The sequence below is a fragment of the Rattus norvegicus genome, chromosome 9 (assembly GCF_036323735.1).
Source record: "Rattus norvegicus strain BN/NHsdMcwi chromosome 9, GRCr8, whole genome shotgun sequence".
NCBI lineage: Eukaryota > Metazoa > Chordata > Mammalia > Rodentia > Muridae > Rattus > Rattus norvegicus.
Window position 1 is genome coordinate 13,610,656 of NC_086027.1, and position 139,639 is coordinate 13,750,294.

At 41.9% G+C, this 139,639-nt stretch overlaps 1 protein-coding gene and 1 long non-coding RNA gene across 3 annotated transcripts; both read right to left on the reverse strand.

The window, feature by feature from the left end:
- Positions 1-16,176: 16,176 nt before the first annotated feature.
- LOC134480503 (uncharacterized) lies at positions 16,177-110,215 on the reverse strand. 2 transcript variants are annotated; one of them, XM_063268008.1, is made up of 5 exons: positions 28,311-29,238; positions 27,429-27,588; positions 26,308-26,439; positions 25,455-25,638; positions 16,177-21,175 (listed from the first exon to the last, which is right to left on the reverse strand). In XM_063268008.1, the coding sequence occupies exons 1-5, from the start codon at positions 28,438-28,440 to the stop codon at positions 21,170-21,172; spliced, it is 612 nt and encodes a 203-aa protein (XP_063124078.1). In that variant the 5' UTR covers positions 28,441-29,238; the 3' UTR covers positions 16,177-21,169. The 2 variants fall into 2 exon arrangements, with proteins under 2 accessions (XP_063124078.1, XP_063124079.1); XM_063268009.1 differs by lacking the exons at positions 27,429-27,588; positions 28,311-29,238 and adding an exon at positions 105,207-110,215.
- On the reverse strand, positions 83,816-105,191 carry LOC134480504 (uncharacterized). The gene is made up of 2 exons (XR_010054925.1): positions 102,904-105,191; positions 83,816-89,150 (listed from the first exon to the last, which is right to left on the reverse strand). It is a non-coding gene; the product is annotated as an uncharacterized LOC134480504 (long non-coding RNA).
- Positions 110,216-139,639: the final 29,424 nt, after the last annotated feature.

Below are 139,639 nucleotides of genomic sequence, written 5' to 3' on the forward strand. Positions count from 1 at the left end.
GTATGAGGGCCAACTGTCTCACTACCTCCCTTCTTTTAACAAAGCCTTCCCTGGGGTCATTGATGAGGATGCTGGTTTTGAATGCCTTGGACTTGGCTTTCTTCATGCTCCAGTTTGCTGGCTTTGAGAAGTTTGTGAAGAACTGTCTGTGAACTTGGTACTTCATCCAGATGGTACACAAGAGGCAGTGGTTTTGTTAATATTTTTGAGAGTATATTTCAATCAAACCTCTCCTACTAATATCCTAACAATGACAAAGGTAATGGGAGGCTACACATCTATTTCATTAGTTTTTAGTTTTCCTCAGACCAGCAGTGTAGAAGCCCACAAAGCTGGCAAAGTGAAGTGAGGTCACGCAGGGGTCCTAAGAGCATAGTCCTGCTTTCTTAGAGTAACTCCTAGGGACTTACCATATCCATACACCCGTAGCTCCATATGCACTGGACCCCAGTGAAGTGCTCAACATTCATTGCTTTTGCCACGCAGTTTGCCACAAATGTTAGAAATCTGAAAAGTTCCGCAAATTTGAAGGTGTGAATAACTCCCAGTGACTGGAGTAAGCTCAAACAGTCTGTGACAACGAAGAAATTATTAAGTATCCAAGAGAGAAGACCCTCACCAGGATCGTAGTCCTATTCCTGTAAGAAAATTTAATAATAAGGATTCAGGTGAAAAGATAAATTAGGAGATCTAGGCCAAATATTTTATCCTCTGCCCTCAGGGTTGCAGCCATTCTGTCAGCCTTTCCTGGCCTCTCACAGGATCAGAGTTCTCACCTGGAAGCAGGAATATCTTGAAGGCACATAATACATATCCACAGACGACTCTTTGGGTACAAACTGACAGGCAACTTCAAGGCTTAAAGTTATTCTCTCTCTCTCTCTCTCTCTCTCTCTCTCTCTCTCTCTCTCTCTCTCAATCTCTCTCTCTCTCTCTCTCAGCTTGAGGCTGCACACACTCTCATTCTTTTGTGCACTCTGCCTTTTTTATTGCAGTTTTCTTTTCTCAAACTCCCACAATCATTCACACGTCTGTTCATTACCCTTTCATTCTCACACACACTCTTCATACACACCTCATACATATCTCACACACACCACATGCACTCTCCTTTCACGCACACACACAATCTTCATACACACCTCATACATATCTCACACACAGCACGTGCACTCTCCTGTCACGCACACACACAATCTTCATACACACCTCACATTCTCTCCTCACTCATTTTCAAATTCTCCTCTTATGCTCTCTCCCTGGCTCTCATATTTGTTCTTACATTTGCTCTGTGATTTACTCTCTCATTCACTCCCTCATGCACTCTCTCATTTACTCTTCACATGATATCACAATGCAAATTCACCTCAAATATTTTTTTTTCAGGGCTGGGGATTGATCACCACAAATATTTAACCAATGAAAACAGAAATATTGAATAGCTCTGCAAATAGGATCAATGATCATATACACTTGAAAACAACTATCATGGAAACAAATGACGTACTAGGAGAAAAGATACATCATTAAAAGGTACAGAAGCAGCAAAAAAGACACTACATTTCTTGGTTTAAAAATTAGGTGATACACTTGATCTTTAAAGACAGACAATGTACTTGATCTTTAAGCCCTTCAACTGTGCCCTGTCCACATAGAAACTGCAGTAGATGAAAATCTTTTGTAAGATTTATTTATTTATATGTCAGACAATGCATCTTTCTTCAGACACACCAGAAGAGGGCATCAAATACTGACCAGACTGGTAAAAAAAAAAAAAAACAAAAAACAAAAAGAAAAAAAACTCCAAAAACTAAAACTATTATAAAGAATCTAACGATACTAGCAAAAGATGCAAAAATATTAAAATCTCAATGAAAAAAAAAGCCCAGATGAAATACTGTATATTTTCTCAACTCTAGGATAATGTATTTTTGTACAACTATCAATAAAAGGCCTGAATTTTGAAGAATTCAAAAGTAGTGCAGTATAATTATGCAGTGGTCAATACTGTTGCATACCATTTTACATAACTGCATATACTCTCATTCTTTTGTTCCGTGGTCTAGCAACGAACTCGGGTAGATTTATGGGGAACTCGGGTAGATTTATGGGGAACCATTGCACTGTAGACTTAAACTGGATTAATTTGGGGATGAGTAAGTCGTATTTTGTTAAAGTTGCTTTAAAAATAAACCGTTGGATATTAGTATGGCAAGTAATTCTCCCTGAAGGAAAAACCAGACACCAAGAACCTAGACCACTGCTGTCCAGGAGAAATTTCTAGATGATAGAAATATTCTATATCTGCTGTGTTTCTGGCTAGGGATTCTGGCTGGCTGTTTGCCTCCTGGTTTGCCTGCTGTGACTTAAGAGGCAGATTTTAGTTCTAAGTTCAGTTCATCTCAAATAGCCCTGTGTGACCAGTGGGTGCCATTTGAACAGTGTAGCCACAGAAAACTGAAGCAGTGTAACCAAAGACTCACCTAGGAGTCAGTTGACCTCCTAGAAGGTGACTTGGGAAAACGTTGGCAATGATAGCCTCTTGGGGAGCTCACCTTCACCAAAAGGAAACTGTGAATCCTTTACTCTTCTGCAATAGTCAGAATGCAACTGGTCTCACACCCACCCCAACCATCACCAAAGACACTTGAGAGGGAGCTAAACCCACTGTGTGCTTTAGATTTCAGTTTAGAAAGCACTTCCTTCAAAGTGGAGCAGACTTAGATTGCCAAGTCCTTTGTGTGGCTCCAGGGACTTGGGCCTGACCAGGGGTGAGGAGGAAATGAAGAATGACATTGGACAAACATACATGGGGAAGGCTGGGTCCGTGGGCTGGAGAAAATGCAGCATCCCAGAAGTTCAGCATGTTTATTATATAGAGCTGGCCAGGAAGCAGGGCTGTTGCACAGGGAAGCAAGGAGGTGGCCATTACATGCAGATAAACAAGAGGGGAGGACTATGCATATTTAACTGACAAGGGGCAGATTTAATCCTAATCTCAGTAGGAGCAGTCTCTGCAGGGAGCAGTCTTCAGGCTGTAAATATCCAGATGGGGCCACAGAGAAAGGTAGAGTAGACTTTTTCTGCACACATTATCAATGCCATCCTGAGAAGTCGTTGTCATGTCTCTGAGCCTCAAGGGCATGGGGGCATTTGCCTTTTCCCCGTGGATAGATGGCTTTGGGTCCATGGCATGGTCATATCATGTTTAAAGCACACATCTATTTAGGGCTGCACTTCCTCAGGGCTTCCTCTGCTCCCACAGTGAGATCTCACAAGAAAAACAGAAACCAAACAAAGAAGAAATGTGCTCAGTGAACTGGTTAATTCCCTAAAGTATACAGATCCAGTGTCCTAAGTCTAGGACTTCCTCAAAGGCTACAGAAAATCCTGTGGACCTAAAATAAGCAAAAAGATAAAGACCCTTGGCCCCCCAAAAAAATGAATGGGAGAAAAAATTATTAAAGTTTTTCATAGAAAATTGTTTAAGAAAAACACATGGGAATTTACTTAATGGAGTTAGTGTGCTGAGATGTGAGGCCCACTCACAGCATGCAGCATTTGGAAGTCTCAGACAACTTAACAGAAGAGGACTCCTAATTATTCTTTGTGCCCACTCTCCACATAGTACTTGCAGCTTGTTACTAACCTTCATAATTGAGTTGGGGACAGTATTCACCATAGCAGATAATTGAAGCATTAGTGCATGCAGACTCAGACACAGACACACACACACACACACTCATACACACACTCATACACGCACACACACAGAAAACACACACACTCACACGCATAAACACACACTCACACACACACACACATACACACACAGACACACAGACACTCACACACACAAGCACACACACATACACACACACTCACACATACACAGAAAACACAGACAAAACACAGACAAAACACACACACACTGTGTAGCACACACAAGAGAAATGTATAATCTATGAAGTTTCTTGGCATATTTTTATTTGTAAGCCTCAATGCTGGAGTATTGTTGGTTTGCATAAAGTGGGGGGAAAAGTCAGGCTTCATTTTCCCCCTTTTGAAATGACAGATATCTGTGTGTTAAACATACTCTCATGGCTGTCCAGGCTGCCTCGGCCTATTTGACAGCATCCAGGTCACCTTGGTCAGGACAGTGGTTGCTCTTCTTATTGGCAACTGGTTTGCATCACAAGAGTTTTTCACATCCTTACCAATATTAGAAGTTTGGTGACACAAGCAGCTTGACAAACAGTAAAATTATTGTGGTTTTGCCTTTCTGGAGGACATTAAAATTTACATGTTTTGCATATGGCATTTTTTTCTTAGCATTTAGTCCTGCTTTAGCGCTGTTCAAATGTGGCCATGCAGCCAGCATCCCCTTGCTCTATGCACGCAGCACCCCGTTCCTGTCACTGTTCTGATGCATACTTGGTCCCAGAGATGGACAGCAGAGGGATTTGACACACAGCATCCACTCTGCTCCACTTCTTTGCTTTTTGTAAATTCTTTACAATGGCTATTTCTTGATTTATTATTAAATAATAATAAATCTTGACTTTTCTTGATATTTTGAGATAGGATCTTATTACCCAGCCCAGGCTGGCCTTGATTTCCCAATTCTCTGGCCTTAGTCTTCCACCGTTCCCTGATTCTCAGTTTGTTATTAGAAGTAGTTGTATGGCCCCATTTCCAAATCAAATGTTCTTCTGGCTTTATTACTTTGCCCTTTCCACAGACTTTTATTAATTATGCAAAGTAGATGGTGTTTAATGTTTAACTACTAGATATATTAACTTGTCAGTCCCCAAGACAACTCTGTGAATTAAACACTCGTTATCATCCTTACTGTGCAGATAAGGGAATTGAGTCACACAAAGGTAAAATAACTTCTCCAGGTTGAACATCCAATGGATGTGAGAGCCAAGCTTTGAGTCCAACTACAAAGTAGATTGGCCTATAATGGGTTGACCTGTGCTGCTGTATATTAAAATGCTAAATTCTGTATCCTAAGGTCTGGTTGCTCCAAGACAAGGAGATCCTCATGTATATCAGATTTCTTTTCTTTCTTTTTTTTTTTTTGCCTCCTAAGTTATCCCTGATTGGTTAATAAAATCCCTACAACATAGGCTGGGCAGAAGAGAGGGGACAGAGCAAAGTTTCCCTGGGCCTGGGGACTCAGGCAGAGTCCATGAAGAGAAGGAAAGGACATGGGAGGAGAAGGAAGACATCACCCCATAGGGTAGGTAGATCGTGAGTGTATTGCCATGAGGGCCAGCCTGTTAGAACAGGAGTGGCCCAGGCAAGCAATACCTTGTGGTTATTGACAGGGAAGCAGAAAAAATAGCACAGAGGGTTGATGTCTGCCCAGCGTGAGTACTTTAAGTCTTAATCTAAATCTAAAACTTTTGTGTCTTTTATTTGGGAACTAAATGATCTATGGTCGTGTAGAAACCACCTAATAATATTTACTGTAGCAATGGCCACTCAATTATTGTGGTATTTTAAATATAACACACATTGAATTTCACAATTCAGATACAAGGCTTTTTATGTTTCCAATGTGACTGTACACCTGAGGTCATGTCTAGGTATACAGACAGAACATGGCAGAAATACCTAGTACATTTTAAGGTCACCACACCAACCAAATGAAAGCCACAGGCTATACAGACTATGATGGATGAGGAGAAGGCTTAGTGCTCTCTGGGAGTCCCCTTCCCTAGTCTTGGGATAAGACTTCCAGTAAGCCAAGACCATATTCCTCTTTCCTTTCTCAAGGAGCCAGGGGTAGACCCACATATATGATTTCTGAGCTTGCAGTGTTTTTTTTCCAAGAGCTGCCCTGTTTGAGGACTTGGCAAAGGTAAGCACCGTCAGAGGAAGGCCAGCATATGAATTCTGTATAACTCTGCTCTGACAGCATGTAGCACAATCCTATCAAGTACAGGAAGCCTTGCTGGAAAGATTAATCAACCTCTTGGATCAAAAGGAAGCAACCCAAGGGCCACATGGCTGTAAATCAAGTCTGAAACCATAGCCCTGTATGGAAGTTCATCCTTGGATCTTATGTCAAAGAGCATTAGCATCCACAAGAAAAAAGAAACTGAAATGGAAAGGGGATGGGTAATGAACTCATGGCAAGGATATCTAAGTCATCTGGAAAGATCCCAGTGCAAAGACATCTAGCAAAGACACATGTCCACGAAGCTGTCACCAAGAATCCCCATTCTGTGTTCTAAAACATTATATATACACACACATTGAATACTCATTTATACTCAGTTATGTGGATTGGTTCTCTGGGAACCTGACCTTAAGATAGAGATATATGTATAAAGGTGTTTGACAAGTGCTCTTGGGGACCATGGCTTTGACAAAGAGGAGAGAAGAGGAGAGGGGGAGAGCACTCTGGCTCTAATGCAGTCACAAGGGTATGCAGGCAGCCCTGTGTGGGGCTCAGGAGCTGGCCTGACCCTGAAGTCTTAGCCTGCACTGGAACAAGCAGGAGGCCCGGCCTTAAAGTCCCCATTGGCTAAGGACGAGGTTCCTGGTCAGAACCTAGTTACTACATTGTAACCACATAGCCATCCCTTCTCCAATATCATTCTTCCTGAATTTCCAAGTCCAATCATGAGGATATTTGGGGCTCCACTCTGATCCTTTACTCAGAGCAAACATAAAAATCAGGCAGATGGGCAGGGAGTGGAATGGCCTAAGGTTAGGCTAAACCTAAATTTTAATGGGTCCATAATTTCGCGAGGGAGTCCATTTGGCATTTTCATCTGTGGCTTCTGTGTCCTTATCCCGGGTGTGCTGACTCTGAGAAACGATGCCACCTCACCTCACAGATGTCAGGGTGAAAATCATGTATGAGTTTTCTGGGAAGAACTCTGCCTTTTACTACCATCTGGAGTTATACAACATCACTATGCACAGCTCAGAAGAGAGGGGTGGAGATTGTGGAGGCCTTAGAAGTTGAGGATCTTTTCTGATTAAGGCACATATTTTTTCCTATGTAATTTTTCCCTTGCTTTTTCACTAATGATGGTTGACTTCATTCCTGGCCTGAAGTCAACTGGATTCCAAGGTTTGTGATTAGGGAAGCCCCTCTATTTGAGATGACAGGCCCAGCAAGGGATCCCACTGCATGCAGGTTCCTATTCCCAAGGAAGTTGTTGCTGCAGAATCACAGCATGGGGGCAGCAGCACAGGATGTCTCCCAGCTTTCTCTCCTGCACCTGCTGCACTTTTAATAAGGCTGTTTGTTTGTTTGCTTGCTTTTTATTGGAAATACCTACAAAGGTGGTCAGAATTAATACATGCCTTTAATTCCAGCACCCACAAAATATTGTTTTTGCTTTTGTTTTTGTTTTATTTCATTTCATTATTGCTGTAATTGTTGTTAGGATTCTTATTGTTTTCTTTGGTAATTCCCTCTAGCTATTCAATTTGCAAGTAGAATGTAAAGCCATGCTCTGCATGGTCCTCTTATTCATGTTAAGGATTTTATTCTTACCACCAACACCACAGATGAGCACAATATTTACTTTCAAAACAGAAAAACAGGCAGAAAGAAGAGAGCTGTGTTGTTTGGTCTCAGGTAACCAAACAATGAGAAGTGTAGGATGCCTTCCCAATGTTTTGGATCAGGTAAGCTTCTGTTATTGAGATGAAAGGCCTCTGCTGAAGCCTCCAGTTGAGTAACAGGGAGCCTGAAAAGGCTGAAAGAGTGGTTGTACCTTGAAGGTGAAGGCTGGCCCTTCAGTGCCTCTGCAGCCTGAGGCAGAGTTCTACAGGGAACAGAAGAGCACTTGGCCAGAGATCATAGGGGACTGCATTTTGGTTGAACCGTGAGACCTTAATGAGCAGAGGCCTCCATAGTCCTGATAAAGGGAAGCAGAGCCACATAGATGTGAGGGAACAATGGATCTTTGATCTGCCTGTTCTCTGCTACAATAATCATTGCTGTATACATAGTATATGTAAATGACAAGGGCATCCTACTTTATCACATCTAGTCTCTCTAGATGTTAAAGCATGTGCAAGTGTAAACAGAGTAGAGTTAGTTCAGCAAAACATTGTGTCCCATTTTGTTAAAGACCTTTATTTTATTTCTATTTATATATTTTTTTCTTTTTCTTGACTGCTGATACCTAATTACTCTCCCACAATCCTTCCCCAATTCTCCTGGCACAGTCTTCTCTGAGTGTATGAGGGCCAACTGTCTCAGTACCTCCCTTCTTTAACCAAAGCCTTTCTTGGGGGCATTGGTGAGGATACTGGTTTTGAATGCCTTGGACTTGGCTTTCTTCATGCTCCAGTTTGCTGGCTTTTGGAAGTTGGTGAAGAACTGTCTAGGAACTTGTTACTTTATCCAGATGGTACACAAGAGGCAATGGTTTTGTTAATATTCTTGAGAGTATATTTGAATCAAACCTTTCCTACTAATATCCTAACAATGACAAAGGTAATGGGGGGCTACACATTTATTCCATTAGTTTTCAGTTCTTCTCAGAGCAGCACTGTAGAAGCCCACAAAGGTGGCAAAGTTAAGTGAGGTCAGGCAGGGGTCCTTGTAGAGGGCCGCAATAACATTCGCCACCACTAGATGGCGCTGGCTTCGATTGCGCCCCACGTGGTAGGCTAGGATAGACTCTGCCATTGCAAGAAGGCGCCAGCCTTCGCCGCACCAGCTGTCCCCCTTTCAGGAAGTTAACTGTCTGCATGTGCAAGAGTGCCTTCGTGCCAGGTCTTTGCCCACTCTGGGGCGTGCCTTATGAGATCATGGGTAACAACCAATCAGGTGTGGGTGTGCCGCACTAGGGTTTTATAAGCGCGCCATGTTGGCGCGGCATGGTTTTTCCTCTTTTAAGATTAATAAAGTGGTCACAGTAAGGATTTCTAAATGTCCGCGTCCTCCTTGCTGGCGAAAAGTCGCGTGCGGGACATTTGGTGCCGAGAACCCGGGACACAGAAAGCTACATCATCGCCAGTGCCAAGAGGAAGCCTCCGTTTCATGGAAGAAATCCAGAAACTGTGGAATGCAGGTAAAAAACTCTGAGAGACTATGTTTAGCCTTGATCTGCTCCAGCTCAGTCCCCTGCCAGACGCGGCAGGTGCGGCTATGGTTGCTCTGGCAACCCTCGAGTTGTTTCTATTGACCTTTGAGTTTTTAGCTACCGCCAAACGGTGTCAGAGGTCGAGTGGGAACTGCCCAGCTATAACAGCAAAGCGGAGAGTGTTGGGGGAAGGGCGAGGCGACAAAGGGTCAGAAACAGAGGGTAGTGAAAAGTTGCAACGAGAAAAGGATCCTGATCGATCTCAAGGACCAGGCCCCCCTGCGGTCTTACCACCACCAGAGGTGAAAGATTGGGGAAAGAACGTCCCGGGTGAGAAGGGAGGAGGTAAAAGGAACACAGTATTTTGGGAGAAAAACTTTGTCTTGGTGCTTATAAAAGGTGTTATTAAGCTCCCGCGCCGGCTCTGGGGACGCCGCGGCATCCGGGCGCTGACGCGACAGCTTTACAGAGTCATACTGATCAGATTTGATAGAGGCAGACCGCCTGAAAATTTATTCAGGAGAATCAAGCAAAAGGACATTTCAGTGCCCGTGCACAGCCTGATAGAGTTAATATAATTGGATTGTGAGTAAAAATACTCAGGGCTGTGTTTCACTTCCATACCATTGGCGAATGTTGGTTGTGCCGCTCAGATAATATATCTCAGTATCTTACAGGAATTGGGTTTCAACACGTTGGTGGACTAGTCCAGGAATTGAGACAATCCATCGCCCATATCAACTCCACTCGAGTGGATAGTCACCGTGAACACCATCTGGCTTTTTCCCCTCTTTGTCTATTGTTTGTCTCTGGTGCACCAGGATGTCCCCATGTCTGTCAGTGTATGTCTGTGGTTTTTGTTCCTCGTGTCTAAATGTTTTATGTTTCATGATCAAAAGAAAAAATGGTAAAAACTTTACCTGCTGGTCGTGCACACCTTGACTTGGTTTTAACTCGTTTCAAAAAGGAACAAATGAATAAAAAACAGTTTCAATCAGGCCTTTAGAGCCCTGCACCTGTAGCTAGGAACATAGGTCAGCTGGAGAAGCTGCCCAGAAGCTAAGCGTCTACACGAGCTGATCTTAAAAGCGCCAACAGCTTCTTCATACAAGAGTTGATAGCTGTTTCTCTTAGAAAAATCCCTGACTTATTACTTGACTCAAGAGGTGACAAGGTGCTTCTCTTAAAATCATAGCTAAAAGGGTAAAAATGGTGTTTGGTCTAAATATTAAAGATAGGTGTAGCCACTTCAATTTTGTTTCTCATTGGTTTTAAATGTGTAAATATGCTCTACTTGCCTTGGTTATGGACTATTGGCTTTCAAGTTATTGGATATGGTTAAAAAGGTATAATATTGGTAACAGAAAGTTGACATAAAGCTGGTAATCTGGATGGAATCTAGATAACATTTGACATGAGCCAACCCAGGGAAACAGGTCTAAATTGAGGTAATATTTTTATGGAACTCTTATCCTAGAAACCAGGCTTCTAAAAGAATTTAGGACATTGTCCCTTGAGGTATTGGAGACCGCACCATTGTGAGTCCAAATGTAAGAATTGACAGTCAAACTTTGTAACATAATAGATAGACCTGGGGTGCCTTGGAGACTAGATTGTTTGTTGGAGGTTGAGTTTTGCTTTCCAAAGTTGTGGCTTGCCCTGAAGTTATCTGTATTCTAATGCTAATTTCCACTGCCCAGAAAACAGCTGCCTAGTCACATACTCAGAATTCAGGTGACCTCGTGGCTTGTGTTCTGGTGTTACAAAGAGAACTTAAAGATTGTGATTTAGGATTGCCAGTGTTACATTGACTAACTCAAACATATTTTTAATTAAGGAAAAATCATACAGGTAGAGATTGTTACAAGATTTACGAAGGACTGATGAGGTTTTGGAACTTGTGAGAGCATTACAGCCAGTTTACTTACTCCAACTGCCATTTCAGGATAGATTTAGAGGATTGCTAACAGCCTCATGTTAGATAATTTTGTTGCTTCTTCAGTGTAAGAAGTTAGAACTTAAATCTTTCAATGTATATAGAAATTTTTACTACAAACCTTTGCTCTTAAAATGAGCTTTAATATTTGGGGAGTAGTTGTCACACTACTCCAGATAAGAATATTTGAAGCTAATTTTAAGCTTCTAAAGATATGTTAATTGGCTAAGTACCTCACCTTACCAGAGGACTTAGGTCTTTGTTATGCACATTGGAGATAAAGCTTCAGCTGTGTTAGTACAGAGTTGTGGACTAGAGTCATGGAAGTATTTTGAATAGAAACCTGGTAAAACATATCTTATTCCAAACAACAATTAATTGGTTACTACTAAATACTGATATTTGGCCTATTACATATACAACTTTTTCAGGCAAAATTGATAATTTTACTCTTTACATGCTTTTGTACTTCCTGCATATTTGTGCGTACAACCCATAGGAAATGCGCTTAGTGCATTTATAGGTGGTTCATCTAATGAAAAGGCTACATATATGATTAGATCACTTGTTTATTCTCTTGAGTTTCTGCTGCTTCAGCACAGATTATTAAATTCCATGCTTTAGCCGCTGTTTTTAAAATGTTAAAAAATCAAGCTTTCAATTCATATACTGATAGCCAATGTGTGGCTTGTGGTTTACAATTGATTTCAATTACTTAATGCTTTATTAGAGACAAGTTTTCTACATGAAATCAGTGAGTGATTTCAGTGTAAATGTCTGACAACTCACTGTCCCTTCAGTGCTCTGGCTCAGACAACTAAACAAAACCATAGACCCAGCTCTTTAAAAATGGTAATAGAATTGCTAACACACCCTCACGAAAAGAGGAAGACTCCATTTGCTTACTTTCAACTCCCAGCTTCACCCTGCCAGCTCAGGGATTTCTAGTAAGACTGAATCTGGACAATATTTACAAGATTTGACATTTCTAATTAATGCTTATGTTTAGGTAAATAAAGTTTGTGAGGTGCTAGAGAAATGGCTTAGTGGTTAAGAGCACTAAATACTGTTCCTTTATAGGACATTTAAGAACTCAAACTGGATTGCCTGGGCTCTTTAGCAAGGGAGGACAGATACCAGACAGATTATAGTCCTTACATAAGAACAATTAGTAAAAAAATCTCATTCTTTATATATCCAATACAATTATGCTGGAGACAATAATTTGGTATACAGGTCAATTTATAAATACAAGTGCTCAGTGTCCTCAATTTAATCCTCGAGGACTTACCTTAATAAATAATATCTTTACTATATCTTAATAAATAAAAAGGGGGAGTTATCCCTGTATGCTAAATAATGCTCCTTTTATTTCAATTTTAAAATTTTGGATGCCAAAGTTTATGGCACCCTACAACTAGGCATACTTCTGCCTAGGTGAAATAGAGAGATCCACTTATTGACATGTTCCTGTCCAGATATTTTATATGGGGAAGAGGGAATGTTTGTGTTTTTTCTACAGGATGCTACAAGAGTGTGCCAGCTGCCTGAGTGGTTGCTGAGACTTGCTGATCCTGGTTATTCAGCTCTCCTGGTTCGGGTCCCTGGAGTCATTCCTCTGCCCTGAGAGGAAGATAGAAGATTCCCCTTCATCCTTTGTCATCACAGAGATTTTGCCGTTGCTGCAGTCAGTGTTACCGCTGCGTGTGTTCCCGTCCCACTGTGGCCTACGCTCAGACTCTGTACACTGCTGCTTGCTGACTCCAACTGTTACCCCTGTCCCTTCATTTCTCTGGTGACTCTTGCTGCCTTAACTGGTAACTGGTGTTGTCATTTTACAGACTGTAGCTTCACAGAAAGCCACCTGTGTAAAGCTACAGTGACTGGAGAACTCTGTCCTGGAAAAGACCTTGACACTTTCGCTGCTATTGTAGCAGCCTTTACTGCTGCAGACATTGTGTCTGCAGTGTCTGGAGTTATCCTCCCCCAATCTATTGTTAGACAAGTACAGTGGGTGAACTTTCTGGAGTAGTTACTAACAATTGGGAGTTCTAAATTTTATAGGAGTGGCTTGACTACGGCCCTTGGTGGTAACAGCTGAGGAGGACCAAATAAGGTACCCACTACTTATCGGGAGTGGCTCTGTTTGATGCAGCCCTATGCTGTGGATCAGTATTCATACCATGATTGGTTTGCAAACTCAGATCTCAACAGTAACGTGACAAGGCCGTTATCACTCAAGCACTTGTGGCCATTGTACAAAGGGCCTCACCTGGAATTTGGTTATCTTGTTCAGGATTTACTCTGTATCTGAGTTCCCTGCTCCTGCACCCCATGGATCTGTGGGTCCATTGCACTTGGAGGAGAGGGACTCTCTCTGTATCTGAGTTCTCTGCTCCTGCACCCCATGGATCTGTGGATCCATTGCACTGGGATTGAGAGAGACTCAGTGTTCCTTTGATCAGCCCTTGCACATCGCTGAGGTTTCCTCATTGCATGCGATAGGGTGATCATGACTGCGATAAATTATATAAATTATAAGGGTGAGATGTAGAGGGCTGCAATAACATTCGCCAGCACTAGATGGCGCTGGCTTCCACTGCGCCCCACGTGGTAGGCTAGGATAGACTCTGCCATTGCAAGATGGCGCCAGCCTTCGCCGCACCAGCCGGCCCCCTTTCAGGAAGTTAACTGTGCGCATGTGCAAGAGTGCCTTTGTGCCAGGTCTTTGCCCACTCCGGGGCGTGCCTTATGAGATCATGGGTAACAACCAATCAGGTGTGGGTGTGCCGCACTAGGGTTTTATAAGCGCGCCATGTTGGCGCGGCATGGTTTTTCCTCTTCTAAGATTAATAAAGTGGTCACAGTAAGGATTTCTAAATGTCCGCGTGCTCCTTGCCGGCGAAAAGTCGCGCGCGGGACAGGTCCTAATAGCACAGTCCTACTTTCTTAGAGTAACTCATAGGGACTTACCATATCCATACACCCATAGCTGTATATGCACTGGACCCCAGCGAAGTGCTCAACATTCATTGCATTTGTCACTCAGTTTGCCACAAATGTTAGATATCTGAAAAGTTCACCAAATTTGAAGGTGTGAATAAGTCCCAGTGACTGGAGTAAGCTCAAACAGTCTGTGACAACAAACAACTGCTTGAGCATCCAAGAGACAAGACGCTCACCAGGATCATAGTCTTTTCCCAGTAAGAAAATTTTAATATTAAGGCTTCAGATGAAAAGATAAATTAGGAGTTCTAGGCCAAAAAGTTTTATCCTCTGGCCTCAGGGTTGCTGCCATTCTTTCAGCCCTTCCTGGCCTCTCACAGGATCAGAGTTCTCACCTGGAAGCAGGGATATCTGGAAGGCGCATAATACATATCCACAGACTACTCTTTGGGTACAAACTGACAGGCAACTTCAAGGCTTAAAGTCATTCTCTCTCTCTCTCTGTTTCTGTCTCTCTCTCTGTCTCTCTGTCTTTCTCTCTGTCTCTCTCTTTGTCTCTCTCTCTCTCTCACACACACACACACACACACACATTTTGTGGCTACACACACTTAAAATTTTTTTGTGCACTCTGCCTTTTTAATTGCAATTTTCTTTTCTCATACTCCCACGATCATGCACACGTCTGTTCATTACCCTTTCATTCTCACACACACTCTTCATACACACCTCACACATATCTCACACACAACACATGCACTCTCCTGTCACGCACACACACAGTCTTCATACACACCTCACACATATCTCACACACACCACATGCACTCTCCTGTCACGCACACACACAATCTTCATACACACCTCATACATATCTCACACACACCACATGCACTCTACTGTCAAGCACACACACACTCTTCATACACACCTCACACATATCTAACACACACCACATGCACTCTCCTGTCACGCACACACACAATCTTCATACACACCTCATACATATCTCACACACACCACATGCACTCTCCTGTCACTCACACACACAATCTTCACACACACCTCATACATATCTCACACATACCACATGCACTCTCCTGTCACGCACATACACAGTCTTCATACACACCTCACACATATCTCACACACACCACATGCACTCTCCTGTCACGCACAAACACAGTCTTCATACACACCTCACACATATCTCACACACAACACATGCACTCTCCTGTCACGCACACACACAATCTTCATACACACCTCATACATATCTCACACACACCACATGCACTCTCCTGTCACGCACACACACAATCTTCATACACACCTCACACATATCGCACACACACCGCATGCACTCTCCTGTCACGCACACACACAATCTTCATACACACCTCATACATATCTCACGCACACCACATGCACTCTACTGTCAAGCACACACACACTCTTCATACACACCTCACACATATCTCACACACACCACATGCACTCTCCTGTCACGCACACACACAATCTTCATACACACCTCATACATATCTCACACACACCACATGCACTCTCCTGTCACTCACACACACAATCTTCACACACACCTCATACATATCTCACACATACCACATGCACTCTCCTGTCACGCACATACACAGTCTTCATACACACCTCACACATATCTCACACACACCACATGCACTCTCCTGTCACGCACACACACAGTCTTCATACACACCTCACACATATCTCACACACAACACATGCACTCTCCTGTCACGCACACACACAATCTTCATACACACCTCATACATATCTCACACACACCACATGCACTCTCCTGTCACGCACACACACAATCTTCATACACACCTCATACATATCTCACACACACCACATGCACTCTCCTGTCACGCACACACACAATCTTCATACACACCTCACATTCTCTCCTCACTCATTCTCACATGCTCTCCTCATGCTCTCTCCCTGGCTCTCACATTTGTTCTCAGAATCGCTCTCTCATTAGCTCCCTCATTTACTCTTCACATTCTCACTCCACTCACTCTTCACATGCTCTTCTCATGCTCTCTCATTCGCTCTCACATTTGTTCTTACATTTGCTCTGTCATTTACTCTCTCATTCACTCCCGCATGCTCTCTCTCATTTACTCTTCACATGTTCTGTAGCCTTTCTCTTGCCCCAGTCCTTTATTCATGATGCAAAAGCGGGTAGAAAAATGACATTTTTTAATCATTGCCAAATCAGATGCAAAGAATGACTACATCCCATCAAGATCTAAGAATTGCAACTGTTCCCCAAAGTTTCAGGCTTCCCCTATACCAAGGCCTGTGGCCAATATAATAATAATTGTAAACTTATCATTATTTAAACTTTAATTCTTTACTTTTATACTTCAGAGTCCAAAGCTCCGAGGTCAGCTAATTGCATTTTCCTGAGACTCTCTAATGATAAATGACATGGGCAAAACTGCCAGGCAGTGGCCAGAAAGAATCAAGGTAACCCTTAGCACAGTAATTCCACTAGCTTTCTGTTCCTTGCACACAATGACTCTCATAAGAGTTCCAGTAGTTTGACTTAGTTTACTAGTATATAATTTTATATATTCTATATTTCCTTAACTAGTCTGTAATATTATATAAAACTTATTTCCTAACTTCAATAACCTTTTCCTTTCCTAGCGCCCGATTGTTGGCTCTAATTCATTTTCTCTTATTTTCTTCAAGCTGTCTTTGCAAGTCAAACCTTAATCTGGAACTTCAATTGTGCAGTTATTACATATTTTTCAAGATGAGAATACACAATATGCACCTGGGCCGCTAGGGATATGATGTGCTGTGCCCCTATGCATCAATTTCCAATTGTCTAAGAATCATAACCTCAAGGAACATCTAGTTTCACAGAATTCACCAGAGCAGAAGTAGAAAGACGTAGGAAAGTCAGACATAATAGAATAATTGTGCACACCAAGGCCACCTGATAGGCAGTCACACACAAATGAAATCTATACAGCCCTTGTCCAGGGATAAGGTTTGGAGAAATGGAAACAACCAGTTTTTAAAAAGAGCTACTGTGGGCTACTGAGATGTCTCCATCCCGGACTGCTGCAGGCAGCCTCTTATTTCAGATGGTGGGTTCATGGAGAGATGTGTCTCCTGCTTCTCAGTGTTCCAAGAAGCCACCCTACTTTACAAGGAGCTGCTGCAGGCTTCTGAGATGTCTCCATCCCGGCCTACTGCCTGCAGTCCCTGTCATTGTATGTTGTCCCCAGCATTAGCCAGAGCAAGCAGACAACAAGAGGAGGTCAAAGGGATACAGATTGGAAAGGAAGATGTCAAAATATCACTATTGCGGACGACAGAAGAGTACACTTGATTCACCCCAAAAGTTACACCAGAGAACTCCTAAGCCTGATAAACAACTTCAGCAAGTGCCTGGGTATAATATTAACTCAAACAAATCAGTAGCCTTCCTCTACACAAAAGATAAAAAAGCTGAGAAAGAAATTAGGGAAATGACACCTTTCATAACAGTCCCAAATAATAAAAAAATACCACAGTGTGACTTTTATCAAACAAGTGAAAGATCTGTGTGATAAGAACTTCATGATCTGAAGAAAGAAATTGAAGAAGATCTCAGAAAATGGAAAGATCTTCCATGCTCATGGCTTGTCAGGATGAAGATAGTAAAAATGGCCATTTTACCCAAAGTGACCTACAGATTCAATGCAATGCCTATCAAAATTCCAATCCAATTCTTCATAGGGTTAGACAGAACAATTTGCAAATTCACTTGGAATAACAAAAGAACACAGGATCGCTAAAACTATCCCCAACAATAAAGGACTTCCCTGGGAATCACCATCCCTGAACTCAAGCAGTATTACAGAGCATTGGTGATAAAAACTGTATGGTATTGGTACAGAGACAGGAAGATATACCAGTGGAATACAATTGCAGACACAGAAATGAACCCACACACCTATCTATGATCACTTGATTTTTGACAAAGGAGCCAAAACCATCCAGTGGAAAAAATATACTTTTTCAGCAAATGGTGCCAGTTCCACTGGAGGTCAGCATATGGAAGAGTCCAAATCATCCCCTGCTTATTGCCCTGGACAATGCTTAAGTCCAGGTGGATCAAGGACCTCTACATCAAACCAGATACACTCAAACGAAGAGAAGCAAAAGTGGGGAAGAATCTTGAACACAAGGACACTGGAAAAAATTTCCTGAACAAAACATGAATGGCTTATGCTCTACGATCAAGAGTAGACAGATGGGACCTCATAAAGGTACAAAGCTTCTGTAAGGCAAAGGACACTGTGGTTAAGACTAAACAGCAACAAACAGATTGGGAAAAGACCTTTACTAATCCTACAACTGATAGAGGGTTATATCCAAAATATACAAAGAACTCATGAAGTTGGACTGTAGGGAGACTAATAACCCTAATAAAAATTGCAGTTCAGAGCTAAACAAAGAATTCACAGCTGAGGAATATGGAGTGGCTGAGATGCACCAAAAGAAATGTTCAACATCGTTAGTTATAAGGGAAATGCAAATCAAAACAACCCTGAGATTCCACCTCACACCAGTCTGAATGCCTAAGATCAAATACTCAGGCAACAGAAGATGCTTGCATGGATATGAGAAAGAGGAACACTCCTCCATTGTTGGTGAGATTGCAGACTGGTACAACCATTCTGGATATCAGTCTGGAGGTTCCTCAGAAAATTAGACATTGCACTAGCTGACGACCCAGCTATACCTCTCTTGCACATATTCCCACAAGATACTCCAACATACAAGAGGGCACATGCTCCACCACGTTCATAGCGGCCATATTTATAATAGTCAGAAAATGAAAAGATCCCAGATGCCCTTCAACAGAGGAATGGAAACAGAAAGTGTGGTACATCTACACAATGGAGTACTACAGCGATATCAAAAACAATGACTTCATGAATTTCATAGGCAAATAGAATGAACTAAAACATATCATCCTGAGTGAGTTAACCCAATCACAGAAACACACACATGGTATGCACTCATTGATAAGTGGATATTAGCCCAAATGCTGGAATTCCCCAAGATTCACAGACCAAATCAAATTCAGGAAGGATGACCAAAATGTAGATGCTTCACTTCTTCCTTTAAAAGAGAAGAAGAATCCCTATTGAAGGGATAGGGAGACAAAGTTTACAACAGAGCCTGGAGGAATGGCCATTCAGAGTCTACCCCACGAGTGACCTATAGACATACAGCCTTCAAACTAGATAAGGTGGATGAAGCTAAGAGGTGCAGGCTGACAGGAACTGGATATAGATGTCTCCTGAGAGGCACAGCCAGAGCATGTCAAATACAGTGGAGAATGCTAGCAGCAAACCATTGAACTGAGAACTGGACCTCAATTGGAGGAATTACAGAAAGATTGGAAGAGCTGAAGGGACTAACAACCCCATAAGAACAACCATGACTGCCAAGCAAAGTTCCCAGAGACTAAACCACTACCCAATCACTATACAGGGACTGTGCCATGGCTCCATCTGCATGTGTATCAGAGGATGGTCTTCTTGGGCACAAATGGAATGAGCAGCCCTGGGTCCTGCCTAGGCTGGGAAAGTGGATGGATGGTGAAGGGAACACCTTTATAGAAGAGGGGGAGGGCGATGGTATTCAGACTTATTTCTGGAAAACAAGGAAGGAATAACATTTGAATTCAAAATGAAAAATATCCAATTAAAATTCAACAACAACAAAATGGTGTTTAGAACTTCAAATAAAAAAAAGCCACAATCAGGAAACAGAATTGTATGCCTCTGGTTTTCTTCAAATATGCTCAGGGCCTGGGTTGGTTCTGGACCCAGGCTGAACCAAGCAGGTTCCTGCCACTGACTGCTCCTATATTCCTGTTTCCAGAGGCATCATGCAGATTAATATTGGGCAAGAGATGTGGGCAAAGTTGGGCAGAAGTGGCTTTCTGTCCTGTGGTCTCAGGAGTATCTGCATTCCTGGGTGTTCAGCACTCTCCACCACGGGATTTGGGTGCAGGCTTCCTGATTGCTTTAAACTCCCTTATGCCACGTTTATATGTCCTGGGAGATATTACAGAGAAATTAATGTTTATCCCATTAATTTGTTCAACACTCTCATCCACAGAGTATAATTTAGAGGTAACTATATATTTGACAGTAAGCATACACAGTGGGTAATATATGCAATATGAAGTTGAAATTCACAGAGTTTGGAACACAGTGAACAGTGACTGTATAATTGCCTTTGAATCTCAGTCTGACTGGGAAGTGATTTTGATGCCCAGTCCCCATGAGAATGCAGAGATCCATCCCTCCCTGATAGCTGTGGGACTTCAGATGTTGACACTAATGATCAATAAAGAAGGTTCTTAAGAGTGAAGAGTTTGAGATTACTCTTTTTTTCACCAGGATACATCCAATTTACTGGATAGTAACCAGATGCAGGTTGTCAATATATACAGTCTATATCCTTATCAAAATAGAAAAGCAAATGAACAAAACAACAACACATAAATAACAAAACTTCAAATGAATAGGAGGAAAACCAAATAACCAAAATAATCAAAACTCAGCCACACTTTAAATAGAGGAGCTGCGCTAAGCATTTTTTGCTGCTCCTTCTGCAGAATAGATTTATAGCCTGTGTCTTTCCTTGGAGACACAGTAGACAAGCAGTTACTGGTGGTAATAATCTTTTCAAGAAGAGTGGAAGTAGGTCTGTTTTGTTGGAGTGGGGGTATTAAGAACAAAGCCATCCAATACTGAGTAGAAATGATATTACAGACTTTATCTCAAAGTCTTTCCAATGTTGTGAACTGATCTCCATGAAACTCTTCTGGATGACCCACCAGGACAAGTACACATTTACACGTGCACAGTCTTTCTGGATGACCAGCACCTCTTGATTGATGTGCATCAGCACTTCTCTGAGTCCCTCCAAAAGTTTACACTTGCTGGAGGGTGGGGAGGTGAAAGTACGGCCTATTCAATCCAAAGAAATAAAACTAAAGGAGGAAAATGCAGTTCACAATTGCTATGGACATTACAGATGAGATGCAATAGTGGTGTATTTGCTGTGCACACTTAGTTCTCCTCCTGTAGCACTTCTCTCCAAGGGAGATCTTGCCCTGGTTTGTGTCTTGTTCGAGTTTCTCCTGGAGAATTTCAGACCTAGCAGAGCAAAGGAATAAAGGTTTAGTGAGTGGTTGTCAATTCAGCTCTCCCTCTTTTTTTTTTTTTTTTTATTAACTTGAGTATTTCTTGTATGCATTTCGAGTGTTATTCCCTTTCCCGGTTTCCGGGCAAACATCCCCCTACCCCCTCCCCTTCCTTATTGGTGATCCCCTCCCAACCCTCCCCCCATTGCTGCCCTCCCCCCCACAGTCTAGTTCACTGGGGGTTCAGTCTTTCAACTCTCCCTCTTACATCAGCTCTATTCAGTTGGACAATCCAGCATGACCTGTCAGCTGAGGTCAGTCCCTGCATCCCCAAGTGTCATAGAGTACCTGCTCTTGGATTTGTATCTCAGCTTTTAAAACTGCTAGAATTTGAACTGTGGACTAGACACTGTATTGGAATTTAGAGAAAAATGAGCGTATTTTTCCACTGGTCCAGATATATTATGTTGAATAATAACATTGTACCTATGTCTGAATCTGAGTTCAAGAGAGGGATGAGCAACCTACAATACCATGTGGATGCCTTCTGGAGAAGATGCCTAGAATTGAGGTGAAAGTTCTGATTATGTTTGCAGTGAAGGAACCTGCCTAGGTTCCATTTTAAGCACTGTACCTGCAAATGCACAGAGAAGCCATCTCACATCAAATCCATGGGAATTGCATGGATCCTGTAATCACTGAGAATGTGCTCCATGCAAATCTTCCCAGCGTACACACGGACATTAAGGTGATTGTGATGTAGAAACACACCAGCACCCCTGTAAGTCTATGGGTAGTGTAAGGCAATTTGTGAGAGGACAGAAGAGAAAATGTCCTCAGATCTTTCCAGAGAGATCACAGGAAGAAAGGAGTAGAACATAGCAAGAAATCCAGAGGATCATATATATTGTTTCATGGGCAAAATTCACATGAACTGTACCAGAACTATACTCTGAGTAGCTCTTTAGCTGCCTGAGGCTGAAGTCCATGTAGGTGGTCATTCACCCAAAACGGGTACTTATATAGGGAAAGGATATTCAAATGGCTTCTTCCAGCCTGTGTTCCTACCTGAACATTAATGCTTAATGTAAAGACTCCCCAGTATACGCTGGAGGCATAAAAACAAATGTTGAGTGGGATATGTACATAGTGGCCAGAGCGTATAGACAGCTCACTCAGTGATGTGCTGTCCTCCCATAAACCGTCATAGACTCAGGATTCTTTCCCCATTAACAATCTGGCTTAGCAAGTCCCAAAGGCTGTGTAGAGCAGTCTTGTTCCCCAGCAAAGGATCATATGTTGGTGGTAGACTAGAGTCTTGTTCTTGTTCACTGTTTCAGACTTTCCCCAAAGTGTGCAACTCCTTCTAATCTGAGCTGTCTTTACCATAGCCTGAGTGACTTCATGCCCAAAGCTAGAATCATAGGAAATCTCCATAACCAGGATCCAAATCAACAATTTTTCTCCCCGTAATGTGATTGTGCCACAGATATTTTGAGTAAGTACGTAAAAGCTTGCATGGATTTTCTCAGACTGAATCAGAATCTATGGAAGGGCTCCACCCTATGGTACACTTTTACTCCTTGCCTGATGGACGTCTGGATAGATTCTCCTTCAGGGCTACTCTGGGACCACTACAACACTGATGTGCCCTAGTTGCAATGGCAACACCTACTCCTTGTTGTGGAATCACTGGGTTAACTAAACCTTCTGTTCCACTTTCTGAACATGGCTTCTCATAGGGCTACCTGTTCTTACACTCCCAGACCCATCTGAAATTCATCATTTCTCCTAACTCCATTGAGGCTGAAATTAAGGGAGAGAAAATGATGTTGATTGACAGCACTTGCAGAATGCTACATAGATAACATAGGGAAGCGCTTTAGATTATCTGTGCACCAAAGGGGCTCCTGACAGTGCCCTGTTCTTGCACCACAGCATAGCTATGGGGCTTTTGCTGGATGACAATACAACTCCAAGCAACTCAAATTCTCAATGAATAAAATCCAAGCCAAACTCCCAGCGGAAGCTGTAGTGTGCCAAGGTAGCTGGAGAGAAATGGTAGCAGGCCATGTGGAAAGCAACCTTGCAGAAGACACAGTGAGTGACACACCCTTCCAGTGGGCTTTCACCATTCACAAAGAACAGAGAAGCCGCATAAACTCATGGATTTTAGAGAGAAGCCCCCCTTACCTCCCTGTACTCCTTTCCTTTGATGTGCTCCAAAAGATTTCAATGCAGACCAGTAGTTTTACCCCTAATCACTTGAAAATCTAACTTTACAGGTGTTTTTGTGTCCTCTTTTTGGGGGGCTGCATTTCTACAGGACTTGATTGTCCTTCTTTTACACCATAACTAAAAGGGACCTGCAAGCTCCAGGCCTGTACCATTTGTTACCACTGTGAAACACGACTCACTTGAACATATTTCCCACTCCTCCCCCAGACTTCACGAGATAATTCTGTTACGGTATTTTTGAAAACAGAATAAATTAATACCTTAAGTGTCCTTTTGCTGTACAGAGCTGGATGGAGATGCCAAATGACTGGGCAGCTGTATTTCATGTTTCATGGATGTAAAGTGAACTCTTAGAGTACTTTTCTCATGAAACTTGGAAATAGAGGGAAACACATTCACTACTGCAAACACAAACACACACAAACACACAGAAATACACAGATACTCACTTGCACGCACAAATGAAAACTTTGATCTTGTGCAGCACATTTCCTGTTGTGTGAGGAATTAGTGGGAGCTATGCTGTGTACAAGTCTCTTAGACTCAAGCAGGCTGTGCTGCCCTGGCCTGTACTCATTTCCACTTCAGGAAACCTTTCTATGCAGATACTTGTTGGTTTTACAAGTAAGTTACATGTTCTGCACAGATAGCCTAAACAATACAACATCAAATTCCCAAGAGAGAGATTCTAGGAAAAGACTCCATCAAGCTCTATGTTGACTCATCATAGGCCCCTCACTAAAACTACCCTGTTTCCTTCATAGAAGACCTTGGAACCATCAGAGAAGACAGGGACTCATGGTCATTTACCAGAAACTTTTCATCACATTAGAGTTCATGTGATGTTAAAACAACCTCAATGTCAGTCAGAAGGAGGCTAAAGAAATAACATACCCTGACTTTTCTGAAATGCAGCACTGTGTACAGTATTGAGAGGGAATCTATCCTTAAAGAATGCCATGCCCATGATATAGTCAGCAAAGCAATGTCAGCAGAGGGATGCACTCTAGGATTCCATGCAAGATCATGGTGAAGCCAATAAGACAATCCAGAATCTTCCCGGGGGATACCTCTGTGCAGGTAAAGTGAAGAAGTCTAATCCTTATTTTGAAAATAGTTGAATGGTTTAAGAATGTGTTGAGACAAATAAGAGACAGGGCTCCACCTGGAACTGGACTGGTGATGCAAAGACTGCTGGACAGCACAAAAAAAAAGAAGCTTCATGTTTGTTGAGAGACCTAGGCTTAAAGGACGAAGTTGGATAATGACTGGACAAAACTGCATGTCATGAACTGGCCTCCCCGCATGCTCCCTAAGATGCAGATCAGCACAGCAATGCACCTTTCTTGGTGAGAATTGGGGGTATATACGGATAACTTTGTTCTTGAAGTCTCAAATCTCTCATGCCAACCCTCAGCCTTTGAGAAACCTTTTCCACATCCTTGGTCTTCTATCCAGCTTCAGATTGTAAGGCCCACATATGAACTCTCCAGGAGCACTCAAATAAGACAGGACTGACATGCTGCTCCTCAGGCTCTGTAGTTACCCAAGATCTATGAAGCATGAAGTCACCATCTTCATATACAGGGACATGAGGGGAGGAAGAACAAAAGCCACCACAAATGAGAACCGGTTCTTTGCCATTTCCACCAGCCTCTCCTCCTTGAAAACTACTTACTTCCTGGAGTCTCACAAGATCCCTGTAACGAAAATGAGCTCCAGGCTTTTGCTTCATCCCTCAAAGCCCTGTTCTAGTCTAAAGAGGGGCTCCCACATAGCACCCTCCACACACATGGCATGTAGTGCTGTGATATGTGATCAACCCATCTCCCTTAATAAACTGCAGATTCTCGAAGAGCAGGAGCATTCGCTTTCCAAACATGCAGTTTCCTGAAGAGGGGCTATCTCCACAGAAAGCCTTGTAAACCATCACATGAATGAACACTTGGATGAGACCTAGGTCAGGACATGGTTCAGTCAATAGACAGTTACATTGGTTTGTCTATGTTTATGGAAAGACCTGAGGACAACCTGACCTGGAGGCCTAATCCTACCTGCTGTTCCTTTGCACTAGGGACACAGATGTTCATTCCGGCCTCTTCACAGAACCTCTTTGCCTCCACAGAGGATGCTGGCAGTTCAGTCTGCTCCACCAGCAGTTCTCTCTTCTCATTCAGCAAAATCTGTATATTGTTCTTCAATTGAGTTTGTTCACGCAGAAGCTGGGAGTGCCTGATGCTGAACCACAAACAAAAAAAGGTAAACCCAGCCAGCTTCTATTTGCCTGTCACTCTTGCAAGTCAAATCATCCCTTCAAGGAATCCCTCATCCCCAGACATCCCCAGAACAGAGCCACACTATACAAGTTAGCACCAATTAGAGGAGGTCAAATCCAGAATCCACATTCAACATGAATCAAAGTACTTCTGATAATCCTGATACTAAGACGGTTTATATAAATCCAGGAAGAAGAAATGGTCCATATGGGTGCTTATATGTCCATGATATGTTAAAACCATCTTCACGTAGTTGGGAAATCCCCTCTGAGGGGTAATTGAAGTCCCAATAGCTATACAATCTTTCCATGTGTTTCTCATGGATCACAGATCTTTAAATCTTCTGTCAGTGTCCTAGAGATTCAGAGTTGATTGATATTCCCATCACGGTACAAAACTTTCTATCTAGAGGATCCTTAATGGGGAAAATAACAATTGGAGGGTCTTCTATACCCTTCACATGTAGGACAACTGAGTCCAAGAGCTACAAACATAAGACCCTTGCCAGGAGGCAGGCTTCTTGTTAAAAGTCAGACACTACAGAACCAGTGCCCTGACTTTGGTTCAATGTCATATAGGACAGGAGCATTCCCTGCCTAGTGCTGGATTCTCATCTCTGTCAGCGACTCACCGGTAGGAACTGTTCACTTGTATGAGCTCCTTGTACCTCTCCATGGCCTCACTTATTGAACTGGTCATCATTTGCATAGCCATCATTCTCATCTCATGTTCGGATTGAAGTATTGGCAATTCGACATCCAGCCTGTGGTGGGGCATGGCCCAAGAAAAAAATAACCATCTGAACTCAGGATTTCAGAATTAAGTGAATTGTAAATTAAAAAAACCAAATAAAAAATTGAAATTTAAGAAATGTGGGGGGAGGGAAGAATGTGGCAAACACAAAGACCAGAGCAAAAACACAACAGTGAGACTCCAACAACAATTCTTTCAAGGAAATATTTCTACGCAAATCAGCAAAGAGTTATTTTGAAATATGGACATTTTCTAAGACTGTGGAGATATGGTTCCCCCAAGACCAACTGTACTGCAGTGGCTTGGGTCTAACAGATAGTTGTGATGATATTTCTTTTGTTTTGAAAACAGGGATTCTCAAACCTTGTTTCCTATTGTTCCATGAATTCCCAGAGGGAATAACTACTTTGACAGGGTAGAGGATTTGTAACCCCTCCTTCCCTCAGGAGGGTCCTATCTACCACCTAAGTAAACAGAAGATGCAAAGTGCTCAGTTGATCCATGTGGGCATCCCCACTATCATGACCTGCAAACTGTCCGTCAGACATATCCTAAGATCCCATGAAACTCCCCAGACTCCCTGACCGATAGCTTAATACCCACAAACACTTTCACATACTTAAATACCAATCAATATACAAACACAAGTAGAATCCCAACTACATGCATGGAGGTGCCATAGAATCAGTGTATAATGAAAAAAATTAGAGGAAAAGAGTGATGACGTGCAGGCATTTCATCCCCTCACTTACAGGCAGCAAGTGTGACCAGGTCCTTCTAGCTGTTGACAGAACCAACGCTAATCCAAGGAGCTCAGGGTCAAGTACAAAAGAGGTTGACCCTAAACACACAGGACCTAGCTTGTCTCACAAGCAAATGTCTTCCAAATCTCCTTAAAATCCAGGATGAGAGGTAAACCTCTCTTGTGCTAAGAGGAAATCTTGGGTTAGCAGAGAGAAAGCACAAGACAGTGAACAGGTTACTGGCCATAATGACTACCTGTGGTCCCAATCATCATAGATATAAAGGTCCAGGATTTGATAAAATTCATCTCTCTCGAATTGACACTTCTGGATTTCAAATTTAAGTTCCTCCAGTTCCTTTAAACACTCCTCTTGCTTACTGATGACATTTTGGGATGATGCCTTCCTACCAAAACCTGTAAATAGATAAACCCAAGTGAATTTGCATATTTGGTGGCCCATGGGCAGAAAAGATCATTCTGAATCCGAAAAGGAGGTGAGGAAGGGGAAATGGTAGAGACTGGGTGAATCCCTTAAAGAGCAGAAAAGCTTTCTTAAAGGTGGATTCTTAAGCTATGTTATGTCCCTCTTCCCAACCTCTAATGCCATACACGTGCCACATTCACTATTACAGGACCCCTCACCCTGAATAGTATAACCTGACTGATACATAAACATCTGGGACGTTGTTATCTCATATCAGATGTGTTTCAGTTAATCCTGGAGTTCATACTGCTTAGCACCATCAGGCTCTAATCATGTGTGTTCCACCCAAAGTGTCTGAGATCTCAATTCATTTCTCGGGGTGCATCCTTCCGTGTTCTCACCATCAGAGACTTATGTAACCTACAGTAATCTAGAGGAAGAAATGCTTCAACTCCCAACCATGGATGGTCACATTTTTAATCTCACTGTGCCTCCTCCTGCCATGCATTGACACTCACAATTAAAAAGCTTCCAGAAAAGAAACTGAAGGCTTACCACTTTCTGGCTTTCTCTCAAATTAAAGATCAGGAACTCCTGACTCTTGGTTTGCCTTTGAGAAATCCCAAGGCTCCTGCTTGTAAGGCCTAATCTTAGAAGGCACATCTCAAACATACCTCCTTGAGGATGTTCCCCAACTCTGCCCAGGACTCACCAAGCCTTCTCCAGAATGATTTCCTTCCTTCCAAGGAAGATGAGAGGAGGTCATCTTCCTTCAGCCTTGGTGTGGTCTCTCCTTGATCAACACTTTCCTTCTGAAATAGCCTGAGCGGCTGGCGAAACATGCCTGTTTGTGAACCCAAAGGGAACTGAAGGAATATCCCAAAGGCAGTTGGTGTCACCACAACACTGGTGACATCACAGAAGATTCTAGGGATCTCTTAGATACAATAGATTGTCCAGTGAAGGGCTTACTGATGATGCCACTGGGAAGTTCTATGACCTACCTGCTAACTAGCTCTCCAAAAATTGATCAATTTCTGTGCGGACCCTTTCCTCCAGTCTCTCATACATCACTGGGAATAGCATTTGGCAACCTCTATTGCTAAGCTAGATGTTTCTCTGTGCATCATTAGAACTCAACAGTGCTTTTGCTGGGGAGGGCTGCTTACAACCTGAATGAGAGAACAGATTTTTCTTAGCACCCAAATCTCTAGGGACCAAGGAAGAGGGAGTTTTTTCTTAAAAGTAAATCTACTACTCGAGACAATGCATGTGACACACATTTCGATTCCTAAGGTTTTCCTTTTTATGGAGGCCAATATGTTTCTTCTAGACCTCTGAGTGTATAAAACCTGGAAATATTTGCTTACTGTGCAGTCCTTGACATTTGACATTGTTTTTATTTACATATCCATGTATTTCACAAAATCAATGGTCTATTATCTTATTTTTTTAGAATAAAAACTCCTTTTTTCTTGAAACATAGGGATCAACTACAGGGCATATATAAAATAATAAATTTCTGTACCTTTTATATATTAAGTTGGACATCCTCCCTTTCTCAAATATAACAAGACAGTGAAATCGGACATCAGCGAGCAAACGTCAACCTGGACCTTGTGTTACCACATTGTAACAACATAGCCATCCCTTCTCCAATATCGTTCTTCCTGAATTTCCAAGTCCAATCCTGAGGATATTTGGGGCTGCACGCTGATCTTTTATTCAGAGCAAACATAAAAATCAGGCGGATGGGCAGGGAGTGGAATGGCCTAAGGTTAGGCTAAACCTCAATTTTAATGGGTCCATAAGTTCAGGAGGGAGTCCATTTGACATTGTCATCTGTGGCTTCTGTGTCCTTATCCTGGGTGTGCTGACTCTGTGATATGATGCCACCTCACCTCACAGTTGTCAGGGTGAAAATCATGTATGAGTTTTCTGGTAAGAACTCTGCCTTTTACTACCATCTGGAGTTATACAACATCACTATGCACAGCTCAGAAGAGAGGGGTGGAGATTGTGGAGGCCTTAGAAGTTGAGGATCTTTTCTGATTAAGGCACATATTTTTTCCTATGTAATTTTTCCCTTGCTCTTTCACTAATGATGGTTGACTTCATTCCTGGCCTGAAGTCAACTGGATTCAAAGGTTTGGGATTAGGGAAGTCCCTCTTTTTGAGATAACAGGCCCAGCAAGGGATCCCACTGCATACAGGTTCCTATTCCCAAGGAAGTTGTTGCTGCAGAATCACAGCATGGGGGCAGCAGCACAGGACATCTCCCAGCTTTCTCTCCATCACCTGCAGCACTTTTAATAAGGCTGTTTGTTTGTTTGTTTGCTTTTTATTGGAAATACCTACAAAGCTGGTCAAAATTAATACGTGCCTTAAATTCCAGCACCCACAAAGTATTGTTGTTTTTGCTTTTGTTTTTGTTTTATTTCATTTCATTATTTCTGTAATTGTTGTTAGGATTCTTATTGTTTTCTTTGGTAATTCCCTCTAGCTATTCAATTTGCAAGTAGAATGTAAAGCCATGCTCTGCATGGTCCTCTTATTCATGTTAAGGATTTTATTCTTACCACCAAGACCACAGATGAGCACAATATTTACTTTCAAATCAGGAAAACAGGCAGAAAGAAGAGAGCTATGTTGTTTGGTCTCAGGTAACCAAACAATGAGGAGTGTAGGATGGCTTCCCAATGTTTTGGATTAGATAAGATTCTGTTATTGAGATGAAAGGCCTCTGCTGAAGCCTCCAGTTGAGTAACAGAGAGCCTGAAAAGGCTGAAAGAGTGGTTGTACCTTGAAGGTGAAGGCTGGCCCTTCAGTGCCTCTGCAGCCTGAGGCAGAGTTCTACTGGGAACAGAAGAGAACTTGGCCAGAGATCATAGGGGACTGCATTTTGGTTGAGCCCTGAGACCTGGATGAGCAGAGGCCTCCACAGTCCTGATAAGGGAAGCAGAGCCACATAGATGTGAGGGAACAATGGATCTTTGAACTGCATGTTCTCCAATTCATTTATCTTTGCTGTATACATAGTATAGGTAAATGACAAGGGCATCCTACTTTATCACATCTAGTCTCTCTAGATCTTAAAGCATGTGCAAGTGTAAACACAGTAGAGTTAGTTCAGCAATACATTGTGTCCCATTTTGTTAAAGACGTTTATTTTATTTCTATTTATAGTTTTTTCTTTTTCTTAACTACTGATACCTAATTACTCTCCCACAATCCTTCCCCAATTCTCCTGGCACAGTCTTCTCTGAGTGTATGAGGGCCAACTGTCTCAGTACCTCCCTTCTTTTACCAAAGCCTTTCCTGGGGGCATTCGTGAGGATGCTGGTTTTGAATGCCTTGGACTTGGCTTTCTTCATGCTCCAGTTTGCTGGCTTTGAGAAGTTTGTGAAGAACTGTCTGTGAACTTGGTACTTCATCCAGATGGTACACAAGAGGCAATGGTTTTGTCAATGGGTCCATAAGTTCAGGAGGGAGTCCATTTGGCATTGTGATATGTGGATTGTGTCTTCTTATCCTAGGTGTTATAATTCCACCTGAATGTGTGCTATAATGCCACCCAACCTCACAGATGTAAGAGTGAAAATCATGTTTGACCTTTCTGGGATGAACTCTGCCTTTTATTACCATCTGGAGTTATACAACATCACTATGCAAAGCTCAGAAGAGAGGGGTGCAGATGTGTGCGTCTTAGAAGTTGAGGATCTTTTCTTCTAATTAAGGCACTTGTTTTTCCTATGTAATTTTCCCCTTGCTCTTTTACTAATGGTGGCTGACTTCTTTCCTGGCCTGAGGTAAACTGGAGTCCAATCTTTTGGATTACCGAACCTTCTATTTTTGAGATGACAGGCCCACCAAGGGTCCTACTGCATACAGAAGGTATGAATAAGTCTCAGGGGCTGGAGTAAGTTAAAAATGTCTGTGACAACAAAGAACTGATTAAGAAAACAAGAGACCAGGTGCTCATGAAGATCACAGTTGTATGATAGTAAGAAAATGTGAATAGGCATCAGGTGAGAAGATAAATTAATTAGGAGGTCATAGGCCTAGAAGGGTTATCCTTTGCTCTCAGTGGAGCTGCCATTCTTTCTGCCATTCCTCGCCCTCTGCCACAGGACCAGAGACTTCCCCAAACAACTGGCTGGCCTTGCCAAAGACCTGGCAGGGCTTCTCCCTGTAGAATAGGAAATGCAGAGTCCATGAGGACTCACCAAGAGGTCTCCTCCACACAGGTTCCTTGTTGTCAAAGGGAAATGTTCCTGCAGAATCCTGCCATGGCAGCAGGAATTTCAACCTGGCTGCTCTTGGTCCAGCTCACTGGGTGCAGGCCTGAGGCCCAGGGGTATCTGGGGAAAGAAGCAGCACGCACTACCTCACAGCTCTCTCTTTGTTGGATGCAACTGCTAGGACTGTGATGGGATTTTTGTTTCTTTGTGTGTTTATTAGAAATACCTACAAAGCTGATTAAAGTTGTAACAGGTCTTCATACCCAGCATGCAGAATGTTTTTAAATCGTTGTGGTTCCTGTTTTATGTTTGGATTTTGTTTTTTAATCCCCTCAGGAAATTTCCCTGTGCTTAGAATGTTAAGCATATGCTCGGGAGGGATCGATTATTCAAGTTAGCCAAAGCTTTTGTTCTCACCATCCACTCCACAGATGATGCCATTTCTTACTTTGAAATAAGAAAACAGTCATAGAGAAGTAAATTAACCTGTAAGTTATCACAGAATAAACACATCATGATTGTGGAGTGGCACCCCAGTATTTTGTATTTCCTAAGTTATTTTTATTTTAAACTTTTTTTTCTTTTTCTTTTTTTTTTCTTTGTTTTTTTTTTTTCTTTTTTTCCCGGAGCTGGGGACCGAACCCAGGGCCTTGCGCTCGCTAGGCAAGCACTCTACCGCTGAGCTAAATCCCCAACCCCTATTTTAAACTTTTTTATTGGATTTTTTGGGTACATTTCATTTTTTTTAAATCCTTAAAGATATCTTTTATTCCTCTCCTCCCATTTACAAGGTGGAATTTCACCTGTGATTGTTAGTCCAGATAGTTTGGTCAATGGCTTAGATATCATCTTGGCCTAGTTTCCTTGGCATGAGCTGTGTTAGAAGCAGGCTCAAAGGTTCAGGACTCAACAAATAATGAATTCCAATACATCTGGTTCCCTAGCCTCACAACCAGGAAGGGACTGTATTTCCATTCACTATTTAAAAAAAGATGCAGTTCATTAACATGTAAAAAAATTACTCAAGTATATTAAAGTGTTTACCATGGTCATACAGTTTTTCAAATACCTGGCATTCATCTTTTTCCAAATCCTAAAATTTCTTTCTTATTCACATTTTCTTTTTTTATTTCTTAGTAGTATTATCATATTTTTAAATTTTAATAGATATATACTTTTTATTTACATTTCAAACCTTATTCCCTTTCCCAGCTTTTGGTCCATAAGCCCCCCTCACGTGCCCTCTCCCATATGTATGGTCCCCCAATCCATGCCCCTTAGAACCCCCTTCCCGGACATTCCCCTGCACTGAGTGTCCAACCTTGTTAAGAACAAGGGCTTCCCCTTCCACAGGTGCCCCAACAAGGATATTCTCTCCTACATATGCAGTTGGACGCCTGCGTCAATCCATGTATAGTCTTTTGCTAGTGGTTTATTTGGTTGGCATGACTGTTCTTATGGGGTTGCAAGCCCTTCAGCTCTTTGAATCCTTCCTCTAATTCCCATAAAGGGGGTCCTGTTCTCAGTTCAGTAGTTTACTGCTAGCACTGACCTCTTTATTTGACATGCTCTGGATGTGTCTCTCAGGGGAGATGTATATCTGGTCCCTTTGACTAAGCACTTTTTAGCTTCATCAATCTTACCTAGTTTTGGTGGCTGTATATATATGGGCCACATGTGGGGCAGGCTCTGAATGGCTGTTCCTTCAGTCTCTGCTTTAGATTTGGCCTCCATATCCCCTCTTATGGATATTTTTGTTCCCCATTTTAAGAAGGAGTGGGGGCATCTGCACTTTGGTCATCCTTTTCTTGAGTTTCCTGAGATCTGCAGATTGCATTGGGTAATTTGAGGTTTTGGTCAATATCCACTTATCAATGAGTGCATACTGTCAATGAGGGGTGCTGAGTACCTGGAAGAGAAAGGGGGACAAGAGTTGTGAAGAAGGACTCCAAGACAAGAGTCTGATCAAGGCGACAATTTTATTTTTCCCCAAGGCTGAATTTGTACCATAAAAAGGGTAACAGAGAGAGGAGGGAATTAAGACACATTTACGCAAGCCAAGGACACAATATTCATGTGGTCAGGGAATCGGCTGATGTTGACAGGATGTCAGAAAGGTCACAGGTTTGTCATATCTATTAGAAAGCAGGATGTTGATTTTTCAGAAAGGTTACAGGTCATGACATTGGGTATCTTAACGTCACACGTTATCTTATGGTTATTCATATTGACCACCACATTTGTATTAGTCTTCTGCAGCTGGCTGGGGATTTTCCATGAACCCAGTCATACTTAATGCTAACCATAATAATAACATCAATAATGGAGGGCTTCAAGGCCATCGCTCCCAATAGCATACCAAGTGTGTTTTTCTGTGATTGGATTACCTCACTGTGTATGATATTTTCTAGTTCTTTCCATTTGCCTATGAATTGAACGTAGTCATTGTTTTTGATAGCTGAGTGGTGCTCCATTGTGTAGATGTACCACATTTTTCAAATCCATTCCTCTGTTGAAGGGCATCTGGGTTCATTCCAGCTTCTGGCTATTATGAATAAGGCTGCTATGAATTTAGTGCAGCATGTGTGTTTGTTGTATGTTGGAGAATCTTTTGGGTACATGCCCAGGACAGGTATAGCTGTGTGCTCAGGTAGTGGAATGTCCAATTTTCTGAGGAACCTTCAGACTGATTTCCAGAGTGCTTGTACCAGTTTGCCATCCCAGCAACAATGGACGAGTGTTCCTCTTTCTCCACATCCTCGCCAGCCTCTGTTGTCACCTGAGTTTTTGATCTTAGCCATCCTGACTGGTCTGAGGTGGATTCTTAGGGTTGTTTTGATTTGCATTTCCCAGATGACTAAGGATGTTGAGCATTTCTTTAGGTGCTTTTCAGCTGTTCAATATTCCTCAGCTGAGAATGTTTTCTTTAGCTCCGTACCCCATTTATTAACAGGGGTGTTTGGCTCTCTGTACTCTAACTTCTTGTGTTTTGTGTATACTTTGGATATTAGCCCTCCATCAGATGCAGGATTGGGAAAGATTCTTTCCCAATCTGTTGGTTGCCTTTTTGTCTGAATGACACTGTCCTTTGCCTTACAGAAGCTTTTCAGTTTTATGAGGTTCCCCCATTTGTCGATTCTTGATCTTAAAGCATAAGACATTGGTGTTTTGTTTAGGAAATTTCCTTAGTGCTCATGTCTTCGAGACTCTTCCCTACATTTTTTCTATTAATTTTAGTGTATCTGGTTTGATGTGGAGGCCCTTGATCCACTTGGACTTAAGCCTTGTACAGGGTAATAAGAATGGGTCAACTTGCATTCTTCTACATGCTGACCTCCAGTTGAACTATTTGTTAAAACTGCTATCTTTCTTCCATTGGATGTTTTAACTCCTTTGTCAAAGATCAAATGACCATAGGGGTGTGTGTTCATTTCTGTGTCTGCAATTATGTTCCACTGATCTGCCTGTCTGTATGCCAATACCATACAAACTATTGCTATGTAATACTGCTTGAGGTCAGAGATGGTGATTCCCCCAGAAGGTCTTTTATTGTTGAGTATAGTTTTGCTATCCTGGGTTTTATGTTATACCAAATGACGGCAAATTGCACTTTCTACCTTTATAAAGAATTGAGTAGGAATACTGATGATGATGGCATTGAATCTGTAGATTGCCTTTAGCAAAATGGTCATTTTTTACCATATTCATCCTGCCAATCTATGAGCATGGGAGATCTTTCAATCTTCTGAGATCTTCTCCAATTTCTTCAGAGATTTGAAGTTCTTGTCATACAGTTTTTTTACTTGCTTGGTTCAAGTAACAGCAAGTTATTTTATATTATTTGGGACTGTTGTGAAGGGTGTCATTTCCTTAATTTCTTTCTCAGCCTGTTTACCCTTTGAGTAGAGGAAGGCTACTGAATTGTTTGAGTTAATATTATACTCGGCCAGTTTGCTGAAGTTGTTGATCAGGTTAAGTAGTTCTCTGGTGGAATTTTGGTGTTGCTTAAGTAGACTATCATATCATCTTCAAATATTAGTGTTTTGACTTCATCCCTTCTAATTTTTTCCCTTTTACCTACTTTCATTGTTTGATTGCTATGTCTAGGACCTTAAGTACCATATTGAAAAAGTAGGGAAAGAGTGGGCAGCCTTGTCTAGTCCCTGATTTTAGTGGGATTCCTTCAATTTTCTCAGTTTAGTTTGATGTTACCTACTGGTTTGATGTATTTTGCATTTTCCTATATTTAGATATGGGCCTTGAATTCCTGATATTTCCAGGACTTTATTAAAGAAAGGGTATTGAATTTTGTCAAATGATTTCTCAGCATCTAATGAAGTGATCATGTGTTTTTTTTCCTTTGAGTTTGTTTATATGGTGAATTTCGTTCATGGATTTCTGTATATTAAACCATCCCTGCAGCCTTGCCATGAATCCTACTTGATCATGATGGATGATTGTTTGGATGTGTTCTTGGATTCAGTTTGTAAGAATTTTGCATCAATATTCATAAATCAAATAGGTCTGAATTACTCTTTCTTTGTTGTATCTTTGTGTGGTTTAGGTATAAGAGTAATTGTGGCTTCAGAGAAGGAATTTGGTAGTGCTCTCTCTGTTTCTATAACTGGTAAGCCTAAAACCCCCTGTTCCTGAAAGTAACAGAACTTACAGAAAATACATACTTTCTTATCATTCCTCCTCCCCGATGGTCAGTGATTTATTGAGCACCTACTACGATCCTAGCACTGTGCATCTAAGGATGCAATGGTGAATAAAAAACTTAATAAAAAGCTTCATTAAGGAATAAAGAAAAATGAAACATAATTTTGAAACTCAGAGTTAAATATAAGCAATACCACCATTTCTTTAACTGGTGATTTCTGAAAAACTCATCATTTTTTCCATGGGCTCCTACAGTAATGACACTAAGCCTTGATTTTGTAAGACACAAATAGGCAACTCACACTTCATTCTTGGCTCTCAAAACTGTCAAAGGGAACAACACTGTTGCTGTCCATTGTGCTTCCCTATCAATCCTGCTATGGATGGTAATACATTCCAGTCTTTTTAATGTGTAAACAGGCCACCACTTGAGGGGAAAGGTTATTACAATTACCCAAACCGGTATATTCTCTAAAATTTTCACATAGCATTTTACTGATATCACAATGCAAATTCACCACAGATATTTAACCAATGAAAACAGAAATATTGAATAGCTCTGCAAATAGGATCAATGATCATATACACTTGAAAACAACTATCATGGAAACAAATGATGTTATAGGAGAAAAGATACATCATTAAAAGGTACAGAAGCAGCAAAAAAGACACTACATTTCTTGGTTTAAAAGTTAGGTGATACACTTGATCTTTAAAGACAGGCAATGTATTTGATCTTAAAGCCCTTAAACTGTGCCCTGTCCACATAGAAACTGCAGTAGATGGCAATCTTTTGTAAGATTTATTTATTTATATGTGAGACAATGCATCTGTCTTCAGACACAACCGAGGAGGGCATCAGTACACATTACAGATGGTTATGAGCCACCATGTGGTTGCTGGGATTTGAACTCAGGACCTCTGGAAGAACACTTGGTGCTCTTACCCACTGAGCCATCTCTCCAGCCCTCACATCGGCCTCTTACACATCATCACAGTGGTCTATTTCACTAGATGGCTCCAGGGTGATAACAGAGAAACTTTCACAGTTCCTGAGCACTTCTGAGTTCAAATACCACCAGTGCCCACTCTGTGCTGTTGGCACATTCTGACCTTCTCCTAAGGGTTGTCAGCCACAAAAGGGACGGGTTAGCCCCAGACAGCATTCACTGCCCAATCCTAAAAACCCCCTCGATTCTGAAAAAGCGACATTTCATGCTTGCTCCATATTTGAGGAAGCCAAATGGTTGATCTGGCTCAAGGCTCTACTTTTCTTAGCTCATCAACTTTCTTTTTCCACTTCTTGTCACAAGAAGTATTTTTTTTTTTTTTTTTTTTGTGGTGCAACTACACTGCAATGAGTGAAGGAAACCACCATCAACTCTGGGTGTCACCTCTTGAAATTTAAAATTCACAAAACAATTCATGGCTTTCTAATCAGCACCATGGAAAAATAAACAAAAACAAGCAAAACCATTCCAAAGGAACTTGCTGATCTGGAGGCCTGCTCATAGCAGGCAGGAAAGAATTAAATCATGCAGAACTGTAATCTCTCAGAGCTTTGGAGGCTAAAAAAGAGGAAATCTCTGTTTATGTTCCCTTTCTCCGAGTAATTGAAGGAGGGTATTTTGCATCCTCCAAATACAATCTCTTGCAAGGGGCCACCAATTACAAAGTAGATCAGAAGAAATCTATTAAATAATAATTCATTGCCTGAGGTTTTAAGGAAATATTTTCCATGATCCCTGTCCTTTAACACACAATGGAAACATTACAGGGAGTGTGCCACCAGGCTAAGCTGCCTCTGAAAAGCCTGTCCTGCCCTGGCAGGTAGAGGCCATTTAATTCCAAGTCATCTGGAGAGGTGTGACAGCCCCAAGTTGCTCTGGGGATGTCAGAGCACAGCTCTCATGCACACTCCAGAGCACCTCTCCACTCTTTCCCAATGCCATAGGCTTTCCAATCCCTGCTTCAGTTCTCCATCCATCCCTGAACCCTCCCTTCCCCTACCCAATGGGCTCACTTTGCATTGCCTCCTTCTGCCACTGCTTTCCCAGGGCGGGGGGGGGGGCGCCCAGAAGGAGCCTAAGGACGGGCCCTGGTCTCCTACCTACCTTGATGATGCTGCTCTTAAGGTGCAGCCCGCCCTGCTTGCTGCTTGCTGTCCCTGGGGAGCAGACCAGAGTTCCGGCCAAGGTTCCGCGCGGGCGCCAGGCCTCCAGGTCCCCTGGCAGGACTAGCCTCTGCTTCTTCCCTGGAAACTGCAGGGTGGAGGCGCCATTGGAAACCCCGCCACTGTCTTAGCGCGCCCTCCCGTGGCCGAGGTGACCCCCAACGCCTTTACAGCCCCCTTCTCTGTCCGCTTCTTCTGATTTTTCTTTTCTTTTTTTTCTTTTCTCTTTTTGTTCGCGACGTGGCGCCTGCGAAGAGCTCGTCTCCAGGAAGGAGGACATCGTGCAGGCAGAATCACCTCTGGGCCCTGCCGGGGTCGGAGAGGGAGAGAGAGGAGTCAGCTTGGGCGGCGGGGACACGGGGAGGCGCGTGGTGCGGAACTCCGGGCTCCGCTCAAGCCCGTCAGTCCCCTCTCAGGGCTCGGCGGAGGCCGGGGCGGCTTCTTCGGGCCTCCAGGACCACCGTGACCAACCCGCGGCCATCACCTCTGGAGCTTCCAGGTGCCCCAGGCTGGAGACTTGGGCATGGCGATTGTGGTTGCCACTCTCCTAGGCAGGCTCAGCAGGGCACAAGCCACCACCTGCTGTCCTCACCTGAAGGCATCCTGATGGGGCTGAGAGCCCACATCCAGCAGGCGAGCCTCAGGGCACAGGGCCATGGTCTTGGGTCTGCACCTTGTTGCCAGCCCCTCACACATATGGCAGCATCACACATATGGCTCCTTCTACCAACCGCCACTAATCACCATTTGGACATTCCATTACAGTGTTGTCAAGAAGAAAGATTGTAAACAAACACGAAAAGAATGAAATTTAAAATCTTTTTTATCAGGCTGGAGAGATGGCTTGGTGGTTAAGAGCGCTGCTTCTCCAGTGCTCCCAAGTTCAATTCCCAGCAACCACATGGTGACCCACAACTATCTGTAGTGGGATCCAATGCCCTCTTCTGTCTGAAGCTCTCTTCTGACATGCAGGCACACTCGCAAACAGAGTGCTCATGTACATAAATAAATAAATCTTTAAAAATAAAACCTTTTAATCAGTTAATGTATCTACATCTAGAAGCTAGAAAAGGGTCACAGCAATATTAAAAGTAATTCAGAAATGGTAAAGGGATGTACGAGAGTCACAAAATTCACTGGGCAACATGGTGTATGCCTGGAATCCCAAAACTCACAAGGCTGAGGTAGGTGGATTGCCTTGATTTTAAGACTAAAGTGTGAGACCTTGTATTAGAAAACAAAACAGTTGTGGAGGGGATGGAGAGAGAGACAGAGAGACAGAGAGACAGAAGAGACAGAGAGGGAGACAGAGACAGAGATGGAGACAGAGACAGAGAGACAGAGATAGAGAGAGACAGAAACAGAAAGAGAGAGAGAGCTCGATGTCATTTCCTGCACTGATGTCAAGCTACTGAAGAATGTGAATGTCTCCTACCAAGCACAGAGAGTGCTAATGACAGAATGGGTTTCTTATTAAGATATCATAAACTATAAATGGAAAAGTAAAGGAATGTATAATAATTAAAAGAGAAATCAGACATTGGAAATCCTAAATTTAGAAGACTGTATATGTTGAAGTCATAGGGGAGGGGATGAGACAATGTGGGGGAGAGAAAAATCAGAATAAATTATATATGCGTATAAAAATGTTAACTAAGAGCAACCAATTGAAAGAGAAAAGCAGGTTTATTTTATAATGAAATTGAGTTCCCATATGACATTATGTAACATTTTGTAAATTGATTATATGAATTATCTGCAATAAAAAATCAATTGTTATTAAAGATGTGGTTGTGTTCATATTAATTAGAAATGTTTTAAATAATTTTTATTTATTTGCTTATTTATTGATTGATTTTTTTTAAGATAGGGTTTTCCTATATAGACCAGGTTGACCTCAAAAAACAGATTCACCTGCTTTTGCCTTCAAAGAGTTAGGATCAAAAGTGTATACTCACACATGAAAGTTACATTCTTAAAGTGATAAAAAAGAAAGTACAGTTATCAACTTGGTACAATTATTGAACAGTGATCAAGTGAATGGAAATATCAGAAACACATTTAAGGCATTAGGTCACTGTTGTTAAAAGGATCTTGAGCAGCATATATAATTCAAATCATCCAGGAGACACATTTCGAAATAAAACAAGAAACTGGGTAAAGATGGTTTAAATTTTTTAATCTATTAAAAATTTTAAAGTGCATTCGATATGAAAGCTGTAAGTGATATACTTCACATTTTTGCTTATATACCATCTTCAATTTTATGTGCATTCTGCAAATATTGTCCATGTTTATTCAGGCTCTTAATATTTCCCCATGACTGATAACATTCACAGAAATCATATTGAGCAAAATGTATATGTTGACGTATAATAGAATTGTATTCTACACAGTACAGCATAAAAATATGTATACATAACTTTCCATATGTGTGTATATACATATGTAAATGGCTCAAGAAAATGAGTATCCCTTTATCATTGTGGTATTATTGTCATCAAAATCCTGAGAACATTGAAATGGCATCAAATAGTGACCAGATCGGCAAAAAAATCCACAAAATAAAACTCTTATAAAGAATCTAACAATACTAGCAAAAGATGCAAAAATATTAAAGTCTCAATGTAATAAAAAGCCCAGATGAAATATTGTATAATATTTTCTCAACTCTAGGATAATGTATTTTTGTAAAACTATCAATAAAAGGCCTGAATTTTGAAGAAATCAAAAGTAGTACAGTATAATTATGCAGTGGTCAATATTGATGCATACCATTTTTACATAACTGCATAAACTGTCTTTCTTTTGTTCCGTGGTCTACCGTCGAACTCGGATAGATTTATGGGGAACCATTACATTGTAGACTTAAACTGGATTAATTTCGAGGTGAGTAAGTCATATTTTGGTAAAGTTGCTTTAAAAATAAACCTTTTGATATTAATACCGCAAATAATTCTCCCTGAAGGAAAAACCAGACACCAAGAACCTAGACCACTGCTGTCCAGGAGAAATTTCTAGATGATAGAAATATTCTATATCTGCTGTGCTTCTGGCTATGGATTCTGGCTGGCTGTTTGCCTCCTGGTTTGCCTGCTGTGACTAAAGAGGCAGATTTTAGTTCTAAGTTTAGTTCATCTCAAATAGCCATGTGTGACCAGTGGGTGCCATTTGGACAGTGTAGCCACAGAAAACTGAAGCAGTGTAACCAAAGACTCACCTAGGAGTCAGTTGACCTCCTAGAAGGTGACTTGGGAAGACGTTGGCAATGATAGCCTCTTGGGGAGCTCACCTTCACCAAAAGCAAACTGTGAATCCTTTACTCTTCTGCAATAGTCATAATGCAACTGGTCTCACACCCACCCCAACCCTCACCAAAGACACTTGAGAGGGAGCTGAACCCACTGTGTGCTTTAGATTTCAGTTTAGAAAGCACTTCCTTCAAAGTGGAGCAGACTGAGATTGCCAAGTCCTTTGTGTGGCTCCCGGGATTTCGGCCTGATATGGGTGAGGAGGAAATGAGGAATGACATTGGACACACATACATGGGGAAGGCTGGGTCCCTGAGCTGGAGAAAATGCAGCATCCCAGAAGCTCAACACGTTTATTATATAGAGTTGGCAGGAAGCAGGGCTGTTGCACAGGGAAGCAAGGAGGTGGGCATTACATGCAGATAAACAAGGAGGGGAGGACTATGCATATGTAACTGACAAGGGGCAGATTTAGCTAATCTCAGTAGGAGCAGTCTCTGCAGGGAGCAGTCTTCAGGCTGTAAATATCCAGATGGGGCCAGGGAGAAAGGTAGAGTAGACTTTTTCTGTACACACTATCAATGCCATCCTGAGAAGGCTTTGTCATGTCTCTGAGCCTCAAGGGGCATGGGGGCCTTTGCCATTTCCCCATGGATAAATGGCTTTGGGTCCATGGCATGGTCATATCATGTTTACAACACATATCCACTCAGGGCTGCACTTCCTCAGGGCTTCCTCTGTTCCCACAGTGAGATCTCAAAAGAAAAACAGAAACCAAAGAAACAAAAAATGGCCTCAGTGAACTTGCTAATTCCCTAAAGTATATGGATCCAGTGTCCTAAGTCTAGGACTTCCTCAAATGCTACAGAAAATCCTGTGGACCTAAAATAAGCAAGAAAAAAAAAGAAAAAAAGAAAAAAAACAAAACAAAGACCCTTGTCCCCAACACAAAAAAGAATGGGAGAAAAAATTATTAAAGGTTTTCATAGAAAATTGTTTAAGAAAAACACACGGGAATTGTACTTAATAGAGTTAGTGTGCTGAGATGTGAGGCCCACTCACAGCATGCAGCATTTGGAAGTCTCAGACAACTTAACAGAAGAGGACTCCTAATTATTCTTTGTGACCACTCTCCACATACTGCTCACAGCTTAATACTAACCTTCATAATGGAGTTGGGGACAATATTCACCATAGCAGATAATTGAAGCATTAGTGCACACAGACACAGACACACACACACACACACACACACACATGCACACAAAACACACACTCACACACACACTCACACACATACACACAGACACACACACATGCACACAAAACACACACACTCACATACACATTCACACACATACACACAGACATACACACATGCACACAAAACACACACTCACACACACACTCACACATACACACACACTCACACATACCCACACAAAACACAAACAAAACACACACACTCAGGAGCACACACAAGAGAAATGCATATTCTATGAAGTTTCTTGGCATATTTTTATTTGTAAGCCTCAATGCTGGAGTATTCTTGGTTTTGCATAAAGTGGGGGGAAAAGTCAGGCTTCATTTTCCCCGTTTTGAAATGACAGATATCTGTGTGTTAAACATACTCTGACGGCTGTCCAGGCTGCCTCGGCCTATTTGACAGCATCCAGGTCAACTTGGTCAGGACTGTGGTTGCTCTTCTTATTGGCAACTGGTTTGCATCACAAGAGTTTTTCACATCCTTACCAATATTAGAAGTTTGGTGACACAAGCAGCTTGACAAACAGTAAAATTATTGTGGTTTTGCCTTTCTGGAGGACATTAAAATTTACATGTTTTGCATATGGCTTTTTTTCTTAGCATTTAGTCCCGCTTTAGTGCTGTTCAAATGTGGCCATGCAGCCAGCATCCCTTTGCTCCAGGCTCTCAGCACCCCATTCCCGTCACTGATCTGATGCATACTTGGTCCCAGAGATGGACAGCAGAGGGACTTGACACACAGCATCCACTCTGCTCCACTGCTTTGCTTTTAGTAAATTCTTTACAATGGCTATTTCTTGATTGATTGTTACTACAATCATGACTTGTCTTGATATTTTGAGATAGGATCTTATTACGCAGCCCGGGCTGTCCTTGATTTCCCAATTCTCTGGCCTTAGTCTTCCACCATTCCCTGATTCTCAATTTGTTATTAGAGGTAGTTGTATGGCCCCATTTCCAAATCAAATGTTCTTCTGGCTTTATTACTTTGCCCTTTCCACAGACTTTTATTAATTATGCAAAGTAGATGGTGTTTAATGTTTAACTACTAGATATATTAACTCATCAGTCCCCAAGACAACTCTGTGAATTAACACTCGTTATCATCCTCACTGTGCTGATAAGGGAATTGAGTCACACAAAGGTAAAATAACTTCTCCAGGTTGAACATCCAATGGGTGTGAGAGCCAAGCTTTGAGTACAACTACAAAGTAGATCGGCTTATAATATGTCTGCTGCTGCTGTACATTCAAATGGTAAATTCTGTACCCTAAGGTCTGGTTGCTCCAAGACAAGGAGATCCTCATGTATACCAGATTTTCTTTCTTTCTTGCTTTTCTTTCTTTTTTTTTTTTTTGCCTCCTAAGTTATCCCTGATTGGTTAATAAAATCCCTACAACATGGGCTGGGCAGAAGAGAGGGGACAGAGCAAAGTTTCCCTGGGCCTGGGGGCTCAGGCAGGGTCCACAAAAAGAGGGAAAAGACATGGAGGAGAAGGAAGGAGACAGCACCCCATAGGGTAGGTGGATCGTGAGTGTATTACCATGAGGGGCAGCCTGTCAGAACAGGAGTGGCCCAGGCAGAGCATGGCAAGCAATACCTCGGGGTTATGGACAGGGAAGCAGAAAAAATAGCACAGAGGGTTGATGTCTGCCCAGCTCTAGTACTTTAAGGCTTATTATAAATCTAAATGTTTTGTGTCTTTTATTTGGGAACTAAATGATCTACGGTGGGGGAGAAACTTCCTAATAATATTTACTGTAGCAATGGCCACTCAATTATTGTGGTATTTTAAATATAACACACATTGAATTTCACAATTCAGATGCAAGGCTTTTTATGTTTCCAATGTGACTGTACACCTGAGGTCATGTCTAGGTATAGAGACAGAACATGGCAGAAATGCCTAGAACATTTTAAGGTCATCACACTGACCACATGAAAGCCACAGGCTATACAGACTATGATGGATGAGGAGAAGGCTTAGTGCTCTCTGGGAGTCCCCTTCCCTAGTCTTGGGATAAGACTTCCAGTAAGCCAAGACCATATTCCTCTTTCATTTCTCAAGGAGCCAGGGGTAGACCCACATATATGATTTCTTTGCCTGCAGGGTTTTTTTTTCCAAGCGCTGCCCTGTTTGAGGACTTGGCAAAGGTAAGCACCATCAGAGGAAGGCCAGCATATGAATTCTGTGTAACTCTGCTCTGACAGCATGTACCTATCAAGTACTGGAAGCCTTGCTGGAAATATTAATCAACCTCTAGGATCAAAAGGAAACAACCCGAGGGCCATATGGCTGTAAAGCAAGTCTGAAACCATAGCCCAGTATGGAAGTTCAGCCTTGGATCTTACATCAAACAGCAATAGCATCCAAAAGAAAAATGAAACTGAAATGGCAAGGTGACTGGTAATGACCCCATCGCAAGGATATCTAAGTCATGTGGAAAGATCCCAGTGCAAAGACACATGTCCACGAAGCTTTCACCAAGAATCCCTATTCTGTGTTCTACAACATTATATATATATACACACAAAAAGAATACTCATTTATGGTCAGCTATGGGGATTGATTCTCTGGGAATCTGACTTTGAGATTGACATAGATGTATAAAGGTGTTTGACAGGTGCTCTTGGGGACCATGGCTGTGACAAAGAGGAGAGAAGAGGATGGGGCGGAGAGCACTCTGGCTCTAATGCAGTCACAAGGGTATGCAGGCAGCCCTGTGTGGGGCTCAGGAGCTGGCCTGACCCTCAAGTCTTAGCCTGCACTGGAACAAGCAGGAGGCCCGGCCTTAAAGTATCCATTGGCTAAGGACGAGGTTCCTGGTCAGAACCCAGTTATGACATTGTAACCACATAGCCATCCCTTCTCCATTATCATTCTTCCTGAATTTCCAAGTCCTATCATGAGGATATTTGGGGCTCCACTCTGATCTTTTGCTCATAGCAAACATAAAAATCAGGTGGATGGGCAGGGAGTGGAATGGCCTAAGGTTAGGCTAAACCTCAATTTTAATGGGTCCATAAGTTCAGGAGGGAGTCCATTGGCATTGTCATCTGTGGCTTCTGTGTCCTTATCCTGGGTGAGCTGACTCTGTGATACGATGTCACCTCACCTCACAGATGTCAGGGTGAAAATCATGTATGACTTTTCTGGGAAGAACTCTGCCTTTTCCTACCATCTGGAGTTATACAACATCTCTATGCACAGCTCAGAAGAGAGGGGTGGAGATTGTGGAGGCCTTAGAAGTTGAGGATCTTTTCTGATTAAGGCACATATTTTTTCCTATGTAATTTTCCCCTTGCTCTTTCCCTAATGATGGTTGACTTCATTCCTGGCCTGAAGTAAACTGGATTCCAAGGTTTTGGATTAGGGAAGCCCCTATTTTTGAGATGACAGGCCCAGCAAGGGATCCCACTGCATACAGGTTCCTATTCCCAAGGAAGTCGTTGCTGCAGAATCACAGCCTGGGGGCAGCAGCACAGGATATCTCCCAGCTTTCTCGCCTGCACCTGCTGCAACTGTAATAAGGCTGTTTGTTTGTTTGTTTTTTGATTTTTATTGGACATACCTAAAAGCTGGTGAGAGTTAATACATGCCTTTAATACCAGCACCCACAAGGTATTTTTGTTTTTGCTTTTGTTTTTGTTTTATTTCATTTCATAATTTCTGTAATTGTTGTTAGGATTCTTATTGTTTTCTTTGGTAATTCCCTCTAGCTATTCAATTTGTATATAGAATGTAAAGCCATGCTCTGCATGGTCCTCTTATTCACGATACGGATTTCATTCTTACCACCAATGCCACAGATGAACACAATATTTACTTTCAAATCAGGGAAACAGGCATAAAGAAGAGAGCTATGTTGTTTGGTCTCAGGTAAGCAGGCAATCAGGAGTGTAGGATGGCTTCCCAATGTTTTGGATTAGGTAAGCTTCTGTTATTGAGATGAAAGGCCTCTGCTGAAACCTTCAGTTGAGTAACAGAGGGCCTGGAAAGACTGAAAGAGTGGTTGCACCTTGAAGGTGAAGGCTGGCCCTTCAGTGCCTCTGCAGCCTGAGGCAGAGTAATTTTGGGAACACAAGAGCACTTGGCCAGAGATCATAGGGGACTGCATTTTGCTTGAGCCCTGAGACCTGGATGAGAGGAGGCCTCCACAGTCCTGATAAAGGGAAGCAGAGTCACATAGATGTGAGGGAACAATGGATCTGTGATCTGCATGTTATCCACTTCATTTATCTTTGCAGTGTACATAGTATATGTAAACGACAAGGGCATCCTACTTTATCACATCTAGTCTCTCTAGATGTTAAAGCATGTGCAAGTGTAAACACAGTAGAGTTAGTTCAGCAATACATTGTGTCCCATTTTGTTAAAGACCTTTATTTTATTTCTATTTATATATATATTTTTTCACTTTACGTTCTGCTCACTGACCCCTGATACTTAATTACTCTCTCCCACAATCCTTCCCCAATCCTCCTGGCACAGTCTTCTCTGAGTGTATGAGGGCCAACTGTCTCAGTACCTCCCGTCTTTTAACAAAGCCTTTCCTGGGGGCATTGGTGAGGATGCTGGTTTTGAATGCCTTGGACTTGGCTTTCTTCATGCTCCAGTTTGCTGGCTTTGAGAAGTTTGTGAAGAACTGTCTGTGAACTTGGTACTTCATCCAGATGGTACACAAGAGGCAGTGGTTTTGTTAATATTTTTGAGAGTATATTTCAATCAAACCTATCCTACTAATATCCTAACAATGACAAAGGTAATGGGAGGCTACACATCTATTTCATTAGTTTTCAGTTCTTCTCAGAGCAGCAGTGTAGAAGCCCACAAAGCTGGCAAAGTGAAGTGAGGTCACGCAGGGGTCCTAAAAGCACAGTCCTACATTCTTAGAGTAACTCCTAGGGACTTACCATATCCATACACCCATAGCTCCATATGCACTGGACCCCAGGGAAGTGCTCAACATTCATTGCTTTTGTCACTCAGTTTGCCACAAATGTTAGAAATCTGAAAAGTTCAGCAAATTTGAAGGTGTGAATAACTCCCAGTGACTGGAGTATGCTCAAACAGTCTGTGACAACGAAGAAATGATTAAGTATCCAAGAGAGAAGACCCTCACCAGGATCATAGTCCTATTCCAGTAAGAAAATTTAATAATAAGGCTTCAGGTGAAAAGATAAATTAGGAGGTCTAGGCCAAATATTTTATCCTCTGCCCTCAGGGTTGCAGCCATTCTGTCAGACTTTCCTGGCCCTCTCACAGGATCAGAGTTCTCACCTGGAAGCAGGAATATCTGGAAGGCACATAATACATATCCGCAGACGACTCTTTGGGTACAAACTGACAGGCAACTTCAAGGCTTAAAGTTATTCTCTCTCTCTCTCTCTCTCTCTCTCTCTCTCTCTCTCTCTCTCTCTCTCTCTTTCTCTCTCTCTCTCTCTCTCTCTCTCTCTCTCTCTCTCTCTCTCTCTCAGATTGAGGCTGCACACACGCTGCATTGTTTTGTGCACTCTGAGTTTTTTATTGCAGTTTTCTTTTCTCAAGCTCCCACAATCATGCACACGTCTGTTCATTACCCTTTCATTCTCACACACACTCTTCATACACACCTCACACATATCTCACACACACCTCATGCACTCTCCTGTCACGCACACACACACTCTTCACACACCTCATACATATCTCACACACACCACATGCACTCTCCTGTCACGCACAAACACACTCTTCACACACCTCATACATATCTCACACAAACCACATGCACTCTCCTGTCACGCACACACACAATCTTCATACACACCTCACACATATCTCACACACACCACATGCACTCTCCTGTCACGCACACACACAATCTTCACACACACCTCACATTCTCTCCTCACTCATTTTCACATGCTCTCCTCATGCTCTCTCCCTGGCTCTCACATTTTTTCTCAGACTCGCTCTCTCATTAGCTCCTTCATTCACTCTTCACATTCTCTCTCCACTCACTCTTCTCATGCTCTTCTCATGCTCTCTCCCTGGCTCTCACATTTGTTCTTACATTTGCTCTGTCATTTACTCTCTCATTCACTCCCTCATGCTCTCTCTCATTTACTCTTCACATGTTCTGTAGCCTTTCTCTTGCCCCAGTCCTTTATTAATAATCCAAAAGCGGGTAGAAAAAAGACATTTTATAATCATTGCCAAATCAAATGCAAAGAATGACTACATCCCACCAAGAACTAAGAATTACAACTGTTTCTCAAAGTTTCAGGCTCGCCCTATACCCAGGCCTGTGGTCAATATAATAATAATAATTGTAAACTTATCATTATTTAAACTTTAACTCTTTACTTTTATACTTCAGAGACCAAATAATAATTGTAAACTTATCATTATTTAAACTTTAATTCTTTACTTTTATACTTCAGAGTCCAAAGCTCCGAGATCAGCTAATTGCATTTTCCTGTGACACTCTAATGATAAATGACATAGGCAAAACTGCCAGGCAGTGGCCAGAAAGAATCAAGGTAACCCTTAGCACACTAATTCCACTAGCGTTCTGTTCCTTGCACACAATGACTCTCATAAGGGTTCCAGTAGTTAGACTTAGTTTACTAGTATATTATTTTATATATTCTATACTTCCTTAACCAGTCTATAATATTATGTAAAACTTACTTCCTAACTTCAATAACTTTTTCCTTTCTTAGGGTCCTAATATTGGCTCTAATTCATTTTCTCTTATTTTCTTCAAGGTGTCTTTGCAAGTAAAACCCTAATCTGGAACTACAATTCGGCAGTTATTACATTTTTCCAAGATGAGAATACACAGTATCCACCTGGGCCACTAGGGCTGTGCTGTGCTGTGCCCCTATGCATCAATTTCCAATTGTCTAAGAATCATAACATCAAGGAACATCTAGTTTCACAGACTTCACCAGAGCAGAAGGAGAAAGAAGTAGGAAAGTCAGATACAATAAATAATTGTGCACACCAAGGCCAACTGATAGGCAGTCACACACAAATGAAATCTATACAGCCCTTGTCCAGGGCTAAGGTTTGGAGAAATGGAAATAACCAGTTTTTACAAAAAGCTACTGCGGGCTACTGAGATGTCTCCATTGTATGTTGTCCCCAGCATTAGCCAGAACTCAGACAACAAAGGGAGGTCAAAAGGATGCATATTGGAAAGGAAGAAGTCAAAATATCACTGTTGCAGAGGATAGGGTAGCAAACATGGGACACCCCAAAAGTTACAACAGAGAACTCCTAAGCCTGATAAACAACTTCAGCAAAGTGGCTGGGTATAAAATTAACTCAAACAAATCAGTAGCCGTCCTCTACACAAAAGATAAACAAGCTGAGAAAGAAATTAGGGAAATGACACCTTTCATAACAGTCCCAAATCATATAAAAATACCTCAGTGTGACTTTTATCAAACAAGTGAAAGATCTGTGTGACAAGAACTTCATGATATGAAGAAAGAAATTGAAGAAGATCTCAGAAAATGGAAAGATCTCCCATTCTCGTGGGTTGGCAGTATGAAGATAGTAAAAATGGCCATTTTCCCAAAGTGACCTACAGTTGCAATGCAATCTCCATCAAAATTCAATTCCAATTCTTCATAGGGTTAGATAGAACAATTTGCAAATTCATTTGTAATAACAAGTAACGCAGGATAGCTAAAACTATCCTCAACAATAAAAGGACTTCCCTGGGAATCACCATCCCTGAACTCAAGCAGTTTACAGAGCATTAGTGATAAAACTGTATGGTATTGTTATAGAGACAGGAAGATAGACCAGTGGAATAGAACTGCAGACCCAGAAATGAACCAGCACACCTATGGTCCCTTGATTTTTGACAAAGGAGACAAAAGCATCCAGTGGAAAAAGGATAGCATTTTTAGCAAAGGGTGCTGGTTCAAATGGAGGTCAGCATATGGAGTAGTACAAATCATCGTCTTCTTATTGCCCTGTGTAAAGCTTAAGTCCAGGTGGATCAAGGACCTCTACATCAAACCAGATCACACAAACTAATAGAAGCAAAAGCGGGGAAGAATCTTGAACACATGGACACTGGAAAAAATTTCCTGAACAAAACACGAATGGCTTATACTCTAAGATCAAGAATAGACAAATGGGACCTCATCAGGCTACAAAGCTTCTGTAAGACAAAGGACACTGTGGTTAGGACAAAACAGCAACCAACAGACTGGGAAAAGACCTTTACTAATCCTACAACTGATAGAGGGCTAATATCCAAAATATACAAAGAACTCATGAAGTTGGACTGCAGGGAGAATAAGAACCCTATTAAAAATGGCAGTTCAGAGCTAAACAAAGAATTCATAGCTGAGGAATATGGAGTGGCTGAGAAGCATCAAAAGAAATGTTCAACATCTTTAGTTATGTGGGAAATGCAAATCTAAACAACCCTGAGATTCCACCTCACACCAGTCTGAACGGCTAAGATAAAACACTCAGGTGACAGAAGATGCTTTTGCGGATGTTAAAAAGAGGAACACTCCTCCATTGTTGGTGAGATTGCAGACTGGTACAACCATTCTGGATATCAGTCTGGAGGTTCCTCAGAAAATTAGACATTGCACTAGCTGAGGACCCAGCTATACTTCTCTTGCACATATACCCAAAAGATGCTCCAACATACAACAGGGCACATGCTCCACCATGTTCATAGCAGCCTTATTTATAATAGTCAGAAAATGAAAAGATCCCAGATGCCCTTCAACAGAGGAATGGAAACAGAAAGTGTGGTACATCTACACAATGGACTACTACATATATATCAAAAACAATGACTTCATGAAATTCATAGACAAAGAGAACGAACTAAAACATATCCTCGTGAGTGAGTTAACCCAATGACAGAAATACACACATGGTATGCACTCATTGATAAGTGGATATTAGCCCAAATGCTCAAATTCTCCAAGATTCACAGACCAAATGAAATTCAGGAAGTATGACCAAAATGCTGATTCTTCACTCCTTCCTTTAAAGGAGAAGAAGAATCCCTATTGAAGGGATAGGGATGCAAAGTTTAAAACAGAGCCTAGAGGAATGTCCATTCAGAGTCTACCCCACATGTGGCCTATACATATACAGTCTTCAAACTAGATAAGGTGGATGAAGCTAAGAAGTGCAGGCTGATAGGAACTGGATATAGATGTCTCCTGAGAGGCACAGCCAGATCATGTCAAATACAGTGGCAAATGCTAGCAGCAAACCATTGAACTGAGAACCGGACCTCAGTTGGAGGAATTACAGAAAGATTGAAAGAGCTGAAGGCACTTGCAACCCCATAAGGACAACCATGCCTGCCAAGCAGAGATCCCAGAGACTAAACCACTACCCAATCACTATACAGGGACTGTGCCATGGCCTCATCTGCATGTGTATCAGAGGATGGTCTTCTTGGGCACAAATGGAATGAACAGCCCTTGGTCCTGCCTAGGCTGGGAAAGTGGATGGCTGGTGAAGGGAATACTTTTATAGCAGAGGTGGAGGGCGATGGTATTCAGACTTATTTCTGGAAAACAAGGAAGGAATAACATTTGAATTCGAAATGAAAAATATCCAACTAAAAATCAACAACAACAAAATGGTATTTTGAGCTTTGAATCAAAATAAGCCACAGTCAGGAAACAGAGAATTGTATGCCTATGGTTTTCTTCAAATATGCTCAGGGCCCAGGTAGGTTCTGGGTCCAGGCTGGACCAAGCAGGTTCCTGCCACTGACTGCTCTTCTATTCCTGTTTCCAGAGGCACCATGCAGATTAATATTGGACCAGAGATGTGGGCAGAGCTGGTCGGAAGTGGCTTTCTTTCCTGTGGTCCCAGGATTATCTGCATTCCTGAATGTTCAGCATTTTCTGCCCCGGGATTTGGGTTCAGGATTCCTGATGGCTTTAAACTCCCTTATACCATGTTTATATGTCCTGGGAGGTATTACAGAAAAATTAATGTTTATCCTATTAATTTGGTCAAAACTCTCATCGACAGAGTATAATTTAGAGGTAACTATATATTTGACAGCAAGCATACACAGTAGGTAATGTATGCATGATGAAGTTGAAATTCAGAGTTGGAAACACAGTGCACAGTGACTGTATAAATGCCTGTGAATCTCAGTCTGACTGGGAAGTGATTTGATGCCCAGTCCCCATGAGAATTCAGAGATCCATCCCTCCCTGATAGCTGTGGGACTTCAGATGTTGACACTAATGATCAATAAAGAAGGTTCTTAAGAGCAAAGAGTTTGAGATTACTCCTTTATTGACCAGAATACATCCAATTTACTTGATAGTAACCAGATGCAGGTAGTCAATATATACAGTCTATATCCTTATCAAAATAGAAAAGCAAATGAAGAAAACAACAACAACAGATAAATAATAAATCTTCAAATGAATAGAAGGAAAACCAAATAACCAAAATAATCAAAACTCAACCAAACTTTAAATAGAGGAAGTATGCTAAGCATTCTTTTGCTGCTCCTTTTGCAGAATAGACGTATAACCTGTGGCTTGCCTTGGAGACATAGTAGACAAGCAGTTAGTGATGGTAACAATCTTTTCGAGAGGAGTGGAAGTAGGTCTGTTTTGTTGGAGTGGGGGTATTAAGGAAAAAGCCTACCAATACTGAGTATAAATGATATTACAGACTTTGTCACAAAGTCTTTCCAATGTTGTGAAATGATCTCCATAAAACTCTTCTGGATGACCCATCAGGAAAAGTACAAATTTACACGTGCACAGTCTTTCTGGATGACCAGCAGCTCTTGATTGATGTGCATCAGCACTTCTCTGAGTCCCTCAAAAAGTGTACACTTGCTGGAGAGAGGCGAGGTGAAAATACAGCGTATTCAATCCAAAGAAATCAAACTACAGGAGGAAAATGCAGTCCACAGTTGCTATGGACATTACAGGTGAGATGCAATAGTGGTGTATTTGCTGTGCACACTTAGTTATCCTCCTGTAGCTCTTCTCTCCAAGGGAGATCTTGCCCTGCTCTGTGTCATGTTCGAGTTTCTGCTGGAGAATTTCAGACCTAGCAGAGCAAGGGAAAAAAGGTTTAGTGAGTGGTTGTCAATTCGGCTCTCCCTCATACATCAGCTCTATTCAGTTGGACAATCCAGCATGACCTGTCAGCTGAGGTCAGTCCCTGCATCCCCAAGTGTCCTAGAGTACCTGGGCTTCAATTTATATCTCACCTTTCAAACTGCTATAATTTGAACTGTGGACTATGCACTGTACTGGGATTAAGAGAAAAATGAGCATTTTTTCCCACTGGTCCAGGTATATGACATTGAATAATAACATTGTAGCTATGTCTGAATCTGAGTTCAAGAGAGGTATGAGCAACCTAGAATACCATGTGGATGCCTTCTGGAGAACATGCCCAGAATTGAGGTGAAATTTCTGATTATGTTAGCACTGAAGGAACCCGTCTAGTTTCCATTTGTAACCACTGAGTCTGCAAATACACAGGGAAGCCATCTCACATCAAATCCATGGGAATTGCATAGATCTGGTAATCACTGAGAATGTGCTCCATGCAAATCTTCCCAGCGTACACATGGACATTAAAGGTGATTGTGATGTAGAAACAGAACAGCACCCCTGTAAGTCTATGGCTAGTGCAAGGCAGTTTGTGAGAGGACAGAAGAGAAAATGTCCTCAGATCTCTCCGGAGAGATCACAGGAAGAAAGGAGTAGAACATAGCAAGAAATCCAGAGGATCATATATATATTGTTTCATGGGCAAAATTCACATGAACTGTACCAGAACAATACTCTGAGTAGCTCTTTAACTGCCTGAGGCTGAAATCCAGGTGGGGTGGTCATCCACCCAAAACGGGTATTTATATAGGGAAGGATATTCAAATGGCTTCTTCCAGCCTATGTTCCTACCTGAACATTAATGCTTAATGTAAAGATTCCCCAGGATTCGCTGGAGGCATAAAAACAAATGTTGAGTGGGATATGTACATAGTGGCCAGACCTATAGACAGCTCAGTCAGTGATGTGCTGTCCTCCCATAAACCGTCATAGACTCAGGGTTCTTTCCCCATTAACAATCTGGCTTAGCAAGTCCCAAAGGCTGTGTAGAGCTGTCTTGTTGCTCAGCAAAGGATCATATGTTGGTGGTGGACTAGACTCTTGTTCTTGTTCACTCTTTCAGACTTTCCCCAAAGTGTGCAACTTCTTCTAATCGGAGCTGTCTTTACCATAGCCTGAGTGACTTCATGCCCAAAGCTAGAATCATAGGAAATCTCCATAACCAGGATCTAAATCAACAAATTTTCTCCCCATAATGTGATTGTTCCACAGATAATTTGAATAAGTAAGTAAAAGCTTGCATGGATTATCTCACACTGAATCAGAATCTATGGAAGGGCTCCATCGTATGGTACACTTTTACTCCTTGGCTGATGGACATCTGGATAGATTCTCCTTCAAGGTTACTCTGGGACCACTACAACACTGATGCTCCCTAGTTGCAATGGCAATACCTACTCCTTGTTGTGGAATCACTGGGTTAACTAAAACTTCTGTTCCACTTTCTGAACATGGCTTCTCATAGGGCTACCTGTTCTTACACTGTCAGACCCATTTGAAGCTCATCATTTCTCCTAACCCATTGAGGCTGAAATTAACTGAGAAAAAATGATGTTGATCGACAGCACTTGCAGAATGCTACACAGATAACATAGAGGAGCGCTTTGTATAATCTGTGCACCTAAAGGGGCTCCTGAAACTGCCCTGTTTCTGCACCACAGCATAGCTATGGGACTTTTGCTGGATGACGTTACAACTCCAAGCAACTCAAATTCTCAATGAATAAAATCCAAGCCAAACTCCCAGGGGAAGCTGTAGTGTGCCAAGGTAGCTGGAAAGAAATGGTAGCAGGCAATGTGGAAAGCAACCTTGGAGAAGACACAGTGAGTGACACACCCTTCCAGTGGGTTTTCACAATTCACAAAGAACAGAGAAGGATCATAAATCAATGGATTTTATAGAGAAGCCTTGCCCTTACCTCCCAGTACTCCATTCCTTTGATGTGCTCCAAAGGATTTCAATGCAGATCAGTAGTTGCCCCTAAACACTTGAAAATCTAACTTTACAGGTGTTTTTGTGTCCTCTTTTTGGGGTTGCATTTCTAAAGGATTTTATTGTCCTGCTTCTACACCATAACAAAAAGGGACCTGCAAGCTCTAGGCCTGTCCCATTTGTTACCCCTGTGAAACACGACTCACTTGAACATATTTCCACTCCTCCCCCAGACTTCACAAGATAATTGTGTTCTGAAATTTTTGGAAACAGAATAAATTAGTAATTTAAGTGTCCTTTTGCTGTACAGAGCTAGATGGAGATGCCAAATGACTGGGCAGCTCTATTTCATGTTTCATGGATGTAAAGTGAACGCTTAGAGTACTTTTCTCATGAAACTTGGAAATAGAGGAAAACACACGTTCACTGCTGCAAACACAAACAAACACACACACACACACACATACCCACACACACACACCCCCCCACACACACACAAACACAAACACAAACACAGACACACAGATACACACTCGCATGCACAAATGAAAACTTTGCTCTTATGCAGCACATTTCCTGTTGAGTGAGGAATTAGTGGGAACAATGCTGTGTACAAGTCTCTTAGACTTAAGCAAGATGTGCTGCCCTGGCCTGTACTCATTTGCACTTCAGGAAACCTTTCTATGCAGATACTTGCTGGTCCGACAAGTAAGTGACATGTTCTGCACAGATAGCCTAAACAACACAACATCAAATCCCCAAGAGAGATTTCTAGGAAAAGACTCCATCAAGCGCTATGCTGACTCATCATAGGCCCCTCACTAAAGCTACCCTGTTTCCTTCATAGAAGACTTTGGAAGCATCAAAGAAGACAGTAACTCATGGTCAGTTCCCAGGAACATGTGATCACATTAGAGTTCCTGTGATATTAAAACAACCTCAATGTCAGTCAGAAAAAGGCTAAATAAATAACATACAGTGAATTTTCTGAAATGCAGCACTGTGTACAATATTGAGAGGGAATCTATCCTGAAAGAATGCAGTGCCCATGACATAGTCAGCAAAGCAATGTCAGCAGAGGGTTGCACTCTAGGATTCCACGCAAGATCATGGTGAAGCCAATAAGACAATCCAGAATCTTCCCGGGGGATAACTCTGTTCAGGTAAACTGAGAAATCTAATCCTTATTTTTAAAATAGCTGAATGGTTTAAGAATGTGTTGAGACAAATAAGAGAGGGGGCTCCACTTGGAACTGGACGAATGATGCAAAGACTACTGGCCAGCACAAAACAGGAAGCTTCATGTTTGTTGAGAGACCTAGGCTTAAAGGACTAAGTTAGATAATGACTGGACAAAACTGCATGTCATGAACTGGCCTCCCCGCATGCTCCCTAAGATGCAGGTCAGCACAGCAATGCACCTTTCTTGGTTAGAATTGGGGGTATATACGGATAACTTTGTTCTTGAAGTCTCAAGTCTCTCATGCCAACCCTCAGCCTTTGAGAAACCTTTTCCACATCCTTGCTCTTCTAACCAGCTTCAGGTTGTAAGGCCCAGTTATGAACTCTCCAGGAGCACTCAAATAAGACAGGACTGACATGGTGATACACAGGCTCTGTAGTTACCCAAGATCTATGAAGCATGAAGACACCATCTTCATATACAGGGACATGAGGGGAGGAAGAACAAAAGCCACCACAAATGACAATGAGAACCATTTCTTTGGCATTTCCAGCAGGCTCTCCTCCTTGAAAACTACTTACTTCCTGAGTCTCACACGATCCCTGAAAAGAAAATGAGCTCCAGGCTTTTGCTTCATCCCACAAAGCCCTGTTCTAGTCTAAAGAGGGGCTCCCACATAGCACCCTCCATACATAATGGCATGTAGTGCTCTGCTGTATGATCAACCTATCTCCCTTAATGAAGTGCAGATTCTCGAAGAGCAGGAGCATTTGCTTTCCAAACATGCAGTTTCTTGAAAAGGGGCTATCTCCACAGAAAGCCTTGTAAACCATCACATGAATGAACACTTGGATGAGACCTAGGTCAGGACATGGATCAGTCAATAGACAGTTATATTGGTTTGTCTATGGTTATGGTAAGACCTGAGGACAACCTGTCCCTGAGCCCTAATCCTACCTGCTGTTGCGTGGCTCTGGGGTCACAGATGTTCATTCCGGCCTCTTCACAGAACCTCTTTGTCTCCACAGAGGATGCTGGCAGTTCAGTCTGCTCCACCAGCAGTTCTCTCTTCTCATTCAGCAAAATCTGGATATTGTTCTTCAATTGAGCTTGTTCACGCAGGAGCTGGGATTGCCTGATGCTGAACCACAAACAAACAATGGTAAATCCCAGCCAGCTTCTATTTGCCTGTCACTCCTGCAAGTCCAATCATCCGTTCAAGGGTCCTCATCCTCAGAAATCCCCAGAATAGAGCCACACTATACAAGTTAGCACCAATTAGAGGAGGTCAAATCCAGAATCCACATTCCACATGAATCAAAGTACTTCTGAAAATCCTGACACTAAGACAGTTTATATAAATCAAGGAAGAAGAGATGGTCCATAAGGGAGCTCATATGTCCATGGTATGGTGAAACCATCTTCACGTTGTGGGGAAAGCCCCTCTGAGGGGTAGTTGAAGACCCAATAGCTATACAATCTTTCCATGTGTTTCTATGGATCACAGATCTTTAAATCTCCTGTCAGAGTCCTAGAGATTCAGAGTTGATTGATATTCTCATCATGGTGAAAACCTTTTCTATCTAGAGGATCTTTAACGGGGAAAATAACAATTGGAGGGTCTTCTACACCCTTCACATGTACGACAACTGAGTCCAAGAGCTACAAATCTAAGACCCTTGCCAGGAGGCAGCCTTCTTGTTAAGAGTCAGACACCATGGAACCAGAGCCCTGACTTTTGTTAAAGTCATACAGGACAGAAGCATTTCCTGCCTAGTGCTGGGTTCTCATCTCTGTTAGCGACTCACCGGTAGGAACTGTTCACTTGTATGAGCTCCTTGTACCTCTCCATGGCATCACTTATTGAGTTGGTCATCATTTGCATAGCCATCATTCTCATCTCATGTTCAGATTGAAGGACTGGCAATTCAACATCCAGCCTGGATTAGGTCATGGCCAAAGGAACAAATAACCATCTGAACTCATGATTTCAGAATTAGGTGAAATGTAAATGAAAAATATATAATAAAAAAGTTCAAATTAAAGGAATGGTGGAAGGGAAGAAAGTGGCAAACTCAAAAACCAGACCAAAGCCCAACAGTGAGACTCAATCCACAGAAAATATTTCTATATAAATAAGCAAACATTTGTTTTGAAATAAGGATTCCTTGGAATCCTGAGAGATATGGTTCTGCAAAGACTCACTATATAGGAGGGGACAGAGCCTGAGAGCTGCCTGTTTGGGAATAACAATGGTCAAGACCACAGTGACCATTTCTAGGTCACAATAAATAATCCCTGGATAGTTAAAAAAATAAAAAACTAAAGATCAAAGCAGGTGAAACAAATTAGGTAAAATCAGACTGTTCTCTCTATTACTTAAACTCAGTATGTACCACATACTTGCTCCTTCAAAGTATTTGTACTGGTTAAGTTTTTTATCCTGGGCACAGGACAACAGAGCCATGGTACCAGTTGGAGGGACCTGACCTTCAAGAGCTGGCCAGGTGAGCATGATGGAATTGACTATTTTAGGAAGAAGATTCCTCCAGTCTGTGCCACAGCTTTGGGCCCAAGAGAAAGCTGTGATGATATTTCTCTTCTTTTGAAAGCAGGTGTACTCAATCCTTGTTTTCTATCGTTACATGAATTCCCAGAGGGCATAACTAAGTTTGACAGGGAAGAGGATTCATAGCACCTCCTCCCCTCGGGAGAGTCCTGGGTGCCACCAACGTATACAGAAGGAGCAAAGTGCTCGTTTGATTCTGTGGGCCTCCACATACTCATCACTATCATGACCTGCAAAGTGTTGATCAAACAAATCCTCAGACCCCATCAAAGGTCCCAGACGTCGTGATCCTGAGTAAAACACCACATATACGTCCACATACATACATAGCAACACATATCCAAACACATTTAGAATGCCAACTACATTCATGGAGGTGCCATAGAATCAGTGTATAATGAATAAATTCAGAGGAAAGAGTGATGACGTGCAGGCATTTCATTCACACACACAGTTGCAGCAAGTGTGACCAGGTCCTTCCAGCTGTTGACAGAACCAAGGCTAATCCAGGAGGCTCAGGGTCAAGTACAAAAGAGGTTGACCCTAAACACACAGCACCTAGCTTATCTCACAAGCTAATGCATGCCAAATCTCCTTAAAATCCAGGATGAGAGGTGAAACTTTCTCGTGCTATGAGTAAATCCTGAGGTAGTAGAGAGAGAGCGCAAGACAGTGAACAGGTTACTGGGCATAATGACTACCTGTGGTCCCACTCATCATAGATATAAAGATCCAGGATTTGATAAAGTTCATCCCTCTCGAATTGACACTTCTGGATTTCAAATTTGAGTCCCTCCAGTTCCTTTAGACACTCCTCTTGCTTACTGATGACATTTTGGGATGATGCCTTCCTAGCAAAACCTGTAGATAGATAAACCCAAGTGAATTTGCATATTTGAACCAATGGGCAGAATAGATCATTCTGAATCCGAAAAGGAGGTGGAGGAAGGGGAAATGGTAGAGACTGGGTGAATCCCTGAAAGAGCAGAAAAGCTTTCTTAAAGGTTGATTCTTAAGCTATGTCCCTCTTCCCAACCTCTAATGCCATACACGTGCCACACTCACTATTACACAACCCCCGGCAGTGAAAGTTATAATCTGACTGAGACATAAACATCTGCGACATTGTTATCTCATATCAGATGTGGAGCAGATAATCCTGGAGTTCATAATGACTTCATAATGCTTAGCACCATCAAGCTCTAACCAAGTGTGGTCCAGCCCAAAGTGTCTGAGAACTCAATTCATGACTAGGGGTGCATCCTTCTTTGTTCTCCCCATCAGACACTTATGTAACCTACAGTAATCTAGAGGATGAAGTGCTTCAAGTCCCAACCATGGATTGTCACATTGTTAATCTCACAGTGCCTCCTCCTGCCAGTCATTGACACTCACAGTTAAAAAGCTTCAAGAAAAGACACTGAAGTCTTACAACTTTATGGCTTTCTCTCAAATTAAAGATCAGGAACTCCTGACTCTTGGTTTGCCTTTGAGAAATCCCAAGGGTCCTGCTTGTAAGGCCTAGTCTTAGAAGGCACATCTCAAACCTACCTCCTTGAGGATGTTCCCCAACTCTGCCCACGACTCACCAAGCCTTCCCCAGAATGATTTCCTCCTTCCTGTTTCAATAGGGAGGGGGTCAGCTTCCCTCTGACCTGGTGCGGTCTCTCCTTGATCAACACTTTCCTTCCGAAATAGCCTGAGCAGCTGGCGAAACATGCCTGCTTGTGAACCCAAAGGGAACTGAAGAAAGATCCCAAAGGCAGTTGGTGTCACCACAACACTGGTGACATCACTGAAGATTCTAGGGATCTCTTAGATACAATAGAGTGTCTAGTGAAGTGCTTACTGATGATGTCACTGGAAAGTTCTATGGTCTACCTACTAACCAGCTCTCCCCACACTGATGAATTTCTGTGGGGACCCTTTCCTTCAGTCTCCCATGTGTCACTGGGAATACCATTTGGCAACCTCTATTTCAAAGCTACATATGTCTCTCTGCTTCATTAGAAGTCAGCAATGCTTTTGCTGGGGAGGGTTGCTTACAACCCTGAATTGGAGAACAGATTTTTCTTAGCACCCAAATCTTTAGGGACCAAGGAGGAGGGAGATTTTTCTTAAAAGTAAATCTACTACTCGAGACAATGCATGTGACATGTATTTCGATTCCTAAGCTTTTCCCTTTTTCTGGAGGGCAATATATTTCTTCTATACCTCTGAGTGTTTAAAACCTGGAAATATTTGCTTACTGTGCAGTCCTAGAAAGCCGACATTGTTTCCATTTACATATCCATGTATTTCACAAAATCAATGGTCTATAATCCTATTTTTTGCAATAAAAACTCCTTTTCCTTGGGAACATAGGGATCAACTACAGGGCATATAGAAAATAATAAATTCCTGTTCGTTTTATATATTATGTAGGACCTCCGCCCTTTCTCAAATATAACAAGACAATTAAATTGGACATCAGTGAGCAAATGTCAACCAGGACCTTGTGTTACTACATTGTAACTATATAGCCATCACTTCTCCAATATCATTCTTCGTGAATAGACAAGTCTAGGCATCAGAATATTGGGGACTACACCATGAACTTATACTTGTAGCAAACATAAGAATCAGGAGGATGGGAAGGGAGTGGAATGGCCTGAGTTCAGGTTGAACCTCAATTTTAATGGGTCCATACGTTCAGGAGGAGTCTATTTGGCATTGTGATATATGGATTCTGTCTTCTTATCATAGGTGTTATAATAATTCAACATGAATGTGTACTATAATGCCACCCCATCTCAGAGATGTAAGAGTGAAAATCATGTCTGACCTTTCTGGGAAGAACTCTGCCTTTTACTACCATCTGGAGTTATACAACATCACTATACAAAGCTCAGAAGAGAGGGGTGCAGATGTGCGGGCCTTAGAAGTTGAAGATCTTTTCTTCTGATTAAGCCACTTGTTTTTCCTATGTAATTTTTCCCTTGCTCTTTTACTAATGATGGCTGACTTCTTTTCTGGCCTGAGGTAAACTGGAGTCCAATCTTTTGGATTACTGAACCTTCTATTTTTGAGATGACTGTCCCACCAAGGGTCCTACTGCATACAGAAGGTATGAATAAGTCTCAGGGGCTGGAGTAAGTTAAAAACGTCTGTGACAACAAAGAACTGATTAAGAAAACAAGAGCCCAGCTGCTCATCAAGATCACAGTTGTATGATAGTAAGAAAATGTGAATAGGGCATCGGGTGAAAAGATAAATTAATTAGGAGGTCACAGGCCTAGAAGGGGTAGACTTTGCTCTCAGTGGAGCTGCCATTCTTTCTGCCATTCCTCGCCCTCTGCCACAGGACCAGAGACTTCCCCATACAACTGGCTGGCCTTGCCAAAGACCTGGCAGGGCTTCTCCCTGTAGAATAGGAAATGCAGAGTCCTTGAGGACTCACGAAGAGGTCTCCTCCACACAGGTTCCTTGTTGTCAAAGGGAAATGTTCCTGCAGAATCCTGCCATGGCAGCAGGAATTTCAACCTGGCTGCTCTTGGTCCAGCTCACTGGGTGCAGGCCTGAGGCCCAGGGGTATCTGGGGAAAGAAGCAGCATGAACTACCTCACAGCTCTCTCTTTGTTGGATGCAACTGCTAGGACTGTGATAGGATTTTTGTTTCTTTTGTGTTTATTAGAAATACCTACAAAGCTGATTAAAGTTGTAACATGCCTTCATACCCAGCATGCAGAATGTTTTTACATCGTTGTTGTTCCTGTTTTATGTTTGGATTTTGTTTTTTAATCCCCTCAGGAAATTTCCCTGTGCTTAGAATGTTAAGCACATGCTCAGGAGGGATCGGTTATTCAAGTTCGGCAAAGCTTTTGTTCTCACCATCACTCCACAGATGATGCCATTACGTACTTTGAAATTAGAAAACAGTTATAGAGAAGTAAATTAACCTGTAAGCTATCACAGAAGAAACACATCATGATTGTGGAATCCACCCCAGTATTTTGTATTTCCTAAGTTATTTTTATTTTAAACTTTTTTATTGGATTTTTTTGGGTACATTTCATCTTTTTTAAATCCTTAAAGGTATCTTTTATTCCTCTCCTCCCATTTACAAGGTGGAATTTCACATGTAATTGTTAGTCCAGATAGTTTGGACAATGGCTTAGATATCACCTTGGCCTAGTTTCCTTGGCATAAGCTGAGTTAGAAGCAGACTCAAAGGTTCAGGACCAACAAATAATGAATTCCACTACATCTGGATACCTAGCCTCACAGCCAGGAAGGGACTGTATTTCCATTCACTATTTAAAAAAAAAGATGCAGTTCATTAACATGTAAAAAATTTCTCAAGTATATTAAAGTGTTTACCATGGTCATACAGTTTTTCAAATACCTGGCATTCATCTTTTTCCAAAACCTATAATATCTTTCTTATTCAAATTTTTTGATTATTTTTTGGTATTAGTATCATTTTTTTAAATTTCAGTTTTTTTTAATAGATATATATGTTTTATTCAAACGTTATTCCCTTTCCCAGCTTTTGGTCCATAAGCTCCCCTGCCGTGCCCTCTCCCATATGTATGGTCCCCCAATCCATGCCACTTAGAAACCCCTTCCCGGACATTTCCCTGCACTCAGGGTCCAACCTTGTTAAGAACAAGGGCTTCCCCTTCCACAGGTGCCCCAACAAGGATATTTTCTCCTACATATGCAGTTGGACCCCTGGGTCAGTCCAAGTATAGTCTTTTGCTAGTGGTTTATTTGGTTGGCATTGCTGTTCTTATGGGGTTGCAAGCCCTTCAGCTCTTTGAATCCTTCCTCTAATTCCCATAAAGGGTGTCCTGTTGTCAGTTCAGTAGTTTACTGCCAGCACTGACTTCTTTATTTGACATTCCCTGGATGTGTCTCTCAGGGGAGATGTATATCCGGTCCCTTTCAGTAAGCACTTTTTAGCTTCATCAATCTTACCTAGTTTTGCTGGATGTATATATATGGGCCACATGTGGGGCAGACCCTGAATGGCTGTTCCTTCGGTCTCTGCTTTAGATTTGGCCTCCATATCCCCTCCTATGGATATTTTTGTTCCCCATTTTAAGAAGGAGTGGGAACATCTGCACTTTGGTCATCCTTCTTCTTGAGTTTCCTGAGATCTGTTGATTGCATCTTGGGTAATTTGAGGTTTTGGTCAGTATCCACTTATCAATGAGTGCATACTGTCAATGAGGGGTGCTGAGTACCTGGAAGAGAATGGGGGACCAGAGACGCGAAGAAGGACGCCAAGACAAGAGTCTTATCAAGGTGACAATTTTATTTTTTCCCAAGGCTGAATTTGTACCATAAAAAGGGTAACATAGAGAGGAGAGAAGTAAGAAAATTTACCCACGCCAAGGACACAATATTCGTGTGGTCAGGGAATCGGCTGATGTTGACAGGTTGTCAGAAAACTCACAGGTTTGTAATATCTATTAGTCAGCAGGATGTTGGTTTTTCAGAAAGGTTACAGGTCATCACATTGGGTATCTTAACGTCACACGTTATCATATGATTATTCATCTTGACCACCACATTTGTATTAGTCTTCTGCAGCTGGCTGGGTATTTTCCATGAACCCAGTCATACTTAATGCTAACCATAATAATAACATCAATAATGGAGGGCTTCAAGGCCATCGCTCCCAAGAGCATATCAAGTGTGCTTTTCTGTGATTGGATTACCTCACTGTGGATGATATTTTCTAGTTCTTTCCATTTGCCTATGAATTGAACGTAGTCATTGTTTTTGATAGCTGAGTGGTACTCCATTGTGTAGATGTACCACATTTTTCGATTCCATTCCTCTGTTGAAGGGCATCTGGGTTCATTCCAGCTTCTGGCTATTATGAATAAGGCTGCTATGAACATAGTGGATCATATGTGTTGTTGTATGTTGGAGCATCTTTTGAGTTATGCCCAGGACAGGTATAGCTGTGTGCTCAGGTAGTGCAATGTCCAATTTTCCAGGAACGTTCAGACTGATTTCCAGAGTTCTTGTACCAGTTTGCAATCCCAGCGACAATGGACGAGTGTTCCTCTTTCTCCACATCCTCGCCAGCGTCTGTTGTCACCTGATTTTTTGATCTTAGACATCCTGACTGGTGTGAGGTGGATTCTTAGGGTTGTTTTGATTTGCATTTCCCTGATGACTAAGTTTATTGAGCATTTCTTTAGGTGCTTTTCAGCTATTCTATATTCCTCAGCTGAGAATGTTTTCTTTAGCTCCGAACCCCATTTATTAACAGGGGTGTTTGGCTCTCTGTACTCTAACTTCTTCTGTTTTGTGTATACTTTGGATATAAGCCCTCCATCAGATGCAGGATTGGCAAAGATTTTTTCCCAATCTGTGGGTTGCCTTTTTGTCCTAATGACACTGTCCTTTGCCTTACAGAAGCTTTTCAGTTTTATGAGGTCCCATTTGTCGATTCTTGATCCTAAAGCATAAGCCATTGGTATTTTGTTCAGGAAATTTTCCTTAGTGCTCATGTCTTTGAGACTCTTCCCTACTTTTTATCTACTACTTTTAGTGTATCTGGTTTGATGTGGAGGTCCTTGATCCACTTGGACTTAAGCTTTGTACAGGGTAATAAGAATGGGTCAACTTGCATTCTTCTACATGCTGACCTCCAGTTGAATCAGCACCATTTGTTAAAAATACTATCTTTCTTCCATTGGATGTTTTACCTCCTTTGTCAAAGATCAAATGACCATAGGTGTGTGGGTTCTTTTCTGTGTCTTCAATTATGTTCCACTGAGCTGCCTGTCTGTATGCCAATACCATACAAACTATTGCTCTGTAATACTGCTTGAGGTCAGAGATGGTGATTCCCCCAGAAGGTCTTTTATTGTTGAGTATAATTTTGCTATCCTGGGTTTTATGTTATACCAAATGACGGCAAATTGCACTTTCTACCTTTATAAAGAATTGAGTAGGAATATTGTTGGTGATGGCATTGAATCTGTAGATTGCCTTTAGCAAAATGGTCATTTTTTACCATATTCATCCTGCCAATCTATGAGCATGGGAGATCTTTCCATCTTCTGAGACCTTCTTCAATTTCTTCAGAGATTTGAAGTTCTTGTCATACAGATTTTTTACTTGCTTGGTTCAAGTAACAGCAAGTTATTTTATATTATCTGGGATTATTGTGAATGGTGTCATTTCCCTAATTTCTTTCTCAGCCTGTTTACCCTTTGAGTAGAGGAAGACTACTGAATTGTTTGGGTTAATTTTATATCGGCCAGTTTGCTGAAGTTGTTGATCAGGTTAAGTAGTTCTCTGGTGGAATTTTGGTGTTGCTTAAGTGGACTATCATATCATCTTCAAATATTAGTGTTTTGACTTCATCCCTTCTAATTTTTTCCCTTTGACCTACTTTCATTGTTTGATTGCTATGGCTAGGACGTTAAGTACCATATTGTACTTAAGTAGGGAAAGAGTGGGCAGCCTTGTCTAGTCCCTGATTTTAGTGGGATTCCTTCAATATTCTAAGTTTAGTTTGATGTTAGGTACAGGTTTGATGTATTTTGCATTTTCCTATATTTAGATTCAGGCCTTCAATTCCTGATCTTTCCAGGACTTTATTAATGAAAGGGTAATGAATTTTGTCAAATGATTTCTCAGCATCTAATGAAATGATCATGTGGTTTTGACTTTGTTTATATGATGAATTTCGTTGATGGACTTCCGTATATTAAACCATCCCTGCATCCTTGCCATGAGGCCTACTTGACCGTGATGGATGATTTTTGGATGTGTTCTTTGCTTCAGTTTGCAAGAATTTTTTTGAGCATTTTTGATCAATACTCGTAAATCAAATAGGTCTGAATTTCTCTATCTTTGTTGTATCTTGGTGTGGTTTAGGTATAAGAGTAATTGTGGCTTCATAGAGGGAGTTTGGTAGTGCTCTGTCTGTTTCTATTTTGCGGAATAGTTTGGACAGTATTGGTATGAAGTCTTCTATGAAGGTCTGATAGAATTCTGCACTAAATCCATCTGGTCCTGGGCTCTTTTTGGATGGGAGATGTTTAATAGCAGTTTCTATGTCTTTATGAGTTATGGGGTTGTTTCGATGGTTTATTTGTTCCTGATTTAACTGTGGTACCTGGTATCTGTATAGAAAATTGTCCATTTCCTCCACATTTTCCAGTTTTGTTGAATATATGTTTTTGTAGTAGGATATGATGATCTTTTTAATTTCTTCAGATTTTGTTGTTATGTCTCCCTTTTATTTCTGATTTTATTAATTTGGATACACTCTCTTTGACCTCTGGTTAATATGGCTAAGCGTTTATGTATCTTCTTGATTTTCTCAAAGAACCAGCTCCTGGGTTTGCTGATTCTTTTGATACTCGGTTTTGTTTCTTCTTGTTTGATTTCAGCCCTGAGTTTGATTATTTCCTGCCTTCTACTCCTCTAGGGTTTATTTAATTTTTTCTAGAGCTTTTAGGTGTGCTGTCAAGCTGCTGACATATGCTCTCTCCTGTTTCTTTTTGCAGGCATACAGAGCTATGAGTTTTCCTCTTAGTGCTGCTTTTATTGTGTCCCATAAGTTTGGGTATGTTGTATCTTCATTTTCATTAAATTCTAAGAAGTCTTTAATTTCTTTATTATGTCTCCAATGACCAAGTTGTCATTGACTTCAACTTCCATGTATATGTGGGCTTTCTGTCTTAATTGTTGTTATTGATCAGCAGCCTTAGTCCGTGGTTTTTTGATAGGATGCTTGGGATTATTTCTATCTTCCTGTATCTGTTGAGGCCGGTTTTGTGACTGATTATATGGTCAGTTTTGGAGAAGGTACAATGGGATGCTGAGAAGAAGGTGTATCCTTTGGTTTTAGGGTGGAGTGTTCTATAAATATATGTTAAATCCATTTGTTTCATAACCTGTTAGTCTTTCTGTGTCTCTGTTTAATTTCTGTTTCCCTGATCTGTCCATTGATGAAAGTGGCGTGTTTAAGTCTCCTATATTATTGTTTGTGGTGTAATGCATGATTTTTTTGAGCTTTAGAAAGGTTTCTTATTGTTTAGGGACACAACTGCTATATACTTGACAAATATAGCAATCAACCAGAATAGAAAGCATGTCACTTTTGGCCACATGAGGATGAGTTTCTTTCAAAGATCATCATGATTTTTGGTAAGATCTTCCCTGTAATTGGTGGCATGGCTTCCCACAAACATGGTCCAGTTGTGTAGAATCTCCTCCTTGGTCAGCATCTCATCCTTGTTTTTATCTGACTCATACACCAGATGCTGGGCCTCAGCCTGTGCATGGTCATAGTCCTGAGGGAGGATCCAATGGTGAATCTCATCCTAATCCAGTTTCCCATCCTTGTTCAGATCTGGGAAATCATTGAACTGCTCCCCAGACAAAACCCAGTCGGTCTCAGGGCAATTGTCCTCGTGAGAAAAAGATGTCCACAATGTACTCATCCTAGTCCACAAAACCATCCCCGTTCTTGTCGATATTCTCCAGCGTTTCCAGAACTACAATCTCCTTCATATGTTCTAAATCCTCTTAGTGCAGAAAAGCAATGAACCCGTCCTGAGTAGCTGTCAGGTCACTGTCAAGGCCTTAAACCTCCTCTCATCTCATGGAGGCAACTTTTTAAAGTTGTGATGATCAGAGCTATCTTGGAATTCAGCAAGGTTTCCCAGGTAGTAGCCATAGGTAGCCTGCTTGTATTCTTCCCAGGAGATTTTTCATCTATGTCCCTATCATAATCCTTCCAGAGTTTAGCCACATTTTGGTTGATGTATCTTTTCTGTACCTGTTTGATCCAAACTTTCAGGTCTTCAGTAGTAACAAGGCTGCCTTCATCACTGTCAATTGGATCAACAATTTTCCCCAGCCTCCCTGCTCTCGTCTAGGCTTAGCTATCAAAGGTCTTGGAGTCCTCCTTGCCCAGGAAGACCTCATGATCGTACAGGAAGCTGTGCTTATTCTCTGGTGGGCATTAGCCCTGCTCTGAATCAGGACAAACCATGTGCTCCTTGCTCATCATGCTCTTGGCATGAACGCCAGGACCATTGCCAGCAGCAGCCCATGGAGAGTCCCAGGCTGACACCATGCACCACAGTCGCGATCAAAGGGAGGCAGCAGGGAAGTAGGGGCTCAGAGCAGCTTATCCGCTGTCCCTTCCCCAGAGAGGGCTTTTGTTACATTTCAAACGTTATCCGTTTTCCTGGTTTCCACAAAACCCCTTATAAAACCCCCTCCCCCTTCTACTGTGAGGGTGTTACCACACCCACCCAAACACCCAGGCCTATCTGCCTCCCTGTTCTGGTTTCCTCTACACTGGGGCATCAAGCCTTGACAAGACCAAGGGCTTCTCCTCCCATTTGTGCCCAAGAAGGCCATCCTCTTCTACATATGCAGCTGTAGCCATGGGTCTGTCCATGTGTACTCTTTGGATGGTGGTTTCGGTCCTGGGAGCTCTGGGTGTTTCTTAGTGTTGTTCTTATGGGACTGTAAACCCCTTCAGCTCCCTCAATCCTTTCTCTTACTCCTCCATTGGGGACCCTGCTCTCAGCTGAATGGTTGGCTGCAAGTATCTGCCTCTGTATTTGTCATGCTCTTTACCCCACTCTTTTGAGCAGATCACCACAGAGCAACGAAGATGTATTGTCTTGTCCTGATGATGTACAGACAAATAGATGATTTCTTAATTTATGATGGTTCTATAAGAATTCCTAAAATTAGATTAGTAATTTTAAGCTCCTTTATAATGGGACAGCTATTATGTTTACTCTGGTAATCAAAATTGCATTGAGAACTCTTCCTTCTTAAACTTTCACGAGTGAATTGCTTCTGCTATACCAAGCAGGCATCTACAAATTAGAACCCATTCTAAGAGGGTATAAACCAATTAACAAAAGTTCATTAAAAGAGAACTAATGATTTACTATAGGTGCAAGGACTGAACGTAAATAATTGACTGGATTTGCCTATAGGCAATTTCACTTATTCTTTTCTCATAAAAGTTACAGCTTTTAACTCTCCATGAACATGCAGAGCCAGTGACAGATGGTCACAGTTTATCCTGATGATTACTCTTCATGGATATGCATTTAAACATTCTCTGTCGTAAACTGATTATCCAACTTATGATTTGAATTCCTGTGCAAACTTGTGGTGAACTTTTCACCATGTGATGCTGTGTTCAGGAAGATATACAAATGCTGAGGACAAAGAGAGAGAAAGCTTTTTAGACAGAACTGAACTGAAGAGAACAGAACTCAAGAAGAACTTAGAAGTAAAGGCATAGCGTTGAGAGTAAGGCATTGAGAGTAAGGAAATTATTGTGTCATAAGAGCAAGAGGAAAGGAGATAAGAAGAAGAGAGCAAGGAGAACCTTATAAGTCAAACTTTATGGAGGCAAACCTTTGTAGAAATTCTAGGAAAACGGAAGAACTTATAAATAAAGGTTAAAATCACTGCTCTTCAGTCTTCAGCCTGGCTCACTGGCTAGCCTGTGCTCTTCAGTCAGGCTCACTGGCTAGCCTCTGCTCTTCAATCAGGCTCACTGTCTAGCCTGTGCTCTTCAGCCTGGCTCAGTGGCTAGCCTCTGCTCTTCAGTCAGGCTCACTGTCTAGCCTGTGCTCTTCAGCCTGGCTCACTGGCTAGCCTCTGCTCTTCAGTCAGAATCACTGGCTAGCCTCTGCTCTTCAGTCAGGGTCACTGGCTAGCCTCTGCTCTTCAGCCTGGCTCACTGGCTAACCTGTGCTCTTCAGTCAGGCTCACTGTCTAGCCTGTGCTCTTCAGTCAGGTTCCCTGGCTAGCCTCTGCTCTTCAGTCAGGCTCACTGGCTAGCCTCTGCTCTTCAGTTAGGCTCACTGACTAGCCTCTGCTCTTCAGTCAGGCTCACTGGCTAGCCTCTGCTCTTCAGCCTGGCTCACTGGCTAGCCTCTGCTCTTCAGTCAGACTCACAGGCTAGCCTGTGCTCTTCAGCCTGACTCACTGCCTAGACTCTGCTTTTCAGCTGGGCTCACTGGCTAGCCTCTGCTCTTCAGTCAGGCTCACTGGCTAGCCTCTGCTCTTCAGCTAGGCTCACTGGCTAGCCTCTGCTCTTCAGCTTGGCTCACTGGCTAGCCTCTGTTCTTCAGTCAGGTTCACTGTCTAGCCTCTGCTATTCAGTTAGGCTCACTGGCTAGACTCTGCTTCTCAGCTGGGCTCACTGGCCTATGGGGCCCTAGCACATCGCTTAACCATCTGCTCATGACTGCCTGACCACACTGACCACCTGACCGGTCGCCCTGACTTCTTAAAGTCATTCTCTAAAAAGAGCAAAAGAAACCAAAGAGAAACACCACAGCAAACTTTTCCCATGGGCTCTGCTTTAACCTTAAGTGCTTTCATTATTTCTTTAAAAGAGTGAAATATAATTTCGGCTATTCATATGGCCAAGAGAGCTGTGCAGTAGTCATTGCTTTAGGGAATTTGGTGGTAAATCAAAAGATTCCTTTATTCTATCACGATGTTATCTGTATGCTGTAAGATGTATGTTTGAAAACACAACACCAAATTCCTAAAATCTAGATGTTTTAAGACATCAGCTCATGGAGAAACATAACTGCTTCCTATCTAGACTGGGCTTTTTTGCTATACTGCAGGTACAATCAATTTTCCACACTACTTCCATGATTTTCAAGAATGATTAAGAGAAAAATAAGTTGAACATAATGGCCAGAAAGGGGGTTCTGTCAAGTTGTCTTATGTGGGACAAGATACCAAAGTATGATGGTAAACGTAAAACCACCTGTTCCCAAAACTAACAGAACTTACAGAAAATACATACTTTCTTATCATTTCTCCTCCCCGATGGTGAGTGATTTATTGAGCACCTACTACGATCCTAGCACTGTGCATCTAAGTGTGTAATGGTGAATAAAAAACTTAATAAAAAGCCTCATTAAGGAATAAAGAAAAATGAAACATAACTTTGAAACTCAGAATTCAATATAAGCATAATCACCACCATTTCTTCAACTGGTGATTTCTGAAAACTTCATCATTTTTTCCATGGGCTTCTATAGTAATGATACTGAGTCTTGATTTGGTAAATCACAAAAAGCAAGTCACACTTCTTTCTTGGCTCCCACAACTGTCAAAGGGAACAACACTGTTGCTGTCCATTGTGCTTCCCTATCAATCCTTTTATGGATGGTAATGAATTCCAGTCTTTTCAATGTGAAAACAGGCCACCACTTGAGGGCAAAGGTTATTAAAATTACCCAAACCCGTATATTCTCTAAAATTTTCACATAGCATTTTACTGATATCACAATGTAAATTCACCACAAATATTTAACCAATGAAAATATTGAATAGCTCTGCAAATAGGAGCGATAATCATATATACTTGAAAACAACTATTATGGAAACAAAGGACATACTAGGAGAAAAGATACATCACTAAAAGCTACACAAGCAGCAAAAAAGACACTACATTTCTTGGTTTAAAAGTTAGATGATACACTTGATCTTTAAAGACAGGCAATGTACTTGATCTTTAATCCCTTCAACTGTGCCCTGTCCACATAGAAACTGCAGTAGATGACAATCTTTTGTAAGATTTATTTATTTATATGTCAGACAATGCAGCTGTCTTCAGACACACCAGAAGAGGGCATCAGTACTCATTACAGATGATTGTGAGCCACCATGTGGTTGCTGGGATTTGAACTCAGGACCTCTGGAAGAACACTTGGTGCTCTTACCCACTGAGCCATCTCTGCAGCCCTCACAATGGCCTCTTAAACAGCATCACAGTGGTCTATTTCACTAGATGGCTCCAGGGTGATAACAGAGAAACTTTCACAGTTCCTGAGCACTTCTGAGTTCAAACACCAGCAGTGCCCACTCTGTGCTGTTGGCACATTCTGACCTGTCTCCTAAGGGTTGTCAGCCACAAAAGGGACGGGTTAGCCCCAGACAGCATTCACTGCCCAATCCTAAAAACCCCCTCGATTCTGAAAAAGCCACATTCCATGCTTGCTCCATATTTGAGGAAGCCAAATGTTGATCTGGCTCAAGGCTCTTCTTTTCTTAGCTCATCAACTTTCTTTTTCCACTTCTTGTCACAAGAAGTATTTTTTTTTTTTATGCTGCAACTACACTGCAATGAGTGAAGGAAACCACCATCAACTCTGGGTGCCACCTCTTGAAATTTAAAATTCACAAAACAATTCATGGCTTTCTAATCAGCACCATGGAAAATAAACAAAAACAAGCAAAACCATTCCAAAGGAACTTGCTAATCTGGAGGCCTGCTCATAGCAGGTAGGAAAGAATTAAATTATGCAGAACTGTAATCTCTCAGAGCTTTGGAGGCTAAAAAAGAGGATATCTCTGTTTATGTTCCCTTTCTCCAAGTAATTGAAGGAGGGTATTTTACATCCTCCAAATACAATCTCTTGCAAGGGGCAACCAATTACAAAGTAGATCAGAAGAAATCTATTAAATAATACATTCATTGCCTGAGTTTTCAAGAAAATATTTTCCCACGATCCCAGTCCTTTAACAGCACACTCCAGATTACCTTTCCACTCTTTCCCAATGCCATGGGCTTTCCAGTCCCTACTTCAGCTCTCCATACATCCCTGAACCCTCCCTTCCCCTACCCAATGGGCTCACTTTGCATTGCCTCCTTCTGCCACTGCTTTCCCAGGACAGGGGGAAGGGGGGCGGGGGGGGGGGGCAGGGCCAGAACCAGCCAAGTAGGGACGCGGGTCTCCTACCTACCTTGATTCTGCTGCTTTGGCGGTGCAGCCCGCCCTGCTTGCTGCTTGCTGTCTCTGGGGACCAGACCGGAGGTCGGGCTAGGGGTCCGCGCGAGCACCACGCCTCCAGGTCCCCTGGCAGGGCTGGCCTGGGCTTCTTCCCTGGACACTGCAAGGGTGGAGTCGCCTTTGGAAACCCGGCCGCTGTCATAGCGCGCCTGCCCCAGGCGGAGCTGACCCCCAACGCCGTTACCGCCCCCGTCCCTGGTCTCTTCTGCTTTTTCTTTTCTTTTTTTCTTTCTCTTTTTGTTCGCGACGTGGCGCCTGCGAAGAGCTCGCTTCCAGCAAGGAGGACATCATGCAGGCAGAATCACCTCTGGGCCCTGCCGGGGTCGGAGAGGGAGAGAGAGGAGTCAGCTCGGGCAGAGGCGCCCGGGCTGCTGGCACCTGCGGAAGGAAAACTCGCCCAGGCACACGCGCTGCTGCGTGCGCCAAATATAACGCGGGCGCCCCGTCCCCTCAGGCCCCGCGCTCACCCACGAGCTCCGCGTGCCCTGAGGCCCGGCTCGGGCGCGGTCGAACGGCGGGGTGGGAAGGACACGTGTGCCCACTCCGTGGGGCAGACAACAGGGTGAGGCGAGACACCGGGAGGCCTGTGGTGCGGAGCTCCGGGCTCTGTCCAGGCGGGTCAGTCCCCTCTCAGGGCTCTGAGGAGGCGCAGGGCAGCTTCTGCGGCCCCCAGGCCCAGCGTGACCTAACTGTGGCCATCGCCTCCGGAGCTTCCAGCTGCCCCAGGCTCGAGGCTTGGGTGGGCGATTGTGGTTGCCACTCTCCTAGGCCGGCTCAGCAGGGCGCAAGCCACCACCTGCTGTCCTCCCCTGAAGGCATCTTGATGGGGCTGAGAGCCCAGATCCAGCAGGCTAGCCTCAGGGCACAGGGCCATGGTCTTGGGTCTGCACCTTGTTGCCAGCCCCTCACACATATGGCAGCATCACACATATGGCTCCTTCTACCAACCGCCACTAATTAGCATTTGGACATTCCATCACAGTGTTCTCAAGAAGAAAGATGCAAACAAACACGAAAAGAATGAAATTACAATCTTTTTTATCAGGCTGGAGAGATGGCTTGGTGGTTAAGAGCGCTGCTTCTCCAGTGCTCCCAAGTTCAATTCCCAGCAACCACATGGTGACCTACAACTATCTGTAGTGGGATCCAATGCCCTCTTCTGTCTGAAGCTCTCTTCTGACATGTAGGCACACTCGCAAACAGAGTGCTCATGTACATAAATAAATAAATCTTTAAAAATAAAACCTTCTAATCAGTTAATGTATCTACATCTAGAAGCTAGAAAAGGGTCACAGCAATATTAAAAATAATTCAGAAATGGTAAAGGGATGTTCGAGAGTAACAAAATTCACTGGGCAACATGGTGTATGCCTGGAATCCCAAAACTCACAAGGCTGAGGTAGGTGGATTGCCTTGAGTTCAAGGCTAGACTAAAGTGTGAGACCTTGTATTAGAAAACAAAACAATTGGGGAGGGGATGGAGAGAGAGACAGAGAGACAGAGAAAGACGGAGAGGGAGACAGAGACAGAGAGCCAGCGCCAGAGAGAGACAGAGACAGAGAGAGAGAGAGAGAGAGACCTCGACATCATTTCTTGCACTGATGACAAGCTACTGAAGAATGTGAATGTCTCCTACCAAACACTGAGATAATGCCAATGATAGAATGGGTTTCTTATTAAGATATCATAAAATGTAGATGGAAAAGTAAAGGAATGTATAATAAATAAAAGAGAAATCCTAAATTTGGAAAGCCTAAATTTAGAAGACTGTATAAGTTTAAGTCATAGGGGAGGGGATGAGACGATGTGGGGGAGAGAATAATCAGAATAAATTATATATGTGTATGAAAATGTTAACTAAGAGCAATCAATGAAAAGAGAAAAGCAGGTTTATTTTACGATGAAATTGAGTTCCCATATGACACTATATAACATTTTGGATTATATGAATTATCTGCAATAAAAAAATCAATTGTTATTAAAGATGTGGTTGTGTTCATATTAATTTCAAGTGTTTTAAATTCTTTTTTTATTTGCTTATTCATTGATTGATTTTTTTAAGATACGGTTTTCCTATGTAGACCTGGTTGACTCAAAAAAGAGATCCACCTGCCTATGCCTCCAAAGAGTTAGGATCAAAAGTGTATACACACACATGAAATTTACATTCTTAAAGTGATAAAAAATTACAGCTATCAACTTGGTACAATTATTGAACAGTGATCAAGTGAATAGAAATATCAGAAACACATGTAAGGCATTAGGTTACTGTTCTTTAAAGGATCTTGAGCAGCATATATAATTCAAATCATCCAGGAGATACATTGTGAAAAAAAACATGAAACTGGGTAAAGATGATTTAAATTTTTTTAATCTATTAAAAATTTTAAAGTGCATTCGATATGAAAGCTCTAAGTGATATACTTCACACTTTTGCTTATATACCATCTTCAATTTTATGTGCATTCTGCAAATATTGTCCATGTTTATTCAGGCTCTTATTATTTCCCATGACTGATAACATTCACAGAAATCATATTGAGCAAACTGTATATGTTGACGTATAATAGAATTGTATTCTACACAGTATAGCATTGAAATATGTATACATAACTTCTCATATGTGTGTATATACATATGTAGATGGCTCAAGAAAATGAGTATCACTTTATCATTGTGGTATTATTTTCATCAAAATCCTGAGAACATTGAAATGGCATCAAATAGTGACCAGATCAAAAAAATCCACAAAATAAACTCTTACAAAGAATCTAAAGATACTGGCAAAAGATGCAAAAATATTAAAGTCTCAATGAAATATAAAGTCCAGATGAAATTCTGTATAATATTTTCTCAACTCTAGGATAATGTATTTTTGTACAACTATCAATAAAAGGCCTGAATTTTGAAGAATTCAAAAGTAGTGCAGTATAATTATGCAGTGGTCAATACTGTTGCATAACATTTTACATAACTGCAAACACTCTTGTTCTTTTGTTCCGTGGTCTAGCGACGAACTCGGGTAGATTTATGGGGAACCATTGCATTGTAGACTTGAACTGGATTAATTTGGGGGTGAGTAATCATATTTTGGTAACGTTGCTTTAAAAATAAACCGTTGGATATTAGTACAGCAAGTAATTCTCCCTGAAGGAAAAACCAGACACCAAGAACCTAGACCACTGCTGTCCATGAGAAATTTGTAGATGATAGAAATATTCTATATCTGCAGTGTTTCTGGCTATGGATTCTGGCTGGCTGTGTGCCTCCTGGTTTGCCTGCTGTGACTAAAGAGGCAGATTTTAGTTCTAAGTTTAGTTCATCTCAAATAGCCATGTGTGACCAGTGGATGCCATTTGAACAGTGTAGCCACAGAAAACTGAAGCAGTGTAACCAAAGACTCACCTAGGAGTCAGTTGACCTCCTAGAAGTGACTTGGGAAAATGTTGGCAATGATAGCCACTACTTAACTACTAAATATATTGACTCATCAGTCCCAAAGACAACTCTGTGAATTAAACACTCGTTATCATCCTCACTGTGCAGATAAGGGAATTGAGTCACACAAGGTAAAATAACTTCTCCAGGGTTGAACATCTAACGGGTGTGAGAGCCAAGCTTTGAGTCCAACTACAAAGTAGATTGGCATATAATGGGTTGGCCTGTGGTGCTGTATATTCAAATGCTAAATTCTGTACCCTAAGGTCTGTTTGCTCCAAGACAAGGAGATCCTCATGTATACCAGATTTTTTTTTTTCCTCCTAAGTTATCCCTGATTGGTTAATAAAATCCCTACAACACGGGCTGGGCAGAAGAGAGGGGACAGAGCAAAGTTTCCCTGGGCCTGGGGACTCAGGGAGGGTCCACAAGGAGAGGGAAAAGACATGGAGGAGAAGGAAGGAGACAGCACCCCATAGGGTAGGTGGATCGTGAGTGTATTACCATGAGGGCCAGCCTGTCAGAACAGGAGTGGCCCAGGCAGAGCATGGCAAGCAGTACCTCAGGGTTATGGACAGGAAAGCAGAAAAAATAGCACAGAGGGTTGATGTCTGCCCAGCTCTAATACTTTAAGGCTTATTATAAATCTAAAAGTTTTGTGTCTTTTATTTGGGAACTAAATGATCTACGGTGGGGGAGAAACCCCCTAATAATATTTACTGTAGCAATGGCCACTCAATTATTGTGGTATTTTAAATATAACACACATTGAATCTCACAATTCAGGTGCAAGGCTTTTTATGTTTCCAATGTGACTGTACACCTGAGGTCATGTCTAGGTATAGAGACAGAACATGGCAGAAATACCTAGAACATTTTAAGGTCACCACACCGACCAAATGAAAGCCACAGGCTATACAGACTATGATGGATGAGGAGAAGGCTTAGTGCTCTCTGGAGTCCCCTTCCCTAGACTTGGGATAAGACTTCCAGTAAGCCAAGACCATATTCCTCTTTCATTTCTCACAGAGCCAGGGGTAGACCCACATACATGATTCCTTTCCCTGCAGTGTATTTTTCCAAGCGCTGCCCTTTTTGAGGACTTGGCAAAGGTAAGCACCGTCAGTGGAAGGACAGCATATAAATTCTGTATAACTCTGCTCTGACAGCATGTAGCACAGTCCTATCAAGTACTGGAAGCCTTGCTGGAAAGATTAATCAACCTCCAAGATCAAATGGAAGCAACCCGAGGGCCACATAGCTGTAAATCAAGTCTGAAACCATAGCCCAGTATGGAAGTTCATCCTTGGATCTTATGTCAAAGAGCATTAGCATCCACAAGAAAAAAGAAACTGAAATGGAAAGGGGACGGGTAATGAACTCATGGCAAGGATATCTAAGTCATGTGGAAAGATCCCAGTGCAAAGACATCTAGCAAAGACACATGTCCACGAAGCTTTCAACAAGAATCCCTATTCTGTGTTCTACAACATTATATATACACACACCGTGAATACTCATTTATGGTCAGCTATGGGGATTGATTCTCTGGGAATCTGACTTTGAGATTGACATAGATGTATAAAGGTGTTTGACAATTGCTCTTGGGGACCATGGCTGTGACAAAGAGGAGAGAAGAGGATAGGGTGGAGAGCACTCTGGCTCTAATGCAGTCACAAGGGTATGCAGGCAGCCCTGTGTGGGGCTCAAGAGCTGGCCTGACCCTGAAGTCTTAGCCTGCACTGGAACAAGCAGGAGGCCCGGCCTTAAAGTCTCCATTGGCTAAGGACGAGGTTCCTGGTCAGAACCCAGTTACCACATTGTAACCACATAGCCATCCATTCTCCAATATCATTCTTCCTGAATTTCGAAGTCCAATCATGAGGATATTTGGGGCTCCACTCTGATCTTTTACTCAGAGCAAACATAAAAATCAGGTGGATGGGCAGGGAGTGGAATGGCCTAAGGTTAGGCTAAACCTCAATTTTAATGGGTCCATAAGTTCAGGAGGGAGTCCATTGGCATTGTCATCTGTGGCTTCTGTGTCCTTATCCCGGGTGTGCTGACTCTGTGATACGATGCCACCTCACCTCACAGATGTCAGGGTGAAAATCATGTATGATCTTTTTCTGGGAAGAACTCTGCTTTTTCCTACCATCTGGAGTTGTACAACATCACTATGCACAGCTCAGAAGAGAGGGGTGGAGATTGTGGAGGCCTTAGAAATTGAGGATCTTTTCTGATTAAGGCACATATTTTTTCCTATGTAATTTTCCCCTTGCTCTTTCCCTAATGATGTTTGACTTCATTCCTGGCCTGAAGTAAACTGGATTCCAAGGTTTTGGATTAGGGAAGCCCCTATTTTTGAGATGACAGGCCCAGCAAGGGATCCCACTGCATACAGGTTCCTATTCCTAAGGAAGTTGTTGCTGCAGAATCACAGCATGAGGGCAGCAGCACAGGATATCTCCCAGCTTTCTCTCCTGCACCTGCTGCAACTGTAATAAGGCTGTTTGTTTGTTTGTTTGCTTTTTATTGGAAATACCTACAAAGCTGAGCAGTCCACAAGTATTGTTTGTTGCCAGTAGCCCCCTGTACCCAAGGTCTTTCGCTGGACACTAGTCCATTTGGACGTAGGAGCACAGAATGTTAGGCCCCCCGCATTCACACAACAACTGGACAGGCCTTCCTTCTATCTTTTTGCATAGCCAGCACTCTAGGACCAAGAGGCTTGCCTAAGAGCCACTGGAGAGGCCCCTCTCGTTCTTCCTGGGGCAGTCCTTGACCCAGGGTCCTTTTTCTTTGCATCAGGCACACTGACTTTTAGCCAGGAATTCTCTTCTGTTGCCAGGTACTGTCTTCCTAGGTTCCCTAACTACTGTGGCCTGTATATGTTCCTCTCTTGTCTTTTATCTCTCTTTAGCTCTCTAATTTCCTCTTCTTTTTTGTCTGTTTGTTCAACCTTACTTTCTCTGTAACTTATACTAACTCTCAGCAACTTAGCTTAACCCTTCAAATTCCTGTAACTTTCTCTTCATATCTTTTTTTTTATCTTAGCCAGATTGGTGGGGCGTTTTCCAGCCCCTCAGAGACCCACCCTTGGAGCCTGGCGGCAGACCTGGAGCACTCCCTACCTTCAGGCCTATTGAAGTCAGTCAGGAGTGAGGGCCTTCCACCCATGTCTAGAACATTCTTTCTGGCCTCTAGCAGGATTCTGTCTTTCCTCGGTGGTAAAGAAGATCTGTAACAGTTACTAACAAGCATCTCAAATGGGATGGTGGGAAAACAAGAGAATCTTGAGAATAGAGGTCCACTGAAGAGGGCAAATAGCATTTAGTCACACAGCTAAACCAGGAGGCCTTTCTTGGACATAAAGGCCATTGTACAAATAAGCACAAGCTTTGTCTATGAAACAGAAAGGTGAGCAGAGATGCAGCCGATCTGTTATCGACCATCTCTCTAAACTTAGATTTTCCCTCAAGGAGTATCTCTCTTCAGTGTCGGCTTGGTGGCTTTGCCTCTCAAGAGAACCAGCCTCCAAATGACACTAGGCTTCTAGTAACAACTAATAACAAAAGGATGGAGAGATGGTTAGAACCTGGGTGCTAGATACCATGTGGCTGACAAAAGAATTGTAATGGGTTCACCTGGGACTTTCAGGACCTCAGTAGCAGCCCTTTACCAAACTGTCTCACTGGGTTAAAGGTCTATGGAAAAGAAGTCATTAATCCTGACCTTGGCCACAGCCAAAGTCTGAATTCTAAATTTTGACCGGCAAAACAAAGTTTTTCACAGTTTGTTGTAGATATTTTTTGAAACTATTTTAGGGGCTTTTCTGCCCCCCCAACCCGGGGCATCTCTCCTTGGGGAGGAGGCTCAAGAGAGAGAGACAAAACTGCCTGGCAGAAAACAATTTCTCTCAAGCAAATTATTTTCAATTTTTAACTTAAGCACCAAGATGACCAAGTAAAACTCTTTGAGGAACAAAGCAAACAGTTTCATGATTTCAAACACAGTCGTCAGTCCAAGATTTTAAACACAGTCGTCAGTCCAAATTCAAACACGAAACAAAAGCCAAAAAGACACTCGACAATTTCACAGAAAACAAACCAGAGAAACAAGACCAAGACAAAGCATCCTATAACCAATTTCCACAGATGCCTGGTACCTTCAGTACCTGGCCCAAACTGCAGCTTAACCTTACCTGCTTCTGGGATACCAAACACAAAAACAGAACACAAACAACAGACACCAACACGTCCAGAAAACCACAGTCAGGTCACAAAGAAGATAAACAATTCCAACAGTCAAACAAGTAACAGACAGACGTGCCGCGCGGCTTCGGTACCAAACTGAAACCAAAAATTCAGACGGAGTCACCGAGGGTCTTGGATCCTCTACTCCAATAAAATTCAGACGGAGTCATCGAGGGTCCGGATCCCCCCGAAAACGGACGGAGGCGCCACGGATCCGGACCTCCCTCTCCTCCAACCACCCCTGGAACATCTTCCAGGGCTGCGGGGGAGAAGTCTGAGCTTGTCAGTTCCTTCTCTGGCCCACCCAGATAGTCCCCAGATCTGAGCCTATTGATCAATTGTTCACAGGACAAGACAGGACAGACAAGACAAACGCCGGCCAGCTTACCTCCCGGTGGGTGGTCGATGATCTCTGGGTGGAGGATCTCAGAATCCCGGACGAGCCTCCAAATGAAAGATCTCCGGAGAGGACCTTTCCCTCAGGAGGAAACCCAAGCGCCCAATGACCGAGCCGAGGCCACTCGGATGCAATCAGCAAGAGGGTTTATTGGAAAACACAGGTACCTGCGAGCACACAGTCTCTTCAGTGGACTTGCGCGTCCAGCAGCTCCAGCATGGGGCTTTTATAGGGTTTGTGGAAGCAGAAGCGGGCGTACAGAAGCAGATGCATAGTTATGGGGATTGGTGGATTCAAACGAGGCACATAGACATGTTCACATATGATTGGCTATTTCACATGATGAGGTAATAAGGTAAAGCTGCACACATTGGCAGGTTTGGGGCGTCCTGAATGTCGGGGGCTGGGGGCTTATCTCTTCCTGCCAGGTGGCCTGTGAGTCAGATCTGGTACTCCTGGTCTTTCTGCATTCCTTTCCTTTTATGGTCTGTTAGTTTTAATGGTGACTCAGCCCTAGGTATCTGGGCGTGCCTGGGCTCCTTCAAGCCTGTTGCAGCTCTGAGTTAAGACTCATGGGGGGGGGGGGTTCATGCCCACTGTCATGCACACGACTGTTCATTATCCTTTCACGCACACACACAATCTTCATACACACCTCATACATATCTCACACACACCACATGCACTCTCTTGTCACACACACACACAATCTTCATACACACCTCACACATATCTCACACACACCACATGCACTCTCCTGTCACGCACACACACAGTCTTCATACACACCTCATACATATCTCACACACACCACATGCACTCTCCTGTCACGAACACACAGTCTTCACATACACCTCATATTCTCTCCTCACTCATTCTCACATGCTCTCCTCATGCTCTCTCCCTGGCTCTCACATTTGTTCTCAGACTCCCTCCCTCATTAGCTCCCTCATTCACTCTCCACATTCTCTCTCCACTCACTCTTCACATGCTCTTCTCATGCTCTCGAATTTGCAATCACATTTGTTCTTACATTAGCTCTGTCATGTACTCTCTCATTCACTCCTTCATGCTCTCTCTCATTTACTCTTCACATGTTCTGTAGCCTTTCTCTTGCCCCAGTCCTTTATTAATAATCCAAAAGCGGGTAGGAAAAAGACATTTTATAATCATTGCCAAATCAAATGCAAGGAATGACTACATCTCACCAAGAACTAAGAATTACAACTGTTCCCCAAAGATTCAGGCTTCCCCTATACACAGACCTGTGGCTAATATAATAATAATAATTGTAAACTTATCATTATTTAAACTTTAACTCTTTACTTTTATACTTCAGAGACCAAAGCTCCGAGGTCAGCTACCTGCACTTTCCTGTGAAGCTCTAATGATAAATGACATAGGCAAAACTGCCAGGCAGTGGCCAGAAAGAATCAAGGTAACTCTTAGCACAGTAATTCCACTACCTTTCTGTTCCTTGCACTCAGTGACTCTCATAAGAGTTCCAGTAGCTTGACTTAGTTTACTAGTATATTATTTTATATATTCTATACTTCCATATCCAGTAACCAGTCTGAAATACTATGGAAAATTTATATCCTAACTTCAATAACTTTTTCCTTTCTTAGGGTCCCAATGTTGGCTCTAATTCATTTTCTCTTATTTTCTTCAAGCTGTCTTTGCAAGTCAAACCTTAATCTGGAACTACAATTCTGCAGTTATTACATTTTTTCCAAGATGAGAATACACAGTATCCACCTGGGCCACTAGGGCTGTGCTGTGCTGTGCCCCTATGCATCAATTTCCAATTGTCTAAGAATCATAACATCAAGGAACATCTAGTTTCACAGAATTCACCAGAGCAGAAGGAGAAAGAAGTAGGAAAGTCAGATATAATACAATAATTGTGCACACCAAGGCCAACTGATAGGCAGTCACACACAAATGAAATCTATACAGCCCTTAGGAAAGTCAGATATAATACTATAATTGTGCACACCAAGGCCAACTGATAGGCAGTCACACACAAATGAAATCTATACAGCCCTTGTCTAGTGATAAGGTTAGGGAAATGGAAACAACCAGTTTTTACAAAGAGCTACTGCGGACTATTGAGATGTCTCCATCCAGGACTACTGAAGGCAGCCTCTTATTTCAGATGGTGGATCTCGTGGAGGGATGTGTGTCCTGATACTCAGGGTTCCCAAAGCCACCCTATTTTACAAGGAGCTGCTGCAGGATTCTGAGAAGTCTCCGTCCCAGCCTACTACTGGCAGTCCCTGTCATTGTATGTTGTCCCCAGCATTAGCCAATGCAATCAGACAACAAGAGGAGGTCAAAGGGATACAGATTGGAAAGGAAGAAGAAAATTATCACTATTGAGGACGATAGGACAGTATAATTGAGACACCCCAAAAGTTAGACCAGAGAAATCCTAAGACTGATAAACAACTTCGGCAATGTGGCTGGGTATAAAATTAACTCAAACAAATCAGTAGCCTTCCTCTACACAAAAGATAAACAAGTAGGGAAATGACACCTTTCATAATAGTCCCAAATAACATAAAAATACATCAGTGTGACTTTTATGAAGCAAGTGAAAGATCTGTAGGACAAGAACTTCCGGTGTCTGAAGAAAGAAATTGAAGGTCTCAGAAGATGGAAAGATCTCCCATGCTCACGGCTTGGCAGGATGAAGAGAGTAAAAATGGCCATTTTTGCAAAAGTGAACTACTGATTGAAAGCAACCCCTATCAAAATACCAAATCAACTCTTCATAGGGTTAGAAGAAATAATTTGCAAATTCACTTGGAATAACAAGTAAGGCAGGATAGCTAAAACTATCCTCAACAATAAAAGGACTTCCCTGGGAATCACCATCCATGAACTCAAGCAGTTTACAGAGCATTAGTGATAAAAACTGTATGGTATTGGTACAGAGACAGGAAGATAGACCAGTGGAATAGAACTGCAGACACAGAAATGAACCCACACACCTATGGTCACTTGATTTTTTGACAAAGGAGACAAAAGCATCCAGTGGACAAAGGATAGCATTTTCAGCAAATGGTGCTGGTTCAACTGGAGGTCAGCATATGGAAGAGGACAAATCATCCCCTGCTTATTGCCCTGTACAAAGCTTAAGTCCGGGTGGATCAAGAACCTCTACATCAAACCAGATACACTCAAACTAATAGAAGCAAAAGTGGGGAAGCATCTTGAACACAAGGACACTGGAGAAAATTTCCTGAACAAAACACGAATGGCTTATGCTCTAAGATCAAGAGAAGACAAATGGGACCTCATAAAGGTACAAAGCTTCTGTAAGGCAAAGGACACTGTGGTTAGGACAAAACAGCAACCAACAGATTGGGAAAAGACCTTTACTAATCCTAGAACTGATAGAGGGCTAATATCCAAAATATACAAACAACTCATGAAGTTGGACTGTAGGGAGACTAATAATCCTATTAAAAATTGCAGTTCAGAACTAAACAAAGAATTCACAGCTGAGGAATAGGGAATGGGTGAGAAGCACCAAAAGAAATGTTCAACATCTTTAGTCATAAAGGAAATGCAAATCAAAACAACCCTGAGATTCCACCTCACACCAGTCTGAATGCCTAAGATAAAACACTCAGGCGATAGAAGATGCTTGCACGGATGTGAGAAAGAGGAACACTCTTCCATTGTTGGTGAGATTGCAGACTGGTACAACCATTCTGGATATCAGTCTGGAGGTTCCTCAGAAAATTAGACATTGCACTAGCTGAGGACCCAACTATACCTCTCTTACACATATACCCAAAAGATGCTCCAACATACAACAAGGCACATGCTCCACTATGTTCATAGTGGCCATATTTATAATAGTCATAAAATGAAAAGATCCCATATGCCCTTCAACAGAGGAATAGAAACAGAAAGTGTGGTACATCTACACAATGGAGTACTACAGAGATATCAAAAACAATGAGCTTCATGAAATTCATAGGCAAAGAGAATGAACTAAGACATATCATCCTGAGTGAGCTAACCCAATCACAGAAACACACACATGGTATGCACTCACTGATCAGTGGATATTAGCCCAAATGCTGGAATTCCCCAAGATTCACAGACCAAATAAAATTCAGGAAGGATGACCAAAATGCTAATGCTTCACTCCTTCCTTTAAAGGAGAAGAAGAATCCCTATTGAAGGGATAGGGAAGCAAAATTTAGAACAGAGCCTAGAGGAATGGCCATCCAGAGTCTACCCCACGAGTGGCCTATACATATACAGCCTTCAAACTAGATAAGGTGGATGAAGCCAAGAGGTGCAGTCTGACAGGAACTGGATATAGATGTCTCCTGAGATTCACAGCCAGATCATGTCAAATACAGTGGCGAATGCTAGCATCAAACCATTGAACTGAGAACTGAACCTCAGTTGGAGGAATTATAGAAAGATTGAAAGAGCTGAAGGGACTTGCAACCCTATGAGAACAACCATACCTGCCAAGCAGATTTCCCAGACACTAAACCTCTACCCAAACAGTATACAGGAACTGTGCCATGGCTCCATCTGCATGTGTATCAGAGGTTGGTCTTCTTGGGCACAAATGGAATGAGCAGCCCTTGGTCCTGCCTAGGCTGGGAAACTGGCTGGATGGTGAAGGGAACACCTTTATAGAAGAGGGGGAGGGCGATGGTATTTGGACTTATTTCTGGAAAACAAGGAAGGAATAACATTTGAATTCGAAATGAAAAATATCCAATTAAAATTCAACAACAACAAAATGGTGTTTAGAGCTTCAAATAAAAAAAGCCACAGTCAGGAAACAGAGAATTGTATGCCTCTGGTTTTCTTTAAATATGCTCAGGGCCCGGGTCGGTTCTGGGCACAGGATGGACCACGCAGTTTCCTGCCACTGACTGCTCCTCTATTCCTGTTTCCAGAGGCAGCATGCAGATTAATATTGAGCCAGAGATGTGGACAGAGCTGGGCCGAAGTGGCTTCCTGTCCTGTGGTCTCAGGATTACAAGCATTCCTGGGTGTTCAGCATTCTCTGCCCCGGGATTTGGGTTCAGGCTTCCCAATTGCTTTAATCTCCCTCATACCATGTTTCTATGTCCTGGGAGATATTACAGAAAAATTAATGTTTATCCCATTAATTTGTTCAACACTCTCATCCACAGAGTATAACTTAGAGGTTCTATATATTTGATAGCAAGCATACACAGTAGGTAATATATGCATGATGAACTTGAAATTCACAGAGTTTGGAACACAGTGAACAGTGACTGTATAATTGCCTTTGAATCTCAGTCTGACTGGGAAGGAATTTTGATGCCCAGTCCCCATGAGAATGTAGAGATCCATCCCTCCCTAATAGCTGTGGGACTTCAGATGTTGACACCAGTGATCAATAAAGAAGGTTCTTAAGAGTGAAGAGTTTGATATTACTCCTTTATTGACCAGAATACATCCAATTTACTTGATAGTAACCAGATGCAGGTAGTCAATATATACAGTCTATATCCTTATCAAAATAGAAAAGCAAATGAACAAAATAACACATAAATAACAAATCTTCAAATGAATAGAAGGAAAACCAAAAAACCAAAATAATCAAAACTCAACCAAACTTTAAATAGAGGAATTGCGCTAAGCATTCTTTTGCTGCTCCTTTTGCAGAATAGACTTATAACCTGTGGCTTGCCTTGGAGACATAGTAGACAAGCAGTTACTGATGGTAATAATCTTTTCAAGAGGAGTGGGAGTAGGTCTGTTTTGTTGGAGTGGAGGTATTAAGGAAAAAGCCATCCAACATTGAGTATAAATGATATTACAGACTTTGTCTCAAAGTCTTTCCAATGTTGTGAACTGATCTCCACAAAACTCTTCTGGATGACCCATCAGGACAAGTACAAATTTATACGTGCACAGTCTTTCTGGATGACCAGCAGCTCTTGATTGATGTGCATCAGCACTTCTCTGGGTCCCTCCAAAAATTTACACTTGCTGGAGAGAGGCGAGGTGAAAATACAACATATACAATCCAAAGAAGTCAAACTAAAGAAGGAAAATGCAGCCCACAATTGCTATGGACACTACAGATGAGACGCAATAGTGGTGTATTTGCTGTGCACACTTAGTTCTCCTCCTGTAGCTCTTCTCTCCAAGGGAGTTCTTGTCCTGGTCTGTGTCATGTTCGAGTTTCTGCTGGAGACCTTCAGACCTAGCAGAGCGAAGGAAAAAAGGTTTAGCGAGTGGTTGTCAATTCAGCTCTCCCCCTTACATCAGCTCTATTCAGTTGGACAATCCAGCATGACCTGTCAGCTGAGGTCAGTCCCTGCATCCCCAAGTGACATAGAGTACCTGGGCTTGGATTTATATCTCACCTTTTGAAACTGCTAGAATTTGAACTTTGGACTATGCACTGCACTGGAATTAAGAGAAAAATGAGCATATTTTTCCACTGGTCCAGGAATATGATATTGTCTAATAACCTTGTAGCTATGTCTGAATCTGAGTAGAGAGAGGTATGAGCATCCTAGAATACCATGTGGATGCCTTCTGGAGAACATGCCCAGAATTGAGGTGAAAGTTCTGATTATGTTTGCAGTGAAGGAACCTGCCTAGGTTCCATTTTAACCGCTGTACCTGCAAATACACAGAGAAGCCATCTCACATCCAAGCAATGGGAATTGCATGGATCCTGTAATCACTGAGAATGTGCTCCATGCAAATCTTCCCAGCGTACACATGGACATTAAAAGTGATTGTGATGTAGAAACAGAACAGCACCCCTGTAAGTCTATGGCTAGTGTAAGGCAATTTGTGAGAGGACAGAAGAGAAAATGTCTTCAGATCTTTCCGGAGAGATCACAGGAAGAAAGGAGTAGAACATACCAAGAAATCCAGAGGATCATATGTATTGTTTCATGGGCAAAATTCACATGAACTGTACCAGAACAATACTCTGAGTAGCTCTTTAGCTGCCCGAGGTTGAAGCCATGTGGGTGGTCATTCACCCAAAAAGGGTATTTATAAAGGGAAAGGATATTCAAATGGCTTCTTCCAGCCTGTGTTCCTACCTGAATATTAATGCTTAATGTAAAGATTCCCCAGGATACTCTGGAGGCATAAAAACAAATGTTGAGTGGGTTATGTACGTAGTGGCCGGAACCTTTAGACAGCTCAGTCAGTGATGTGCTGTCCTCCCATAAACCGACATAGACTCAGGGTTCTTTCCCTGTTACCAATCTTGCTTAGCCAGTTCCCAAGGCTGTGTAGAGCAGTCTTGTTTCCCAGCAAAGGATCATACATTGGTGAAGGACTAGACTCTTGTTTTTGTTCACTATTTCAGACTTTCCCCATAGTGTGCAGCTTCTTCTAATTGGAGCGGTCTTCACCATAACCTGAGTGACTTCATGCCCAAAGCTAGAATCATAGGAAATCTCCATAACCAGCATCCAAATAAACAAATTTTCTCTCCGTAATGTGATTGTGCCACAGATATTTGAGTAAGTAAGTAAAAGCTTGCATGGATTATCTCACACTGAATCAGAATGCATGGAAGGGCTCCACCCTACGATACACTTTTAGTCCTTGGCTGATGGACATCTGGATAGATTCTCCTTCAAGGCTGCTCTGGGACCACTACAACACTGATGCTCCCTAGTTGCAATTGTAACACCTACTCCTTGTTGTGTAATCACTGGGTTAACTAAAACGTCTGTTCCACTTTCTGAACATGGCTTCTCATAGGGCTACCTGTTCTTATATTCCCAGACCCATCTGAATTTCGTCATTTCTCCTAACCCATTGAGGCTGAAATTACCTGAGAGAAAATGATGTTGATTTACAGCACTTGCAGAATGGTACACAGATAACATAGGGGAGTGCTTTGGATTATCTGTGCACCTAAAGGGGCTCCTGAAACTGGCCTGTTCTTGCACCACAGCATAGCTATCTGACTTTTGCTTGATGACAATGCAACTCCAAGCAAATCAAATTCTCAATGAGTAAAATCCAAGCCAACTCCCAGGGGAAGCTGTAGTTGCCAAGGTAGCTGGAAAGAAATGGTAGCAGGCAATGTGGAAAGCAACCTTGGAGAAGACACAGTGAGTGACACAACCTTCCAGTGGGCTTTCACAATTCACAAAGAAAAGAGAAGCAACATAAACTCATGGATTTTTCTAGAGAAGCCTTGCCCTTACCTCCCAGTACTCCATTCCTTTGATGTGCTCCAAAGGATTTCAATGCAGATGAGTAGTTTTGCCCACAATCACTTGAAAATCTAACTTTTCAGGTGTTTTTGTGTCCTCATTTTTTGGGGTTACATTTCTAAAGGACTTTATTGTCCTGCTTCTACACCATAACAAAAAGAGACCTGCAAGCTCCAGGCCTGTACCATTTGTTACCCCCTGTGAAACACGACTCACTTGAACATATTTCCTACTCCTTCCCCACACTTCACAAGATAATTCTGTTACGAATTTTTTGAAAACTGAATAAGTTAATAAATTAAGTGTTCATTTGCTCTACACAGCTAGATGGAGATGCCAAATGACTGGGCAGCTGTATTTCATGTTTCATGGATGTAAAGTGAAATCTTAGATAACAGTTCTCAGGAAACTTGGAAATAGAGGGAAACACAGGTTCACTACTGCAAACACACACACACACACACACACACACACACACACAAACACACATACACCCTCACACACCCTCCTATATATAAAGTCCCATACCAAAAAGACTTGAAAAATCACCCAGCATTAGAAAAACACAGCGTGAACCTCAACATGGTCAGCCACTGCTGATAAACACACACACACACACACACACACACACACACACACACACACACACACGTGCACACACACACACACAGAGACACACAGACATACAGAGATACACACTCGCAAGCACAAATGAAAACATTGCTGTTACGCAGCACATTTCCTGTTGAGTGAGGAATTAGTGGGAGCTATGCTGTGTACAAGTCTCTTAGACTCAAGCAAGCTGTGCTGCCCTGGCCTGTACTCATTTCCACTTCAGGAAACCTTTCTATGCAGATACTTGCTGGTCCTACAAGTAAGTGACACGTTCTGCACAGATAGCCTAAACAGCACATCAAATTCCCAAGAGAGAGATTCTAGGAAAAGACTCCATCAAGGGCTATGCTGACTCATCATAGGCCCCACTAAAACTAACCTGTTTCCTTCATAGAAGACCTTGGAAGCATCAGAGAAGACAGTGTCTCATGGTCATTTACCAGGAACTTTTCATCACATTAGATTTCATGTGATATTAAAACAACCTCAATGTCAGTCAGAAGGAGGCTAAAGGAATAACATACAGTGACTTTTCTGAAATGCAGCACTGTGTACAATATTGAGAGGGAATCTATCCTGAAAGAATGCAGTGACCATGATATAGTCATCAGAGCAATGTCAGCAGAGGGATGCACTCTAAGATTCCATGCAAAATCATGGTGAAGCCCATAAGACAAACCAGAGTCTTCCCGGGAGATACCTCAGTTCAGGTAAAGTGTTCCAGTTTGCTGGCTTTGGAAAGTTGGTGAATAACTGTCTGTGAACTTGGTACTTCATCCAGATGGTACACAAGAGGCAATGGTTTGTTAATATTCTTGAGAGTATATTGAATCAAACCTTTCCTACTAATATCCTAACAATAACAAAGGTAATAGGAGGCTACACATCTATTCCATTAGTTTTCAGTTCTTCTCAGAGCTGCAATGTAGAAGCCCACAAAGCTGGCAAAGTTAAGTACATATCCACAGACTCCTCTTTGGGTACAAACTGATAGGCAATTTCAAGGCTTAAAGTCATTCTCTCTGTCTCTTTGTCTGTCTGTCTGTCTGTCTGTCTGTCTGTCTCTTTCTTTCTCTCTCTCTCACAGTTTGCTGCTGCACACACACTGCATTCTTTTGTGCACTCTGCCTTTTTTATTGCAGTTTTCTCTTTTCAAACTCCCACAATCATGCACACGTCTGTTTATTACCCTTTCACTCACACACACAATCTTCATACACAGCTCATACATATCTCACACACACCACATGCACTCTCCTGTCACGCACACACACAATCTTCATAAACACCTCATACATATCTCACATACACCACATGCACTCTCCTGCCACGCACACACACAATCTTCATACACACCTCATACATATCTCACACACACCATATGCATATTCCTGTCACGCACACACACACTCTTCATACACACCTCATATATATCTCACACACACCACATGCACTCTCCTGTCACGCACACACACACTCTTCATACACACCTCACACATATCTCACACACAGCACATGCACTCTCCTTTCAGGCACACACACAGTCTTCACACACACCTCACGTTCTCTCCTCACTCATTCTCACATGCTCTCCTCATGCTCTCTCCCTGGCTCTCACATTTGTTCTCAGACTCGCTCTCTCATTAGCTCCCTCATTTGCTCCCTAATTCACTCTTCACATTCTCTCTCCACTCACTCTTCACATGCTCTTCTCATGCTCTCTCATTCGCTCTCACATTTGTTCTTACATTAGCTCTTTCATTTACTCTCTCATTCACTCCCTCATGCTCTCTCTCATTTACTCTTCACATGTTCTGTAGCTTTTCTCTTGCCCCAGTCCTTTATTCATGATGCAAAAGCGGGTAGAAAAATGACATTTTTTAATCATTGACAAATCAGATGCAAAGAATGACTATATCTCACCAAGAACTAAGAACTACAACTGTTCCCCAAAGTTTCAGGCTTCCCTTATACCCAGGCCTGTGGCCAATATAATAATAGTTGTAAACTTATCATTATTTAAACTTTAATTCTTTACTTTTACACTTCAGAGTCCAAAGGTCCGAGGTCAGCTAATTGCATTTTCCTGAGACTCTCTAATGATAAATGACATAGGCAAAACTGCCAGGCAGTGGCCAGAAAGAATCAAGTTAACCCTTAGCACAGTCATTCCACTAGCGTTCTGTTCCTTGCACACAATGACACTCATAAGAGTTCCAGTAGTTTGACTTAGTTTACTAGTATATAATTTTATATATTCTATACTTCCTTAACTAGTCTGTAATATTATATGACTTATTTCAAAACTTCAATAACTTTTTTCCTTTCCTAGTGCCCGATTGTTGGCTCTAATTCATTTTCTCTTATTTTCTTCAAGCTGTCTTTGCAAGTCAAACCTTAATCTGGAACTTCAATTGTGCAGTTATTACATTTTTTCCAAGATAAGAATACACAATATGCACCTGGGCCGCTAGGGCTGTGCTGTGCTGTGCTCCTAGCATCAATTTCCAATTGTCTAAGAATCATAACCTCAAGGAACATCTAGTTTCACAGAATTCACCAGAGCAGAAGTAGAAAGACGTAGGAAAGTCAGACACAATAGAATAATTGTGCACACCAAGGCCACCTGATAGGCAGTCACACACAAATGAAATCTATACAGCCGTTGTCCAGGGCTAAGGTTTGGAGAAATGGAAACAACCAGTTTTTAAAAAGAGCTACTGCGGGCTACTGAGATGTCTCCATCCCGGACTGCTGCAGGCAGCCTCTTATTTCAGATGGTGGGTTCGTGGAGAGATGTGTCTTCTGCTTCTCAGGTTTCCAGAAGCCACCCTACTTTACAAGGAGCTGCTGCAGGCTTCTGAGATATCTCCATCCCGGCCTACTGCCTGCAGTCCCAGTCATTGTATGTTGTCCCCAGCATTAGCCAGAGCAATCAGACAAAAAGAGGAGGTCAAAGGGATACAGATTGGAAAGGAAGAAGTCAAAATATCACTATTGAGGATGATAGAAGAGTACACTTGATTCACCCCAAAAGTTATACCAAGGAACTCCTAAGCCTGATAAACAACTTCAGCAAGAGCCTGGGTATAAAATTAACTCAAACAAAGAAGTAGCCTTCCTCTACACAAAAGATAAAGAAGCTGTGAAAGAAACTAGGGAAATGACACTTTTCATAATAGTCCCAAATAATATAAAAATACCTCAGTGTGACTTTTATCAAACAAGTGAAAGATCTGTGTGACAAGAACTTCATGATCTGAAGAAAGAAATTGAAGAAGATCTCAGAAAATGGAAAGAACTCCCATGCTCATGGGTTGGCAGGATGAAGATAGTAAAAATGGCCATTTTTCCAAAACTGACCTATAGATTCAATGCAATCCCCATCAAAATTCCAAATCAATTGTTCATAGGGTTAGAAGAAATAATTTGCAAATTCATTTGGAATAACAAGTAACTCAGGATAGCTAAAACTATCCTCAACAATAAAGGACTTCCCTGGGAATCACCATCCATGAACTCAAGCAGTTTACAGAGCATTAGTGATAAAAACTGTATGGTATTGGTACAGAGAAAGGAAGATAGACCAGTGGAATAGAATTGCAGACCCAGAAATGAACCCACACACCTATGGTCACTTGATTTTCGACAAAGGAGACAAAAACATCCAGTGGACAAAGGATAGCATTTTCAGCAAATGGTGCTGGTTCCACTGGAGGTCAGCATATGGAGGAGTACAAATCATTCTCTTCTTATTGCCCTCGGCAAAGCTTAAGTCCAGGTGGATCAAGGACCTCTACATCAAACCAGATACACTTAAACTAATAGAAGCAAAAGTGGGGAAGAATCTTGAACACGAGGACACTGGAAAAAATTTCCTGAACAAAACACGAATGGCTTATGCTCTAAGATCAAGAATAGACAAATGGGACCTCATAAGGGTACAAAGCTTCTATAAGGCAAAGGACACTGTGGTTAGGACAAAACAGCAACCAACAGATTGGGAAAAGACCTTTACCAATCCTACAACTGATAGAGGGCTAATATCCAAAATATACAAGAACTCATGAAGTTGGACTGCAGGGAGACTAATAATCCTATTAAAAATTGCGGTTCAGAGCTAAACAAGAATTCATAGCTGAGGAATATGGAGTGGCTGAGAAGCAGCAAAGGAAATGTTCAACATCTTTAGTTATGTGGGAAATGCAAATCAAAACAACCCTGAGATTCCACATCACACCAGTCTGAATGGCTAAGATCAAACACTCAGGCTATAGAAGATGCTTGCACGGATGTGAGAAAGAGGAACACTCCTCCATTGTTGGTGAGATTGCAGACTGGTACAACCATTCTGGATATCAGTCTGGAGGTTCCTCAGAAAATTAGACATTGCACTAGCTGAGGCCCAGCTATACCTCTCTTGCACATATACCCAAAAGCTGCTCCAACATACAACAATGCACACCCTCCACTATGTTCATAGCAGCCTTATTTATAATAGTCAGAAAATGATAAGATCCCAGATGCCCTTCAATAGAGAAATGGAAACAGAAAGTGTGGTACCTCTACCAAATGGAGTACTACAGAGATATCAAAAACAATGACTTCTGGAAATTCATTGGCAAAGAGAATGAACTAAAACATATCATCCTGAGTGAGATAACCCAATCACAGAAACACACACATGGTATGCACTCATTGATAAGTGGACATTAGCCCAAATGCTCAAATTCCTCAAGATTCACAGACCAAATCAAATTCAGGAAGGATGACCAAAATGCTGATGCTTCACTCCTTCTTTCAAAGGGGAAGGAAAATACCCGTAGAAGGGATAAGGAGTCAAAGTTTAGAAAAGAGCCTGGAGGAATGGCGATTCAGAGTCTACACCACGAGTGGCCTATACATATACAGCCTTCAAACTAGATAAGGTGGATGAAGCTGAGAGGTGCACTACTGACAGGAACTGGATATAGATGTCTCCTGAGATTCACAGCCAGATCATGTCAAATACAGTGGCGAATGCTAGCAGCAAACCATTGAACTGAGAACTGGACCTCATTTGGAGGAATTACAGAAAGATTGAAAGAGCTGAAGGGACTTGCAACCCCATAAGAACAACCATGGCTGCCAAGCAGAGTTCCCAGAGACTAAACCAGTACCAATCACTATACAGGGACTGTGCCATGGCCTCATCTGCATGTGTATCAGAGGATGGCCTTCTTGGGCACAAATGGAATGAGCAGCCCTTGGTCCTGCCTAGGCTGGGAAAGTGGATGGATGGGGAAGGGAATACCTTATAGAAGAGAGAGGACGATGGTATTCAGACTTATTTCTGGAAAACAAGGAAGGAAGAACATTTGAATTCGAAATGAAAAATATCCATAAGAAATTCAACAGCAACAAAATGTTGGTTCAAAAAAAAAAAAGCACAACCAAGATACAGAGAATTGTATGCCTCTGGTTTTCTTCAAATATGCTCAGGGCCCAGGTAGGTTCTGGACCCAGGCTGGACCAAGCAGTTTACTGCCCCTGACTGTTCCTCTATTCCTGTTTCCAGAGGCAGCATGCAGATTAATATTGGGCCAGAGATGTGGGCAGAGCTGGTCGGAAGTGGCTTTCTGTCTTTGGTCTCAGGATTATCTGCATTCCAGGGTGTTCAGCACTCTCTGCCCTGGGATTTGGGTGCAGGCTTCCCGATTGTTTTAAACTCCCTTATACCATGTTTATATATCCTGGGAGATATTACAGAAAAATTAATGTTTATCCCATTAATTTGTTCAACACTCTCATCCACGGAGTATAACTTAGAGGTAACTATATATTTGACAGCAAGCATACACAATGGGTAATGTATGCATGATGAAGTTGCAATTCACAGAGATGGGAACACAGTGAACAGTGACTGTATAAATGCCTTTGAATCTCAGTCTGACTGGGAAGTGATTTTGATGCCCAGTCCCCATGAGAATGTAGAGATCCATCCCTCCCTGATAGCTGTGGGACTTCAGATGTTGACACTGATGATCAATAAAGAAGGTTCTTAAGAGTGAAGAGTTTGAGATTACTTCTTTATTGACCAGAATACATCCAATTTACTTGATAGTAACCAGATGCAGGTAGTCAATATATACAGTCTATATCCTTATCAAAATAGAAAACCAAATGAACAAAACAACAACACATAAATAACAAAATTTCAAATGAATAGAAGGAAAACCAAATAACCAAAATAATCAAAACTCAACCAAATTTTAAATAGAGGAAGTATGCTAAGCATTCTTTTGCTGCTCCTTTTGCAGAATAGACTTATAGCCTGTGGCTTGCCTTGGAGACATACTAGACAAGAAGTTACTGATGGTAATAATCTTTTCAAGAGGAGTGGGAGTAGGTCCGTTTTGTTGGAGTGGAGACATTAAGGAAAAAGCCATCTAATACTCAGTATAAATGATATTACAGACTTTGTCACAAAGTCTTTCCAATGTTGTGAACTGATCTCCATGAAACTCTTCTGGATGACCCATCAGGACAAGTACAAATTTACACGTGCACAGTCTTTCTGGATGACCAGCAGCTCTTGATTGATGTGCATCAGCACTTCTCTGAGTCCCTCCAAAAGTGCGCACTTGCTGGAGAGAGGTGAGGTGAAAGTAAGGCCTATTAAATTGAAAGAAATCAAACTAAAGGAGGAAAATGCAGTCCACAATTGCTATGTACATTACAGATGAGACGCAATAGTGGTGTATTTGCTGTGCACACTTAGTTCTCCTCCTGTAGCTGTTCTCACCAAGGGAGATCTTGCCCTGCTCTGTGTCATGTTCGAGTTTCTGCTGGAGAATTTCAGACCTAGCAGAGCAAGGGAATAAAGATTTAGTGAGTGGTTGTCAATTCAGCTCTCCCTCTTACATCAGCTCTATTCAGTTGGACAATCCAGCATGACCTGTCAGCTGAGGTCAGTCCCTGCATCCCCAAATGTCGTAGAGTATCTGGGCTTGGATTTATATCTCAGCTTTTCAAACTGCTAGAATTTGAACTGTGGATTGTACTGGAATTAATACAAAAATGGTCATATTTTGTCACTGGTCCAGGTTTATTATATTGAATAATAACATTGTAGCTGGGTCTGAATCTGAGTTCAAGAATGGTATGAGCAACCTAGAATACCATGTGGATTCCTTCTGGAGAACATGCCCAGGATTGAGGTGAAAGTTCTGATTATGTCAGCACTGAAGGAACCTGCCTAGGTTCAATTTGTAACCACTGAATCTGCAAATACACAGAGAAGCCATCTCACTTCAAAATCATGCTCACCGCACAGATCCTGTAATCACTGAGAATGTGCTCACAGCCTACACAAGGAACAGTAAAGTTTATTGTGATGGACATACATAACAGCACCCCTGTAACACTATGGTTATTGTAATGCAATTTGTGAGACAACAGAAGAGAAAATGTCCTCAGATCTTATCAGAGACTTAACAGGAAGAAAGAAGTACAAAATACAAAGAAATCCTGAGGATTATACATATTGTGTCATGGACAAAATTCCCATAAACTGTACCAGAACAATACTCTGGGTAGTTTTTAGGTGACGGATGGGGAAAACCTTGTCAGTGATCAGCCATCCACAAAGGATAGTTATATAGGGACAGGAAATCCAATTGGCTTCTGCCAGTTTGTGTTCCTACTTGATCTCAAAAATATCAGAATGCTTCTACAATGTTCCTCCCAAGCCACTTTCCTGGGTGATTGGTTCTTTCTGCTTCAGAATGTCCTGCATTCTTTCCTCTAATCCTTCCTTATCGTGGTCATCAGATGAGTGTACTGTCAATGGAAGCATGCATGCATGTGTGCACACACAAACACACACACAGACACAGACACACTAATACAAACTCGCAAACACACAAGACGTTTGTGTTTACACAATATAAACATAGTACATTGCAGTGTTTACTTTCCCTTTTAATGCTTAATATAATGATTCCCCAGGATACTCTGGAGGCATAAAAACAAATGTTGAGTGGGATATGTATATAGTGGTCATAGCCTATAGACAGCTCAGTAAGTGATGTGCTGTCCTCCCATAAACCGACATTGAATCAGGGTTCTTTCCCTATAACCAATCTGGCTTAGCAAGTTCCCAAGGCTGAGTAGAGCAGTCTTGTTTCCCAGCAAAGGATCATATGTTGGTGGTGGACTAGACTCCTGTTCTTGTTCACTGTTTCAGACTTTCCCCATAGAGTGCAGCTTCTTCTAATAGGAGCTCTCTTTACCATAGCCTGAGTGACTTCATGCCCAAAGCTATGACCCCAGAATCTTAGGAAATCTCCATAGCCAGGATCCATATGAACAATGTTTCTACCTATAATGTGATTGTGTCACAGATATTTGGTGTAAATAAATAAATGCTTACATGGATTATCTCACACTGAGTCATAATCCATTGAAGGGCTCCAACCTCTCCTACAGTTTCCTTCCTTGGACCACTAAAACCCAGAGCTCTAGTTGCTCTAGTTGGACACCTATTCTCTTCTCTGGGATCTCTGGGTCAACTAACACTTCTGTTCCACTTAAAGAACATGGCTTCTCACAGGCCTTTCTGATGGTCCACTAACAGACCCGTCTGAATTTCATCATTTCTCCTGACTCCATTGAGGCTGAAATTAACTGAGAGAAAATGATGTTGATTGACAGCACTTGCAGAATGCTACACAGATAACATAGAGGAGCGCTTTGGATTATCTGTGCACCTAAAGGGGTTCCTGAAACTGCCCTGTTCTTGCACCACAGCATAGCTATGGGACTTTTTCTGGATGACGATACAATTCCAAGCAACTCAAATTCTCAATGAAAAAAATCCAAGCCAAACTCCCAGGGGAAGTTGTAGTGTGCCAAGGTAGTTGGAAAGAAATGGTAGCAGGCAATGTGGAAAGCAACCTTGGAGAAGACACAGTGAGTGACACAACCTTCCAGTGGGCTTTCACAATTCACAAAGAACAGAGAAGCAGCATAAACTCATGGATTTTATAGAGAAGCCTTGTCCTTACCTCCCAGTACTCCTTTCCTTTGATGTGCTCCAAAGGATTTCAATGCAGATCAGTAGTTTTGCCCCTAGTCACTTGAAAATCTAACTTAACAGGTGTTTTGTGTGCTCTTTTTGGGGGGTTGCATTTCTAAAGGACTTTATTGTCCTGCTTCTACACCATAACAAAAAGGGTCCTGCAAGCTCCAGGCCTGTACCATTGGTTAGGACTGTGAAACACGACTCACTTGATTTTATTTTCCACTCCTCCCCCACACTTCACAAGATAATTCTGTTGCGATTTTTTTGTAAACAGAATATATTAATAACAGGTGTCCTTTTGCTGTACAGAGCTAGATGGAGATGCCAAATGACTGGGCAGCTGTATTTCATGTTTCATGGATGTAAAGTGAACTCCTAGAATTCTTTTCTTATGAAACTTGGAAATAGAGGAAACACAGGTTCATTACTGAAAACATACACACACACAAACACACAGACATACACAGATACACACTCGCACGCACAAATGAAAACTTTGCTCTTGTGCAGCACATTTCCTGTTGAGTGAGGAATTAGTGGGAACAATGCTGTGTACAAGTCTCTTAGACTCAAGCAGGCTGTGCTGCCCTGGCCTATACTCATTTCCACTTCAGGAAACCTTTCTATGCAGATACTTTCTGGTCCTACGAGTAAATTACATGTTGTGCACAGATAGCCTAAACAATACAACATCAAATCCCCAAGAGAGAGATTTCTAGGAAAAAACTCCATCAAGCTCTATGTTGACTCATCATAGGCCCCTCACTAAAACTACACTGTTTCCTTCATAGAAGACCTTGGAAGCATCAGAGAAGACAGTGTCTCATGGTCATTTACCAGGAACTTTTCATCATATTAGATTTCATGTGACGTTAAAACAACCTCAATGTCAGTCAGAAGGAGGCTAAAGAAATAACATACAGTGACTTTTCTAAAATGCAGCACTGTGTACAATATTGAGAGGGAATCTATCCTGAAAGAATGCCGTGCCCATGATATAGTCTGCAAAGCAATGTCAATAGAGGGATGCACTACAGGATTCCATGCAAGATCATGGTGAAGCCCATAAGACAAACCAGAATCTTCCTGGGGGATACCTCTGTTCAGGTAAAGTGAAGAAATCTAATCCTTATTTTGAAAATACCTGAATGGTTTAAGAATGTGTTGAGACAAATAAGAGAGGGGGCTCCACCAGGAACTGGACCAGTGATGCAAAGACTGCTGGCCAGCACAAAACAGGAAGCTTCAGGTTTGTTGAGAGACCTGGGCTTAAAGGACTAAGTTGGATAATGACTGGACAAAATTGCATGTCATGAACTGGCCTCCCCGCATGCTCCCTAAGATGCAGGTCAGCACAGCAATGCACCTTTCTTGGTGAGAATTGGGGGTATATACGGATAACTTTGTTCTTGAAGTCTCAAATCTCTCATGCCAACCCTCGGCCTTTGAGAAACCTTTTCCACATCCTTGCTCTTCTAACCAGCTTCAGGTTGTAAGGCCCAGTTATGAACTCTCCAGGAGCACTCAAATAAGACAGGACTGACATGCTGCTCCTCAGGCTCTGTAGTTACCCAAGATCTATGAAGCATGAAGACACCATCTTCATATACAGGGAGAAGAGGAACAACAAAAGCCACCACAAATGACAATAAGAACCATTTCTTTGGCATTTCCATGAGGGTCTCCTCCTTGAAAAGTACTTACTTCCTGGAGTCTCACAAGATCCCTGTAAAGAAAATGAGCTCCAGACTTTTGCTTCATCCCTCAAAGCCCTGCTCTAGTCTAAAGAGGGACTCCCACATAGCACCCTCCACACATAATGGCATGTAGTGCTGTGCTGTGTGATCAACCTATCTCCCTTAATAAACTGCAGATTCTCGAAGAGCAGGACCATTTGCTTTCCAAACATGTAGTTTCCTGAAAAGGGGCTATCTCCACAGAAAGCCTTGTAAACCATCACATGAATGAACACTTGGATGAGACCTAGGTCAGGACATGGATCAGTCAATAGACAGTAACATTGGTTTGTCTATGTTTATGGTAAGACATGAGGACAAACTGACCCTGAGGTCTAATCCTACCTGCTGTGGCTTGGCTCTGAGGTCACAGATGTTCATTCCGGCCTCTTCACAGAACCTCTTTGCCTGCACAGAGGATGCTGGGAGTTCAGTCTGCTCCACCAGCAGTTCTCTCTTCTCATTCAGCAAAATCTGTATATTGTTCTTCAATTGAGCTTGTTCAAGCAGGATCTGGGAGTGCCTGATGCTGAACCACAAACAAAAAATGGTAAATCCCAGCCAGCTTCTATTTGCCTATCACTCCTGCAAGTCCAGTCATCCCTTCAAGGGTCCTCATCCCCAGACATCCCCAGAATAGAGCCACACTATACAGGTTAGCATCAATTAGAGGAGGTCAAATCCAGAGGACACATCCCTGTGAATCAAAGTACTTCTGAAAATCCTGACACTACGACGGTTTATATAAATCAAGGTAGAAGAAATGGTCCATAAGGGAGCTCATATGTCCTTAGTATGCTGAAGTCATCTGCAAGTAGAGGTCACATCCACTCTGAGGGAGGATAGAAGACCCAATAGCTGTACAAATTTTCCATGTGTTTCTCATGGATCATAGACAACCTGTCAGAGTCCTAGAGATTAAGAGTTGATTGATATTCCCATCATGGTGCAAACCTTTTCTATCTAGAGGATCCTTAATGGGGAAAATAACGATTGAGGGTCTTCTACACCCTTCACATGTAGGACAACTTTTCCAAGAGCTACAAATCTAAGACCCTTGCCACAAGGCAGGCTTCTTGTTAAGAGTCAGACTGCAGAACCAGAGCCCTGACTTTGGTTCAAAGTCATACAGGACAGAAGCATTCCCTCGCTAGTGCTGGGTTCTCATCTCTGTCAACGACTCACCGGTAGGAACTGTTCACTTGTATGAGCTCCTTGTACCTCTCCATGGCATCACTTATTGAGTTGGTCATCATTTGCATAGCCATCATTCTCATCTCATGTTCGGATTGAAGGACTGGCAATTCGACATCCAGCCTGGGTTAGGTCATGGCCAAAGGAACAAATAATGTTTTGAACTCATGATTTCAGAATTAGGTGAAGTGTAAATAAAAAATATATAATAAAAAATTTCAAATTCAAGGAATGGTGGAAGGGAAGAAAGTGGCAAACTCAAAAACCAGACCAAAACCCAACAGTGAGGCTTAATCCACAGAAAATATTTCCATGTAAATAAGCAAACATTTGTTTTGAAATAAGGGCTCCTTGGAATCCTGGGGAGATATGGTTCTGCAAAGACTCACTATATAGGAGTGGGCAGAGCCTGAGAGCTGCCTGTTTGGGAATAACAACTGTCAAGACCACAGTGACCATTTCTAGGTCACAATAAACAATCCCTGGATAGTTAAAAAAATAAAAAACTAAAGATCAAAGCAGGTGAAACAAATTAGGTGAAATCAGACTGTTCTCTCGATTACTTAAACTCAGTATGTACTACATATTTGCTCCTTCGAAGTATTTGTACTGGTTAAGTTTATTATCCTGGGCACAGGACAACAGAGTCACGGTACCAGTTGGAGGGACCTGACCTTCAAGAGCTGGCCAGGTGAGCATGATGGAATTGACTAGTTCAGGAAGAAGATTCCTCCAGTCTGTGCCACAGCTTTGGGCCCAAGAGAAAGCTGTGATGACATTTCTCTTGTTTTGAAAGCAGGTATACTCAATCCTTGGTTTCTATCGTTACATGAATTCCCAGAGGGCATAACTAAGTTTGACAGGGAAGAGGATTTATAGCACCTCCTCCCCTCGGGAGAGTCCTGGGTGCCACCAAAGTATACAGAAGGAGCAAAGTGCTCTGTTGATCAGTGTGGGCCTCCACGTACTCATCACTATCATGACCTGCAAAGTGTTGATCAAACAAATCCTCAGACCCCATCAAAGGTCCCAGACGTCGTGATCCTGAGTAAAACACCACATATACTTCCACATACACACATAGCAACCCATATCCAAACACATTTAGAATGCCAACTACATCCATGGAGGTGCCATAGAATCAGTGTATAATGAACAAATTCAGAGGAAAGAGTGATGACGTGCAGGCATTTCATTCACACACACAGTTGCAGCAAGTGTGACCAGGTCCTTCCAGCTGCTGACAGAACCAACGCTAATCCAAGGATCTCAGGGTCAAGTACAAAAAGGTTGACCTTAAACACACAGCACCTAGCTTATCTCACAAGCAAATGCCTGCCAAATCTCCTTAAAATCCAGGATGAGAGGTGAAACTCTCTCGTGCTATGAGGAAATCTCGGGTTAGCAGAGAGAGAGCACAAGACAGTGAACAGGTTACGGGGCATAATGACTACCTGTGGTCCCACTCATCATAGATATAAAGATCCAGGATTTGGTAAAGTTCATCCCTCTCGAATTGACACTTCTGGATTTCAAATTTGAGTTCCTCCAGTTCCTTTAGACACTCCTCTTCCTTAGTGATGATATTTTGGGATGATGCCTTCCTACCAAAACCTGTAGATAGATAAACCCAAGTGAATTTGCATATTTGATGGCCCATGGGCAGAAAAGATCATTCTGAATCCCCAAAGGAGGTTGAGGAAGGGGAAATGGTAGAGTCTGGGTGAATCCCTGAAAGAGCAGAAAAGCTTTCTTAAAGGTGGATTCTTAAGCTATGTCCCTCTTCCCAACCTCTAATGCCATACTCGTACCACACTCACTATTACAGGACCCTTCACCCTGAACAGTATAACCTGACTGATACATAAACATCTGGGACATTTTTATCTCATATCAGATGTGGAGCAGTCAATCCTGCAGTTCATAATGATTAGCACCATCAAGCTCTAATCATGTGTGTTGCAGCCCAAAGTGTCTGAGAACTCAATTCATGACTAGGGGTGCAACCTTCCTTGTTCTAGCCATCGGAGACTTTATGTAATCTACAGTAATCTAGAGGATGAAGTGCTTCAACTCCCAACCATGGATGGTCACATTGTTAATCTCACAGTGCCTCCTCCTGCCATTCATTGACACTCACATTTAAAAAGCTTCAAGAAAAGACACTGAAGGCTTACCACATTATGGCTTTCTCTCAAATTAAAGATTAGGAACTCCTGACTCTTGGTTTGCCTTTGAGAAATCCCAAGGCTCCTGCTTGTAAGGCCTAGTCTTAGAAGGCACATCTCAAAACTACCTCCTTGAGGATGTTCCCAAACTCTGCCCAGAACTCACCAAGCCTTCCCCAGAATGATTTCCTCCTTCCTGTTTCACTAGAGAGGGGGTCAGCTTCCCTCTGACCTGGTGCGGTCTCTCCTTGATCAACACTTTCCTTTCGAAATAGCCTGAGCAGCTGGCGAAACATGCCTGCTTGTGAACCCAAAGGGAACTGAAGGAATATCCCAAAGGCAGTTGGTGTCACCACAACACTGGTGACATCACAGAAGATTCTAGGGAGCTCTTAGATACAAAAGATTGTCCAGTGAACGGCTTACTGGTGATGTCACTGGAAAATTCTATGGCCTACCTACTAACCAGCTTTCCCCACACTGATGAATTTCTGTGGGGACCCTTTCCTCCAGTCTCTCATGTGTCACTGGGAATACCATTTGGCAACCCCTATTTCAAAGCTAGATATTTCTCTCTGTTTCATTAGAAGTCAACAATGCTTTTGCTGGGGATAGTTGCTTACAACCCTGAATTGGAGAACAGATTTTTCTTAGCACCGAAAACTCTAGGGACCAAGGAGGAGGGAGATTTTTCTTAAAAGTAAATCTACTACTCGAGACAATGCATGTGACACACATTTCGATTCCTAAGGTTTTCCCTTTTTCTGGAGGGCAATATATTTCTTCTATACCTCTGAGTGTATAAAACCTGGAAATATTTGCTTACTGTGCAGTCCTTGACAGCTGACATTGTTTCCATTTACATATCCATGTATTTCACAAAATCAATGGTCTATAATCCTATTTTTTGCAATAAAAACTGCTTTTCCTTGGGAGCATAGGGATCAACTATAGGGCATATATAAAATAATAAATTTCTGTTCCTTTTTTATATTATTCAGACACCTTCCCTTTCTCAAATATAACAAGACAATTAAATTGGACATCAGTGAGCAAATGTCAACCTGGACCTTGTGTTACTACATTGTAACCACATAGCCATCTCTTCTCCATTATCATTCTTCCTGAATAGTCAGGTCTAGGCATGAGAATATTGGGGGCTGCACCATGATCCTTTACTCCTACCAAACATAAGAATCAGGAGGACGGGAAGGGAGTGGAATGGCCTGAGTTCAGGTTGAACCTCAATTTTAATGGGTCCATAAGTTCAGGAGGGAGTCCATTTGGCATTGTGATATATGGATTCTGTATTCTTATCCTAGGTGTTATAATTCAACCTGAATGTGTGCTATAATGCCACCCAACCTCACAGATGTAAGAGTGAAAATCATTTATGACCCTTCTGGGAAGAGCTCTGTCTTTTACTATCATCTGGAGTTATACAACGTCACTATGCAAAGCTCAGAAGAAAGGGGTGCAGATGTGCACCCCTTAGAAGTTGAGGATCTCTTCTGATTAGGGCACTTGTTTTTCCTATGTAATTTTTCCCTTGCTCTTTTACTAATGGTGGCTGACTTCTTTCCTGGCCTGAGGTAAACTGGAGTCCAATCTTTTGGATTACCGAAGCTTCTATTTTTGAGATGGCAGGCCCATCAAAGGTCCTACTGCATACAGAAGGTATGAATAAGTGTCAGGGGCTAGAATAAGTTAAAAAGGTCCGTGACAACAAAGAACTAATTAAGAAAACAAGAGCCCAGCTGCTCATCAAGATCACAGTTGTATGATAGTAAGAAAATGTGAATAGGGCATCAGGTGAAAAGATAAATTAATTAGGAGGTCATAGGCCTAGAAGGGGTAGCCTTTGCTCTCAGTGGAGCTGCCATTCTTTCTGCCATTCCTCGCCCTCTGCCACAGGACCAGAGACTTACCCAAACAACTGGCTGGCCTTGCCAAAGACCTGGCAGGGCTTCTCCCTGTAGAATAGGAACGTAGAGTCCTTGAGGACTCACCAAGAGGTCTCCTCCACACAGGTTCCTTGCTGTCAAAGGGAAATGTTCCTGCAGAATCCTGCCATGGCAGCAGGAATTTCAACCTGGCTGCTCTTGGTCCAGCTCACTGGGTGCAGGCCTGAGGCCCAGGGGTATCTGGGGAAAGAAGTAGCAGGCACTACCTCACAGCTCTCTCTTTGTTGGATGCAACTGCTAGGACTGTGATAGGATTTTTGTTTCTTGTGTGTATATTAGAAATACCTACAAAGCTGATTAAAGTTGTAACATGCCTTCATACCCAGCGTGCAGAATGTTTTTAAATCGTTGTTGTTCCTGTTTTATGTTTGGATTTTGTTCTTTAATCCCCTCAGGAAATTTCCCTGTGCTTAGAATGTTAAGCACATGCTCGGGAGGGATCGATTATTCAAGTTAGCCAAAGCTTTTGTTCTCACCATCCACTCCACAGATGATGCCATTTCTTACTTTGAAATAAGAAAACAGTCATAGAGAAGTAAATTAACCTGTAAGCTATCACAGAATAAACACATCATGATTGTGGAATGGCACCCCAGTATTTTGTATTTCCTAAGTTATTTTTATTTTAAACTTTTTTTTCTTTTTCTTTTTTTTTTTTTTTTTTTTTCTTTTTTTCCCGGAGCTGGGGATCGAACCCAGGGCCTTGCGCTCGCTATGCAAGCACTCTACCGCTGAGCTAAATCCCCAACCCCTATTTTAAACTTTTTTATTGGATTTTTTGGGTACATTTCATCTTTTTTTAAATCCTTAAAGATATCTTTTATTCCTCTCCTCCCATTTACAAGGTGGAATTTCACCTGTGATTGTTAGTCCAGATAGTTTGGTCAATGGCTTAGATATCACCTTGGCCTAGTTTCCTTGGCATAAGCTGTGTTAGAAGCAGACTCAAAGGTTCAGGACTCAACAAATAATGAATTCCACTACATCTGGATACCTAGACTCACAGCCAGGAAGGGACTGGATTTCCATTCACTATTTAAAAAAAAAGATGCAGTTCATTAACATGTAAAAAAATTACTCAAGTATATTAAAGTGTTTACCATGGTCATACAGTTTTCAAATACCTGGCATTCATCTTTTTCCAAATCCTAAAATTTCTTTCTTATTCACATTTTCTTATTTTGATTATTTCTTAGTAGTATTATCATATTTTTAAATTTTATTTTTTAATAGATATATACTTTTTATTTACATTTCAAACCTTATTCCCTTTCCCAGCTTTTGGTCCATAAGCCCCCCTCACGTGCCCTCTCCCATATGTGTGGTCCCCCAATCCACGCCACTTAGAAACCCCTTCCCAGACATTCCCCTGCACTGAGTGTCCAACCTTGTTAAGAACAAGGGCTTCCCCTTCCACAGGTGCCCCAACAAGGCTATTCTCTCCTACATATGCAGTTGGACCCCTGGGTCAGTCCATATATAGTCTTTTGCTAGTGGTTTATTTGGTTGGCATGACTGTTCTTATGGGGTTGCAAGCCCTTCAGCTCTTTGAATCCTTCCTCTAACTCCCATGAAGGGCGTCCTGTTCTCAGTTCAGCAGTTTACTGCCAGCACTGACCTCTTTATTTGACATGCTCTGGATGTGTCTCTCAGGGGAGATGTATATCCGGTCCCTTTCAGTAAGCACTTTTTAGCTTCATCAATCTTACCTAGTTTTGGTGGCTGTATATATATGGACCACATGTGGGGCAGGCTCTGAATGGCTGTTCCTTCGGTCTCTGCTTTAGATTTGGCCTCCATATCCCCTCCTATGTATATTTTTGTTCCCCATTTTAAGAAGGAGTGGGAGCATCTGCACTTTGGTCATCCTTCTTCTGGAGTTTCCTGAGATCTGTAGATTGCATCTTGGGTAATTTGAGGTTTTGGTCAATATCCACTTATCAATGAGTGCATACTGTCAATGAGGGGTGCTGAGAATCTGGAAGAGAATGAGGGACAAGAGACGTGAAGAAGGACTCCAAGACAAGAGTCTGATCAAGGTGACAATTTTATTTTTCCCCAAGGCTGAATTTGTACCATAAAATGGGTAACAGAGAGAAGAGAGAAGTAAGAAACATTTACCCACGCCAAGGACACAATATTCGTGTGGTCAGGGAATCGGCTGATGTTGACAGGATGTCAGAAAGGTCACAGGTTTGTCATATCTATTAGTCAGCAGGATGTTGGTTTTTCAGAAAGGTTACAGGTCATGACATTGGGTATCTTAACGTCACACGTTATCATATGATTATTCATCTTGCCCACCACATTTGTATTAGTCTTCTGCAGCTGGCTGGGGATTTTCAATGAACCCAGTCATACTTAATGCTCACCATAATAATAACATCAATAATGGAGGGATTCAAGGCCATCGCTCCCAACAGCATACCAAGTGTGTTTTTCTGTGATTGGATTACCTCACTGTGGATGATATTTTCTAGTTCTTTCCATTTGCCTATGAATTGAACATAGCATTGTTTTTGATAGCTGAGTGGTACTCCATTGTGTAGATGTACCACATTTTTCGAATCCATTCCTCTGTTGAAGGGCATCTGGGTTCATTCCAGCTTCTGGCTATTATGAATAAGGCTGCGATGAACTTAGTGCAGCATGTGTGTTGTTGTATGTTGGAGAATCTTTTGGGTATATGCCCAGGACAGGTATAGCTGTGTGCTCAGGTAGTGCAATGTCCAATTTTCTGAGGAACCTTCAGACTGATTTCCAGAGTGCTTGTACCAGTTTGCAGTCCCAGCAACAATGGACGAGTGTTTCTCTTTCTCCACGTCCTCCCCAGCCTCTGTTGTCACCTGAGTTTTTGATCTTAGCCATCCTGACTGGTGTGAGGTGGATTCTTAGGGTTGTTTTGATTTGCATTTCCCTGATGACTAAGGATGTTGAGCATTTCTTTAGGTGCTTTTTAGGTATTCGATATTCCTCAGCTGAGAATGTTTTCTTTAGCTCTGAACCCCATTTATTAACAGGGGTGTTTGGCTCTCTGTACTCTAACTTCTTGTGTTTTCTGTATACTTTGGATATAAGCCCTCCATCAGAAGCAGGATTGGTAAAGATTTTTTCCCAATCTGTTGGTTGCCTTTTTGTCCTAATGACACTGTCCTTTGCCTTACAGAAGCTTTTCAGTTTTATGAGGTCCCATTTGTCGATTCTTGATCTTAAAGCATAAGCCATTGGTATTTGTTCAGGAAATTTTCCTTAGGGCTCATGCTTTCGAGACTCTTCCCTACTTTTTTTCTATTAATTTTAGTGTATCTGGTTTGATGTGGAGGCCCTTGATCCAATTGGATTTAAGCTTTGTACAGGGTAATAAGAATGGGTCAACTTGCATGCTTCTACCTGTTGACCTCCAGTTGAACCAGCACCATTTGTTGAAAATGCTATCTTTCTTCCATTAGATGTTTTAACTCCTTTGTCAAAGATCAAATTACCATAGGTGTGTGGGTTCATTTCTGTGTCTTCAATTATGTTCCACTGATCTGCCTGTCTGTATGCCAATACCATACAGACTATTGCTCTGTAATACTGCTTGAGGTCAGAGATGGTGATTCCCCCAGAAGGTCTTTTATTGTTGAGTATAGTTTTGCTATCCTGGGTTTTATGTTATACCAAATGACGGCAAATTGCACTTTCTACCTTTATAAAGAATTGAGTAGGAATATTGTTGGTGATTGCATTGAATCTGTAGATTCATTTTGGCAAAATGGTCATTTTTTACCATATTCATCCTGCCAATCTATGAGCATGGGAAATCTTTCCATCTTCTGAGACCTTCTTCAATTTCTTCAGAGATTTGAAGTTCTTGTCATACACATTTTTTACTTGCTTGGTTCAAGTAACAGCAAGTTATTTTACATTATTTGGGACTATTGTAAAGGCTGTCATTTCCCTAATTTCTTTCTCAGCCTGTTTACCCTTTGAGTAGAGGAAGACTACTGAATTGTTTGGGTTAATTTTATACTCGGACAGTTTGCTGAAGTTGTTGATCAGGTTAAGTAGTTCTCTGGTAGAATTTTGGTGTTGCTTAAGTAGACTATCATATCATCTTCAAATATTAGTGTTTTGACTTCATCCCTTCTAATTTTTTCCCTTTGACCTACTTTCATTGTTTGATTGCTATGCCTAGGATGTTAAGTACCATATTGTACTTAAGTAGGGAAAGAGTGGGCAGCCTTGTCTAGTCCCTGATTTTAGTGGGATTCCTTCAATATTCTAAGTTTAGGTTGATGTTAGGTACAGGTTTGATGTATTTTGCATTTTCCTATATTTAGATTCAGGCCTTCAATTCCTGATCTTTCCAGGACTTTATTAATGAAAGGGTAATGAATTTTGTCAAATAATTTCTCAGCATCTAATGAAATGATCATGTGGTTTTGACTTTGTTTATATGATGAATTTCGTTGATGGACTTCCGTATATTAAACCATCCCTGCATCCTTGCCATGAGGCCTACTTGACCATGATGGATGATTGTTTGGATGTGTTCTTGGATTCAGTTTGCAAGAATTTTATTGAGCATTTTGATCAATATTCATAAATAAAATAGGTCTGAATTTCTCTATCTTTGTTGTATCTTTGTGTGGTTTAGGTATAATAGTAATTGTGGCTTCATAGAAGGAGTTTGGTAGTGCTCTGTCTGTTTCTATTTTGCGGAATAGTTTGGACAGTATTGGTATGAAGTCTTCTATGAAGGTCTGATAGAATTCTGCACTAAATCCATCTGGTCCTGGGCTCTTTTTGGATGGGAGATGTTTATTAGCAGTTTCTATGTCTTTATGAGTTATGGGGTTGTTTCGATGGTTTATTTGTTCCTGATTTAACTGTGGTACCTGGTATTTGTATAGAAAATTGTCCATTTCCTCCACATTCTCCAGTTTTGTTGAATATATGTTTTTGTAGTAGGATCTGATGATCTTCTTAATTTCTTCAGATTTTGTTGTTATGTCTCCCTTTTATTTCTGATTTTATTAATTTGGATACACTCTGTGACCTCTGGTTAATATAGCTAAGCGTTTATGTATCTTGTTGATTTTCTCAAAGAACCAGCTCGTGGGTTTGCTGATTCTTTTGATACTCGGTTTTGTTTCTTCTTGTTTGATTTCAGCCCTGAGTTTGATTATTTCCTGCCTTCTACTCCTCTACGGTTTATTTAATTTTTTCTAGAGCTTTTAGGTGTGCTGTCAAGCTGCTGACATATGCTCTCTCTTGTTTCTTTTTGCAGGCATACAGAGCTATGTGTTTTCCTCTTAGCGCTGCTTTTATTGTGTCCCATAAGTTTCGGTATGTTGTATCTTCATTTTCATTAAATTCTAAGAAGTCTTTAATTTCTTTCTTACGTCTCCAATGACCAAGTTGTCATTGACTTCAACTTCCATGTATATGTGGGCTTTCTGTCCTATTTGTTGTTATTGATCAGCAGCCTTAGTCCGTGGTTTTTTGATAGGATGCATGGGATTATTTCTATCTTCCTGTACCTGTTGAGGCCTGTTTTGTGACCGATTATATGGTCAATTTTGTAGAAGGTACAATGGGATGCTGAGAAGAAGGTATATCCTTTGGTTTTAGGGTGGAGTGTTCTATAAATATATGTTAAATCCATTTGTTTCATAACCTGTTAGTCTTTCTGTGTCTTTGTTTAATTTCTGTTTCCCTGATCTGTTCACTGATGAAAGTGGCGTGTTTAAATCTCCTACTATTATTGTTTGTGGTGCAATGTATGATTTTTTTGAGCTTTAGAAAGGTTTCTTATTGTTTAGGGAGACAACTGCTATATACTTGACAAATATAGCAATCACCCAGAATATCCGTAGAAAGCATGTGACTGTTGGCCACATGAGGATGAGTTTCTTTCAAAAATCATCATGATTTTTGATAAGATCTTCCCTGTAATTGGTGGCATGGCTTCCCACAAACATGGTCCAGTTGTCTAGAATCTCCTCCTTGGTCAGCATCTCATCCTTGTTTTTATCTGACTCATACACTAGATGCTGGGCCTCAGCCTGTGCATGGTCATAGTCCTGAGGGAGGATCCAATGGTGAATCTCATCCTAATCCAGTTTCCCATCCTTGTTCAGATCTGGGAAATCATTGAACTGCTCCCCAGACAAAATCCAGTATGTCTTAGGGCAATTGTCCTTGTGAGAAAAAGATGTCCACAATGTACTCATCCTAGTCCACAAAACCATCCCCGTTCTTGTCGATATTCTCCAGCGTTTCCAGAACTACAATCTCCTTCATATGTTCTAAATCCTCTTAGTGCAGAAAAGCAATGAACCCATCCTGAGTAGCTGTCAGGTCACCGTCAAGGCCTTAAACTTCCTCTCATCTCGTGGAGGCAACTTTTTAAAGTTGTGATGATCAGAGCTATCTTGGAATTCAGCAAGGTTTCCCAGGTAGTAGCCATAGGTAGCCTGCTTGTATTCTTCCCAGGAGATTTTTCATCTATGTCCCTATCATAATCCTTCCAGAGTTTAGGCACATTTTGGTTGATGTATCATTTCTGTACCTGTTTGATCCAAACTTTCAGGTCCTCAGTAGTAACAAGGCTGCCTTCATCACTGTCAATTGGATCAACAATTTTCCCCAACTTCTCCTGCTCTAGTCCAGGCTTAGCTATCAAAGGTCTTGGAGTCCTCCTTGCCCAGGAAGACCTCATGATCGTACAGGAAGCTGTGCTTATTCTCTGGTGGCCACTCGCCCTGCTCTGAATCGGGACAAACCATGTGCTCCTTGCTCATCATGCTCTTGGCCATGAACGCCAGGACCAGTGCCAGCAGCAGCCCATGGAGAGTCCCAGGCTGACACCATGCACCACAGTCGTGATCAAAGGGAGGCAGCAGGGAAGTAGGGGCTCAGAGCACCTTATCCGCTGTCCCTTCCCCAGAGAGGGCTTTTGTTACATTTCAAACGTTATCCGTTTTCCTGGTTTCCACAAAACCCCTTATAAAACCCCCTCCCGCTTCTACTGTGAGGGTGTTATCACACCCACCCAAACACTCAGGCCTACCTGCCTCCCTGTTCTGGTTTCCCCTACACTGGGGCATCAAGCCTTGACAAGACCAAGGGCTTCTCCTCCCATTTGTGCCCAAGAAGGCCATCCTCTTCTACATATGCAGCTGTAGCCATGGGTCTGTCCATGTGTACTCTTTGGATGGTGGTTTCGGTCCTGGGAGCTCTGGGTGTTTCTTAGTGTTGTTCTTATGGGGCTGTAAACCGCTTCAGCTCCCTCAATCCTTTCTCTTACTCCTCCATTGGGGACCCTGCTCTCAGCTGAATGGTTGGCTGCAAGTATCTGCCTCTGTATTTGTCATGCTCTTTACCCCACTCTTTTGAGCAGATCACCACAGAGCAACGAAGATGTATTGTCTTGGCGTGATGATGTACAGACAAATAGATGATTTCTTAATTCTTATGATGGCTCTATAAGAATTCCTAAAATTAGATTAGTAATTTTAAGCTCCTTTATAATGGGACAGCTATTATGTTTTCTCTGGTAATCAAAATTGCATTGAGAACTCTTCCTTCTTAAAGTTTCATGAGTGAATTGCTATTGCAATACCAAGCAGGCACCTACAAATTAGAACCCATTCTAAGAGGGTATAAACCAATTAACAAAAGTTCATTAAAAGAGAACTAATGATTTACTATAGGTGCAAGGACTGAACGTAAATAATTGACTGGATTTGCCTATAGGCAATTTCACTTATTCTTTTCTCATAAAAATTACAGCTTTTAACTCTCCATGAACGTGCAGAGCCAGTGACAGATGGTGACAGTTTATCCTGATGATTACTCTTCATGAATATGCATGTAAACATTCTCAGTCGTAAACTGATTATCCAACTTATGATTTGAATTCCTGTGCAAACTTGTGGTAAACTTTTCACCATGTGATGCTGTGTTCAGAAAGATATACAAATGCTGAGGACAAAGAGAGAGAAAGCTTTTTAGACAGAACTGAACTGAAGAGAACAGAACTCAAGAAGAACTTAGAAGTAAAGGCATAGCGTTGAGAGTAAGGCCTTGAGAGTAAGGAAATTATTGTGTCATAAGACCAAGAGGAAAGTAAATAATAAGAAGAGAGCAAGGAGAACCTTTTAAATCAATCTTTATGGAGGCAAACTTTTGTCTTTTAGGAAAACTGAAGAACTTATAAATAAAGGTTAAAATCACTGCTCTTCAGCCTTCAGCCTGGCTCACTGGCTACCCTGTGCTCTTCAGTCAGGCTCACTGGCTAGCCTCTGCTCTTCAGTCAGGCTCAGTGGCTAGCCTCTGCTCTTCAGTCAGGCTCAGTGGCTAGCCTCTGCTCTTCAGTCAGGCTCAGTGGCTAGCCTCTGCTCTTCAGGCAGGCTCAGTGGCTAGCCTCTGCTCTTCAGTCAGGCTCACTGGCTAGCCTCTGCTCTTCAGTCAGGCTCACTGGCTAGCCTCTGCTCTTCAGTCAGGCTCACTGGCTAGCCTCTGCTCTTCAGTCAGGCTCACTGGCTAGCCTCTGCTCTTCAGTCAGGCTCACTGGCTAGCCTCTGCTCTTCAGTCAGGCTCACTGCCTAGCCTCTGCTCTTCAGTCAGGCTCACGGGCTAGCCTCTGCTCTTCAGTCAGACTCACTGGCTAGCCTCTGCTCTTCAGCTGGGCTCACTGCCTAGCCTCTGCTCTTCAGCTGGGCTCACTGGCCTATGGGGCCCTAGCACATCGCTTAACCATCTGCTCATGACTGCCTGACCAAACTGACCACCTGATCGCCCTGACTTCTTCAAGTCATTCTCGAGAAAGAGCACAAGGCACCAAAGAGAAACACCACAGGGACCTTTTCCATTGGCTTTGCTTAACCTTAAGTGCTTTCATTATTTCTTTAAAAGAGTGAAATATAATTTCGGCTATTCATATGGCCAAGAGAGCTGTGCAGTAGTCATTGCTTTAGGGAATTTGGTGCTAAATCAAAAGATTCCTTTATTCTATCACGATGTTATCTGTACGCTGTAAGATGTATGTTTAGAAAACGGAACACTAAATTCCTAAAATCTAGATGTGTTAAGACATCAGCTCATGGAAAACATAACTGCTTACCTATCTAGACTGAGCTTTTTTGCTATACTGCAGGTACAATCAATTTTCCACACTACTTCCATGATTTTCAAGAATGATTAAGAGAAAAATAAGTTGAACATAATGGCCAGAAAGGGGGTTCTGTCAAGTTGTCTTATGTGGGACAAGATACCAAGCTATGACTGGTCAACCTAAAACCACCTGTTCCCAAACTAACAGAACTTACAGAAAATACATACTTTCTTATCATTCCTCCTCCCCGATGGTCAGTGATTTAATGAGCACCTACTACGATTCTAACACTGTGCATCTAAGGGTGTAATGGTGAATCAAAAACTTAATAAAAAGCCTCATTAAGGAATAAAGAAAAATGAAACATAACTTTGAAACTCAGAATTCAATATAAGCAAAACCACCATTTCTTCTACTGGTGATTTCTAAAAACTTCATCATTTTTTCCATGGGCTTCTATAGTAATGATACTGAGTCTTGATTTGGTAAATCACAAAAAGCAAGTCACACTTCTTTCTTGGCTCCCACAACTGTCAAAGAGAACAACACTTTCGCTGTCCATTTTGCTTCCCTATCAATCCTGCTATGGATGGTAATGAATTCCAGTCTTTTCAATGTGAAAACAGGCCACCACTTGAGGGCAAAGGTTATTAAAATTACCCAAACCGGTATATTCTCTAAAATTTTCACATAGCATTTTACTGATAGCACAATGTAAATTCACCACAAATATTTAACAAATGAAAATATTGAATAGCTCTGCAAATAGGAGCGATAATTATATATACTTGAAAACAACAATTATGGAAACAAAGGATGTACTAGGAGAAAAGATATATCACTAAAAGCTACACAAGCAGCAAAAAAGACACTACATTTCTTGGTTTAAAAGTTAGGTGATACACTTGATCTTTAAAGACAGGCAATGTACTTGATCTTTAAGCCTTTTAACTGTGCCCTGTCCACATAGAAACTGCAGTAGATGACAATCTTTATTTATTTATTTATTTACATGTCAGACAATGCAGCTGTCTTCAGACACACCAGAAGAGGGCATCAGTACTCCTTACAGATGGTTGTGAGCCACCATGTGGTTGCGGGCATTTGAACTCAGGACCTCTGGAAGAACACTTGGTGCTCTTACCCACTGAGCCATCTCTCCAGCCCTCACAACGGCCTCTTACACAGCATCACAGTGGTCTATTTCACTAGATGGATCCAGGGTGACAACAGAGAAACTTTCACAGTTCCTGAGCACTTCTGAGTTCAAACACCAGCAGTGCCAACTCTGTGCTGTTGGCACATTCTGACCTGTCTCCTAAGGGTTGTCAGCCACAAAAGGGACGGGTTAGCACCACACAGTATTCACTGCCCTATCCTAAAAACCCCCTCGATTCTGAAAAAGCCACATTCCATGCTTGCTCCATATTTGAGGAAGCCAAATGGTTGATCTGGCTCAAGGCTCTACTTTTCTTAGCTCATCAACTTTCTTTTTCCACTTCTTGTCACAAGACGTATTTTTTTATGCTGCAACTACACTGCAGTGTTTGAAGGAAACCACCATCAACTCTGGGTGTCACCTCTTGAAATTTAAAATTCACAAAAAAATTCATGGCTTTCTAATCAGCACCATGGAAAATAAACAAAAACAAGCAAAACCATTCCAAAGGAACTTGCTGATCTGGAGGCCTGCTCATGGCAGGCAGGAAAGAATTAAATTATGCAGAACTGTAATCTCTCAGAGCTTTGGAGGCCAGCTTCTGGCTATTATAAATACGGCTGCTATGAACATAGTGGAGCATGTGTCTTTGTTATATGTTGGGGGATCTTTTGGGTATATGCCCAAGAGAGGTATAGCTGGGTCCTCAGGTAGTTCAATGTCCAATTTTTAAGGAACCTCCAGACTGATTTCCAGAATAGTTGTACCAGTCTGCAATCCCACCAACAATGGAGGAGTGTTCCTCTTTCTCCATATCCTCCCCAGCATCTGCTGTCACCTGAGTTTTTGATCTTAGCCATTCTCAGTGATGTGAGGTGAAATCTCAGGGTTGTTTTGATTTGCATTTCCCTTATGACTAAAGATGTTGAACATTTCTTTAGGTTTTTCTCAGCCATTTGACATTCCTCAGCTGTGAATTCTTTGTTTAGCTCTGAACCCCATTTTTTAATAGGGTTATTGGTCTCCCTGTGGTCTAACTTCTTGAGTTCTTGTATATTTTGGATATTAGCCCTCTATCTGTTGTAGGATTGGTAAAGATCTTTTCCGAATCTGTTGGTTGCCGATTTGTCCTAACCACAGTGTCCTTTGCCTTACAGAAGCTTTGCAGTTTTATGAGATCCCATTTGTCGATTCTTGATCTTAGAGCATAAGCCATTGGTGTTTTGTTCAGGAAATTTATCCCATGCCCATGTGTTCCAGATTCTGCCCTAGTTATTCTTCTATTAGTTTGAGTGTATCTGGTTTGATGTGGAGGTCCTTGATCCACTTGGACTTAAGCTTTGTACAGGGTGATAAACATGGATCGATCTGCATTCTTCTACATGTTGACCTCCAGTTGATCCAGCACCATTTGCTGAAAATGCTATCTTTTATCCATTGGATGGTTTTGGCTCCTTTGTCAAAAATCAAGTGCCCATAGGTGTGTGGGTTCATTTCTGGGTCTTCAGTTCTGTTCCATTGGTCTATCTGTCTGTCTCTGTACCAATACCATGCAGTTTTTATCACTATTGCTCTGTAATCCTGCTTGAGTTCAGGGATAGTCATTCCCCCTGAAGTCCTTTTATTGTTGAGGATACTTTTAGCTATCCTGGGTTTCTTGTTATTCCAGATGAATTTGCAAATTGTTCTGTCTAACTCTTTGAAGAATTGGATTGGTATTTTGATGGGGATTGCATTGAATCTGTAGATCGCTTTTGGTAAAATGGCCATTTTTACTATATTAATCCTGCCAATCCATGAGCTTGGGAGATCTTTCCATCTTCTGAGATCTTCTTCAATTTCTTTCTTCAGAGTCTTGAAGTTCTTATTGTACAAATCTTTTACTTGCTTGGTTAAAGTCACACCGAGGTACTTTATATTACTTGGGTCTATTATGAAGGGTGTCCTTTTTCTAATTTCTTTCTCGGCTTGTTTCTCTTTTGTGTAGAGGAAGGCTACTGATTTATTTGAGTTGATTTTATACCTAGCCACTTTGTTGAAGTTCTCTATCAGCTTTAGTAGTTCTCTGGTGGAACTTTTGGGATCACTTAAATATACTATCATATCATCTGCAAATAGTGATATTTTGACTTCTTCTTTTCCGATCTGTATCCCCTTGACCTCCTTTGTTGTCTGGTTGCTCTGGCTAGAACTTCAAGAACTATATTGAATAAGTAGGGAGAGAGTGGGCAACCTTGTCTAGTCCCTGATTTTAGTGGGATTGCATCAAGTTTCTCTCCATTTAGTTTAATGTTAGCAACTGGTTTGCTTTATATGGCTTTTACTATGTTTAGGTATGGGCCTTGAATTCCTATTCTTTCCAGGACTTTTATCATGAAGGGGTGTTGAATTTTGTCAAATGCTTTCTCAGCATCTAATGAAATTATCATGTGGTTTTGATCTTTCAGTTTGTTTATATAATGGATCACGTTGATTGTTTTCCGTATATTAAACCATCCCTGCATGCCTGGGATGAAGCCTACTTGATCATGGTGGATGATTGTTTTGATGTGCTCTTGGATTCGGTTTGCCAGAATTTTATTGAGTATTTTTGCGTCGATATTCATAAGGGAAATTGGTCTGAAGTTCTCTTTCTTTGTTGGGTCTTTGTGTGGTTTAGGTATAAGAGTAATTGTGGCTTCATAGAAGGAATTTAGTAGTGCTCCATCTGTTTCAATTTTGTGGAATAGTTTGGATAATATTGGTATGAGGTCTTCTATGAAGGTCTGATAGAATTCTCCACTAAACCTGTCTGGACCTGTGCTCTTTTTGGTTGGGAGATCTTTAATGACTGCTTCTATTTCCTTAGGAGTCATGGGGTTGTTTAACTGGTTTATCTATTCCTGATTTAACTTCGGTACCTGGTATCTGTCTAGGAAATTGTCCATTTCCTGCAGATTTTCAAGTTTTGTTGAATATAGGCTTTTATAGTAAGATTTGATGATTTTTTGAATTTCCTCTGAATCTGTAGTTATGTCTCCCTTTTCATTTCTGATTTTGTTAATTTGGACACACTCTCTGTGTCCTCTCGTTAGTCTGGCTAAGGGATTATCTATCTTGTTAATTTTCTCAAAGAACCAACTTTTGGTTCTGTTGATTCTTTCTATGGTCCTTTTTGTTTCTACTTGGTTGATATCAGCTCTGTGTTTGATTATTTCCTGCCTTCTACTCCTCCTGAGTGTATTTGCTTCTTTTTGTTCTAGAGCTTTTAGGCGTGTTGTCAAGCAGGTGACATATGCTCTTTCCTGTTTCTTTCTGCATGTACTCAGCGCTATGAGTTTTCCTCTTAGCACAGCTTTCATTGTGTCCCATAAGTTTGGGTATGTTGTACCTTCATTTTCATTAAATTCTAGAAAGTCTTTAATTTCTTTCTTTATTTCTTCCTTGACCAGGTTATCATTGAGTAGAGCATTGTTCAATTTCCACGTTTATGTGGGCATTCTTCCTTTATTGTTATTGAAGACCAGTTTTAGGCCGTGGTGGTGTGATAGCACGCATGGGATTATTTCTATCTTTCTGTACATGTGGAGGCCCGTTTTTTGACCAATTATATGGTCAATTTTGGAGAAAGTACCATGAGGAGCTGAGAAGAAGGTATATCCTTTTGCTTTAGGATAGAATATTCTATAAATATCTGTTAAGTCCATTTGGCTCATGACTTCTCTTAGTCTGTCTACGTCTCTGTTTAATTTCTGTTTCCATGATCTGTCCATTGATGAGAGTGTGGTGTTGAAGTCTCCTACTATTATTGTGTGAGGTGCAATGTGTGTTTTGAGCTTTAGTAAGGTTTCTTTTACGTATGTAGGTGCCCTTGTATTTGGGGCATAGAAATTTAGGATTGAGAGTTCATCTTGGTGGATTTTTCCTTTGATGAATATGAAGTGTCCTTCCTTATCTTTTTTGATGAATTTTAGCTGAAAATTGATTTTATTTGATATTAGAATGGCTACTCCAGCTTGCTTCTTCTGACCATTTGCTTGGAAAGTTGTTTTCCAGCCTTTCACTCTGAGGTAGTGTCTGTCTTTGTCTCTGAGGTGTGTTTCCTGTAGGCAGCAGAATGCAGGGTCCTCGTTGCGTATCCAGTTTGTTAATCTATGTCTTTTTATTGGGGAGTTGAGGCCATTGCTATTGAGAGATATTAAGGAATAGTGATTATTGCTTCCTGTTATATTCATATTTGGATATGAGGTTATGTTTGTGTGTTTTTCTTCTCTTTGTTTTGTTGCCAAGACGATTAGTCTCTTGCTTCTTCTAGGTTATAGCTTGCCTCCTTATGTTGGGTTTTACCATTTATTATCCTTTGTGGTGCTGGATTTGTAGAAAGATATTGTGTAAATTTGGTTTTGTCATGGAATATCTTGGTTTCTCCATCTATGTTAATTGAGAGTTTTGCAGGATAGAGTACTGGGCTGGCATTTGTGTTCTCTTAGGGTCTGTATGACATCTGTCCAGGATCTTCTGGCTTTCATAGTTTCTGGCGAAAAGTCTGGTGTGATTCTGATAGATCTGCCTTTATATGTTACTTGACCTTTTTCCCTTACTGCTTTTAATATTCTTTCTTTATTTTGTGCGTTTGGTGTTTTGACTATTATGTGACGGGAGGTGTTTCTTTTCTGGTCCAAACTATTTGGAGTTCTGTAGGCTTCTTGTATGCCTATGGGTTTCTCTTTTGTTAGGTTAGGGAAGTTTTCTTCTATGATTTTGTTGAAGATATTTACTGGTCCTTTGAGCTGGGAGTCTTCACTCTCTTCTATACCTATTATCCTTAGGTTTGATCTTCTCATTGAGTCCTGGATTTCCTGTATGTTTTGGACCAGTAGCTTTTTCCGCTTTACATTATCTTTGACAGTTGAGTCAATGATTTCTATGGAATCTTCTGCTCCTGAGATTCTCTCTTCCATCTCTTGTATTCTGTTGGTGAAGCTCGTATCTACAGCTCCTTGTCTCTTCTTTTGGTTTTCTATATCCAGGGTTGTTTCCATGTGTTCTTTCTTGATTGCTTCTATTTCCATTTTTAATTCCTTCAACTGTTTGATTGTGTTTTCCTGGAATTCTTTCAGGGATTTTTGTGATTCCTCTCTATGGGCTTCTACTTGTTTATTTATGATTTCCTGGAATTCTTTCAGGGATTTTTGTGACTCCTCTCTATGGGCTTCTACTTGTTTATTTATGATTTCCTGGAATTCTTTCAGGTATTTTTGAGATTCCTCTCTGTAGGCTTCTACTTGTTCTCTAAGGGAGTTAGTTCTTCACGTGTTTCTTGAAGTCCTCCAGCATTATAATCAAATATGATTTTGAAACTAGATCTTGCTTTTCTGTTGTGTTTGGATATTCCGTGTTTGCTTTGGTGGGAGAATTGGGTTCCAATGATGCCATGTAGTCTTCGTTTCTGTTGCTTGGTTTCCTGCGCTTGCCTCTCGCCATCAGATTATCTCTAGTGTTACTTTGTTCTGCTATTTCTGACAGTGGCTAGACTGTCTTATAAGCCTGTGTGTCAGGAGTGCTGTAGACCTGTTTTCCTGTTTTCTTTCAGCCAGTTATGGGGACAGAGTGTTCTGCTTTCGGGCATGTAGTTTTTCCTATCTACAGGTCTTTAGCTGTTCCTGTGGGCCTGTGTCTTGAGTTCACCAGGCAGGTCACTTGCAGCAGAAAGGTTGGTCTTACCTGTGGTCCCGAGGCTCAAGTTTGCTCGTGGGGTGCTGCCTACAAGCTCTATGCGGGGGCAGCAACCAGGAAGATCTGCGCCACCCTTTCCGGGAGCCTCTGTGCACCAGGGTTCCAGATGGCGTTTGGTGTTTTCCTCTGGCGTCAGAGATGTGTGCAGAGTGCAGTCTCTTCTGGTTTCCCAGGCGTGTCTGCCTCTCTGAAGGTTTAGCTCTCCCTCCCACGGGATTTGGGTGCAGAGAACTGTTTATCCGGTCTGTCTCTTCAGCTTCCGGCAGTGTCTCAGGCGCAGAGGTCCTGCAGCTCCTGGGCCCTCCCCCACCAATACCACCATTTCTTTAACTGGTGATTTCTGAAAAGCTCATCATTTTTTCCATGGGCTTCTACAGTAATGATACTCAGTCTCAGTTTTCTAAGACACAAACAGGCAACTCACACTTCTTTCTTGGCTCCCACAACTGTCAAAGGGAACAACACTGTCGCTCTCCATTGTGCTTCCCTATCAATCCTGCTATGGATGGTAATGAATTCCAGTCTTTCAAATGTGTAACCAGGCCACCACTTGAAGGGAAAGTTATTATAATTACCCAAACCGGTATACTCTCTAAAATTTTCACATACATTTTACTGATATCACAAAGCAATTTCACCACAAATATTTAACCAATGAAAACAGAAATATTGAATAGCTCTGCAAATAGGTTCAATAATCACATTCACTTGAAAACAACTATCATGGAAACAAACGAAGTAATAGGAGAAAAGATACATCTCTAAAAGGTACAGAAGCAGCATAAAAGACACTACATTTCTTGGTTTAAAAGTTAGGTGATATACTTGATCTTTAAAGACAGGCAATGTACTTGATCTTTAAGCCCTTCAACTGTGCCCTGTCCACATAGAAACTGCAGTAGATGACAATCTTTTGTAAGATTTATTTATTTATATTTCATACAATGCATCTGTCTTCAGACACACCAGAAGAGCGCATCAGGGCCAGAACCAGCCAAGGAGGGACGCGGGTCTCCTGCCTACCTTGATTCTGCTGCTCTGGCAGTGCAGCCCGCCCTGCTTGCTGCTTGCTGTCCCTGGGGTCCAGACCGGAGGTCGGGCAAGGGGTCCGCGCAAGCGCCATGCCTCCAGGTCCCTTGGCAGGACTGGCCTGGGCTTCCTTCATCCATGGATACTGCGAGGCTGCAGTCTCCCTTGGAAACCCCGCCGCTATCATAGCGCGCCTCCCGTGGCCGAGGTGACCCCCAACGCCGCTAAGGCCCCCTTCCCTGGCGGCTTCTTCTGCTTTTTCTTTTCTTTTTTTCTTTCTCTTTTTGTTCGCGATGTGGCGCCTGGGAAGAGCTCGCCTCCAGCAAGGAGGACATCGTGCAGGCAGAATCACCTCTGGGCCCTGCTGGGGTCAGAGAGGGAGAGAGAGGAGTCAGCTTGGGCGGCGGCGCCCCGGCTGCCGGCACCTGCGGAAGGAACACTCGCCCAGGCACACGCGCTGCTGCAGGCGCCAAATATAACGCGGGCGCCCCGTCCCCTCAGGCCCCGCGCTCACCCACGAGCTCCGCCTGACCTGAGGCCCGGCGCGGGTGCTTTCGAACGGCGGGGTGGGAAGGACACGTGTGCCCACCCGCGGTGCAGGCAACACCGGGAGCCGCAACACGCGGAAGCGCGTTGTGTGGAGTTGCGGGCTCCGCCCAGGCGCGTGAGTCCCCCTCAGGGCTCTGAGGAGGCACAGGGAGGTTTCTGTGGCCCCTAGGCCTACCGTGACCTAACCGCGGCCATCGCCTCTGGAGCTTCCAGCTGCCCCAGGCTCGAGGCTTGGGCAGGGCAATTGTGGTTGCTGCTCTTCTAGGCTGGCCTAGCAGGGCGCAAGCCACTACCTGCTGTCCTCACCTGAAGGCATCCTGATGGGGCTGAGAGCCCACATCCAGCAGGCGAGCCTCAGGGCACTGGGCCATGGTCTTGGGTCTGCACCTTGTTGCCAGCCCCTCACACATATGGTGGCATCACACATATGGCTCCTTCTACCAACCGCCACTAATTACCATTTGGACATTCCATTACAGTGTTGTCAAGAAGAAAGATGCAAACAAACGCGAAAAGAATGAAATTTAAAATCTTTTTTATCAGGCTGGAGAGATGGCTTGGTGGTTAAGAGCGCTGCTTCTCCAGTGCTTCCAAGTTCAATTCCCAGCAACCACATTGTGACCGACAACTATCTGTAGTGGGATCCAATGCCCTCTTCTGTCTGAAGCTCTCTTCTGACATGCAGGCACACTCGCAAACAGAGTGCTCATGTACAGAAATAAATAAATCTTTAAAAATAAAACCTTCTAATCAGTTAATGTATCTACATCTAGAAGCTAGAAAAGGGTCACAGCAATATTAAAAATAATTCAGAAATGGTAAAGGGATGTACGAGAGTCACAAAATTCACTGGGCAACATGGTGTATGCCTGGAATCCCAAAACTCACAAGGCTGAGGTAGGTTGATTGCCTTGATTTCAAGACTAAAGTGTGAGACCTTATATTAGAAAACAAAACAGTTGTGGAGGGGATGGAGAGAGAGACAGAGAGACAGAGAGACAGAAGAGACAGAGAGAGAAAGAGAGACAGAAGAGACAGTGAGACAGAGAGACACAGAGAGGGAGACAGAGACAGAGAGAGACCTCGATGTCATTTCCTGCACTGATGACAAGCTACTGAAGAATATGAATGTCTCCTACCAACACTGAGATAATGCTAATGACAGAATGAGCTTCTTATTAAGATATCATAAAATGTAGATGGAAAAGTAAAGGAATGTATAATAAATAAAAGAGAAATCCTAAATTTGGAAAGCCTAAATTTAGAAGACTGTATCAGTTTAAGTCATAGGGGTGGGGATGAGAAGATGTGGGGGAGAGAATAATCAGAATAAATTATATATGTGTAGGAAAATGTTAACTAAGAGCAACCAATTAAAAGAGAAGAGCAGGTTTATTTTACGATGAAATTGAGTTCCCATATGATACTATATAACATTTTTTAAATTGATTATATGAATTATCTGCAATAAAAAATCAATTGTTATTAAAGATGTGGTTGTGTTCATATTAATTTCAAGTGTTTTAAATTCTTTTTATTTATTTGCTTATTTATTGATTGATTTTTTTAAGATAGGGTTTTCCTATGTAGACCAGGTAGACCTCAAAGAAGAGATCCACCTGCCTATGCCTCCAAAGAGTTAGGATCAAAAGTGTATATACACACATGAAATTTACATTCTTAAAGTGATAAAAATTACAGCTATTAACTTGGTACAATTATTGAACAGTAATCAAGTGAATAGAAATATCAGAAACACATGTAAGGCATTAGGTTACTGTTGTTAAAAGAATCTTGAGCAGCATATATAATTCAAATCATCCAGGAGACACATTGTGAACAAAAAAAGAAACTGGGTAAAGATGATTTAATTTTTTTTAATCTATTAAAAATTTTAAAGTGCATTCGATATGAAAGCTGTAAGTGATATATTTCACAATTTTGCTTATATACCATCTTCAGTTTTATGTGCATTCTGCAAATATTGTGCATGTTTATTCAGGCTCCTAATATTTCCCCATGACTGATAACATTCACAGAAATCATATTGAGTACACTGTATATGTTGACGTATAATAGAATTGTATTCTACACAGTATAGCATAGAAATGTGTATACATACCTTCCCATATGTATGTATATACATATGTAGATGGCTCAAGAAAATGAGTATCACTTTATCATTGTGGTATTATTTTCATCAAAATCCTGAGAACATTGAAATGGCATCAAAAACTGCCCAGATTGGAAGAAAAAAACAAAACTCCACAAGATAAAACTCTTACAAAGAATCTAACGATACTAGCAAAAGATGCAAAAATATTAAAGTCTCAATGAAATATAAAGCCCAGAAGAAATACTGTATAATATTTTCTCAACTCTAGGATAATGTATTTTTGTACAACTATCAATAAAAGGCCTGAATTTGAAGAATTCCAAAGTAGTGCCGTATAATTATGCAGTGGTCAATACTGTTGCATACCATTTTACATAACTGCAAACACTCTCGTTCTTTTGGTCCGTGGTCTAGAGATGAAGTAGATTTATTGGGAACCATTACATTGTAGACTTAAACTGGATTAATTTGGGGGTGAGTAAGTCATATTTTGGTAAAGTTGCTTTAAAAATAAACCTTTGGATATTAGTATGTCAAGTAATTCTCCCTGAAGGAAAAACCAGACACCAAGAACCTAGACCACTGCTGTCCATGAGAAATTTCTAGATGATAGAAATATTCTATATCTGCGGTGTTTCTGGGTATGTATTCTGGCTGGCTGTTTGCCTCCTGGTTTGCCTGCTGTGACTAAAGAGGCAGATTTTAGGTCTAAGTTTAGTTCATCTCAAATAGCCATGTGTGACCAGTGGGTGCCATTTGGACAGTGTAGCCACAGAAAACTGAAGCAGTGTAACCAAAGACTCACCTAGGAGTCAGTTGACCTCCTAGAAGGTGACTTGGGAAGACGTTGGCAATGATAGCCTCTTGGGGAGTTCACCTTCACCCAAAGCAAACTGTGAATCCTTTACTCTTCTGCAATAGTCATAATGCAACTGGTCTCACACCCACCCCAACCCTCACCAAAGACACTTGAGAGGGAGCTGAACCCACTGTGTGCTTTAGATTTCAGTTAGAAAGCACTTCCTTCAAAGTGGAGCAGACTGAGATTGCCAAGTCCTTTGTGTGGCTCCAGGGATTTCGGCCTGATGTGGGTGAGGAGGAAATGAAGAATGACATTGGACACACATACATGGGGAAGGCTGGGTCCCTGAGCTGGGGAAAATGCAGCATCCCAGAAGCTCAACACGTTTATATATAGAGTTGGCAGGAAGCAGGGCTGTTGCACAGGGAAGCAAGGAGGTGGGCATTACATGCACATAAACAAGGGGGGGAGGACTATGCATATGTAATTGACAAGGGGCAGATTTAGCTAATCTCAGTAGGAGCAGCCTCTGCAGGGAGCAGTCTTCAGGCTGTAAATATCCAGATGGGGCCAGGGAGAAAGGTAGAGTAGACTTTTTCTGCACACACTATCAACACCATCCTGAGAAGGCTTTGTCATGTCTCTGAGCCTCAAGGGGCATGGGCGCCTTTCCTTTTTCCCCGTGGATAAATGGCTTTGGGTCCTTGGCATAGTCATATCATGTTTACAGCACACATCCACTCAGGGCTGCACTTCCTCAGGGCTTTCTCTGTTCCCACAGTGAGATCTCAAAAGAAAAACAGAAACCAAACAAACAAAAAATGTGCTTAGTGAACTGGTTAATTCCCTAAACTGTACAGATCCAGTGTCCTAAGTCTAGGACTTCCTCAAAGGCCACAGAAAATCCTGTGGACCTAAAATAAGCAAAAAACAAACAAACAAAAAAACCCAAAAAAACAAAAACCAAACAAAGACCCTTGCCCCCCACAAAAAAATGAATGGGAGAAAAAATTATTAAAGGTTTTCATAAAAATTGTTTAAGAAAAACACATGGGAATTGTACTTAATAGAGTTAGTGTGCTAAGATGTGAGGCCCACTCACAGCATGCAACATTTGGAAGTCTCAGACAACTTAACAGAAGAGGACTCCTAATTATTCTTTGTGACCACTCTCCACATACTACTCACAGCTTAATACTAACCTTCATAATTGAGTTGGGGACAGTATTCACCATAGCAGATAATTGAAGCATTAGTGCACACAGACACAGACACACACACACACACACACACTCATACACACACACTCACACACACACACACATGCATACACACACACTCACACATACACACACACTCACACACATACACACATAGACACACAGACACACACACAAGCACACACACATACACACACACTCACACATACACACAAAACACATACAAAACACACACACTCAGTAGCACACAGAAGAGAAATGTATATTCTATGAAGTTTCTTGGCATATTTTTATTTGTAAGCCTCAATGCTGGAGTATTCTTGGTTTTGCATAAAGTGGGGGGAAAAGTGAGGCTTCATTTTCCCCCTTTTGAAATGACAGATATCTGTGTGTTAAACATACTCTCATGGCTGTCCAGGCTGCCTCGGCCTATTTGACAGCATCCAGGTCACCTTGGTCAGGACAGTGGTTGCTCTTCTTATTGGCAGCTGGTTTGCATCACAAGAGATTTTCACATCCTTACAAATATTAGAAGTTTGGTGACACAAGCAGCTTGACAAACAGTAAAATTATTGTGGTTTTGCCTTTCTGGAGGACATTAAAATTTACATGTTTTGCATATGGCTTTTTTTCTTAGCATTTAGTTCTGCTTTAGCACTGTTCAAATGTGGCCATGCAGCCAGCATCCCTTTGCTCCAGGCTCTCAGCACCCCATTCCTGTCACTGATCTGATGCATACTTGGTCCTAGAGATGGACAGCAGAGGGATTTGACACACAGCATCCACTCTGCTTCACTGCTTTGCTTTTTGTAAATTCTTTACAATGGCTATTTCTTGATTTATTATTACTATGAACCTGACTTGTCTTGATATTTTGAGATAGGATCTTATTACGCAGCCCAGGCTGGCCTTGATTTCACAATTCTCTGGACTTAGTCTTCCACCATTCCCTGATTCTCAGTTTGTTATTAGAGGTAGTTGTATGGCCCCATTTCCAAATCAAATGTTCTTCTGGCTTTATTACTTTGCCCTTTCCACAGACTTTTATTAATTATGCAAAGTAGATGGTTTTTCATGTTTAAATACTAGATATATTGACTCATCAGTTCCCAAGACAACTTTGTGAATTAAACACTCGTTATCATCCTCACTGTGCAGATAAGGGAATTGAGTCACACAAAGGTAAAATAACTTCTCCACAGTTGAACATCTGACCAGTGTGAGAGCCAAGCTTTGAGTCCAGCTACAAAGTAGATCGGCCTATAATGTGTCTGGTGCTGCTGTATATTCAAATGCTAAATTCTGTACCTTAAGGTCTGGTTGCTCCAAGACAAGGAGATCCTCAAGTATACCAGATTTTTTTTTTGCCTCCTAAGTTATCCCTGATTGGTTAATAAAATCCCTATAACATGGGCTGGGCAGAAGAGAGGGGACAGAGCAAAGTTTCCCTGGGCCTGGGGACTCAGGCAGGGTCCACAAGGAGAGGAAAAGGACATGGTAGGAGAAGGAAGGAGACACCACCCCATAGGGTAGGTGGATCGTGAGTGTATTACCATGAGGGCCAGCCTGTCAGAACAGGAGTGGCCCAGGCAGAGCATGGCAAGCAATACCTCAGGGTTATTGACAGGGAAGCAGAAAAAATAGCACAGAGGGTTGATGTCTGCCCAGCTCGAGTACTTTAAGGCTTATTATAAATCTAAAAGTTTTGTGTCTTTTATTTGGGAACTAAATGATCTATGGTGGGGTAGAAACCCCCTAATAATATTTACTGTAGCAATGGCCACTCAATTATTGTGGTATTTTAAATATAACACACATTGAATTTCACAATTCAGATGCAAGGCTTTTTATGTTTCCAATGTGACTGTACACCTGAGGTCATGTCTAGGTATAGAGACATAACATGGCAGAAATACCTAGAACATTTTAAGGTCATCACACTGACCACATGAAAGCCACAGGCTATACAGACTATGATGGATGAGGAGAAGGCTTAGTGCTCTCTGGAGTCCCCTTCCCTAGTCTTGGGATAAGACTTCCAGTAAGCCAAGACCATATTCCTCTTTCATTTCTCAAGGAGCCAGGGGTAGACCCACATATATGATTTCTTTGCCTGCAGGGTTTTTTTTTCCAAGAGCTGCCCTGTTTGAGGACTTGGCAAAGGTAAGCACGGTCAGAGGAAGACCAGCATATGAATTCTGTATAACTCTGCTCTGACAGCATGTACCTATCAAGTACTGGAAGCCTTGCTGGAAAGATTAATCAACCTCTAGGATCAAAAGGAAACAACCCGAGGGCCACATAGCTGTAAAGCAAGTCTGAAACCATAGCCCAGTATGGAAGTTCAGCCTTGGATCTTACATCAAACAGCGATAGCATCCAAAAGAAAAACGAAACTGAAATGGCAAGGTGACTGGTAATGACCTCATGGCAAGGATATCTAAGTCATGTGGAAATATCCCAGTGCAGAGACACATGTCCACGAAGCTGTCACCAAGAATCCCTATTCTGTGTTCTACAACATTATATATACACACACACAGTGAATCCTCATTTATGGTCAGTTATGGGGATTGATTCTCTGGGAACCTGACTTTGAGATTGACATAGATGTATAAAGGTGTTTGACAAGTGCTCTTGGGGACCATGGCTGTGACAAAGAGGAGAGAAGAGGATAGGGTGGAGAGCACTCTGTCTCTAATGCAGTCACAAGGGTATGCAGGCGGCCCTGTGTGGGGCTCAGGAACTGGCCTGACCCTCAAGTCTTAGCCTGCACTGGAACAAGCAGGAGGCCCGGCCTTAAAGTCCCCATTGGCTAAGGACAAGGTTCCTGGTCAGAACCCAGTTACCACATTGTAACCACATAGCCATCCCTTCTCCATTATCATTCTTCCTAAATTTCCAAGTCCTATCATGACGATATTTGGGGCTACTCGCTGATCTTTTACTCAGAACAAACATAAAAATCAGGCAGATGGGCAGGGAGTGGAATGGCCTAAGGTTAGGCTAAACCTCAATTTTAATGGGTCCATATGTTCAGGAGGGAGTCCATTTGGCATTGTCTTCTGTGGCTTCTGTGTCCTTATCCTGGGTGTGCTGACTCTGTGATACGATGCCACCTCACCTCACAGATATCAGGGTGAAAATCATGTATGACTTTTCTGGGAAGAACTCTGCCTTTTACTACCATCTGGAGTTATACATCATCTCTATGCAATGCTCAGAAGAGAGGGGTGGAGATTGTGGATGCCTTAGAAGTTGAGGATCTTTTCTGATTAAGGCACATATTTTTTCCTATGTAATTTTTCCCTTGCTCTTTCACTAATGATGGTTGACTTCATTCCTGACCTGAAGTCAACTGGATTCCAAGGTTTTGGATTAGGAAAGCACCTATTTTTGAGATGACAGGCCCAGCAAGGGATCCCACTGCATACAGGTTCCTATTCCCCAGGAAGTTGTTGGTGTAGAATCACAGCATGGGGGCAGCAGCACAGGATATCTCCCAGCTTTCTCTCCTGCACCTGTTGCAACTGTAATAAGGCTGTTTGTTTGTTTGTTTGTTTGCTTTTTATTGGAAATACCTAAAAGCTGGTCAGAGTTAATACAAGCCTTTAATACCAGCACCCACAAGGTATTTTTGTTTTTGCTTTTGTTTTTGTTTTATTTCATTTCATAATTTCTGTAATTGTTGTTAGGATTCTTATTGTTTTCTTTGGTAATTCCCTCTAGCTATTCAATATGTATATAGAATGTAAAGCCATGCATTGCATGGTCCTGTTATTCATGTTAAGGATTTTATTCTTACCACCGATGCCACAGATGAACACAATATTTACTTTCAAATCAGGGAAACAGGCATAAGGAAGAGAGCTATGTTGTTTGGTCTCAGGTAAGCAGGCAATCAGGAGTGTAGGATGGCTTCCCAATGTTTTGGATTAGGTAAGCTTCTGTTATTGAGATGAAAGGCCTCTGCTGAAACCTTCAGTTGAGTAACAGAGAGCCTGGAAAGACTAAAAGAGTGGTTGCACCTTGAAGGTGAAGGCTGGCCCTTCAGTGCCTCTGCAGCCTGAGGCAGAGTAATTTTGGGAACACAAAAGCACTTGGCAGAGATCATAGGGGACTTCATTTTCCTTGAGCCCTGAGAACTGGATGAGCAGAGGCTTCCACAGTTTTGAAAAGGGAAGCAGAGTCACATAGATGCGAGGGAACAATGGATCTGTGATCTGCATGTTATCCACTTCATTTATCTTTGCTGTGTACATAGTAAATATAAACGACAAGGGCATCCTACTTTATCACATCTAGTCTCTCTAGATGTTAAAGAATGTGCAAGTGTAAACACAGTAGAGTTAGTTCAGCAATACATTGTGTCCCATTTTGTTAAAGACCTTTATTTTATTTCTATTTATATATTTTTTCTTTTTCACTTTACGTTCTGCTCACTGACTACTGATACCTAATTACTCTCTCCCACAATCATTCCCCAATCCTCCTGGCACAGTCTTCTCTGAGTGTATGAGGGCCAACTGTCTCAGTACCTCCCGTCTTTTACCAAAGCCTTTCCTGGGGGCATTGTTGAGGATGCTGGTTTTGAATGCCTTGGACTTGGCTTTCTTCATGCTCCAGTTTGCTGGCTTTGAGAAGTTTGTGAATAACTATCTGTGAACTTGGTACTTCCTCCAGATGGTACTCAAGAGGCAATGGTTTTGTTAATATTCCTGAGAGTATATTTCAATCAAACCGCTCCTACTAATATCCTAACAACGACAAAGGTAATGGGAGGCTACACATCTATTCCATTAGTTTTCAGTTCTTCTCAGACCAGCAGTGTAGAAGCCCACAAAGCTGGCAAAGTGAAGTGAGGTCTTGCAGGGGTCCTAAGAGCACAGTCCTACTTTCTTAGAGTAACTCCTAGGGACTTACCATATCCATACACCCATAGCTCCATATGCACTGGACCCCAGGGAAGTGCTCAACATTCATTGCTTTTGTCACTCAGTTTGCCACAAATGGTAGAAATCTGAAAAGTTCAGCAAATTTGAAAGTGTGAATAACTCCCAGTGACTGGAGTAAGCTCAAACAGTCTGTGACAACGAAGAAATGACTAAGTATCCAAGAGACAAGACGCTCACCAGGACCATAGTTGTATCCCAGTAAGAAAACTTAATAATAAGTCTTCAGGTGAAAAGATAAATTAGGAGGTCATAGACCTAAAAGTTTTATCCTCTGCCCTCAGGGTTGCAGCCATTCTTTCAGACTTTCCTGGCCCTCGGTCACAGGATCAGAGTTCTCACCTGGAAGCAGGAATATCTGGAAGGCGCATAATACATATCCACAGACTCCTCTTGGGTTCAAACTGACAGGCAACTTCAAGGCTTGAAGTTATTCTCTCTCTCTCTCTATCTCTCTCTGTCTCTCTCTGTCTCTCTTTGTCTGTCTCTGTCTCTGTCTCTGTCTCTGTCTCTGTCTCTGTCTCTCTCTCTCTCTCTCTCTCTCTCCCACTCTCTCAGCTTGAGGCTGCACACACTCTGCATTCTTTTGTGCACTCTGCCTTTTTTATTGCAGTTTTCTTTTCTCAAACACCCACAATCATTCACACGTCTGTTCATTATCCTTTCACGCACACACACTCTTCATACAACCTCACACATATCTCACACACACCACATGCACTCTCCTGTCATGCACACACACAGTCTTCATACACACCTCACACATATCTTACACACACCACATGCACTCTCCTGTCACGCACACACACAGTCTTCACACACACCTCCTACATATCTCACACACACCACATGCACTCTCTTGTCACTCACACACACAGTCTTCATACACACCTCACACATATCTCACATACACCACATGCACTCTCCTGTCACACACACACACACACTCTTCATACACACCTCATACATATCTCACACACACCACATGCACTCTCCTGTCACGCACACACACAGTATTCACACACACCTCACACATATCTCACACACACCACATGCACTCTCCTGTCACGCACACACACAGTCTTCATATACACCTCACACATATCTCACACACACCACATGCACTCTCCTGTCACGCACACAAACAATCTTCATACACACCTCACACATATCTCACACACACCACATGCACTCTCCTGTCACGCACACACACAGTCTTCACACACACCTCCTACATATCTCACACACACCACATGCACTCTCCTTTCACGCACACACACAGTCTTCACACACACCTCACATTCTCTCCTCACTCATTTTCACATGCTCTCCTCATGCTCTCTCCCTGGCTCTCACGTTTGTTCTCAGACTTGCTCTCTCATTAGCTCGCTCATTCACTATCACGTTCTTTCTCCACTCACTCTTCACATGCTCTCCTCATGCTGTCTCATTCGCTCTCACATTTGTCCTTACATTAGCTCTGTCATGTACTCTCTCCTTCACTCCCTCATGCTCTCTCTCATTTACTCTTCACATGTTCTGTAACCTTTCTCTTGCCCCAGTCCTTTATTAATAATCCAAAAGCAGGTAGAAAAAAGACATTTTATAATCATTGCCAAATCAAATGCAAAGAATGACTACATCCCATCAAGAACTAAGAATTGCAATTGTTCCCCAAAGTTTCAGGCTTCCCCTATACTCAGGCCTGTGGCCAATATAATAATAATAATTGTAAACTTATCATTATTTAAACTTTAACCATTTACTTTTATACTTCAGACTCCAAAGCTCCGAGATCAGCTAATTGCATTTTCCTGTGACACTCTAATGATAAATGACATAGGCAAAACTGCCAGGCAGTGGCCAGAAAGAATCAAGGTAACCCTTAGCACACTAATTCCACTAGCGTTCTGTTCCTTGCACACAATGACACTCATAAGGGTTCCAGTAGTTAGACTTAGTTTACTAGTATATTATTTTATATATTCTATACTTCCTTAACCAGTCTATAATATTATGTAAAACTTACTTCCTAACTTCAATAACTTTTTCCTTTCTTAGGGTCCCAATGTTGGCACTAATTCATTTTCTCTTATTTTCTTCAAGCTGTCTTTGCAAGTTAAACCCTAATCTGGAACTACAATTTTGCAGTTATTACATTTTTTCCAAGATGAGAACACACAGTATGCACCTGGGCCACTAGGGCTGTGCTGTGCTGTGCCCCTATGCATCAATTTCCAATTGTCTATGAATCATAATATCAAGGAACATCTAGTTTCACAGAATTCACCAGAGCAGAAGGAGAAAGAAGTAGGAAAGTCAGATATAATACAATAATTGTGCACACCAAGGCCAACTGATAGGCAGTCACACACAAATGAAATCTATACAGCCGTTGTCCGGGGCTAAGGTTTGGAGAAATGGAAACAACCACTTTTTACAAAAAGCTACTGCGGGCTACTGAGATGTCTCCATTGTATGTTGTCCCCAGCATTAGCCAGAACTCAGACAACAAGAGGAGGTCAAGGGATACAGATTGGAAAGGAAGAAGTCAAAATATCACTGTTGCAGAGGATAGGGTAGTATACATGGGACACCCCAAAAGTTACACCAGAGAACTCCTAAGTCAGATAAACAACGTCGGCAAAGTGGCTGGGTATAAAATTAACTCAAACAAATCAGTACCCTTCCTCTACACAAAAGATAAAGAAGCTGAGAAAGAAATTTGGGAAATGACACCTTTCATAATAGTCCCAAATCATATAAAAATACCTCAGTGTGACTTTTGTCAAGCAAGTGAAACATCTGTGTGACAAGAACTTCAAGTGTCTGAAGAAAGAAATTGAAGAAGGTCTCAGAAGATGGAAAGATCTCCCATGCTCATGGGTCGGCAGGATGAAGAGAGTAAAAATGGCCATTTTCCCCAAAGTGACCTACAGATTCAATGCAATCCCCATCAAAATTCCAATCCAATTATTCATAAGGTTAGACAGAACAATTTGCAAATTAATTTGGAATAACAAGTAACGCAGGATAGCTAAAACTATCCTCAACAATAAAAGGACTTCCCTGGGAATCACCATCCCTGACCTCAAGCAGTTTACAGAGCATGAGTGATAAAAACTGTATGGTATTGGTACAGAGACAGGAAGATAGACCAGTGGAATAGAACTGCAGACCCAGAAATGAACCCACACAGCTATAGTCACTTGATTTTTGACAAAGGGCACAAAACCATCCAATGGAAAAAGGATAGCATTTTCAGCAAATGGTGCTGGTTCAACTGGAGGGCAGCATATGGAGGACTACAAATCATCTCCTTCTTATTGCCCTGTGTAAAGCTTAAGTCCAGGTGGATCAAGGACCTCTACATCAAACCAGATACTCTCAAACTAATAGAAGCAAAAGCGGGGAAGAATCTTGAACACATGGACACTGGAAAAAATTTCCTGAACAAAACACGAATGGCTTATGCTCTAAGATCAAGAATAGACATATGGGACCTCATAAAGCTACAAAGCTTCTGTAAGACAAAGGACACTGTGGTTAGGACAAAACAGCAACCAACAGATTGGGAAAAGACCTTTACTAATCCTACAACTGATAGAGGGCTAATATCCAAAATATACAAAGAACTTATGAAGTTGGACTGCAGGGAGACTAATAATCCTATTAAAAATTGCAGTTCAGACTAAACAAAGAATTCATAGCTGAGGAATATGGAGTGGCTGAGAAGCACCAAAAGAAATGTTTAACATCTTTAGTTATAAGGGAAATGGAAATCAAAACAACCCTGAGATTCCACCTCACAACAGTCTGAATGGCTAAGATCAAACACTCAGGCTATAGAAGATCCTTGCACAGATGTGAGAAAGAGGAACACTCCTCCATAGTTGGTGAGATTGCAGACTGGTAAAACCATTCTGGAGGTTCCTCAGAAAATTAGACATTGCATTAGCGGAGGACCCAGCTATACCTCTCTTGCACATATACCCAAAAGATGCTCCAACATACAACAGGGCACATGCTCCACCATGTTCATAGCAGCCTTATTTATAATAGTCAGAAAATGAAAAGATCCCAGATGCCCTTCAACAGAGGAATGGAAACAGAAAGTGTGGTACATCTACACAATGGAGTACTACAGAGATATCAAAAACAATGACTTCATGAAATTCATAGGCAAAGAGAATGAACTAAAACATATCATCCTGAATGAGTTAACCCAATCACAGAAACACACACATGGTATGCACTCATTGATAAGTGGATATTAGCCCAAATGCTCAAATTCTCCAAGATTCACAGACCAAATGAAACTCAGGAAGGATGACCAAAATGCTGATTCTTCACTCCTTCCTTTAAAGGAGAAGAAGAATCCCTATTGAAGGGATAGGGATGCAAAGTTTAAAACAGAGCCTAGAGGAATGACCATTCAGAGTCTACCCCACATGTGGCCTATACATATACAGCCTTCAAACTAGATAAGGTGGATGAAGCTAAGAAGTGCAGGCTGATAGGAACTGGATATAGATGTCTCCTGAGAGGCACAGCCAGATCATGTCAAATACAGCGGTGAATGCTAGCAGCAAACCATTGAACTGAGAACTGGACCTCATTTGGAGGAATTACAGAGAGATTGAAAGAGCTGAAGGGACTTGCAACCCCATAAGAACAACCATGGCTGCCAAGCAGACTTCCCAGAGACTAAACCAGTACCCAACCACTATACAGGGACTGTGCCATGGCTCCATCTGCATGTGTATCAGAGGATGGTCTTCTTGGGCACAAATGGAATGAGCAGCCTTGGTCCTGCCTAGGCTGGGAAAGTGGATGGCTGGTGAAGGGAATACTTTTAAAGCAGAGGTGGAGGGCGATGATATTCGGACTTATTTCTGGAAAACAAGGAAGGAATAACATTTGAATTCGAAATGAAAAATATCCAACTAAAAATCAACAACAACAAAATGGTATTTTGAGCTTCGAATCAAAAAAAGCCACAGTCAGGAAACAGAGAATTGTATGCCTCTGGTTTTCTTCAAATATGCTTGGGGCCCAGGTAGGTTCTGGGCCTAGGCTGAACCAAGCAGGTTCCTGCCACTGACTGCTC

What these genes read in the sequence shown, in the direction of transcription:
- LOC134480503 (XM_063268008.1), bottom strand. Translation starts at nt 28,440, where the DNA reads ATGTTTCGCCAGCCGCTCAGGCTATTTCAGAAGGAAAGTGTTGATCAA. An exon ending in ATCATTCTGGAGAAGGCTTG is followed by an intron (nt 27,589 to 28,310) that starts GTGAGTCCTGGG and finishes ATCTATTTACAG; the next exon opens with GTTTTGGTAGGAAGGCATCA. An exon ending in TATGATGATTGGGACCACAG is followed by an intron (nt 26,440 to 27,428) that starts GTAGTCATTATG and finishes GCCCCACCACAG; the next exon opens with GCTGGATGTCGAATTGCCAA.